At 38.9% G+C, this 113,309-nt stretch overlaps 1 protein-coding gene across 1 annotated transcript; it reads right to left on the minus strand.

Moving 5' to 3' along the window:
* Positions 1-2,482: 2,482 nt before the first annotated feature.
* LOC116587206 (endogenous retrovirus group K member 13-1 Env polyprotein-like) lies at positions 2,483-46,241 on the minus strand. Its single transcript, XM_032337917.1, has 4 exons — positions 46,102-46,241; positions 7,449-7,567; positions 2,649-3,931; positions 2,483-2,518 (listed from the first exon to the last, which is right to left on the minus strand). Exons 1-4 carry the CDS (start codon positions 46,239-46,241, stop codon positions 2,483-2,485), a joined length of 1,578 nt encoding a protein of 525 aa, XP_032193808.1.
* Between the last annotated feature and the right edge of the window lie 67,068 nt (positions 46,242-113,309).

Raw genomic sequence — 113,309 nt, forward strand, 5'->3', positions numbered from 1 at the left:
GAAGGTTTTGGAGGGGAGGGGGATGGAGATTGGGTGAGCCTGGTGGTGGGTATTAAGAGGCACGTATTGGGGTACAGATCTCTCATGGTTCACCTCCCCTTCCAATTTCCCCCAACTCCCTTCTCCTCTCTATCTCCCCATGTCCTCCATGCTATTTGTTATGCTCCACAAATAAGTGAAACCATATGATAATTGACTCTCTCTGCTTGACTTATTTCACTCAGCATAATCTCTTCCGGTCCTGTCCATGTTGCTACAAAAGTTGGGTATTCGTCCTTTCTGATGGAGGCATAATACTCCATAGTGTATATCGACCACATCTTCCTTATCCATTTGTCCGTTGAAGGGCATCTTGGTTCTTTCCACAGTTTGGCGACCATAGACTCTGAAAAACAATCTGAGGGTTTTGAAGTGGTGGGGGCGGTGGGAGGTCGGGGTACCAGGTGGTGGGTATTATAGAGGGCACGGATTGCATGGAGCACTGGGTGTGGTGCAAAAATGATGAATACTGTTATGCTGAAAATAAAAAATAAATTAAAAAAAAAGAGGCACGTATTGCATGGAGCACTGGGTGTGGTGCATAAACAATGGATTTTGGAACACACACACACACACACATAAAAATGTCTATGTTACCTAGAGCCATCTGTATTTTCAATGCCATCCCAATCAAAACACCATCGGCATTTTTCAAAGTGCTGGAACAAACAATCCTAAAATTTGTATGGAACCAGAAAAGACCCTGAATCACCAAGGAAATGTTGATAAAGAAAAACAGCTGGGGGCATCACGTTGCCTGATTTTAAGATATACTACAAAGCTGTGGTCACCAAGACAGCATAGCACTGGCACAGAAACAGACGCACAGACCAAAGGAACAGAGCAAAGAGCCCAGATATGGACTCTCAACTCTAAGATCAAATAATCTTCGACAAAGCAGGAAAAAATATCCAATGGAAAAAAGAGTCTCTTCAATAAATGCTGTTGGGAAAATTGAACAGCTATGTATAGAAGAATGAAAATCGACCATTCTTTTACACCATATCCAAAGAGAAACTCAAAATGGATGAAAGACCTCAATTTGAGATAGAAATCTTCAGTAACCTCTTTGACATCGGCCACAGAAACTTCTTTCAAGACATGTCTCCAAAGACAAAGGAAACAAAAGCAAAAATGAAGTTTTGGGACTTCATCAAGGTCAAAATCTTCTGCACAGCAAAGGAAACAGTAAACAAAACAAAGAGGCAACCCATGGAATGGGAGAAGATATTTGGAAATGACACTATAGACAAAGGGCTGATATCCAAGATCTATAAAGAAATTCTCAAACTCAACACCCAAAGAACAAATAATCAAGTCAAAAAATGAGCAGAAGACATGAACAGACACTTCTCTAAAGAAGGCATACAAATGGCTAATGGACACATGAAAAATATTCATCATCATCAGCCATCAGGGAAAGTCAAATCAAAACCACATTGAGATACCACTTTACACCAGTTAAAACAGCCAAAATTAACAAGGCAAGAAACAACAAATGTTGGAGAGGATGTGGAGAAAGGGGAACCCTCTTACACTGTTGATGGGAATGCAAGTTGGTGTAGCCTCTTTGGAACACAGTGTGGAGGTTCCTCAAAAAATTAAAAATAGAACTACCCTATGACCTGGCAATTGCACTACTGGGTATTTACCCCAAAGATACAGATATAGTGAAAAGAAGGGCCATATGTATCCCAATGTTCATAGCTTGCCGCTTCCAGTCGGCGACCGCGACGAGAGAAGAATTAGGCACAAACAAGTCAGCTGCAAAAGACTGGGAGCAGGGGACAACAGTCGAAAAGGACTGCTGCCACGAGCAACCCCCCAGTCTTACTTTTATTAGATAGAAAACAATAGCCAACAGAAGGATTGATGGAGGTCGCACGTTAGTCATGTCTTGCAGGTCAGCAAGGAGGAGGGTAATGTTTATAGTTAACCAAGCACATTCAAAGGACTCATCTAACTAACAACGAGCACTTCTGGGAAGAGAAAGGAGCGATCACGAAAAAGGGAAGCAGGCGGTTTTCGTTCCACCCTGAGCTGACCGGGTGATCCCGGGTGCTTGGCTTCCCTGAAGCAGGCGGCGTTCCGCCCTCGGCGGGCCAGGCGTTCCCGGCTGCCCGGCTTCGGTGAAGGGGCGGCGTTCTGTCCTGAGTGAGCCAGGCATCCCCAGCTGCCCAGCTTCTGTGAAGGGGCGGCATTCCACCCTGAGCGAGCCGGGCATCCCCAGCTGCCCAGCTTCACGGTCGTACATCGTCCTTCTCCCCAAAGACCTGTTGTCAGTATCAGTGTTTCTTAAGGCCATATCTAAATGTGCTTGGCAACTAGTAAAATCCTCCAGGGGTTACAGTTTAAGTAACAAATTGTTCCGAGGGGCAGCGGCATCTCCCCCCCTTTTTTTTGTGAAGAAGTAGAAAAGTTGATTTTGCAGCTTCTTGATTTTTCAGTCGTTGGAGGGATTTTCGCGTGCTTCTGAGGACTAAGCATAAAAAGATTACAGCAATAAGAAGAATAATCAATCCACTTATAACACCGAGACCAGTTCGTGTGATCCAAGTAGAAGGGTTTAAATCAGACAGAATATCATTAATTCTTTGAGTAAAACTCACTCCTGGAACAGATTGTAGTGATGAGTGAGTAATACTTAGGATCGTATCTTGAAGTTGTTTAATATCTAAGGTTAGATTATCACCATAATGGTTAGTAATGTGTCGGCGAATTTTGCTCCAAGATACTTCTGATTCATTATAGGCGTGGGGAGTAACACAGAAAGAAGAAACATTCCAATCACATAAAATATGAAGTCTAAGCTTTATATTCTGAAGATCATCTCCTATATATATCATGGCTGTTTCTAAATCAGAGACACGTTCATCTAATTTTTGATCTATGAACGTTTGTTGACTCCAGGCCTTGCTAGCGTTCTCGTGCCATTTCTGTACAAATTGTGTAGTCTGTACAGTTTGATGCAAGGCCATTCCTGCAGTGGTAGCTGTAGCAGTAATGGCTATAATTCCTAGAATAGCTGTTATAAGTAATCCAACAAATCTTTTTGTTCTATGAACCCAGTTCTTCAATACTGTTAGAAGTATATGTACGTCGGGAGAACTTTCCCAGACACGGTGGTGTTTCACCGGCAGCCAAATGCCTATTCTTCTTCTAGGTAAAAGAATGATAGAATTGTCTCTATAAACATTCCTATCTACACAGGTGAACATCTTACAGTTTAGACAGTCTATTTCTCTATTATTATGAATAAAAGTCATTTTGCCAATAACAAAAACATAGGGATCTCTAACACAAGCTCTTATCCATTCTTCATCCATGAGGAAAAAAGAAAATGTATAATTATTGGACTGATGAATGTAAGAGCCATTCCAAACTCTTACGTGACTTAAAGCAGTAGTAACCTTCCATAAATTCTTTTGTCTTTTATGATAAACAACAAAAGGAGATGGCATAGAAAGTCCTTGCCCAAGCCATACCAGAGGTGCATCTCCTGAAACTAAGGTTCGCGGCACAATGGGATCATCAAAAACTTGCCATTTTAACTTTCGATGAGGGGAGCAGGGTTCCCCAGTGCAATTGGTGACTGCCATCCCCTTAGGGGACCAGTCCCATACAATTCCATAGGAATCATTAATAACCATACTGGGGTGAGCTGCTCTACAATCCTTCCATAAAGGGCGAATTCCCTCATCTGACCACATCTGTGCTGGTTTGCCTTTAGGAATAGGGGGTGCTGCATTATAGCTAGGACTCCGATATTTGTAGGCTTGGAATCCTTTAACGGAGAGTAAATGTAACTGAGCTTTAGTCAAATAACTATTAGTAGGAAGGTCCACCAACCATCTCTGATCACCAGGAACAAGGCAGCTGGAATGATTGCCGACTGTGGAAAGAGCCAAGATGCCCTTCAACAAATAAACAGATAAAGAGGATGTGATCCACATATACAATGGAATATTCCCAGCCATCAGAAATGATGAATACCCAACTTTTGCATCAACATGGATGAGACTGGAGGAGATTATGCTGAGTCAAGTAAGTCAAGCAGAGAAAGACCATCATGTGGTTTCACCTACTTGTAGAACATAAGGAATAGCATGGAGGACATTAGGAGAAAGAAGGGAAAAAAGAAGTGGGGGAAACCAGAAGGGGAGATGTATCATAAGAGACTGTGGACTCCCAGCAATAAACTGAAGGTTTTAGAGGGGTGGAGGGATGGGTTGGCCTGTTGATGGGTATTAATGAGGGCATCTATCACATGGAGCACTGCATGTTATATGTAAACAATCAATCTTGGAACAGTATATCGAAAACCAAGGACATACTGTATGGTGACTAACAAAAGAATATGGTAAATAAAACCAGATTTACTGTTAATATCCTTTACTTGCCACTATGTAATTATAGATAGCAATGGAGAAAAATATTCAATTAAACTCTCCTAAATTATTTCTACATTTTTTTCAGTTATTGCCTCTCATCATCATTTGTTCCCAGTCAATGCTCCTTGTAGTGTTTATGAATATTTCATAAATCTTATCTTTTGCTTCATGTTGAAGTTTAATGACTTTCTTTCACCTTTACTGTCCTTTTGATATATTATTCTCATTACTGTGGAAGGATAAGAGTTGAATAGATTTTTTTGAGCCAAGTATAAGATTTGTAAAACTTGCACAATTGTCCATTTTATCAGAATTTGTGATTTAAAAAAATCTGGCTAAGAGTCTTAAGATGAATTTATAAAACATGTATTGATTTGAGGTTAATAACACTCATGTTTGAAAAACACTTGGATTCTATATGAATAGATATTACTTATTAACTGAAATGGGCCTTCCAATTTCAACAATTTTAGAAGACTGACAAAAAACAAGATGAGAAATTTCTTTTTTTTTAATTTTTTAAGATTTTATTTTATTTATTATTTTTTAAAGATTCTATTTACTTAACACAGAGAGAGATCACAAGCAGGCAGAGCAGCAGGCAGAGTGAGAGGAAAGGAAGCAGGCTCCCTGCTGAGCAGAGGGCCCGATGCTGGGCTCAACCTCAGGACCCTGAGACCATGACCTGAGCCGAAGGCAGAGGCTTAACTCACTGAGCCACCCACGCACCCCTTATTTTTATTTTTTTTATTATGTTCAGTTAGCCATTGCTTAGTATATAATTAGTCCTTGATGCAGTGTTCAGTGATTCATTAGCTAAGTATAACACCCAGTGCTCATCACATTTCTTAAGAGACAAAGTCACTAAGTGAAACCTGAGTGGGTCTATAACCTTCCTCCTCTTCCTCTTCTTCTTGTGCAAGAAACAGTTATCCTCAACAGTTACTGGATAAATGCTTGTTGGTCTTCTGAACACACTAAGGAGATATTATGGTTGAAACTTGTCTAGAAAGTCAGCTAGCTAAATGTTGTGAAATAGGGACTGGTTGTCTAGGGAAAAAACATTTTCTCTTTTCAAAGAACTTGGCAGCAATCAGTAGGATGTTTCCAGAGCAGGAACACAGTATCATCATCCTTTAGTTGTGTGCCATGAAAATGCTTAAGAGGTAAGAACCTCTTATAATGTAGTACTCCTGATTTGTCAGTATTGACATACTCTTTGACAGACGAACTTCTTTATGAAAATAATACTGAAGTGAATGGTTTTGGAAAGAGGTTTTATTCTATTTGCATTTGATAGATGAACAAAATAGTTGGCAAATTTTTTGATGAAATAAAAGCAAACTATTAACAGAATGCAGGCCAGGACACATCTTCTAATCAAGGACTGGGATCTAGTTTATATATCCTCTGGCCTTTAGTAAAAGATGAAATCACCCAGAGCTAATAAGAATTGCTTCTGTTTCCACAATTCTCTGGCAGCCCATTTAGATGTGTAACAATGTATACTCAATCTGTTCCATTATATTCTGAAACCTTTTTCTGAATTTTGTCATCTGGAAAACAACCAGCGGTCATCATTTTCTTTTTTACTTAATGATGTTAAAAATATTTATTGCCATCTATTTTTTCAGCTTGAACAATTCCAAATTTGTGTAACCTTTTCACATAGGATTTTATTTTTTTAACCCTGAACTTACACTGATAATCTTCCTGAAACCCTCTCCAGGTTCTTTCCTACCATGGGATGTAAAACTTAATGAAGTTGCCTTGATACCACAGGAGGCCTGGCTCAGTCCCCAAGGCTCAGCCTGCCCCTTATCTTGTGCACTCCCCTAGTGCTTACGTTCCTGATACTGCTATTTTCCAATCTCAGTTCTGTGTCTAGAGAGCAGTGTGCACCTGACATTCCCAGCTAGACAGCCTTAGGAGTAGGGGCAGAGATGTAATTCTAGAGTTAATAAGAATGCCCACCATCTTCCATTTACTCCCTAGAGTCTGTTACTTCCTTCAATTGAGTCAACACTTTAAATCCACAGTTACATAAAGTTTTCAATTCAAATATACTCCAAAGGAGATAATGTAGCAATGTTATTTACATAAAATTATTAATGCCTAATATAAACCTCAGAGATTATGTAATGATTGCATGTAAGTGCCCAATTTAACTTCACTCACTCCATTGCACTATCACTTTTGTTTAGAAGTGATAATGGTTCTTCCCTAGAAATTACTAGGTAGTGATGTGTTACCTTCATCAGTTCTCAATAAAAGCTGAATTATCCATTGCTTAGACCTAGCTCTGAGTATATTGCTTCTTGACCTATCTTTAAGCATACTGATTCTATTTTTTCCTTTTTTCTTTTTCAAGTTTCTATTTAAATTTCAGTTAGGGGGCACCTGGGTGCTCAGTGGGTTAAAGCCTCTGCCTTTGGCTCAGGTCATGATCCCAGGGTCCTGGGATCAAGCCCCACATCGGGCTCTCTGCTCAGCAGGAAGCCTGCTTCCCCCTCTTTCTCTGCCTGCCTCTCTGCCTACTTGTGATCTCTCTCTCTGTCAAATAAATAAATACAATCTTTAAAAATAAATAAATAGGGATGCCTGGGTGGCTCAGTTGGTTAGGCGGCTGCCTTCGGGTCAGGTCATGATCCCAGTATCCTGGGATCGAGTCCCACATCAGGCTCCTTGCTCGGCAGGGAGCCTGTTTCTCCCTCTGCCTCTGCCTGCCTCTCTGCCTGTGCTCACTCTCTCGCTCTCTCTCTCTGACAAATAAATAAATAAAATCTTAATAAATAAATAAATAAATAAATTTCAGTTAGTTTACAGTGTAATATTAGTTTCTAATGTACTATATAGTGATTCAACACTTCCATACTACTTTTTCCTATGGCCATTTCCAGTATACTAATGATCCCATCAAAGGTATTTATTTCTGTTCTTCAGTCTTCATTTGTTTAAGATAATGATTGCACATGACTGGATTGAAGAAAAAGGGACTCAGCCACAATAGCAAGGTACAAGCAACATGCATAGGAGATACCCCTGAAATGCCAGATTCCAGTAAATAGGAGACACTGCACTGCATGGCACTATAGAACATCATCTTCATTACTCCACTACTTTCAAAGCAGATGTAGCTGAGTTAACACACAGAAACAGGCACAATAAGTTAAACAAAAGGAGGAGACAGAGGAATATGTTCCAACTGAAAGAACAGGAAAAAACCAAAGCAAGAGACTTTAGTGAAACAGAAATAAGTAATATGCTTCATCAAGAATTTAAAGTAATGGTCATAAGGATACTCACCAGAGTGGATGACATCAGTGAGACCCTTAACAAAGAGATAAAAAGAAAAAAAAAAAAAAAGCAGTCACAGGTGAACACAATAAATGAAATGAAAAATACAGTAGGTGGAAAAAGTAAACTAGCAAAAGTAGAACAAATCAATGACCTGAAGGACAGAATAATATAATCAAGTTTAACAGGAGAGAGAGAGAAAACAAAAACAAAAAGAAAAAAACTCTGCAAAATGAGAATAGACTTAGGAAGCCAATGACTTTACCAGCATAGTAACATTCACATTAAGGACACCAGAAGAAGAACAGAAATAAAAGGAGGAAGAAAAATTATGTGCAGGAATAATCACTGAAAACTTCCTCAATCAGGGTAAGAAAACGAAAGTTCAGATCCAGGAGTCAGAAATCCCCCAACAAATAATCAATGCAAGGAGGTTCAGGCCAAGACACCTACTAATTCAAATGGCAAATTTAGTAATCAAGACAGAATTTAAAAGCAGCAAGAGCAAAGGAGATAGTTACATAGATGGGAAGCCCCATAAGGTTATAAGTAGATTTTTTAGCTCAAACTTTGTACACCAGAAGGGAGTGGCATGTTATGTGCAAAATGCTTAAAGAAAAATACATGTAAACAATAATACTCTACTCAATAAGGCTATCCTTTAGAAAAAGAGAGATTATAAAGTTCACAATCAGTCAGAAGTTAAAGGAATTCAGCACCACTAAACAAACCCTATAAGAATTCCTAAAGGGGACACTCTGAGTGGAAAGAAAAGACCATAAGTAAGAATAAGAAAAGTAGGAAGCACAAAAGCAGTAAAAAACTGAACCTGTAAAAAGTGTATCTGTAAAAAAAAATCTGTCAAGGGACTCACAAAATAAAAGGATGTGAAGTACGATACTATATACCTAAAACATGGGGAAGAGATGAGTAAAGAATTGGTTCAAGCTTAAGTGACCATCAACTTTTTTTTTTAATTCAATTAGCCAACATAGAGTACATCATTTATTTTTGGTGTAGTGTTCAATGATTCATTAATTGCGTAAAACACCTAGTGCTCATCATATCATGCAACTATAAACTTTAATATAGACTCCTATATGCAGAAGATATTACATACAAACTGAATGGTAACCACAAATCAAAAACCAGTAATAGATACGCAAAAAATAAAGAGAAAGGAGAAAGGAATCCAAGTATATCATTAAAGAAAGCCAGCAAACCATGAGAGAAGAGAGCAAGGAATGCAATAAATTCAACAATGGCAGTAAATACATAGCTATTAGTAATTACTTTGAATATAAATTGACTATAAGCTCCAATCAAAAGATGTAAGGTGACAGAATGGAATTTAAAAATGCAAGATCTATCTAAATGCTGCCTACAAAAGATTCATTTCAGACCTAAAGACACAGACAGATGCAAAGTGAAGGGATGGAGAAGCATTTATCATTCAAATGGAAGTGAAAAGAAAGCCAGGGTAGTAATACTTGTATTGGGAAAAATAAACCTTAAAACAAAGACTGTGACAACAGACAAAGAATGACACCATATAAAAACAAGGGAAACAATCCAGTAACAAGATATAATGATTGTAAATATTTATGCACACACAGGAGCACCCAAGTACATAAAGCAGCTGATAAGAAGCATAAAGGGAGTAATCGATAGTAATACGATAACTGTAGGGGACTTTAATACCCCACTTTGGACAGATGGACAGATCATCCAAACAGAACATCAACAAGGAAAAATGGCTTTGAAAGACACACTGGATTTGGCAGATATATTCAGAACATTCTTTCCTACAACAGCAGAATTCCCATTCTTTTCAATGCACATGGAACATTCTCCAGAATAGATCACCTATTTGGTTACAAAACTGGTCTCAACAAATTAAAAAAAATCAACATCCTACCATGGATTTTTTTTTTTTTACCATAATGCTATGACACTGGAAATCAACCACAAGAAAAAATATGGAAAGACCACAAATAAATGGAGATTAAATAGCATACTATTAAACAAGGATGCAAGGGTGGTTCAATATTCACAAAATCAATGTAATTCATCACATCAATATGAAAAAGGATAAAAATCATATGATTATTTCAATAGATATAGAAAAAGCATTTCAACAAGTACAACATCCATTCATGGTAAAAACGCTTATCTAAGTAGATTCAGAAGGAACATACCTCAATATAATACAGGTCTTATATAAAACCCACCCTCAACGGGGAAGAACAGAGCTTTTCCCCTAAGGTCAAGAATAAGACAAGGATGTCCAGTCTCTCTGCTTTTATTTAATCATAGTACTGGAAGTTCTAGCCACACCCATCAGACAAGAAAAAGGAATAAAAGGCATCCAAACTGGTAAGGATAAAATACAACTCTATTTGCAGATGACGTAATACTATATATAGAACATTCAGATGACTCCACCAAAACACACTAGAATTGATTAATGAATTCAGTAAGGTCACAGGATACAAAATCAATGTACTGAAATCTGTTGCATTTCTATACAGTAACAATGAAGCAGCACAAAGAAAAATTAACAAAGCCATATTATTTACAACTGTACCAAAAAGAATAAAATACCTAGGAGGTGAAAGATGGAAACAGCCCAACTGGTCATTGACTGATGAATGGATAAAGATGTGGGATATATGTATGTATGTGTATGTGTGTGTGTGTGTGTCTGTGTCTGTGTTTGTATAACTTGGCCATAAAAAAAAATGCCATTTGCAACGACATGGATGGAGCTAGAGAGTCCTAAGTTAATTGAAATAAGTCAGTCAGAGAAAGACAAATGTCACATCTGATTTCACTCATATGTAGAATTTAAGATAGAGAACAAATGAACAAAGGGAAAAAGAGAGACAAACCAGGAAACGGACTCTTTTTTTTAAAAAAATTTTTTATTTTTTATAAACATATATTTTTATCCCCAGGGGTACAGGTCTGTGAATCGCCAGGTTTACACACTTCACAGCACTCACCAAAGCACATACCCTCCCCTCCCCAATGTCCATAACCCCACCCCACTTCTCCCAACCCCCCTCCCCCCAGCAACCCTCAGTTTGTTTTGTGAGATTAAGAGTCACTTATGGTTTGTCTCCTTCCCAATCCCATCTTGTTTCATTGATTCTTCTCCTACCCACTTAGGCCCCCATGTTGCTTCACCACTTCGTCATATCAGGGAGATCATATGATAGTTATCTTTCTCTGCTTGACTTATTTCGCTAAGCATGATACGCTCTAGTTCCATCCATGTTGTCGCAAATGGCAAGATTTCATTTCTTTTGATGGCTGCATAGTATTCCATTGTGTATATATACCACATCTTCTTGATCCATTCATCTGTTGATGGACATCTAGGTTCTTTCCATAGTTTGGCTATTGTGGACATTGCTGCTATAAACATTCGGGTGCATGTGCCCCTTTGGATCACTAAATTTGTATCTTTAGGGTAAATGCCCAGTAGTGCAATTGCTGGGTCATAGGGCAGTTCTATTTTCAACATTTTGAGGAACCTCCATGCTGTTTTCCAGAGTGGTTGCACCAGCTTGCATTCCCACCAACAGTGTAGGAGGGTTCCCCTTTCCAGGAAACGGACTCTTAACTATGGAGAACAGATGGTTACCAGTGGGGAGGTAGGTGGGGGAGGGGAGCGGTTGGGAGGTTAGATGGGGGGAAATAGGTGGTAGGGATTAAATATTACACTTATGATGAAAACAGATTTTTTTTTAAAGATTTTATTTATTTGACAGAGAGAGAGAAATCACAAGTAGGCAGAGAGGCAGGCAGAGAGAGAGAGGGGAGGAAGCAGGCTCCCTGCGGAGCAGAGAGCCCGACATGGGGCTTGATCCCAGGACCCTGGGATCATGACCTGAGCCAAAGGCAGAGGCTTTAACCTACTGAGCCACCCAGGCGCCCCGAAAACAGATTTTTTTAAAGATGCTAATTCTTAAAATTAAAAGAATGTTTTATTTCTTTTAGCCACTGGAATAATTTTGAGTCAGAAAACAGGATGATGTATGGAATTAATTAGTCACTATATTGTATATCTGAAATTCATATGACATTGTATATTAGCTATGCTGGATTTAAAACATTTTAAATACCTTTCTGAGAATTCTAACACCTATGTCTTATCAGAGTCTGATTTTTATGATTTCCTTGTCTCTTGTGCTTTTTCCTTGTCTGTTGGAATGCCAGGTAAATTCTTTGTTGAAAGCCGGACATTTTATATGAGGTAATGGGTACTGAATTAAATAAGCCTTTAGTGTGAGGATTTGTGATTATCTGGCTAGGAACAGTGCTATTTAATGTTTGCTGTAGTTATAAGTACCAAAATCTTAAAATTCCCCTAGGGACCTTGTGTTATCTCCCCTCTTCACTTTGGGTTTCCCTAAGTACATCTCATCAGATAAAGTCTTTGTCTTGAAGCTCTTTGAACTGTAATTCACTGTAGTTACATATTTTGTTTATGTAGTGGTAAACTAGGGGGAAGGTGCTACATTCTATGATATTATTTGTGGTCCCATGTCTCAAGTATGTGACCTTCACAACTACTATTCTGTAATACAGTTTTTATTTCCCCCTTAGCTAAGACAGAGAAGCTAGAACATGCAGGAAGGTAAGGAGTGCACTTCTCTCAGCTCTGATAAGACTCTGGGAGCCTTTCCCTTTACCACATAGGGCTTTGGTATAGACAACTCTTTGGGCTTATCTCACAGTGTTTGCTGTTTGTCAGATATTTATTATGAGAACACGGTAGGGATGCTGGAGATAAACTCATAAAGCATCAGTTCACCCTTAAACTGTGACCTCCAGGAGTTTCTCATTCTCACACTGGTCCACATTCAACCTTCAGCAAGTCATTAAAATTGCCACTTAAGTGTTCTTACCAGTTAATGGATCTAGCAGCTTTTGCTCTGCGTAAGCACACACTGGCTATTACTTTCCAGACTCCTATCTCTCTTCAGATTCTCGGGTGATGGTTTGTCCTCTAATCAGTTTTCTAATGGAGGTCCAAGAAAAGAAGCTGTTTTTCAGTTTATTCAACTATTTCTTGTTTTAAGGACAGTATTGGTGACTTCCAAACTCTTTAGAGGTCAGAGCTGATGGTGGAATTCTATTACTTCTTTATGCAAATTTTATCTTATGTTATTCCTCCCAGGTCATTTCTCTTGAGGAAATAAGACTATTTTTTTAATTGAAATGACTGTAGTTACATTTACACATGAATCAGGTCTGACATTAGCAGAGTTGAAATAATAAAACAAGATGAGTTTAGAAAATGAAGCAAGTATTGGAATGGTTTCAAAATTCTAATAATGGGACCCTCAGAATCAAAAATTCATTTTCCCCAATACAACCATTCCTCTCCATGAAATGTTACATAAAGGCTACCTTGATACGGGACTTTAACTGATATAACCTGAACATTTAAGAACAAAGTATTACAGGGCTTTAACTGATATAACCTGAACATTTAAGAACAAAAGTATCTTTTAATAGCTCCTTTTTCTAACTGATTCTTTGAGGTAAGAGGAGGACAAGGGGAGTTACAGAGGAGAAGGGAGTTGGGGGAAATTGGAAGGGGAGGTGAACATGAGAGACTATAGACTCTGAAAAACAATCTGAGGGGTTTGAAGCGGCGGGGGGGTGGGAGGTCGGGGTACCAGGTGGTGGGTATTATAGAGGGCACGGATTGCATGGAGCACTGGGTGTGGTACAAAAATAATGAATACTGTTATGCTGAAAATTAAAAAAAAAAAGTAAATCTGTTTCTTTTTTTTTATTCTACCACACCTCCAATGAACTTGTAAATATTCTATGGCTCTTTTAAAGGTCACATCATATGCCACATACTATATTACACCACCTCTAACAACCTCAAATGAAAGTAACTTCTCCCACCTATTCTTTAATTATTATAGTGGTGCACTCTCAACAGTTAACACTGGATCACAAGAGCCAAGTGTGAACATGCTTCTCTTTCCAGTTCCAGATTCAGTGACATCATACGGGTAGAGAAATCAGCTATTGTAGGAACACTTACACGACTAATTTGGCAAACGCTACAAAACAGGGTCTTTGTTTTCTCCTTAGAAAGCTAGTTAGACATTTACCATCACATCATCATGAGGATCTGTGTAGACACATACATGGATGGATGGTGGCTGGGCGAGGAAGGAAGGAGTGAAAGGAGGAGGTAGAGAAGGAGGGAAGAACTGTTTATGGACTTTATGTTTTAGTGTGCTCTGTGGTTTCTCGAGATTAGATGTTGCAGGCCAATGTTACTTGTAATCCTGGTTATCCATTACATCTATTTAACTGGAGAAAAACTGGGCCCTTATTTCATTCTTGGTCATTTGGGAGCAGCTTAGTTTTCTCTTGGTACCAAGAGCAGACCTGAACTAGATAAATCAGCATATTGGTTCTCTCTGGCCACAGTGATGATTCAAGGGTAATCATTTGACATAAACCGATTTTATCAAAGCCAATAAATAGTGGACCTGAGACGTTAGTCCAAGACTTTAGAGGTCTTGGAACAGCACTCTCATTTCACTGAGGTCCTAGGTTGGTAGATAGGAAGTTTAAAACTCCTGGTGGTCATTTAGCCAAAGCAGAGGTAGACCTCTCTATGAATAAAGTTAACAAAGAGAAATGAAGAACAAAAAGATGAAGAGAGATCGATATTAATGAACTGGAACTATACTCATGTCACATGACATTTCACATCCGTGAGCTAGGAGCTTTTGTTTTTGTTTTGTTTTGTTTTAAATACTCACTAGTTTTTAATTTGGATTGGGTTTCTGTCACTGGCCACCAAAAGAGCCCTCACTAATGTAGTAAATAAAATAGGTTTTAAATATTATTATAACCCTACATCAGCATAATGCCTTGTTTCTAAAGAGGCTCAATGATTGTAAGTATGAAACTATTGAGACTATACCAAAATAAAATGATAGATCTAATCAGGGGTTAATAATTAAAATATATGAAGAACTTACACAAATCAACAATAAAAACAAACAACCCAATTAAAAAATAGGCAGAGGAACAAGAAGGACATTTTTTTCCCCCCAAAAATGGCATATAGATGGCCTATACCACTATGAGAATATAAATTTGTTATTTGCACCACTCAGGCTGTGGTATTGTGTCATCATGGCACTGGTAAACTAACATAAAAGTTTTCTAATTAAGAGAGGTCCTAGGACATTGGGGAGGGCATGTACTATGGTGAGTGCTGTGAAATGTGTAAGCCTGATGATTCACAGACCTGTACCCCTGGGGCAAATAACACATTATATGTTAATTAAAAAAAAAAAAAGAGGGGTCCTAAGAAAATTTGTTGTAGGGAGAAGAAATGTAGTGGATAGTAAGAAGGTGTTACTGACCTCTCTTCTTCTGGTATTTGTTGGTTTATAATTATAAAATTAGAGACCGTGTATAAATTTAGTTTGATTTTCATTGATGGTGCTTTTAAGACCTCAAATTGAATTGTACTCACTAAAATGGGAATGAGAATTCATTAGGGAGCATGGAAGGTAGAGCTCATAAATTATGTCTGAAAGGAGTACTGGTGGAAATAAAACTGTCTTGTTCAGATTGTTCAAAAAGCTAGTTATGCATGCAGTACTGGCACCTTTGGTATTACACATAGCTACACATGTCACCCATCTCATTGCATATGCTCCAAGACATGTGATGGTTTTCTTTATGGCATTACTGTTTTTTTTTTTAAAAAAACTGCTTATGTTTTGACCCAGAATATAGTCCCCAGTCATCAGTATCCTAGACTAGGAGAGGAATATAAATATTGTCTACATTTTCTTTTGCCTTTATTTTCTAAAACTAGAGAAAAGCATAATTTCAAAATTCTGACATTTCTTATTTTCTGTATTGCCTTTTCTTTTGGCAGATCATGTCATGACCATTGCTTCTTTCTCAGGGTATGTGTGTGTCTATAAAAGAGACTGAGATGAATAGAGACAGAATTAGCATATTTAAATGTTCTCTATTTCAAAATTAACTTTGACCAATAGAAGTATTTAATGGGTCATATGGATGGCTCAACAGAGGAATTTAATTATCTGTTTAATCTTGGCTCAGATACTACAGAATTTCAATCAATAGATTGCACTTATAAGTCATAAACATCTGATAATGCAATTCCAACATTAACTGACTTGGGTGTTTCAGTGCATTTGCCACCAGACATCCGGTACCACCTGCCAATACTACTGACATATTTAGTTGGCATTTTACTTAACTAGTTCTTATGCTTCTTAGTGTGAGAATATGAGCTATGAGTTTTTCCTAGGAGATCTCCTTTGGAGAATGTAACATGAATAAGAGGCTTGAAATGTTTTATTTTTTTTTTTTAAAGATTTTATTTATTTATTTGATAGACAGGGATCACAAGTAGGCAGAGAGGCAGGCAGAGAGAGAGGAGAAAGCAGGCTCCCTGCTGAGCCGAGAGCCCGATGTGGGGGGCTTGATCTCAAGACCCTGAGATCATGACCTGAGCCAAAGGCAGAGGCTTAACCCTCTGAGCCACCCAGGTACACCTTGAAATGTTTTAAATACCAGGATATCACTGGGATGGTGCAGAGGAAAATAATCAGAATTTAAATAAAGGAAATAAGCAATATATTTATGGTAATTATATGAGGGGGGGATAAATGAGGATGACTAAGCCAGAGAGCAGCTAAATACCAACTAAAATATGATCAGTGTAAAGCAGTTTGCAGGAAAATCCTAAAAGGAGTGTAACAAAAGTTATCCCTAATTGTTTGATGAAGCTAACCTTGTTAGTATTCACGTAACCCTTAACTGAGCTTCATTTAAATCCATTTACAAATACTCATTCTGCTTACATTTATATCACATTAATGTATGTAGTGTCAGTGATCATAACAACTGAACAGAAGGCAAATACATCAAGTATCCCACACTTGGTCATCAAATTTAGGAAAAGAACTCACACTGCAGCATAAACTACCATCTGTTTTTGAAACCCTATGCAATGAACTCATTCACTTGCTTGGTAAGTTTGAGCTTTATTTACCTTCCCTTAGGGTTTGTTTGTGTGTTTGTTTGTTTGTTTTTTAAATATTTTATTTATTTATTTGTCAGAAAGAGAAAGAGAGAAAGCACACAAGCAGGCAGAGAGGCAGGCAGAGGCGGAGAAGCAGGCTCCCCACAGAGCAAGGAGCCTGACGCGGGACTCAATCCCAGGACCCCAGGATCATGACGCAAACTGAAGGCAGCAGCTTAACCCATTGAGCCACCCAGGCATCCCTACCTTCCCTTAGAAATGTGTTAGGGTTATAGGGACTTAAGGCTATAGCGACATCCTTGCACGGCTTGCTTCCTATACCAGTTGTGGTTGGCCTAAATATGGCCCCCAAAAGATAACCATATTAAATCCCTGGAACCTGAGAAGGACACCTTACTTGAGAAGAGGGTCTTTGCAAATATATTTAAGGATCTTGAGATGAGAAGATAATCCTGCCTTACCTAGATCTATATAGAAAGAGACACCCAATATAGATAAGATACACACATAGAAAAGAAAGCAGCATGCAAACAGTGGTAGAGAATGGAATGATGTAGCCACAAGCCAAGGAAGCCAAAGAATGTTAAGTGGTACCAGAAGCTGAAAAAGCCAAGGAAGGATTCTCTGCTACAAGTGTTAGAGAAAGTATGTTCCTGTCAACATAGACCTTGATTTCAGACTTTGGGCCTCCAGAACTGTAAAATAAATTTGTTTTAAGCCACTAACTAGTTTTGTAGTAATGTTTTACAGCAGCCCTAGTGAACTAGTATGGGAACCAATACATACGCATACGTACACACAAATTTTATACACTATTCAGACCATTATAATTTTAAAAAGATACTTTCTTAATTGACAGAGTGAGAGAGAGTGCACATGCGCCCAAGCAGTGGGAGTGGGAGAGGGATAAGCAGGCCACCGATCTAGGGCTTGATTCCAAGACCCTGGGATCATGACCTGAGCTAAGGCAGACACCCAGCTGACTGAGCCACCCAGGCACCACAGTCTGGTACCCCAGACCATTATTAATATTAGTTCAACTTTCCTTAGTCTTAAAATTATTTAGACTCACCCTCTGTTTTCCAAAAAATACTATTGGATCAGCTTTAGGAGAGCAAAATAAGGATTTACAGGATCTGGTTCCATTCAGGATAGTATTCTTCCTTTCTTAAAAAAAAAAAAATCTTTTTAAGATAGCATTCTAATTATCTCTTACTGCTTAACAAATTACCTCAAACCTTAGGGGATTAAAAAAAAAGGATGATCTTCTCTCACAGTTCTGTGGATTGACTATGCTCCATGGGTTGTTTCTACAATGGGGTTCACATTAAATGAAGTCACACAGCTGGTGGGACATGCATGATCTCAAAGTTCTACTGGCTGGCTGGTATTTCAGATGACTCACTCTCATGGTAAGAATTGATTCTAGTTTTCCCCTAGGAAGTCAGCTGGGGTTATTGCTTTGGAGCGCCTTACATGTTTCTTCTTGGTAATTTGGGCTTTTTCTAAGATGGCAGCTAGCTTTCCAGAATGAGCTTCTCAAGAGAAAGTTTTCCAAAACACAAGACAGGAAAGTGTCAGACCCACTCTGCTATACTTTATCACTCAAAAGGTATAAGACTTACCCAGATATTACCCAGAGGTATAAGTCTCAGCCAAGAATGTAGAGAAATTAACTACAATTGTTGATAGGGAGTATCACCAAAGTCACATTGCAGAAATGCATGTGAAATGCAAAATATTTTTTGACCGTCTTTTCAAAATACAATCTGCTGTGCATAGTACTCAGGTTCAAAACTAACACCAAATTTAGAAAAAAAAAATTGTGTTTGAGTAAAAGGGATTAAAATTCAAAGGCACTTTGAGATGATCATCTTCCACAGGAGACTCCTTGTTTAATAAAGCATTTGTCTAGAAGCTTCAATTTTGGCCTCTATTTCTCCCAATTTCTACTGAAAGAAACAGGGTAAAAGTGCATCACTTCCAAAAACTGAGAGCAATGAGCAAAATCATATGAGTTCTTTACATGGCTCATCTAGGCTCAGATTAATGCAATAGAGTACACCTAAAAATTCTGCATAAAGACCTTCCTACCATTACTACAGTCTGTTCCTAGACCCAGAGTCCCAGGATGTAAATCACTTAGAAAATTAGGCAGCTGTTGCTCTATCCCAAAGGGGCTCAACTGTCTGTTTCTCTATCTCACTCTCAACCTTCAAATATTATTTCTCCCTACCAAGTTACTACTCCTATTTAAAGGTAATTCCACTAGGAAACAACTGGGCAAGAACTGGGGAGGGGAAGAGGCTTGGAACTGTGGTGCTACATAAGCTTCGGGAAGTGTAATGCTAAAAAAGTAAAGGACTTTTGGTGAGGATTGAGACAGAAAGGGCTTGTTTTAGATTTAAGGTTCAAAGTAATGCAGTTCCAGGTAGTAATGGTAGACAATGAGGCTATTTCCGGAGAACAGAGGTGAACTAAAGAAACGCCTGCAAGAAGCTGAGCATTCAGCTTGAAATAGTGTACATGATTCTGTCCTTCAGCTATAAATTTACTAGACAGCTATATGTAGAAGAATGAAACTTGACCATTCTCTTACACCACACACAAAGATAAGCTTAAAATGGATAAAAGACCTCAATGTGAGACAGGAATCCATCAGAATCCTACAGGAGAATATAGGTAGAAACCACTTCGATATCAGCCACAGCAACTTCTTTCAAGATATGTCTCCAAAGGCAAAGGAAACAAAAGCAAAAATGAACTTTTGGGACTTCATCAAAATCAAAAGCTTCTGCACAGTCAACAAAACAAAGAGGCAACCCACGAAATGAGAGAAGATATTTGCAAATGACAGTACAGACAAAAGGTTGATATCCAGGATCTATAGAGAACTCCTCAAACTCAACACACACAAAACAGACAATCATATCAAAAAATGGGCAGAAGATATGAACAGACACTTCTCCAATCAAGACATACAAATGGCTATCAGACACATGAAAAAATGTTCATCATCACTAGCCATCAGGGAGATTCAAATTAAAACCACATTGAGATATCGCCTTACACCAGTTAGAATGGCCAAAATTAGCAAGACAGGAAACAACATGCGTCGGAGGGGATGTAGAGAAAGGGGAACCCTCTTACACTGTTGGTGGGAATGCAAGTTGGTGCAGCCTCTTTGGAGAACAGTGTGGAGATTCCTCAAGAAATTAAAAATAGAGCTTCCCTAATACCCTGCAATTGCACTACTGGATATTTACCTCAAAGATACAGATGTAGTGAAAAGAAGGGCCATCTGTACCCCAATGTTTATAGCGGCAATGGCCACAGTCACCAAACTGTGGAAAGAACCAAGATGCCCTTCAACGGATGAATGGATAAGGAAGATGTGGTCCATATACACTATGGAGTATTATGCCTCCTTCAGAAAGGATGAATACCCAACTTTTGTAGCAACATGGACAGGACTGGAAGAGATTATGCTGAGTGAAATAAGTCAAGCGGAGAGAGTCAATTATCATACGGTTTTACTTATTTGTGGAGCATAACAAATAGCATGGAGGACATGGGGAGTTAGAGAGGAGAAGGGAGTTGAGGGAAATTGGAAGGGGAGGTGAATCATGAGAGACTATGGACTCTGAAAAACAATCTGAGGGTTTTGAAGGGGAGGGGGGGTGGGACGTTGGAGGAACCAGGTGGTGAGTATTGGAGAGGGCACGTATTGCATGGAGCACTGGATGTGGTGCAAAAACAATGAATACTGTTACAGTGAAAATAAATTAAAAAAAAAAAAGAAATAAAAAAGACCTAAATAAAATGAAGATAAAATAGGCCTGATAAAGAGTTCAAAATAGGAGTCATAAAGATACTCATTGGACTTGAGAAAAGAGTTAATGAGTTCAGTGAAAACTTCCACAAAGATAGAAAACACAACCACCAGTCAGAACCTAAGTATTCAACGTCTGAAATGAAAAACACACTGGAAGAAATCAACAGCAGATTAGAAGATGCATAGTGGGTCAATGATCCTGGAAGACAGGGTAATGGAAAGGAACCAAATTAAACAGTAAAAAGAAAAGAGTAATAAAAAATGAGAGTGGGTTAAGGGAACTCTGCAACATCAAGCATAGTAGCATTCATGTTACAAGGATTCCTAAAGGGAAAAAGAGAAGGGGACAGACAACTTATTTGAAGACATAGTACATGAAAACTTCCAGAATCATAGGAAGCAACAAACACAGGTCTCATAAGCACAGAGAGCCCGTAACAAAAATCAATCCAACGACGTTAAGAAACATAGTAATTATTTACAAAAAGTAGTAAAATATAAAAATTGAAAAGCAGTAAGAGAAAAGGAAACAGTTGCATACAAGGTAAACTGTAACTGTCCCTCAGAACAATGTATTACTTAGAATATAACCCATGAGAAATTTTATTGGTTACCAAGCATGTTTAGATATAGCCTCAAGAAAAGCACATACTGACAACAGGCCTCTGGGGGAGAGGACGATATACGGCCTTCAAGAGGAGCAGCTGGGAACACCCCGCAGGCTCAGGCCTGCTTCATATTTCCCTTATCTCCCCTTCCCCCCCATTCCCCAGGGCACCTGTGGCTAATTAGATAAGTCCTTTGGATGTGCTTGCTCAACTATAAACTTTATACTGCTTGACCAGACATATTGCCTTCCTTCTTGTTTATCTGTAAGGCATATGACTAATGTTTGGCCTTCTTCAGCTCTTCCGTTGGTTACTGTTTGTATCTAATAAAAGTGGGACTGAGGAGTTGTTCGGGGCAACAGTCTTTTCTACTGTTGTCCCCTGCTCCCTTTCTCTTGCAGCTGACTTGTTTGTGCCTCATTCTTCTCCCGTGTGCCATCAGGAATTGGCTGTAAACCCCATAAGGCTATTGACTGGGTTTTCAGCAGGCCAGAGGTAGTGGCAGGATATATTCAAGTGCTGAAATGAAGAACCCCCAACCAGTAACACACTACCTAGCAAGGTTACTATTCAGAATGAGAGAAAAAGTTTCCCAAATGAAAGTTAAAGGAGATCATCACCACTAAACCAGACTTCTAAGGTAAGTTAAAGGGAATTCTTTAAGTGGAAAGAAAAGGGCCAAGCCAGAAGAAAATTATAAAAGAAAAATATTTCACAAGTAAAAGCAAACATACAGTAAAGGTAAATCAAATCAGTAAATTTAGTATAGAAGTTAAAACAAAGTTATAAAATCAATTATATCTACAAGAATGAGTAAAGGGATACACAAGTAGATATAAAATATCATATTATATCTATAAAATGTGGGAGGAGGGAATAAAAATTTAGTGCTTTTACAATGTGTTCTGACTTAAACACATCAATTTAATACACACTGCTATATACATAAGATGTTACATATGAACTTAATAGTAACCAGAAATCAAAACCTTGTAAAAGAAAAAAAAAAAAAAGGACAAAGGAATACAAGCCTAATATCTAAGAAAGCCATCAACCACAAGGGAAAAGATCAAGGGAAGAAGACAGAAACAGAAGAACTACAAAACAAGTAGCAAACAACGAGCAAAATGGCAATAATCAACATACCTGTCAAATAAATGTAAGTGGACTAAATGCTGCAATTAGAAGACAGAGTGACTGAATGGATAAAGTTAACAAAAACACAAGACCATCTTTATGATGCCCACTAGAGACTTACTTCAGAACTAAGGACTCATATAATCTATAAGTGAAGGAATAGAAAAAGATATTCCACACTAATGAAGGCAAAAAAATTTAGAAAGAAAGAAAGAAAGAAAAGCTGGAGTAGCAGTACTTTCATCAGATAAAACAGATTTTAAAACAAATACTATAGGGGTAGGTGGGTGGTTCAGTCAGTTAACTTGTTTTTGGCTCAGGTCATGATCTCAAGGTCATGAGGTTCTGCCTCACTGTCAGGCTCCTTTTTGGGCATGGTGACTGCTTAAAATTCTCTCTTACACTCTCCTTGTGCCCCTCCCCACCATCAATCAATCAATCAATCAAATACGGTAGCCAGAGGTAAGAAGGGCATTAAATAATGATAAAAGGATTAATCCAACAAGAGGATTTAATTGTGAATATCCATGTACACTACATAGAAGAACCTAAATACATTAAGTATTAACACACCTAAAGAAAGAAATTGACGGTAATAAGTAATACTGGGGACTTTAACATCTCCCTTACATCAAGGGCATAATATCCAGAGAGAAAATCAGCAAGGAAACAGTACATGAACAGTGACTTTGAAGGCCACACTAGACCAAATGGCCCTGATAGATACATATGAAACATTCCATTCAAAATACACATTTTTTTTTCAAGTGCACAAGAAACATTCTCCAGGATAAGTCACATGTTAAGCCATGAAACAAATCTCAATAAATTTTAGAAAACTGAAATCCCTTCAAGCATTTTTTCTGACCATGATGGTATGAAACTAGAAATCAATTACAAGGAAAAATTGGAAAAAAAAAAAACCCGCATATGCATGGAAGCTGAACAACAGGTTACTAAATAAACAATGCATCGCTGAAAATATCAAAAAGCAAATATAAAAATACATGAAGATGAATGAAAGTGCAAATAAGAGGCCCATTTCTTCGGGACACAGCAAAAGCAGTTCTGAGGGGGAAGTTTATAGTAATACAGGTCTATCTCAAGAAAAGAGAAATCTCAAGCAACCTAAGTCTACAATGAATTAGGCTAGAAAAAGAACGAGGAAGGCCTGAAGCTAGTAGGAAGAAGGAAAAAATGAAGATTAGAGCCAAAATAAATACGGTAGAAACTACAAAAAGTAGAAAACACCAATAAAACCAAGAGCTAGTTCTTTGAAAAGATAAACAAAATTGATGAACGGTCAACCAAACTCATAAAAAAAAGTAAAAATCAAAAATGAATGAGGAGAAATAATGGACACCAAGAAATACGAAGAATTAGAAGATTATGAAAAATTATATGCCAATAAATTGGACAACCTAGAAAAAATGGGTAAATTCCTATATATAATCTCTTGAAACTGAACAGACCAATTACTGGCAGTGAAATTGGTTTAGTAATCGAAACACTCCCAACAAATCAATGAGTAGGACTGTAGGGCTTTATAGTTGAGTTCTACAAAATACCTAAGAAATAGTTAATATCTATTCTTCTCAAACTATTACCAAAAAATAGAAGAAGGAGGAAAACTTCCAAGTTCATTTTACAAGGTTGGTATTATTCAGATACCAAAACCAGTTAAAGACAATAAAGTACATGCCAATATGTCTTATGAACAAAGATAGAAAATCCTCAACAAAATATTTGCGAACTGAATTCAACAATACATTAAAAGGATCATTCATGATGATCATGTGACATTTATTCCTGGGGTGCAAGCTTGGTTCAATAGTCAAGAATCAATCAATATGATACATTACATAAATAAAAGGAAGGATAAAAACTGTATTGTCTCAATAGATGCAAAAAAAATCATTTGACAAAAATCCAACTGCTGTTCATGATTAAAACTCTCAACAAAGTGGGTTTAGAGGGCATAAGCCTCAACATAATAAAGACAATATATGAAAAATCTACAACTAACATCATATTCCATGGTAGAAAATGGAGAGCTTTTCCTCCAGGATAAGGAAAAGGCAAGGATGTTCACTCTTGCCACTTCTATTCAACATAGTACTTACTGGAAGTCCTAGCTGTAGTAATCACACAAGAAAAAGATATAAAAGGTTTCCAACTTGGTAACTACCAAGTAAAACTGTAACTCTTTGCACACAACATTTTTCTAAATGTAGAAAACCCTAAAGACTAACAAAAAACAATCAGAATTGATCAATTGATTCAGTAAAATTTCAGGATGCAATATTAACACACAGAAATCTATTGCCTTTCTACGCACTAATAATGAACTAGCAGAAAAATAAATAAGAACATTCATAATTATACCAAAAACAGTAATATACCAACAAATACATCTAACCAAGAAGGTGAAAGACTTACACTCTGAAAACTATAAATACAGATGAAAGAAATTATAGAATACACAACAGAAAGATACACCGTGCTCACAGATTCAGACATCCAATATTGTTAAAATTTCCATACTACCCAAAGCACTCTACATGTTCAATGTAATTCTGATTAAAATACAAATAGCATTTTTCATAAAACTAGAACAAAAAATCCTAAAATTTGTATGAAACCACAAAAAACCCTGAAGAGTCAAAGCAATCTGAAAAAGTACAAAGCTGAAGGTATCACAATCCCAGATTTTAAACTATACTACACAGGTAAAGTAATGAAACCAGTGTGATACTGGCACAAAAACAGATACACTTATCAATGGAACAGGATAAAAAAACCCAGAAATAGACCCATGCCTATATGGTCAATTAATCCATGACTAAGGAAGCAAGAGTATAAAATTGGAAAAAGATAGTCTCTTCAACGAATGGTGTTGGGAAAACTGGACAGCTCCATACAAAGGGATAAAACTGGACCACTTTTTTTTTTTTTAAGATTTTATTTATTTATTTGACAGAGGGAGAGAGATCACAAGTAGAAGAGCAGCAGACAGAGAGAGAGGGAGGAGGAAGCAGGCCTCGCGCTGAGCAGAGAGCCTTATGTGGGGCTTGATCACAGGACTCTGAGATCATGACCTGAGCCGAAGGCAGAAGCTTAACCCACTAAGTCACTCAGGCACCCCTGTACCACTTTCTTACATAATGTGCAAAAATAAATTAAAAATGGATTAAAGGACTAAGTAGAAGACCAAAACCATAAAAATCAGAGAAGGAAATATAGGCAGTAATCTCTTGAACATCAGTGTTAGCAGCATTTTTTTCTAAATAGTTTTCCTCAGGCAAGAGAAACAAAAGCAAAAACTAACTATTGGAAAGGAATCTATTCACGAAACAAAAGGCAACCTACTGAATGAGAGAAGATATTTGCAAATGATGTATTTCATATGGGGTCAAGATCTAAAATATATAAAGAACTTACACAACTTAACACCGCCCCCCCCAACCAAAATACTCAGAAAAAAATATGGGCAGAATACCTGAATAGCCATTTTTCCAAAGATGACAGAGGTCCAGCAGACACATGAAAAGATGCTCAACATCACTAATCACCAGGAAAATGCAAATCAAAACAAGATACCAACTTAAACCACAGATCAAAAGGGCAAGAAATTCTAAGTGTTGGGGAGGATGTGGAGAAAACTGAGTCCTTTAATGCCATTGGTGAGAAGGCTTATTGGTGAAAGTTCTGTGGAAAATAGTATGAAGGTTCCTCAAAAAATTAAAAATAGATATGTGATCCAATAATTTAACTATGAGATATTTATGTGAAGAATACAGAAATACTAACGGGAAAAGATATATGCACCCTCTGTTTATTGCAGTATTACTTATAATAGCCAAGATTCAGAAGAAACCCAATAATGATAATATACACATACGTACATATACGTAAGTGTATATGTGTATGTGTGTGTGTAGAAAGATTACCCAACCATAAAAAGAAATCTTGCCATTTGTGAAATCATGGATGGATTTACAGGGTATTCTGCTAAGTGAAATAAGTCAGGGAAAGAGTAATACTGTATAATTTCACTTATATGTGGAATCTAAAAAAAATAAAAACCCCAACTCTTAAAGACAGAACAAATGGTGGTTGCCAAAGGAAAAGCAGATAGGGGATAAGCAAAATAGATGAAGGGGATTAAGAGGTACAAAATTCCAGTTATAAAACAAGTACATCATCGTGATGAGAAGTACAGCATAGGGAGTAGAGTTGATCATACTTTAATAATGACGTATGGTGATAGATGGTGTCTATGTTTATTATGGTTAGCATGGAGTTATGTATAGTGCTGTCAAATCAAGTGTTCTACATTTGAAACAAATATAACATTGTATGTCAGTTTTATTTCAATAAAAGAACAACGAGGTCTGGAGGTAAGACAATTTTAATTTTGATAAATTTGATGGCTAAGTGATATCATCAAGATTCAGGCTCCTTCCATCTTCCCATTTTGCTGCACTGCAAATTCCCTTTTAAACTTTAAATGGCTGCCATAGTTCCATACATCAAAGGTAGGAATAAGTCCCCCAACCAAAGAGGGATTCCTTTTTCCAAACTGTTCTTTTTAATACAGAAAGAAAGTTTCCCAGAAGTCTCTCAAATTTCTCCTCACATCTTAATGGCCAGAAGTTTATCACATGACTATGGTTATATAGTCATGTGATAAATTATCACCCTAGCCCTAGCAACGGCTGTGGGGTGATAATTGGCTTGGGTCAGTGGTCTCAAACTAATTATGTATCAGAATCATCTGGAGGTCTTGTGAAAACATGGATTTCTTGGCTGCTGCTTCTAGAGTTTGATTCAGCAGGTCTGAGGCATGGTCCAGGCATTTCCTTTTCTACCAAAACTGTGAATGATATGGATGTTGTGGGTTGAGACCACAGTTACATAACTGTTGGTTTAATCAAACATGATGCAGTCCTGGTCCTGGAGCTGAGGCTGGACTATTAAGAGGCAGAGAGTTTCCCTCATGGCTTTTTTATTAAAGGAAGAAAGTGCCCTACAATGGGATTTAAGAATATCAGACTCAAAGGACCATGCCATGGGTTATAGACAAATGCATATAAATTGCCAGTCACAGTGTGTTTAATAGATGGACCTTATTGTTTTTACAAATTCTGTTATAGGTCGACATTGTATTTATAAACTAAATTTTACCTGAAAATTTAAGTATGCTTTTTCATCTTTATTCAGGTCTTTGACAATATATTAAACAGGCCAAGAGCAGACAGAGAATACTAAAATGTGCAGTAGATTCCCCGGACCAATAACATTAGTCCACTAATCAAAATGTTTATGATTTAGTTCCTTAGTGATTTCACTTCATTAAAAATGTCATTTTGTCTTATTTTTCCATCTTATCCAAAAGCATGTCTTGAGAGACTATAAAATAATTGGCTTCCAAGTGGCATATGTATCTCTAAAAAATATAGAATAAATATTTTATTAACAATATCTAACATTTTTATGGAGTGCTCACCATGTGTCAGATACTGTTCAAATTATTTTACATGAGCAGGTACTATTATTATTCCTATTTTACAGAGGGGGAAAGTGAGCAGGTAAAAGTTGAAAGGTTTTCTCAGGGCCATGCGACAGGTCAAAGGAGGTAGTTTGATTCTAATATAAACATGATCTCTACTAATAGGCACCACCACACATAAACAGTACAGGAAATGGGCATGATTGCAATTCAGTAAGACAGCTGGTACCTAAAACACCCTCTCGCACACAGACACATACACACGTCTCTTACACATTCCTTTAAATGTTACATACTTTAGTAGGTTCTAGTTTTTTGAAAATGGTTCAACAAGCCAAGATGCATAGGACAAGATGTATCAGGGGTTACGGAACCACTGTGTGGAAGAGGGCCATAATGAAGGATAACAGAAGCATTATATATAGAAAAGCATTTTTTAAATGTTATATTGCTTATTTCATAGCTTAGTAAGCATTTAGAGTAGAAACATTTGCAAATGTTTTCAACAACTTTTGCAGTTTCACAGTGGGTTGGAATCGGAATGAAACAGTGAGGGATGACAACTGGGAGAACAAGAATTGGCATTAGACTAAGTCAATTCAGGATCCAAACCCTCTGTCATGATCCTGTCCTAGTTGTCTAATCAAGTTGCCACATGTTTATCTATGGTATTTCTTCATTAGAAAAGAAATTTGCCATTCACACTAGAGCCTGCAGAGGAAAATTAACTGTAACTCCCAATTCTAGAACAAATTTCACAATAAGGGGTTCTTCAACGTTCAGACAATTGAGGGGGGGTGCAAAGAGAAAGGCATTCAGAATGGTGTTTCTCAAATTTGACTACTTTCAACAGAGATTCTTGGGAGACTGGGTTCCATGTTTTCTGTGATAATGTTCTAAACGGTTTTACTTTGTTCATAATCTAAACAAATTAGTAGACACTTTTCCAGGATTACCTGGAAGACCACATTATGTAGCAGAGGTGTGCCATGATCACAGTATCTGCTCTTGTACCTCTGATCCCTGTTGCAGTGAGTGAAGACCAGCCATGCTAAACTTCTCATGGGATGCTTCTCAAACTGGTTCCTCAAGACACCCTATCTGGTTCATCTTTAAGTGACCAAGAAGTACCAACTAAATAAAAACCTCTTTATTTGAGGTGAAGGACTATCTTCCAAGTGTTTTGGGTCCCTTGCCTCTGTTTTGAGGATTTTTCTGTCTGGGATCTCAGTGACCTTCTTTTATCTCCTGTTTACTTGCTTGCTCTTTGCAACTTAGCCAGGAGTCTTTGCATCCCAAGAATACATTAGTTAGTACCTTGTAAATGCCCCAGATCTACCTGGCCAAGAATTTCAGCCAATCTAGGCAACTAGGCAGAGGAGTTAGTCAAAGCTCTTTGGCTGTCATTTCTGTTTCTGACACTTTGTGTTAGGTCTACTGCACCAGCAAGTGTCATAGTGGGCTCCTCTTTCCCACAGAAATACATCAGGTAAAAACTCAAAATCATTTTTTAAACTCTGAAAATAGAACAGTCGCCTCAAGCATTGTACAACACAGAAGCAGTAAGTTATGCTATCTTAATTATGAATGCATCAGATATGAAGGCCATCTCCTCCTCCCAGATTTCTCATGAAAAGTACATATAGCATTTGGGTTGTTCATCTAGGCTAGCCTGCCTTTTTCAGGGGGTCAGGAAACCTACATAGTTCATGAGGCTCCCTTTGCTGTGCTAGGGCTGAGGTTGCCTTCCCTGAGCATGTATTTAATTCAGTAGTTCTATTTTGAGCATACATGGGAATCACTGGGAGGGTTGGACCCTACCCTCCGAGTTTCTCAATTTTCATTCTGACGGTTTCCAGGTGATTCTGGGAGCAGGTTTTAATTGCTACTGCTTTAACTTTAGGCTTTTTTTTTTTTTTTTTTTCTTGACAGACTTACCCAGTTGGATGTAATAGGTCTGTCCTGCTTCCTTTTTCTCCATTAAGAACCACCCCAACACTCTTTGGGGAGTAGCTTACAACAGGGAGACTTCTTAAAAATAAGGGCATGGTATTTTAAAATTTAAAAAATCACATTTCAGATATTCTGTTACAACTTACGATTTTTGGATCCAGGTAACAGAAATGATTTTAACTAAAATCATTAGTAGACACCATGTGGCTCCCAAAGAGATCCCCTCTTTCAGGCAAAGCACCTATTCCCCAACAGCTCCAAGGACTGTGGTACTGGCTTCTAGTTCTCAGAGAATTGCCTTTGACTACTGAGAGCCATTTCAGCCAGCAATGTCTACAGATATTTCACACCCACTTCCGCTTACTTTCTCCTCACTGACTGATATAGAGGTATCCAAGTCTCCTTGACTCAAGGTGGGACAACTCTGCTCTGTGGTACAATTATGCTCTAAAATTGTTCTGTCCAAAATGCTCTAGCCACATGTGGCTACTGAGGCTTTGAACATGGCTAGTTGGAACTGAGATGTGTGGGAAGGATAAAATACAGAGATTTCAAAAACTAAAAAAGAAGGAATGTAAAATGTGCCACTCATGTTTTAAAGTAGTGATTATACATTATAATGACACTATTGTATATATTTGAGATTCAATAAAATATATTGAAACTGATTTCACCTGTTTCTTTTCACACAGTATGCTTCTACTGGGTTATCTGGTTGGGAACTTCCACAGCTGCATGAGTCAGATCAAGGCTAGAATAGGGCCTCCTGAAGAAGTCAGGATCGCATGAGTAGAAGGCGGTCAGCTACCCAGAGGAAGGTCATGATTCCTTAGAGAGTTTCCTCTCTGAACCATTTCTTGAATCCTGAATCTACTGACTAAAGAGAGATTGGATCTCCATGAGGAAAGATCCTACAACGCTATGAAAAAAAAATATAGTACTGTATATACTTGATTCTTCCAGTGCTCCTCCAAAAGACACTTGCAGTCATTTATGAAGGTAAAAATAAAGCAGGGAAAAGGGAATACCCATACATTCTGAAGGCTGTTTGATACAAGGTCCATACTGACAAAGACATCAGGGAATGATCACTCATCCCCTGATAGAATAGGGACATACCAGGGTCACAATAAAAGGAGCTGCAATCACACAGCAGGTCATTTAGGTCCATGTCTCCAGTTCCCAAGTATATATTGATAATAGAATTCTCACATTTATTCTTCAGCCCATTAAACCCAAGCTTGGAAAGCCAAGTAGATCCCCTGAAGGCGTGCGTTCCCTACTCCTGCCAATCCAGTAAGTAAAGTAATAATTCCTCCCAGTGAAAATTACAGAGATTAACACTGCACTCAAAGTCTTTTTTTTTTTAACATTTTATTTATTTATTTGATAGAGAGAGATCACGAGTAGGCAGAGAGGCAGGCAGAGAGAGAGGGGGAAGCGGCTTCCCACTGAGCCAGATGTGGGGCTCGGTCCCAGGACCCTGAGACCACGACCCGAACCAAAGGGAGAAGCTCAACCCATTGAGCCACCCAGGCGCTCCTGTACTCAAAGTCTAAAAGAATACAAGGAGAGCTATCTCAATCAAACCTCCATTTAATGGACTGGTCTGTCAGCTGGAAAAACTAATTGGGTCATGACATGTCAGTGTATTATCACACACTTAATCAAGTAGTATCTCCAGTTGAAGCCCCCAGTATATAATTGGTTGGTGTTCATCTTTAAATGCATATTTTTCCTCCATACCCATCAGAAAGAGTAAGACGTGATTTGTCCTTACACTAAACAGCCAATGGCATAGCTCAGTCTATCTCCAGATCAGTAGCAACTCTTCTATCTGCTCTACAACTTAACTGCAAGGGAGTTGGGCAGGAGTTGGACAGTCTGTAGGACATTACTTTCATTCTATGTTTTTATGGCATACAGTGACCCATAATGCCTGGGGGAAAAAAAACTCATGTATAGCAGAGATTGGGTAATAAATCTCACAAAAAATGCAGGGGTCTGCAACACTGGTAAAGATGTTACATGTCCAGTGAGCTGAAGTATGTTGAGACATCCTCTGCAAAGTGAAGGACAAAATGCTGCAACCTGTACTTCCTACCATTAAGAGATCAGCAAAATGCCTGGCAATCCTCAAGGGCTTTTTGAAGCAGCACTTGTGAATATCATTATGGGGAGGTGAATGTCTGTGAGTTTTGAATGAAGTTCAGAACAAGCAAAGGCTCTAGTAGGTTGAGGCTGCAGCACCAGCAGCTCTGCCACTTGAGTCATATAAACTAGGTTATTAGAGGTGTCTGTGGTAGAAAATGAGGAAAATTCTCAGAAAATTGTCAGTAGATGAAATGTGGGGCAGAAACCTAGAATTCTGGGGCGGAAAAGGCTATTCAATTCCTTCCAAAAATTGCACACTATCCATAAGACAAGTCTTAGAATGTGCCTGAGACATGGGCGAGATTGAGCATCTGAGCATGGTACACGAAGTGACCATATGGCCATAGTTGCCTATCATGACCTGGGAGACTGTCAAACCCCTCCACACACAAGGTTAGGAGGGCCCAGCAGCATGTACTGTAAGACTGTAAGATCCATGGGGAAACGAAGGAGTACTTTCAAAAGAGTTGAGCAAGTCTAGAGGCATAATAAAGTGGTATGAAGAGGCGGTGTACATCCATTACCTATCACTATTGCCCAGGCACTTATCCCTGAGCTCACACTTACGAATTTCCGGAGGAGTGGGCACTGCCCATGGCCAGCTATCAGCTTCTAAACACAAATGGACTGATTTTAAACTGTAACTGCACCCAGGGGCACACCAGAAACACTATGATGAGGGGGGAAAATCCCCGCCAAAGGGCAAAACTTCACTTAGTGTGGAGAAAAAAAGAGGCCCACAGTAGGATAAACATGTAAGGGTAAATGGCTAATCAGGTTTATCAGGGACACAGAATGAGCCAGAAACATAGATCAAGGTCAAGGAAATGAAGAGAAGAGACATGGAGATAAACGTATGGAGTAGATACAGTATGTGCAAATTTTTATATGCACACTAGGGATTATCCTTCCTAGAATGAGGCACTAAAAATATACCTAGACAGCTGTGTTGAGACAAGAATATTCTTTTTTGAAAACTGAAGGGACTACGTGCGGCAATGCCTATTTTCATAGTTGTTCTGATTTAGGGAGTGTGGTGAGGGAAAGTAAAATACCTGGTTCAGTGACTAGGATTACAGATTAGGAAGTGGACTCAGATTTACTACAATGAAATTAAGCAGTGTGAATTTTATTCTTTCAGGTTCCAGATTGGGTAAGACTGAAATTCTTATCAGTTTCCTAGCTTTATTACAGGAGACCACAAGAGGTATTTATGATGAATTTTCTGGCTTCCAAGTTCTTATGGTATTTAAAATTATTACAATATTCTTAGAAAATTATTTTTGTCATTTGAACATATTGGGAACGAGGTTTCAAAAATCTTTGTTCATAGTTCTTTCTAACCATTATAATTTTTGAGATTAGAAGTAAAGCTCAAGAGACCTGAATGAGTGTTCACTGAACATAGGGGGGCAGAATACTGGCCCTTTCAAAAATCTCCATGTCCAAATCCTAGAATCTGTGTAAAAGTCCATGTTTTAATCCTAGTAACTTTCTCTTATATCTCAAAGGGGGCTTTGAAAATGTGACTAAGATTAAAGACCTTGAGATGGGAAAAGTAGCCTGGATTACCCAGGTGGGACCCACCTAATGAACAGGACTAGACTTCCCTAGTCTTTATCTCTTCATCTGCAAAATGATGTATTACTGAGGATGAAATGAAATGCTACACAGGACGGCACCTGTAAAACTTCAAAATGCTGTGCAAACTATAGATTCTATCTGATTTAGAACCAGTTGATGTGGTAATCTCAGGGGAAGTCCTTTTGGTGCAAACAACCAATTACACTGATTGTTTCTCATGCTGGAGAGTGCAGTAAGGTAACAGAAATAAATTATTTCCAATCCTGTTTTGGTACATGAACATTTGGCAAAATCTAAGCTTAATGAGGTCATGAGGATAAACACAGAAAGTTCTGTTAGTGAAGATTATATATACATCACAAGAGGAATAAGGGACAGAACCATTGCTATTTTAATGTAACTTATGGAAAGGTAATTAACATATGCTACCAGAAACCAAAGGGCAGATTCCATTTCCTTTTTAGCGTACTGAGTCTGATTTGATTATGCGAATTCTGAAGCACCAACAGCTACTTAGTATTATCAGTCTCTTGGTCCTGATTTCTTAATCAGCTGGATAATACAAAATAGCAGCTTATCTCTTGAACATGGTTCATTAGCTTAGCTCATTAATTTTCAAAGGGACCACAGATCTTAATTAGGTAGGTGGATGGGCCACTCTTTGCTCTTGGAGAGAATAATTTCCAAAGAATCTTTTAAAATTTAGGCCAGTTCATTCTAAATTTTTTTTTTTTTTTTTTTTTTTTTTTTTAGGACAATCAGACCTTGGCAGTTAAGCATCTTAGCAAGGTTTTTTTTTTTTTTTTTTTTTTTTTTACAAGGAAGCTAGCTATTCAAGCTAGTTCTAGTGAAGGGAGATTAACTTCAAAGATTCCACAGGCAACTTCAAAGGTATAAGAACTGAAATACGGGTCCACTTGTAAAACCAGGAATTGCGAAATGAGAAAACATGGCCTGCTCATCCGCTTTTTATGGAGCTTTTGGTCTTTTCCTTCCGTTTGTCTCTAAATGCTTATTCCATCTTTTATGCAGATCTCTGTTTTCTACTGAGTTGGGGGCACACATATAACTAAAATCACTATCTCAGGCCAACGTCCATGTCCATTGATATCAATTTCAAATATCTTTTCCCTCATAGTGCTTCTTAGTTTAAATTAAATGTGGAGAGTGTGATTGATCGCTAGCTGGTTAGACAATTAGATACTGTCAGTCTGAAGGGGACTCCTAGTTCAATGAGCTGTGGTGTTGAGGTCACATGGTCCACATTTGGCTGCAGTAGTCTCCAACTTCTAAGTTAGGTGTCTAAGCTTGCAGTGAAGAGGGCATGGGGAGGCAGATACCTCTTTTATATTTAGTCCCACTTAAAGCTTGAGTTTCCTGCACTTGAAGAAGGAGTCAATTTCCCATTTGGTTTATGCCCTTGACCAAGGTTTTTACCCAACTTCAAATGGTTTTTTTTTCTTTTTCTTTTTTTTTTTTAAATTTTATTTATTTATCAGAGGGAGAGAGGGGGAGAGAGCGAGCACAGGCAGACAGAATGGCAGGCAGAGGCAGAGGGAGAAGCAGGCTCCCCGCTGAGCAAGGAGCCCGATGTGGGACTCGATCCCAGGACGCTGGGATCATGACCTGAGCCGAAGGCAGCTGCTTAACCAACTGAGCCACCCAGGCGTCCCAAATGCTTTTTTTTTCATGAAGAACTAATGAATTAACCTAACACAGTATCTTATCTCCAATAGACAGGTCATAAATATTGTAACAATTTTTGTCCTTTCTGAATCTATAATCCTAATCTTTTTGCAGTCATTTCCATTAAATATACAAATGATATGTGTTCACAGTTGGGATTATACTAAGGTTGTTGTTTTTTTCCCTTAAGAACTAATATAATGCTTATCACCCTGGAGTGCCATAAAGGCGATATGGCATGTTTTTCTGCTTTCTGAGGGAAGTTTCTAGGATCTAGTATCAAGTATGTACTGATTTTTAACTAGTAAATCAAGTAAAATTCAAGTTAGCAATAAAAATTTTAGTTCACAGAGTCTAAAACATAAAGCCAAAGCCAAAATCTAAATACCTCATTATAAAGAAAAGTTTGTCCTGTTTTATTCGTGGCACTCCATTACAAGAAACATAAATGTTACTGTGAGGAGAGCCACTAGCAATTTTTATGTGTCTGGTAATCTTGTGAAAAGTATCTCTAAGGCTGCTAAAGTTCTAAAATTCTAACTAATTTGAAGTTAATGAAGAAATTGATTATAAAACAATTTTTTCCTTTTTAAAGATTTTTTTTACTTGAGAGAGAGAGAAAATGAGAGTGCAAGTGGAGGGAGGGCAGAAGCAAAGAATCTCAAGCACACTCCCTCTTGAACTGAGTGCGGAACGCGAAATAGTACTCTAACCCAGGACTCTGAGATCATGACCTGAGCTAAAATCAAGAGTAGGACGCCCAAGCAACTGAGTCACCCACGCCTCCCACAAAATTATTTTCTGATGTAATTTTGAGCATGGGTCTATTAGCAAAAACCATTTAGAACTAAGATAAAGGACTAACAGAAAGGATATCAGCTTGTCTGAATTTACCTTCACTATGGTTTATTTCTGACCCAATAAAGGGGATAAGTGACATCAAGGATACAAATGACTGAGTTGCCACTCCTCAGTGTCTCTCATTTTTTGTAGAGGGACCCGATGTTGAGTACTTACAGTAGGCCTCATGTACTGAACAAGCCACAAGGTCAGAAGACAACAACAACAGTAACAACTATGTAGTGCTATCTTTTATACTTTTTGGCTGGAGAAGAGACTAAAGTAAGTTATTGCCTATTCCCTCCATGGTTATATAACACCATGTTCTATCTCTTTGTCACTAGGTTTTTTTGTATACCTGCCTATGGCTTACCATATAACACTACTTTTTCAATTTCACTTCAGCAAATTAAGGCCCTGAAAAAATATATCTCAAAACACTATTGCCAGGCTCTCCATTAAGAACACACACTCTGGAGCCAGAAAAAATGAATTTAGGTCCTGGCTCTGACAAGCTATTGGATATTTGTCAAGTTTTTTAACTTCTCTTTGCCTCAGTTTATCCAGATTTAAAATCAAAATAAAAAGACTTTTGATTCTAAATATAACCTAATCATCATTACTAGACAGATCCTCTCACAATAAAAAGTTATAATACTGGGAAAAATGTATAAAACATGTATTTTGGGCATTGGGCAACCAACAGTAGAATTCTGTGGTCAATGGGTAATGGAAGAACAAGTGAGATAATCACCCCAGCTTCCTGCCTGAAGGCACTTTCCCAACTTATATTTTTAAGTAGAAAGTAAACAGGTCAACAGTCTCACTTTGCAAAATAAAGAGACAGGATTTGGGGTTGCTAAGGTGAGTGAGATTTGAGGGATAGGAAGTTAGAGTAGAAGGAGCTGGATACATATATTCACTGAAGGATCCCCTTGATTATTTGGCTGAATAGACAACTGTTTAAGGTTAGAACAAAACCCCATGAGACCTGGAAAAAAGGAGCTATTAGGGGATTGTGAAGTGAACACAGATTCTAGATATCACATGGTTCTCGGAGACACTGGGATTAGAATTAGTGTAGAGATCTCACTGAAAACCCTAGGCATTTTATTGCTATCCCAGAAAAGTCACACTTTATGACTAGGGCTAATCTAGTCTTAAAGTGCAGGATATTCTAGATGCTCAAATGAAGACTAAAACCAAATTTTCACAGCATAAAGCTGACCCATCCATATACTAACTATGTGACAGAATAAATCTCAGTACTCTCTCAAATAAGATAAATTCAAACTCCCAAAAAGTATCACTCAAAATGTTCGACATAAAGAACAAGAATAAGTAATCCATAATGGGAATAAACAATCAATAGACATAGACTCAGAGATGTCACAGATGTTGAAATTAGTATACAAGCACTTTAAAACCACTACTGTAATGCCTGAGAACATTTTAAAATGCGGGTATAATATAGAGAAAGGAGTATAATAAAATACTGTATTTTTTTTCTTTGAATAACATCGTTTGCTTTATCTGAATTGAAAGTTTTCCTGCTTATACTTTCATTGGTACATGAGATATCAGAGAAGCAAGGATCAGGAAATTTGCCAGTAGGTTAACAGAAACCATTCAAGCTGAAGCATGACAAAACATAAAGGACAAAAACAAAAAAAGAAAAAAGAAAAAAAAAGAGAGACTCAATGACCTTTAGGACATTATCAGTGGTCTTATATACATTAATTTTGAATCCCAGAAAGAGAAGAAACAGAGACTGAGGGTAAAATATATATTTGCAAAAGTCATGATCATAGTTCTCCAAATTTAGTGACAATTATAAGCCCAAATATCCAAGACATTTAACAAATCCGAGGTAGATTAAACATAATGGAAACCACACCCAGGCACATTGTAGTCAAAATGCTAAAAATCCAAGATAAAGGGGAGATTTTTCAGAAGCTTGAGAAAAAGGCACATTACATATAAGAAAACAGTAAGAATGAGTTCTACTTCACATCAGAAGTAATACATGCCAGAAGACAATGGAACTACATTATTCAAGTTCTGAAAGAAAATTATCAGTGTAGAGTAAAAATAGATGGAGATCAATGGAACACAAGGGAAGCTTGAAATAGACCCATGCCACTATTAACAATGTCAGTTAATTTTGACAAATTTCAACAGGGGAAGGTAAAGCTCCTTTTTTCCCCCCTAAATTATGCTAGAGCTGAATCTCTAAATGGAAAAAAGAAATGAACTTTAAAACCTACTTGACACTATACTTAAAAAAGAAAAGTTAAGATGAATCATAAGCCCAAACGTCAAAGTCACAGCCAGAAGGTTTCTGAAATAAAACCTAGGAGACCACTGTCATTATCTTGGTGTAGACAAAATTTTCTTATCTCAAACATTGCAAACATTCACCCTGAAAGAAAAAAATGACAAACTGTACTTCAAGAAAATTTAAAACTTCCCGCTCATTAAAATACTCCATAAAATAATGAATAGTGAAACCATACACAGGAAGAATATATACATATTACGTATTCCTGACAATGGATTTGCATCCACGATATACAAAGAACTCTTAATATTCAATAATAATGCAAACAGCTTCAGTTCAAAGTAGACAAAGGACTTTAACAACAGATACCTCTTGAGTTGGGGGAAATTGGATGGGGAGATGAACCATGAGAGACTGTGGACTCTGAGAAACAAACTGAGGGTTTTGGCGGGGTGGGGGGGGAATGGGTGAGCCTGGTGGTGGGTATTAAGGAGGGCACATATTGCATGGAGCATTGGGTATGGTCCATGAACAATGAATGCTGGAAGCTGAAAAGGAAAAAAAAAAACACAGATGCCTCACAATGGAACAATACAAATGTTCAGTAAGCAAACAAATGTATGCTCAGTATCATGATTCATCAGGGACATACAAATTAAAAGCAAAAGGAGATACCACTACACACCCATAAGCAATGACAAAATTTAAAACGGGTGACAACACCAAATGTTGGTGAGGTTGGGGAACTGAAATTCTCAGACATTGTTAGTGGGAATGCTAAATGATACAACCACTTTGAGAAGATGCTTGGCTGTTTTCTGTAAACTGCAACAAGCACCCTACCTACGGTCTAACATTTGCAATCCTAGTCTAAGAGAATTGAGATCACATGTTCAGAGAAAGATGTGCACACAACTATGGACACCAACCTTATTCATAGCAGCTCAAAACTGTAAAGAACACAAATGTCCAGGGCGCCTGGGTGGCTCAGTGGGTTAAAGCCTCTGCCTTCAGCTCAGGTCATGATCCCAGGGTCCTGGAATCGAGCCGCACATCAGGCTCTCTGCTCAGCGGGGAGCCTGCTTCCTCCTCTCTCTCTCTCTCTCTCTCTCTGCCTGCCTCTCTGCCTACTTGTGATCTCTGTCTGTCAAATAAATAAAAATCTTAAAAAAAAGAAAAGAACCCAAGTGTCCATCAATGGGAAAATGAGTAAACCAATTTTGGAACACTTCCATGTTGGCTTATTACTGATTTATGTTACCAAAATGGCTGGATCTGGGCCAAGGAAGCCAGGCACAAAAGAGTATTTACTTTATGATTTCACTTCTGTGTAGTTCTAGAACAGGGTAAACTATGACAGAAATCACAAGAGTGGTGGTATCTGGAGATCATTCAGGAAAGGGAGCTTTTCTACAAAGAACATGAGGAAGCTTTGTGGGATGAAAGACAGTTCTGTATCTTGCATGCAACTGTCCAAACTCATTTTTCTCTATGTACATTATACTTCAACCCCCCCAAAAATGAGGTATCAATAGTAAGCACTTTGTGAGTGTTGTGCAAATCAAGTAAGCTATTATATATAATGCTAACAATAGTGATAAATTAGGATTCATTTAGAAGCATTAGAAATTACTATTGTAATTCATGTTGTTATCTCCAATGTCGTATTCATTTAACATATTACGTGTGGCTCTGCACAAATATTCCAACCAAGGAATAGATTTCAGAGTGTTAGAAATAATACCTCATGTTGTACAGAATAAGGCTTTTCTGGTAGTATTCAGCACTGCTGTGAAAAAGGCATTGCAGCTGTTTCTACTCATGAAACCTCTTGACACTGTGCAAATTTCCCAGCTGTGGTTTCCCTGCCAGCTGACTTCTAGATGGCTCTAAGTTTTCCTTTCCATTCAATTATCTAGAATTTTAAATACAAGTAATTAATCCCTTGATCAAATGGTATAGAATTAGACTGCTTTCACTGTGCCCTACCCTCAAGAGATCTCAAGCTCCCACAGAAGGTAACACTGAAAGCACATTTAAACAGAACACAAGGTGGTTTTAGAAAATGGGTTTTGTGGTAATCACCTCAAAATCCATACCCGGAAGCATTCATCCAATGGCATCAAACAAGAAATATCTCTCGCCTGAATTCTTTAGGCAATTGCTTCACGTACCCAGTGCAGTGGTGCTACCATTTCAGTGCGATGCTGGGGTGGGAATACCACAGAATTACCTTCTTCAAGGGACAAAGAGAAACCAAACAGTACAATGGTGTTGATACTAAACAACATGGGTTATTTATCTTTTAAAAGGAAGTGTGTTCTGCACCCCCTCTGACTCGGTAAGAAAACGCTGAGGGACAGAGGCCAACGACCGAAATCTGAATGATAAAATCGCGGAGTTGAAGAAGACGGTTTCCCACCTGCCATCAGCGGCGCAAACCAGCTGAAAATCATTTCTGAGGTCCTGTCCGCTTTCAGAGATTTCAAAGTTAAAAACATTCTACCCTCTGGAGGGTGTGGGTTTCCTTTCTGGCAGGTGCCTATGAAGTACACGGTAACTCAGAATAAATACCATGGGAGACTAAGAGACCAAAATAATTCATTAAATTAGCAAAAATTAAGCCCCACTCTAACTCCAATTTGCTTGGGTAAAATTATTTTGCTTTCTTTAAGAAACTAGATGTAATAAAATGTCCACCAGTTGGCTGGTGGTAGCCTCATTATCCCAATTCCACATAATTGCCGTGTTTGATCAAGCAAAACTGAACAACAGCTGGCCCAGATAGGAGTTGAGGCTCCCATTTTAAATAAAGAAGTTTCCAGAGCACTCATTCTCTCCCCTGATACCTCACTTTTATTTCCTGTAACATGGACACTCCATCCTAGACAGTTAATCCACAAAAATAATCTTAATCGTCTATATGTGCATTTTTATATTCACACACACAAAAAAGAAAGAAAGACCTTAGTTTTTTTGTTTGTTTTTGGAATATTTCTGCTAGTAAGTTGCTTTTTCACATGTAACATCATTTCAGGCAATCATTTACCAGACCCTTTTTATCATTCAATTAGAGTAGCTTGAGAAATTCTTCTCTGAAAATGCTACACAAAATTGGCTCAGTTAAAGTATCCCAATAAACCCACAGACTGATTTCAGCAAAAATCAATCTACCAGCCCTCAAACACCCACCAATCCAACCAAATAACACACCAGTAAAACTATATTTATAAACCTCAGCTTTTCACATTTTTACAAGGCCAACTGTAGCAATGCCTAACACTAAATTATGTAAGAACTATTTAGGCAAAGCAACAAATAGCAAAACGAAACAGACACACGCACAAATCCCTCTTAAACAAATACCCTGTCATGTGGCTATCTGACACTCAGCTTTTCATTGTCAAGACATCCACTTCAAACACATCCATCTCCAATCAACATACTGTCAACTGTAGTACACAACTACTGATAAAACAATTAGATAAGAAACTGGGCAGCCCCAACCAATGAAGTTCCCCCTTTAGAAAGCCCTGGGTAACCTAGGAAACTGACCACGTTAGTGATCCCCATCTTGCTTGTCCCTTTCCACATCCCAATCTCAGCTCTTAAATTTTAAATTCGCCAATGAAGAGGGAATTTAAAAAGCCCTAGGCAGGGCGCCTGGGTGGCTCAGTGGGTTGGGTCGCTGCCTTCTCGGGTCATGATCTCAGGGTCCCGGGATCGAGTCCCGCATCAGGGAGCCTGCTTCTCTCTCTCTCTCTGCCTGCCTCTCTGCCTACTTGTGATCTCTCTCTGTCAAATAAGTAAATAAATAAATCTTAAAAAAAAAAAAAAAAGCCCTAGGCATCCCATCCCTACACCCCAATAACGGAAAAAGTCCGTTCACCCTCCCTCACACTGAGTGGCCCTTAGGCACGTTTATCCCTTAGAACCTGTGCAGAATAAGTCTTTTTTCCAAGTTGTTTGGTGGTTGTTGAAGGGCATCTTGCAACCATAGTGAGAACCAGGAGGGCTGGTTCCACTGTGGGACCTGGGAACTGTTTGCAGAGGCTTGCCTTAAAGTAGGTAGAGGGCCAGGTCAGTGTCCCAGGCATTCCCAGCAGAGAGCAGCACTATCGATGAGCGAGGAGCAGCACCTGGGAGGAAACCTACTGCCCAAAGAAGTTCATTTCCGTTGTTTTTTTTCAAAAATCAAATCAAACGTGGTGTTTTTTTTTTTTTTTAACTCCAACTAAATTTTATGCAAAAATTCAACACTATCCCAAACTGGTTTGAGTGTGTCAAAGTTCCAGTTCCAGTAACTGTAATCGAGAAAGTTTTTGTCAAATGTGAGTGAAGTAGCTCACAAATGTATCCAACAAAGGCCATACGTCTGCATATATCTTAATAGGACAAATCAGAAACACCAACATGACCAGAATTTACGTTTAAATGTATTCTAATTTTTAATTAATCTCTTTAGATATATAGTGTGTTCCGAGAAGGGGTGCCTCATGGCATCTCCACCTTCTTTTTATTTATTTAATGATTAATTATAAAAATGGAATAACCATATTTCAAAAATTGGGGAGAAGGAGAAAAGCCAAAATACATTCATAATTATTCAGTTCATCATAATCAGTGTTACCTCATGTTTAAAAGAAAAATGTAAGGAAACCTCTTTTCTGCTGAAAAAATAAGAAAGGTCACCTTTTCTCTGGAGCACACCTGTTGGTACACACTCACGGGGCACCACATGGCTAATCTTTTAATATCTTTTAATATGTCACTAGCATAGTTGATGTTCTTCTTTTTTTTTTTTTAAGATTTTATTTATTTATTTGACACTCAAAGATCACAAGTAGACAGGCAGGCAGAGAGAGAGGAGGAAGCAGGCTCCCCGCTAAGCAGAGAGCACGATGCGGGGCTTGATCCCAGGACTCTGGGATCATGACCTGAGCCAAAGGCAGAAGCTATAACCCACTGAGCCACTCAGGCGCCCCCATAGTTAATGTTCTTGGGAGACGTGCTGGTAGTCTGACTGACCGGCACCTTCGTTTGTAATATTATCACCACCTGCTGGCAGTTTGGGATATTGCCCCCCCAAAGCCTAGGAAGGCAGAAAGCACCTAGCTTTCACAACTATTAAATTGTTGTACAATTTAATTGTACAATTGTTGTACACTGTTTCTACTTAATTCCAAGTAGTATACTCATCTGACGTTACTGAAACCTAATAGTCTGTATTCTTTTTCTTTTCTGTACCGTTCCGAATCTGGTAATCTTCCCTGTACAAAGTTTGTAGACCTGTGGCTGCCCCCTTTGGACGTTGGTCATTTTGCCTTAGCTCCTTTCTTAGAATCAAACCTCCTTATAAGAAAAGTATTTCTTGTACTTAATAAATAATCTTGACTGACTCACTGGTCGAAATAATATTTATAAACATCAGAAAAAACCACTAATATTTCAATGCAACATAATAATTGATGTGCCTCTTTGAATATTCCCTCTCACCTCCCTGTGACTTGGTTTCCTCAAAGATAAAAGCAGCCATCTACTGGATCTATACAAACTTGCAATCAGCACCTACCCACTTTTTCTCCTGGTTAAAACTGAAGCCGCTACTTAGAACCCCCTCATCCCACAGAAAGAGGATTCATATCCCCACTCACTCCACGTCATCTTCTCTTGCCAGGGTGACCTGCCCATGTCCTCTTGCTAAATCCGATAAACACGATTCAATCATTATTCAATGTGACCAATTGTTAACGTTCTGTACCTTGGACTATTTTCTTCTTCCGTGCATACTTTGTCTCACGTTTCCATGGTGCCTCACACTCTTGGCTCTCCTCTGACCTCTTTGGCACTCTCTTCTTTGGGTCTTATAGGATTCCTTCCTTGCAAGGTTGTTCTTTAAGGTTATTTCCTGCCCTTTGTGATCCTGCTGCTTCATACTTTTTTTTTTTTTTTTTTTTTTCTGGGAAGTGTCATTTACTATAAGCACCTGATTTCCAAATCTGAATCTGAATCCCAGTTTTCCTTTGGGGCTTAAGACCTTTTCGCTTACATGTCTCAGAGGTGAATGCAATTCAGCACACTCAAAATGCACTCTGTCATCTCTTTTCCAAACTGTCTTTTCTATTTCCCATCTCAGTGACCGGTCTCATTCTCCAATCTGAGGCCGAAGCCCAAAACCTTACCTTCACCCCTTTCTTTTCCCTACTCTCACAGTCAATCAGTTTTCCAAGCAATCCTATTCCCTGAGCCTATGCCCAGTCCCCCAGATGTCCTCTCCTTACTGCTACTTCCTAGTTCCGGCATCATCCTCTCTTTGCCTGGATTACTGTTTGCAATCTTGTTCCCTCTGATCCCTCCCAACATTGTTGATAGAGTCATTTTCTAAAAGAAAAATAGGACTATGCCTCTCCCATGTTTAGGAGACTTTGAAGTTTCATGCTGCCCTCAGGAGAAAGTTTAAAATCTTTTAACAGTTTACAAAGTCCTGCATTCTTTCTAGCCCTGATTCACCATTTCTTCCAGGACTCTGCCTTCTCACCCCAAGGGAAAGGGCATTCTTGTGATCTCTAATCTGTAATCTCTAAGAGTTGTACGGGCTGACCCCGCCCCCTTGCCCTCAATGTGTCCCCATTCACTTGCTTATCTCCTCTTCATTTTTAAGTTTCAGGCTAGCTGTTACTTTTTTCAGGAGAGGCTTTCCTAAAACTTGACATCTATCCCCCCCTCCCCCATGACTGTTATCCCACTTCTTACTAGCACTAGCTGTGTTCTCCGCACTGGACTGTAAATTCCTTAAGGACAGGGTCTGGTCTTGTTTACCATTATATCCTTTTTTTTTTTTTTTTTAAGAATTTATTTATTTTATTTGACAGAGCTCACAAGTAGGCAGAGAGGCAGGCAGAGAGAGAGGGGAGGGGAAGCAGGCTCCCTGCTGAGCAGAGAGCGGACATGGGGCTCCATCCCAGGACTCTGGGACCTGAGCCAAAGGCAGAGGCTTTAACCCACTGAGCCACTCAGGCGCCCCCAGCATTATATCCTAAGCACACTGCCTGGCACAGAGGGGCACACGTTAATTAATTGCATCCAGTTGAGCTCAACCATAAAATCATCTTTTAGCTAATTTTTAATAGTAACATTCTGTGATGCTGAAAGGTAGAAAGATCTTAAAGATCTTTCTCCTTCTTATATAAACCTTAAAATGAAGGTTTACAAAGGCATGTCTGTTGTAGAGTTTCTTTCTTTCTTTCTTTCTTTTTTTTTTTTTAAGATTTTGTTTATTTATTTGACAGACAGAGATTACAAGTAGGCAGAGAGGCTGGCAGAGAGAGGAGGAAGCAGGCTCCCCACGCAGCAGAGAGCCCAATGCAGGGCTCGATCCCAGGACCCTGGGATCATGATCTGAACTGAAGGCAGAGGCTTTAACCCACTGAGCCACCCAGGCGCCCCTGTTGTAGAGTTTCTAATAAGAACTTTCAAATCACGTCACCAAGAATCTTGGTTTCTAGAACAACTTCTTTTTCTCTAATACAAACAAGAAAATCCATAATCCATCATGCTGGGAATGGCATTAATCAGGAATTAAAGTTTAACCTTTTTACTGGTTTCCCAAGGCTGCCAATAACCAAGTCCCACAAACGAGGTGCCTTCAAGCAACAGAAATGTCTTCTCTCACAGTTCAGGACGCTGGAAGTTTAAAATTCACCTGTCAACAGCCTTGCTGTCTTCTGAGAGCTCTAAGAAGGAAAACCTGTTCCATATCTTTTTTCCTAGCTTCCATCCCATCCCTGACCACGCAGATTTCAAGTCTTTGCTGGGAACAACACGATTCATGGCCTCGCTCATCTCCGTGCCATCCTGGCGTTTATGCAAAAAAAAAAAAGAGGACGGGAGAAAAGGGATGCCATTCGGCTCTCTGTTCCCCCTGATCTCTACAAAAGTCCCACCCAACGATTTCCAACAGTATTTTACTAACTAGCTCTTAGCCTTAGCCGCTTAGCCACATCTGTCTCAAAGAGAAGAAAAGAAAATGTACATTTCCAGTCTTGTGAGGGATTCTGAAGCCTCTTCTATCTATTCTTATGGATATGTCTGCTCTGCACATTTTATTAGCTCTTGAGAGGGAATTCTTAAGATTGTATGCCTGCCAGGCTGTGCTGGGTGCTGACAGCTTCCCAATTTGCTTTCCCTCAGGCTCTGTTATATATATTAAGATTTGTGTGCTCCCTCGCCATTCTGCTGAGTTGTTCCTGCTTCCTGCCAGCGCTTGCTAGCTATGCGCAAAGGCTTGCTCTTGCTGCCCTCAGGGAGCCCGACACGGGATGTGGGTACGTGCAGGCCAGCTGGTGGGCCAGTCTTGGGGTGATCAATAGGCTGGTTTCCCAGGGGCTCATGGAGTCTGCAAAGTGGTTCATAGCATTTGCGTCTCTTCATGATTACTGTTCCAAAACCTGACGGCTTTTCTACCAGCTACTTACTTCTGTCTCCCCGTCATGCAATTCATGACAGCATTCTGGCATTCCAGTGAGCAGGAGAGAAAAGGGCCCCTTTGGCAGTTTCTAAAAGAAAATATAGCTCTGTGTGGGATGCCAGGAGTGATGAAGTGGGTAAAGTGAAACCATATCTCTTACCCTCTTCAGTGTGCTCAATCATAGATTTTTTTTTTTTTTTTTTTTTTTTTTTCTCCAGCAGTATGCTGGGACTGCTTCCACTGGACTCTTGCTTGGAGTTGCACAAAGCCCCTCCTGTGTTTTTTGGGAGAAAGATGGTAGAAAACTTATTTTGCCATATTGATGGCATCATTCCTAGAGTTTCTAGTTGTACCTTTGTTCAGTATTTATGTGGTGTCCAATTTTGCACTGTTACAAATAATACAGCAAAGTGCATTATTGCTCATGGGTTTTTTTGTCTGTTTTGCAGAAGCGTGAACATTTCTTTAGGCTACGTTACTAGAGTTGAACTGCTGGGCTGTAGGATATACCTCCTCTACTTGATTAGAAATGGCCAAGTTGCTATCAAAATTGATATTAAAAATATATATACTAAGATTTGTTTATCTATTTTAGAGAGATAGAGACAGAAAGAGAGCAGAGCAGGGAGAGCAGAGCAGAGAGGGAGAGAGGGAATCTCAAGCAGGCTCCCCACTGAGCCTGGAGTCTGATGTGGTCTTGATCCCAGGACCCTGAGATCATGACCTGAGCCAAAGCCAAGAGGAGGACGTTTAACTGACTGAGCCACACAGGCACCCTGGAAATGTATATCATTAATATAACATTCCCATCAGTAGTATATCAGCATATGATGCTCTACTCATCTGGTACGTTCAGCCCTTTTCATTTTTACTAGTCACGTGTTATAACCCATCTTGTTTTAATTTGCATTTCCCTGACTGGGAGGTTGCATTTAGATTTTCCCTTCTCTGACTTTCCCATTCATATCTACTTTTTCTGTCGTATTGCTCTATTTTTCTTGTTAATTTGAAGAAGTTATTGTTTTATTTAGATAATATTTGTTTTGTTTTTGATTGTGTACAGTGCAAATGGCTTCTAGTAGTTAGTGACTTGTCTTTTCATTTTGTTTATAGTGGCTTTTGATTTTCAGAAGTTTTAGTTTTAATGTAGTCAGGGTAGTGCTCCTTTCATTTGTTGCCTATGATTTTCTTGTCTTGTTTCAAACTGAATTAACAGAGTAAACTATATGTTCTTTAAAAATTTTTTAAATTTTGGGGCGCCTGGGTGACTCAGTGGGTTAAAACCTCTGCCTTCGGCTTAGGTCATGATCCCAGGGTCCTGGGATTGAGCCCCGCATCGGGCTCTCTGCTCCGTGGGGAGCCTGCTTCCTCCTCTCTCTCTGCCTACTTATGATCTCTGTCTGTCAAATAAATAAATAAAATCTTAAAAAAAATTTTTTTAATTTTGCTTTTCACAAATTATTAATCCATTTGGCAGGTGAGGTGATAATATGATGATGATTGTTATGTTTATGTTTGGATAACCTTTTCTTTTTTAAGATTTTTATTTATTTACTTGACAGACAGAGATAACAAGTAGGCAGGGAGGCAGGCAGAGAGAGAGAGGAAGGGAAGCAGGCTCTCCGCTGAGCAGAGAGCCCGACGAGGGGCTTGATCCCAGGACTCTGGGATCATGGCCTGAGCCGAAGTCAGAGGCTTTAACCCACTGAGCCACCCAGGTGCCCCTGGAAAACCTTTTCTTTTAGCACCGTTATTGACATTCTTCTGCCAATGATTTTTAATTCTTTGAAATATTTGAACACATCAAGTTTCCACATATATATGTATATATATATGTTATTATTTATTAATTGTATTAATTTCTTTATCTCTGTACTTATACCACTCTTCTAAAATCACTCTTTCTTTATAATAAATTTTTATTGCTGGTAGGCAATAGTCTATCTTACTATTCTTCAAATCTGTGTGGTCTATTCTTGGCTCTTTGCTGTTCTGTGAATATTTTAGAATGGGCTTGCTAAATTCCATGAAAAAAACCCAGTGGGAATTTGATTACAATTCATCTGAGTTGAACATAGAGATCAGTTGGGAGAGAAATGATGATAATGAATCTTCTTGTATAAGAACACTGTATGTCCTTCAGATTATAAAGGTCTTTTATATTACCTTTCAATAAAGTTAAAAAATTCTTCATAAATATCTTACAGATCTTTTGTTAATTCCATTCTTTGCATAGAGAGTGAACAGGTAAATAGTATATGTTGTTATTTGTTATAAAAACTATGTTTTTTTTAAAAATTACATTTTAAAGTCTTTGTTAGTATATAGGATTGCAACTGATATTTTAAAATTGGTTCTATATCCAGAATCTTTGATGAACTCTCATGAATTCTAATAATTTGTCAAATTTCTTGATTTTCTACTAAAACATATCATCTTTCTTTTCAATCATAAGTGATTTATTCCTGGGGCGCCTGGGTGGCTCAGTGGGTTAATCCTCTGCCTTCAGCTCAGGTCATGATCACAGGGTCCTGGGATCGAGCCCCGCATCGGGCTCCCTGCTCGGCAGGGGGCCTGCTTCCTCCTCTCTGCCTCCTCTCTGCCTGTGTCTCTGCCTACTTGTGATTTCTGTCTGTCAAATAAATAAGTAAAATCTTAAAAAAAAAAAAGTGATTTATTCTTTTTTCTCTTTCTTATCAGCTCTTTAAAAAATTGGAATTCGGCTGTAAAACTATCTGGTCTTTATCATTTTTAGTGGGGAAATGGGTCAGTTCCACAAATGTCAGTTCTGGGATAAGCCCAGGGCTTATCACATATTTGGGGTTTTCCTTCTCTGGTTCTCTTGCCATCATGATTACCCCCGACACCTTAATTCTCAGTAGCCCCCCATCCTGGTCCTCTGGCCAAAAAGCTGGGGTGTTGGCCTCATAGCCGCTGTCATGCTATTCCTCTGACTGGCTCTGCCTTGAGGTAAAGCTGCTAGAGCAAAGAGGAGAAGGAGAATAATGATTTCCTCCTATGTACTCTCTGAACAACAGGGACTCCTTATCTCAGCTCTGAGATTTTTCTCTCAGGCATTTAGGAATTTGTGTGGCAACAGCTACTGCATGTAGCTTCATGAGTGAAACTTGACTGAAGCAGAGATTGGATAAGAAAACTGTAACCCAGCAATTTTCCCCAGAGCTTCTATCCTGCAGTGATGTCCCTCAACCTTATTCACAGTCCTGAGACCAGCAAAATAATTTCTCTCAGAGTTTTTTTCTGTGTCTCCCTTCTCTATTCCAGAATTCTGGGTGCTCCAGTCTATGCCTAGAGGCATAGGAGGGGGAAAACAAGTCCAGAAAACTATCTGCCATATTGGTATTCTTGGTATTTTGATTTGTCTCCCTAATCTATTCATTCTTACTTATTTTTCAGATTTTCTGATTTTTAGAGTTCTCAGATAATTGTCTTATGCATCCTATTCAAGGTTTTCCATTGTTTAGGGGGAGGAAAAGGGTAGGCATTGCTTACTCCATCCTAGATGGAATCAGAACCTCCACATTGTAATGTCTCCTCATGATGGAGAGGGGAACAGCACAACTTCAATCACTAAGTCTCCCACCCCCATCCCCCATCCCCGACCCCCAGCTCCAGACTGTTTATTTTTTAAATTTAATTTTTACTTCCCATCTATTCTCTTCTGAATCTTCCATTACAATTTCCTCTGCCCTTCCCTTGTCTCATATTTTTCATAATTTTCATATCTTTGTGTTTTTTATATATTGGGAGATTTTTTTTCCCACTTTATTTTCTAGAATACAAATTTGGTTCCTATCAGCAAATGTCTTCTTGATTAATTATCTATGTCCTTGTAAAGTAAAAATGTTATAATTTTAATTTTTAGAAAATCTTTTTTTGCATTATAAATAATCTTTATGAGGTTTTTTTTTTTTTTTTTTTTTTTTTTTTTTTTTTTTTTTAATGAAAGCTCTCAAATGTCTTTTCTATCAGTTCTTCAGTAGGATTCACCTCTTCTAGATGTTTAGCTTGGCCCTTGTCTTACCCTGTTAGGCTGCTATAACAAAATACCACAGACAGGGTATAAACAGTTATAAATAACAGAAAGTTATTTATTACAGTTCTGGAGGCTGGAAGTTTGTGATCAAGGTGTCAGTGTGGTGATATTCTAGTGAGGGTCCTCTTCCGGGTTCTTACCCAGAGCCTTCTGATTGTGTCCTAACACAGTAGAAGGAGGCCAGGGATCTCTGTGTTATCTTTCTTATAGGAACACTAATCCCATTCATAAACTAAGCACTTCCCAAAGGACCCAACTCCTAACACTATCACCTTTGGGGATGATATGAACTTGTAGGGACGAACATCCAAACAATAGCAGTCTTCCTCCATCAGATTTTGTTTCCTTTAGTGAGTTTTAATTTTTATTTACCTGTCTGTGGTTTTTTTGAAAGCACCTTAGGCTCGTAGGCGCTCTAGAGCTGAGAAAATGACATCCATGTGAGGAGTAAGTGTGGCGGCAAGGCAACTTTAGCCTTTTCCGCAGACCTGATCCTGAGAACAATTCCACTAATCAATGCACGTGTCACTCAAGTCCTCTGTGCTTAGCGTCCCAGAGTAATCCCCAAGCAGCTGTAGGTAGACGTAGAGCTTCTATTTGTTGGGACCTACAGGCCTCCACCTCCTGAATGGCCCAAAGGAACCATGTTTTTATTCTGCTTCCCGCACCCCCTCTCTCACAGCAGTTCTCATGTCTGCTCCCTGTAGAGGTTATGACTAACTACCTTCAGCACCTGGTGACCTCTGCAGGCTCCCACCAGCTCTACTATTCTAATTTTTGTTTATACCACAGAGAAGGATGAGATGAAGGAAGTTAAGGGAGGGCACAGAAGACTCCTGAATGCCCCATATTTACATTCTCAGTTGAAAAACCATTGAATGGCCTGCCAACTTTGTGGGCACTGATTTAAAGTTAACAACTTTGGTTTGTTTCATTTGCCAAATATTACCTCATCTCAGTGACATTTGATTTTGTCACAGTGTCTTATTAAGGAGTAATAAAGTATCACCCTTTTAAAGTTTACTCTCCAATTCTCTGAATGCATCATGTAAAACATAAATGGGGACGTGTTCATTTTTATTTTCACATATATCTCACATTGCTGTACTTCAGAGTGCCTCAGGAAGATTTAAAATGAGACAAGTTTCTGGAAAATTATTTTCTAAAATCCCAGACCCATTCCTGTAAATTGACAGTTTCCTATTCCAAACAATCAGGGGCTATAGAACAATGGGTGGTTTTTTCTGTTAGGCTGTGGAAGCAGAACTTTCATTTTATGGATGAGAGATTGAGCCCAGGGAAGAACAAATAACTTGTTTCATTGTTGCATTACACACAGGTGAGGCTGGGGTGCAGGCTTTCATGTTGTTCTTCCTACAGCCACCCTGGAGCAATGAAATGATTTAGAAACAGTCACAGTTGATGGTCTGAGATAAAGAGAGGAAGGGACAGAAAGACTGGGAGGATGTGAGGTACCTCTCATGTTAGTCAGCAGCTTAGCCAACTCAGTTCTTGACTCTGTTGATGGGTGTTCCAAAGAATGTGATACTTCTCATACGTGGCCATATTCTTCTCCTTCTTCTTCTTTCTTCTTTCTTCTTTTTCATCTCTTCTTTCTTCTTCTTCTAGAGATAGAAGTTTATTGACTACACTGCAAGGGAGCTGCTGTCAGGACAGCAAGGGAGAGACCGCCTGCTATATGTGGCCATCTTGTTTGGACATCTTTCCAGGAAACAGAAACTTAAGAGCTAAAATAGCTGAGAACATGTCCCAGAAGGCCAATTTATCACTCCAGGATAAATTGGTTATACAGGAATTAAAAATTTTAAAGCACTTAGACAAAGGAATGATCTTATATATTAAAAATAAATAAAATTAATGAAGTTTATCTTTAGCTTCCCAAGTCTTCTCTTTAATATTTAAATAACAGTTCCTAAAATTTGTATTTAAACTTTACAAGGTATTCTTACATTTATTATCTTGTTTGCTTCTCCCTTGTCTCTTATCTTTTATCAGTTCCCTTTTTCCCATAGCCCGGATCACATATCTGGAAGGTTCACAGTAGTTGATTTTATTCTTCAACTTCTTTTGGCAACAGAACAACCTGTATTTATATTTTTCAACCACCAACACCAAGACATTAAAAGAGAGTAAAAGGAAGAAGAGAGAATGAAGAATTCCTTATACTCCCTGTACTATTAAAAAATTTTCTAAGGAGAAAATTTATTACCAGGCATTATTTTTGTGAATTTACACATTACCCTTCTCAGGATATTTGCTTAGGAACTTGATGCTTAATTGTGAAAGAAAGGTTTTGTCTCAGTTAATGGAATTTATACCCAGTCAATGGCTTTAGAAGTCAATAAATGGAGCAGTTATTTTGGGGAATACCTAGTGGATAGACTGTATTCTGCCCTACTTACGTTAACCCAGAGGAAAGATCACTGATGGCTGGAAATATCATCATTGCACGGTCCTTGTCACCTCATGCAATGATTCTTAAACTAACTATGAGGGAAGCCACATCCTAAATGGACATCAAATATTGAATGATATCACCTTTTTATTAGATATATGAGTCAGTTCTTAAGTCATATATATTTATGTTTTCCGTTTATGTGTTTTTTCTTAGCAGCGTAAATTAAATGTTGATAAGAATGGCTGTCTTCCTGATGAAAGGTTGTACTCACAATAATTGCATCGTCTTATTTCACTGAGAGGTGCCATAACTACCTTTGCTTTATGACCAATTTAATGCTTCACTGCAAACATGTTTTTTCTGCCCGGAATTGCTAATAAAGAATACCCACCCCAGTGTGTGGAGCTCATTGGACTCTTATGAGAGTTGCTCCAGTTGGGTTTATATTTAAGCCAGTCATAATTCAAGGGCTGTAGAGTATAGCTTTATTTTGAACTGGTTGGACAAATATTCATGTTCTCACACAAATGTTCTTCATAATAATGGGTTGTTTATTTGGTATAAATTGTACATAGCAATATTCATATGCCAGACTGGTTTCAAAAAAATAAAAGGTTTATTGGCTGGTATGTTTGAAGAATGGTGAGGAGGCCAAGTTCTTTATCAAGGAGGTGTTCAGAGTTATTTGAAGCCATTATTTTCAGACGGTTTCACACTAAGCTGGAAGTGCTTTCACCGTGGCCTTTCTGCAGCTGGAGCTGGCTATGGTATTTATTCATTCGCTCAACAAATATTTAATGAGTGTATTCTAGATGCCAAACTCTGTTCTGGCTCCCGAGGATACAACAGTGAACAAAACAGGCAAAATCCCTGCCTTTGTTGAGCCTATTTTTAGCAGAGAGATGGATCATAAACAAGGTAAATAGCATGTTAGATACTGATCAGGTGCTAAGGAGAAGAAAAAAGCTGGAGAGTCTTGGGAAAAGGATTGCAACTTATATAATGGGACCAGGAAGGCCTCCCTGAGGTGACTTTTGCGCAAAGATTTGACAAATTGAAAAATAAGCCATGCAGATAGTTTGGGGAGGCTAATTCCTGGCAGGAGGAGCAGCAAGTGAAGAGTTGAGGCCAGAACATGAATTGGTACATTTGAGGAATAGTGAAGATGAGGTTGGGGGGGCCAAAAGTAGGTAAAGAAGACAAGAGTAGAGGGTGAGCTAACCATAAACACTGGGGATACTCATGAAGTAGGGCCTCATAGGCAATACTTCAGCCTCTTTTTTTCAATTCAAATGAAACACTGGACAAATAAGGAATTCAATTTCTACTTTCAACAGATATTACTGATGCTAGGAACATTCCCTGGGTGTCAGCAGCTAACATATATCTTCCCATTAGCTCTGTAGGATACCTTGCTCTGCCTTTTCTTAACGAAAACAAAGACTAATGTGTGCTTGGTGTTGTGTCTACATTTCCTAATAGAAATAAATTCTGGAGGAGTTATAATTTACTTGGCTCTCTGCTACTTCTTTACGGCCATGAGCAGAAAGCCTCTCCCTCCCCCTTCTTGGAAATACGATGCAAGAAGTTATTATTACTTTTCCCATATTAGTTCATCTATTTTGACATACTATTTCAATGTATGCTTGGGAGTCCGTGGTTATGGCTTTGACTAACATAACCTCAGTTCTGTAATTGAAATCATTCACACAGTGAGTACTCAAAAAATTATATTACACTGAATAGAATTAACTCAACTCTGAGTGTAGATGACTCGATTCTTTTTGACCTAATCCTTCATTTGACTTGCAGACCAAATAGATGGGGCCTTTTCAAGCAGTTCCTACAATGTATGAATGCTTAGGGAGGATGTTTCTGAAATGGAGAACTAGAGGTAGGGGAAACACATTCAACCTGCTTAGGTTCTCCCATGTTAGGATGACCAACTGCCCCTCCTGACTCCTTGCCACTATCATTTAAATACTGTAATTATTTGGGATGTGGTTTTCCTGCTAAAACATAAGCACCACAAATAAAGAAATCACAACTGTTTTGTAATTGTTCTCTCTCCATTGTTTAATGTCATGCCAGGTCCATTTTAGGCACACAGATTATTTATTGAATGAATTAATTCATGAATTTAAAGATAATGTATTGTTCTGACTTCATTCCAAAATTCCAAAATTTTCACCTGGAAACCCTGTTCAAGGTGTTCTGCTTCTTGAGAAATTGGGTAATTCTGACAACAGATGGGTAAGGAATTGGCAAGCAGCCATGCCTTCAACATGCGGACTTTGAGTTTAGTTTCTTGAGAAATCCCATGGAGACATTTGATTCAGCCACCTGACTCAGACTAATCTGAGTGGATTGTGGAAAAAAAAAAAACCAAAAACATAAAAAGAAAAACAAAACAACAACAAAACCAGAAATCAACAGAAACAATAAAAGAATAAAACAATAAAAGGACCTTATGACTGGGAAGCTTCATGTATTTTTTAGCTTAACTCTTTCCACCATTGTTCTCACATCAGAGTTTCCATTTTGCCCATCCCTTCTTCACTGCTTAGTGCAGATGTGGCGGAAATAGTACGGATGGGTGAAAAGTGGAGCAGGATGTGAATTCCTGATTCCCAACTAAACCACAGCTTATTCACCTATAAAAATGTAATCAAGACTCCCTACCTTATAGGTTTGTAAGAATAAGTGCAAAATAAATAAATAAATAAATAACAATAAATAAATAAATAAAATAAATAAAAAAAAGAATAAGTAAAATAAGATATGTCAAGTGCCAGGTTAGATTTTGGTATATAGATGCCTGTTCAAACTCTGCTTCTCTCTCCCTTCAAATGGTGGCCCAGAGGTTACAAGCAAACTTTGTTCCATCTTTCCTTCTATTCCCTGGGGCTTGTGTGCCTATTAGGTGTTTAGGGTTGAAAGGCACAGAGTTGGAGGGACACAAGATGGCGGAGAAGTAGGAGGAGGCACCGTTTCAACCTGTCCCCTAAAGTGAGTTGATTACCTACCAAAGAACTCTGATCACCCATGAAATAAGCCTGAGATTAGAATTATACACTTCTGGATCTCTACAGGGACAAAGGACACCAGTGGGCAGAAGCATTTCAGGGTGCACCTCGCCTGCCCCATGGTTGATACATTCAGCTACACATCTGTTCAGACATCTCTCACCAAAATGACTAGAAGGAGGAATGCCCAACAGAAGAAAAATTCAGAGACTGGACCCTCTCCATGAGACACAGGGCTGCAGATTGGATACAATGACAAGACCTATCCATATATTATCTACAAGAGACCCATTTTGAACCCAAGGATACATCCAGACTGAAAGTGAAGGGATGTAGAAGCATCTTTCATGCCAATGGGCCTCAAAAGAAGGCTGGGGTAGCAATTCTCATATCAGATAAATTAGATTTTAAGTTAAAGACTGTAGCCAGAGATACAGAAGGACACTACATAATTCTTAAAGGAATTATCCACCAAGAAGATCTAACAATTGTAAATATTTATGCTTCCAATATGGGAGCAGCCAATTACATAAGAAAACTGTTAATCAAGATAAAGAGTCATATTGATATGAATACATTAATAGTAGCAGATCTTAACACATCGCTCTCAGTAACAGACAGATCATCCAAGCAGAAAATCAATAAAGAAACAAGAGCATTGGATGACACATTGGACCAGATGGACCTCATAGATATATACAGAACATTCCACCCTAAAACAACAGAATACCCATTCTTCTCGAGTACACATGGAACCTTCTCCAGAATAGACCACATACTGGGTCACAAATCAGGGCTCAACCAATACCAAAAGACTGAGATTATTCCCTGCATATTCTCAGATCACAATGCTTTGAAACTGGAGCTCAACTACAAGGAAAAGTTTGGAAGGAATTCAAACACCTGGAAGCCAAAGACCACCTTACTTAAGAATGCTTGGATCAACTAGGAAGTCAAAGAAGAACTTAAACAATTCATGGAAACCAATGAGAATGAAGACATTTCAGTCCAAAACCTATGGGATACAGCAAAGGCAGTCCTAAGGGGGAAATACATAGCCATCCAAGCCTCCCTCAAAAAAACTGAAAAATACAGAATACACCAGCTATCTCTACACCTTAAAGAATTGGAGAATCAACAACAAATTAAGACAACTCCACACACAAAAAGGGAAATAATCAAGATTAGAACAGAGATCCATGAGATAGAAGCTAGAGATATGGTAGAATGCATTAATGAAACTAGAAGCTGGTTTTTTGAAAGAATCAATAAGATCGATAAACCATTGGCCAAAATAATCCAAGAAAAGAGAGAAGGCCCAAATTAATGAAATTATGAATGAAAAGGGAGAGATCACAACTAAAACCACGGAAATAGAAACAATCATCAGAAATTATTATCAACAGTTATATGCCAATAAGTTAAGCAACCTAGATGAAATGGATGCATTCCTGGAAAACTATGAACTTCCAAAATTGAACCAGGAAGAAATTGACAACCTGAATAGATCAATATCTTGTAACGAGATTGAAGCAGTGATCAGAAACCTCCCAAAAAACAAGAACCCAGGACTTGATGGATTCCCTGGAGAATTCTACCAAACTTTCAAAGAAGAAATAACACCTATTCTCCTGAAGCTGTTTCAAAAAAATTGAAGCAGAAGGAAAACTTCCAGACTCTTTATATGAAGTCAGCATTATCCTGATTCCCAAACCAGGCAAAGACCCCACCAAAAAGGAGGATTTCAGACCAATATCACTGGTGAATATGGATGCTAAGATTCTCAACAAGATCCTAGAAAAATAGGATCCAACAGCACATTAAAAAGATTATCCACAATGGCCAAGTGGGATTCATCCCTGGGTTTCAAGGATTGTTCAACATTTGCAAATCAATCAATGTGATAGAACAAATCAGTAAGTGAAAAGAGAAGAACCACATGGTCCTCTCAATTGATGCAGAAAAAGCATTTGACAAAATCCAGCATCTGTTCCTGATTAAAACACTTCAAAGTATAGGGATAGAGGGAACATTCCTGAACTTCATAAGATCTATCTATGAAAACCCCACAGAAAATATCCTCAATGGGAAAAAGCTCACAGTCTTCCCATTGAGATTAGGAACACGACAAGGATGCCCACTCTCACCACTCTTGTTCAACATAGTATTAGAAGTCCTAGCAACAGCAATCAAACAACAAAGAGAAATAAAAGGTATCCAAATTGGCAATGAAGAAGTCAAACTCTCTCTCTTCGCAGATGAAATGATACTTTATATGGAAAACCCAATAGATTCCACCCCCAAACTACTAGAACTCATACAGCAATTCAGTAATGTGGCAGGTACAGAAATCAGTTGCTTTCTTATACATGAACAATGAAAACACAGAAAGGGAAATTAGAGAATCAATTCCATTTACTATAGCACCAAGAAACATAAGATACCTGGGAACAAACCCAACCAAAGAGGTAAAGGATCTGTCCTCGAGGAACTACAGAACACTCATGAAAGAAATGGAAGAAGACACAAAAAGATGGAAGACCATTCCCTGCTCTTGGATCGGAAGAATAAACATTGTTAAAATGTCTGTACTGCCTAATCTATACTTTTAACACCATTCCAATCAAAATTCTACCAGCATTTTTTAAAGAGTTGGAGCAAATAATCCTAATATTTGTATGGAATCAGAAGACACCCCGAATTGCTAAGGAAATGTTGAAAAAGAAAAACAAAGCTGGGGGCATCACGTTGCCCGATTTCAAGCTTTACTACAAAGCTTTGATCACCAAGACAGCATGGTACTGGCATAAAAACAGAAACATAGACCAGTGGAACAGAGCAGAGAGCCCAGATATGTACCTTCAACTCTATAGTCAAATAATCTTCCACAAAGTAGGAAAAAATATACAGTGGAAAAAACACTGTCTCTTCAATAAATTGTGCTAGGAAAATTAGACAGCTATAAGCAGAAGAATGAAACTCGACCATTCTCTTACACCATACACAAAGATCAACTCAAAATGGATAAAAGACCTCAATGTGAGGCAGAAATCCATCAGAAACATACAGGAGAACATAGGCAGTAACCTCTTTGACATTGGCCACAGAAACTTCTCTCAAGACATGTCTCCAAAGGCAAAGGAAACAAAAACAAAAATGAAGTTTTGGGACTTCATCAAGATCAAAAGCTTCTGCACAGCAAAGGAAACAGTGAACACAACAAAGAGGCAACCCACGGAATGGGAGAAGATATTTGTAAATGAACTCATACAGCATCTTGGGCATCTTGGTTTTTTCCACAGTTTGGCGACCGTGGCCATTGCTGCTATAAACATTGGGGTACAGATGGCCCTTCTTTTCACTAAATTAAATTTTTTAAATTTCTTTTCAGTGTACCAGAATGATATTACAGACAATGATAGTACAGACAAAAAGCTGATATCCATGATCCATAAAGAACTTCTCAAACTCAACACACACAAAACAGATAATATGTCAAAAAATGGGCAGAAGACATGAACAGACACTTTTCCAATGAAGACATACAAATGGCTATCAGACACATGAAAAAATGTTCATCACTAGCCATCAGGGAGAGTCAAATCAAAACCACATTGAGATACCACCTTATATCAGTTAGAGTGGCCAAAATTAACAAGACAATAAACAACGTGTTTTGGAGAGGTTGTGGAGAAAGGGGCACCCTATTACACTGTTGGTGGGAATGCAAGTTGGTGCAGTCACTTTGGAAAACAGTGTGAAGATTCCTTAGGAAATTAAAAATAGAGCTTCCCTATGACCCTGCAATTGCACTACTGGGTATTTACCCCAAAGATACAGATGTAGTGAGAAGAAGGGCCATCTGTACCTCATGGCTCATAGCAGCAATGGCCTTGGTTGCCAAGCTGTGGAAAGAACCAAGATGCCCTTCAATGGACGAATGGATAAAGATGTGGTTCATACTCCACTATGGAATTTTAATGCCTCCATCAGAAAGGATGAATACCCAACTTTTGTGTCAACATGGATGGGACTGGAAGAGATTATGCTGAGTGAAATAAGTCAAACAGATAGAGTCAATTATCATATGGTTTCACTAATTTATGGAGCATAAGAGAGAACATGGAGGACAAGGGGAGATGGAGAGGAGAAGGGAGTTGGGGGAAATTGGAAGGGGAGATGAACCACGAGAGGCTATGGACTCTGAAAAAACAATCTGAGGGTTTTGAAGGGGTAGGGGGTGGGAAGTTGGGTGAGCCTGGTGGTGAGTATTATGGAGGTCATGTATTGCATGGAGCACTGGGTGTGGTGCATAAACAATGAATTCTGGTACACTGAAAAGAAATTAAAAAAATTTAATGTAGTGAAAAGAAGGGCCATCTGTACCCCAATGTTTATAGCAGCAATGGCCACGGTCGCCAAACTGTGGAAAGAACCAAGATGCCCTTCAATGGATGAATGGATAAGGAAGATGTGGTCCATATACACTATGAAGTATTATGCCTCCATCAGAAAGGACGAATACCCAACTTTTGCAGAACATGGACGGGACTGGAAGAGATTATGCTGAGTGAAATAAGTCAAGCAGAGAGAGTCAATTATCATATGGTTTCACTTATTTGTGGAGCATAATAAAAAGCATGGAGGACATGGGGAGTTAGAGAGAAGGGGGTTGGGGTAAATTGGAAGGGGAGGTGAATCATGAGAGACTATGGACTCTGAAAAACAATCTGAGGGGTTTGAAGTGGCGGGGGGGCGGGTGGGAGGTCGGGGTACCAGGTGGTGGGTATTATAGAATCTGAGGGGTTTGAAGTGGCAGGGGCGGGGGGGTGGGAGGTCGGGGTACCAGGTGGTGGGTATTATAGAGGGCATGGATTGCATGGAGCACTGGGTGTGGTGAAAAAATAATGATACTGTTATGCTGAAAATAAATAAATGAAAAAAAAAAAAGAAAGACACAGAGTCCAGATAAATTCTAAATCACTCACAAACTGTGGACAGGATAAAAGACTGAGAGAAAACTGACAAGGATAATGAAAAGAGCATTAAAGAGGAATAATTTGCAGTCATTAGGAAAATTTATGAAGCTGGCTAACATGTTTACAAAGAAGGCTCCATTTGTGGTAGTGTTATAGAAATTTAAATAGGAAGTGAAGTTATCATACTATGCCTTTTGTAGAAGTTACATACAAAACCCAACACATGATTTATTTTTGTTGCCATTATAACCTATATTTTGTTATACATAAGATAAAATAAACATTTATTTCATGATTTGAGTTTCATTTTTTAAGGATTAAATTCAGGCCAAAAACATACCCCCTCTCCCCCCAGAAACCCTCAGTTTGTTTTGTGAGATTAAGAGTCTCTGATGGTTTGTCTCCCCCCGATCCCATCTTGTTTCATTTTTTCCTTCCCTACTCCCATGACCCCCCACCCTGCCTTTCAAATTCCTCATATCAGAGAGATTATATGATAATTGTCTTTCTCTGAGTGACTTATTTCACTTAGCATAATACCCTCTAGTTCCATCCATGTCATTGCAAATGGCAAGATTTTGTGTTAACTATCTATCTATATATATAGGCCCATATTTTATATATATATATATATATATATATATTTCACATCTTCTTTGTCCAATTATCTGTTGATGGACATCTAGGTTCTTTCCATAGTTTGGCTATTGTGGACATTGCTGCTATAAACATTTAGGTGCATGTACCCCTTCAGATCCCTACATTTGTATCTTCAGGGTAAATATCAAATAGTGAGATTGCTGGATCATAGGGTAGCTCTTTTTTCAACTTTTAACTCTTTTCCAGAGTGGCTGAACCAACTTGCATTCCCACCACCAGTGTAAGAGGACTTCCCTTTCTCTGCATCCTCACCAACATATGTCATTTCCTGACTTGTTAATTTTAAGCATTCTGGCAGGTTTTGATTTGTATTTCCCTGATGCTGAGTGATGTAGAGCACTTTTTCATGTTTCTGTTGGCCATTTGGATGTCTTCTTTGCAGAAATGTCCGTTCCTGTTTTGTCCCATTTCTTGATTGGATTACTTGTTCTTTGGGTGTTGAGTTTGATAAGTTCTTTATATTTTGGATACTAGCCCTTTATCTGATATGTCATTTGCGAATATCTTCTCCCATTCTGTCAGTTGTCTTTTGGTTTTGTTGACTGTTCCCTTGCTGTGCAAAAGCTTTTGATCTTGATGAAATCCCAATAGTTCATTTTTGCCCTTGCTTCCCTTGCCATTGGCAATGTTTCTAGGAAGAAGTTGCTGTGGCAGAGGTCGAAGAGGTTGCTTCCCATGTTCTCCTCAAGGATTTTGATGGATTTCTTTCTCACATTGAGGTTCTTCATCCATTTTGAGTCTATTTTTGTGTGTAGTGTAAGGAAATGGTCCAGTTTCAGTCTTCTGCATGTGGCTGTCCAATTTTCCCAACACCATTTGTGGAAGAGACTGTGTCTTTTCCTGCTTTGTCGAAGATTAGTTGACCACAGAGTTGAGGGTCCATTTCTGGGCTCTCTGTTCTGTTTCACTGATCAGTGCCATACTGTCTAATGATGACAGCTTTGTAATAGAGCTTGAAGTCTGGAATTTTGATGCCACCAACTTTGGTTTTCCTTTTCAACATTCCTCTGGCTATTTGGAGTTTTTTCTGGCTCCATATAAATTTTAGGATTATTTGTTCCATTTCTTTGAAACAAACAGATGGTATTTTGATAGTGATTGCATTAAATGTGTAGATTGCTTTAGGTAGCATAGACATTTTCACAATATTTACTCTTCTAATCCATGAGCATGGAACATTTTTCCATTTCTTTGTGTCTTCTTCAATTTCTTTCATGAATACTTTATAGTTTTCTGAGTACTGATTCTTTGCCTCTTTGGTTAGGTTTATTCCTAGATATTTTATGTTTTGGGTATAATTGTAAATGGGATTGACTCCCTAATTTCTCTTTCTTCTATCTCGTTGTTGGAGTATAGAAATACAACTGATTTCTGTGCATTGACTTTTATATCCTGACACTTTACTGAATTCCTATATGAGTTCTAGCAGTTTTGGAGTGGAGTCTATTGGATTTTCCACATAAAGTAACATATCATCTGCAAAGAGTGAGAGTTTGATTTCTTTGCTGATTCAGATGCTCTTAATTTCTTTTTGTTTTCTGATTGCTGAGGCTAGGACTTCTAGCACTATGTTGAATAGCAGTGGTGACAGTGGACAGCCCTGCCATGTTCCTGACCTTAGGGAAAAAGTTCTTGATTTTTCCCCATTGAAAATGATATCCGCTGTGGGTTTTTCCTAGATGGCTTTGATGATATTGAGATATGTACCCTCTACCCCTACACTTTTAAGAGTTTTGATAAAGAAAGGATGCTGTACCTTGTCAAATGCTTTTTCAGCCTCTATTGAGAGTATCATATGGTTCTTGTTTTTTCTTTCATTAATGTACTGTATCACATTGACTGATTCACGGATGTTGAACCAACCTTGCGGTCCTGGAATAAATCCCAATTGGTCGTGATGAATAATCCTTTTAATGCACTGTTGGATCCTATTAGCTAGTATTTTGGTGAGAATTTTTGCATCTGTGTTCATCAAGGATATTGGTCTGTAATTCTCTTTTTTGATGGGGTCTTTGTCTGGTTTTGGGATCAAGGTAATGCTGGCTTCATAAAATGAGTTTGGAAGTTTTTCTTCCATTTCTATTTGTTGGGAACAATTTAAGGAGAATAGGTATTAATTCTTCTTTATAAATTTGGTAGAATTCCCCTGGGAAGCCTGTCTGGCCCTGGGCCCTTTTTTGTTGGGAGATTTTTAAAAAAAATTATTTATTTGACAGACAGAGATCTCAAGTAGTCACAGAGGCAGGGAAAGAGAGAGAGGAGGAAGCAGGCCCCCCGCCAAGCAGAAAGCCCGATGTGGACCTTGATCCTGGGACTCTGGGATCATGACATGAGCCGAAGGCAGAGGCTTAACCCACTGAGGCACACAGGCACCCCTGTTGGGAGATTTTTGATGACTACTTCAATCTCCTAACTTGTTATGGGTCTGTTCAGGTTTTCTATTTCTTCCTGGTTTAGTTTTGGTAGTTTATATGTCTCTAGGAATGCATCCATTTCTTCCAGGTTGTCAAATTTGCTGGTGTATAGCTGCTTATATGTTCTTATAATTGTTTGTATTGTTTTGGTGTTCATTGTCATCTATCCTCTTTCATTCATGATTTTATATTTGGGTCCTTTCTCTACTCTTTTTGATAAGCCTGGCCAATGATTTGTCAATCTCATTAATTCTTTCAAAGAACCAGCTCCTAGTTTCATTGATTTGTTCTACTGTTCATTTCATTTCTATTTCATTGATTTCTGCTACAATCTTTATTATTCCTCTTCTCCTGCTGGGTTTAGGTTTTCTTTGCTGTTCTTTCGCCCATGCCTTTAGAGAAAGGCTTTTGTTGCTATATTGTGTTGCTATATACTTTTTGTTTAGGACTGTCTTTGCTGTGTCTCACAGATTTTGAGCAGTTGTGTTTTCATTTTCATTTGTCCATGAATTTTTGAAATTCTTCTTTAATTTCCTAGTAAACCCATTTATTCTTTAGTAGGATGCTCTTTAGCCCCCATGTATTTGGGTTCTTTTCCTCTTTCTTCTTGTGATTGAGTTTTAGCTTTAGAGCATTGTGCTCTGAACATATGCAGGGAATGATCCCAATCTTTTGGTACCACTTGACACCTGATTTGTGACCCAGGATGTGATCTATTCTGAAGAATGTTCCATGTGTGCTAGAGAAGAATGTGTATTCTGTTGTTTTGGGATGGAATTTTCTAAATACACCCGTGATGTCTTTCTGGTCCAGTGTGTCATTTAAGGACTTTATTTCCTCATTGATCTTTAGCTTAGATGATCTGTTCATTTCAGTGAGGGGGGGTGTTAAAGTCCCCTACTATTATTGTTTTACTGTGGATGTGTTTATTTGATTTTGTTATTAATTGGTTTCACTTGACCTTAGCCAAAAGGTCAAGAAGCAATATTAATTGGTTTATATAATTGGCTGCTCCCATGCTCCCATGCTCTCATGTTAGTGGGCATAGATATTTAAAATTGTTAGATCTTCTAGTTGGAAAGACCCTTTAAGTATGGTATAGTGTCTTTCCTCATCTCTTATTATGGTCTTTGGCTTTAAAATCTAAATTTATCAGATATAAGGTTTACCACCCCAGCTTTCTTTTGATGTTCATTAGCATGGTAAATTGTTTTCCACCTCTTCACTTTAAATCTGGAGGTGTCTTTGGGTCTAAAATGCGTTTCATGCAGACAGCAATATCGGTGGGTCTTGTTTTTTTGTTGTTGTTGTTGTTGTTTTTTGTTTTTTTATCCATTCTGATACCCTGTGTCTTTTGACTGGAGCATTTAGCCCATTTACATTCAGGGTAATTATTGAAAGATAGGAATTTAGTGCCATTGTATTGCCTATAAGGTGACTCTTACTGTATATTGTCTCTATTCCTTGCTTGTCTACTACTTTTAGGCTTTCTCTCTGCTTAGAGGACCACTTTCAATATTTCCTGTAGGGCTGGTTTGGTGTTTTCAAATTCTTTTAATTTTTATTTGTCCTGGAAGCTTTTTATCTCTCCTTCTATTTTCAATGACAGCCTAGCTGGATATAGTATTCTTGGCTGCATATTTTTCTCATTTAGTGCTCTGAATATATCATGCCAGTTCTTTCTGGCCTGTCAGGTCTCTTTGGATAAGTCTGCTGCCAATCTAATATTTCTTCCATGGTATGTTATAGAATTCTTGTCCCAAGCTGTTTTCAGGATTTTCTCTTTGTCATTAAGACTTGTAAGTTTTCCTATTAGATGACAGGGTGTGGACCTATTTTTATTGATTTTGAGGGGGGTTCTCTGTGCCTCCCGGATTTTGATGCTTGTTACCTTTGCCATATTAGGGAAATTCTTTACTTTAAATTGCTTCAATATACCTTCTGCTCCCCTCTCTCTTTCTTTTTCTTCTGGAATCCCAATTATTCTAATATTGTTTCATCTTATGGTATCACTCATCCCTTGAATTCTGCCCTCATGGTCCAGTAGTTGTTTGTCTCTCTTTTGCTCAGCTTCTTTATTCTCCATCATTTGGTCTTTTATATCATTAATTCTCCTTTCTGTCTCATTTATCCTAGCAGTAAGAGCCTCCAGTTTTTTATTGCACCTCATTAATAGCGTTTTAAATTTCAACTTGGTTAGACTGTAGTTCTTTTATTTCCCCAGAGAGGGATTTTATTTCTCCAGACAGGTATTTTCCATGCCTTTTTTGAGCCCAGCTCTCATCCTGATAATCATTCTGAACTCTAGTTCTGCCATATTACCAATGTCCATATTGATTAGGTCCCTAACCATCGGTACTTCTTCTTGTTCTTTGTGTGTGTGTGTGTGTGTGTGTGTGTGTGTGGTGAGTTTTTCCACCTTGTCATTTTATCCAGATATTTTAGATGAATGAAAGAATAAAATACTAAAGGGTAGCAACAACTCTGGAAAAATATACACTAACCAAATCAGAAGAGACCAGAAATATATATATAATATATTATATATATATATTCTTTTTTTTCCCTTCTTTAGTGTCCCCTCAGTTTCTGGTCTCTTCTGATTTGGTTAGTGTTATATATATATATATATTTGATTTTGGGTATATTTTGGCCTGTTAGAAGAAACTACTTTCCAAGATTTTAAAGAACAAAAAACTTAAATATATAGAAAAATAAGGGTAAACATGATGAAAGGATGGAATATGACTGTAAAGATGAAAATTCAAAAAGATTCTAAAAAGGGAATTGGGAGATGGAGAGAAATGAGTTGGGGGAAATTGGAGGGGGAGACAAGCGATGAGAGACTTTGGACTCTGAGAAACAATTTGAGGGTTTTGGAGAGGAGAGGGGTAGGGTGTTGTGTGAGCCTGGTGGTGGGTGTTATGGAAGGCAGATATTGCATGGAGCATTAGTTGTGGTGTATAAACAATGAATCCTGGAATACTGAAAAGAAATAAAATAAAATACAATAAAATGGAAAAAAAAGAAATTGATAAGATAAGTTGGTTGGAAAAAGGAAAAAAAAAGGAGGAGAAAATGTGATCAGGCTGGAGACTAGAACAAAGCCGTGTGCTAGATTTAGAGTATATTTTGATCTATTAGAAGACTTTTGGGACTTCATCAAAATCAAAAGCTTCTGCACAGCAAAGGAAACAGTCAACAAAACAAAGAGGCAACCCACGAAATGGGAGAAGATATTTGCAAATGACAGTACAGACAAAAGGTTGATATCCAGGGTCTATAAAGAACTCCTCAAACTCAACACACACAAAACAGACAATCATATCAAAAAATGGGCAGAAGATGTGAACAGACACTTCTCCAATCAAGACATACAAATGGCTATCAGACACATGAAAAAATGTTCATCATCACTAGCCATCAGGGAGATTCAAATTAAAACCACATTGAGATATCGCCTTACACCAGTTAGAATGGCCAAAATTAGCAAGACGGGAAACAACATGTGTTGGAGGGGATGTGGAGAAAGGAGCACCCTCTTACACTGTTGGTGGGAATGCAAGTTGGTGCAGCCACTTTGGAGAACAGTGTGGAGATTCCTCAAGAAATTAAAAATAGACCTTCCCTATGACCCTGCAATTGCACTTCTGGGTATTTACCCCAAAGATACAGATGTAGTGAAAAGAAGGGCCATCTGTACCCCAATGTTTATAGCAGCAATGGCCATGGTCGCCAAACTGTGGAAAGAGCCAAGATGCCCTTCAACGGATGAATGGATAAGGAAGATGTGGTCCATATACACTATGGAGTATTATGCCTCCATCAGAAAGGACGAATGCCCAACTTTTGCAGCAACATGGACGGGACTGGAAGAGATTATGCTGAGAAAAATAAGTCAAGCAGAGAGAGTCAATTATCATATGGTTTCACTTATTTGTGGAGCATAGCAAATAGCATGGAGGACATGGGAAGTTAGAGAGAAGAATGGAGTTTGGGGAAATTGAAGGGGAGGTGAACCATGAGAGACTATGGACTCTGAAAAACAATCTGAGGGTTTTGAAGGAGGGGGTTGGGAGGTCGGGGTACCAGGTGGTGGGTATTATAGAGGGCACGGATTGCATGGAGCACTGGGTGTGGTGCAAAAATAATGAATACTGTTATGCTGAAAATAAATAAAAAAATAAATTTTAAAAAAAGTAGAAATTGTATCCCAAAATTTTAAAGAAAAAAAAAAACCTACATGTATACAAAAAATAAGGTTAAATTCAATGAAGGGATAAAATATGACTACAACAACAACAATGAAAATTAAAAAAAAAATTTTAGTGGTATTTTTAAGATATAACTGTTAAAAAACATTAAAAGAGGAAAGAGTAAAAGTTTACAAATAGAATAAGAAAAAATAAAATAAAAAATTTAACTTTGCAAGACTAAAGGATCATGGGGAGAAAGCAATGAATTCCATGCTTTGCTATCTCTTCCTCTGGAGTTCTGCAGTTCTCATTGATCAGTGAGCTTGGTCTTGGATGAATATCCTCGCTGATCTTCTGCAGGAGGGGCCTGTAGCACTGATTCCCAAATGTCTTTGCCTGAGGTGGAATTGTACCGCCCTTGCCAGGGGCCAGGCTAAGTACTGTGCTCAGGTTCAGGGTTTGCTCTCGGGAGCTTTAGTTCCCTGAAAGCTTTCCATACAGCTTTGGAGGATGGGAATGAAGATGGCGGCCTCCTAATCTTTTGCCTGGGGGAGCCAAGAGCTTAGGGTCCCACTCCTCAGGGCGCTCTCAGAGAAAAGCAGTCAGTCCCTCCAATCTCCGTGCACTCCGTGCTCCCCTGGCCTGTGACTGAGCATTTCTATCTCTGGCACACAGCCCCATTTGGAGTCTCCAAACCCAGCTGATTCCTGCCACATGCTCCTGCTCCCAGAGGAGGAAGGTGATTCTCCCTGGATCTGCTGCTTGTTGTGTCCCTCCCTGAAGAGCAGCGGCCCGACTATACCTGACTTAAGGTAACCCTCAGTTAAGACCCCCCTCCTCAGTTCTGTCACTGTTGCTGGCTTCCCCACTCCAATACCTGGCATCTCTGCCACACTCAGACACCCCCGGTCTTTCTGTGATCCTGAGGGTCCTGAGACTACACGGTCCCAGCAAGGGTTTCATCCCGGCTTAGATCTGGAACAATGTCTCTCAGTGGAGAAGACTTTTAAAAGTTCTGATTTTGTGCTTCACTGCTCAACCGCTTGGCGGGAGCTGACATGTCCCCCTGTGGTCTATCTTCCCGTTGCTTTGGATTCACTTCTCCGCATGTCCTACCTTCTGGAAAGTGGTCGCTTTTCTTTTCCTGAAGTTGCTGCTCTTATCTTCTCTCTCCTGTTGAGTTTGTAGCTGTTCAGAATGGTTTGATAACTGTCTAGTTGAACACCTAGAACCTGATGATACTAAGTCTCCTACTACTCCGCTATCTTGCTCCTCCATCCCAGAGATTGCTTTTTTAGAGGAATGATTTGAAACTGATAGCATTTAAGAATAAAATGGCTTACTTTTGGCCAATCAGTGCCTTCAAATATCCTTCCCTGCTGCTATGCTATTTTGGAAAGATGCCTTTACTTTTCTGTAATTCTTTATTATGAGCACAATCTCCATACATATAGCTCCTTTTCAGCTATGAAAAGGCCCTTCCTCTTACCCCTTTCCTGCTGCTTCTGGCTTCTTTAGGGGTGGACAGCGGGAATATGTACCAGATGGGCAAGAGTAACAATATTATGTTAATAATGCTATTATACTCTAGCATCCAAGGTCTAGCTTTTTATTTGGGCCCAAACATGGATTCTTTGGAGATTCTGAAAAATAACCTTTGATGTAAACAATGTATTCTCGTGAACGCTCAACAATAATCCCTCTTGGTTTGCCTTTGGTAATGCATTTCAAAACCTCTTACACTGGGGTCTCTTGACCTAGCTGGTTGCACTCTTGAGCAGAATAATTTAAAAAAAAAATCTTTCTAACTTCCAGCGTTGGAACTAAGGGAGTTTAAAAAGGGATGAAGAGATAGTTGCAGCGTCTGTGTATTTTCAACACGAAAGAACCAAAGTTCAGGACGTTTTCTCATTATTCTTAGTTCAACTTGTAATAATTTATAGCTGACCATCAAATTTGAGATATCCTGTTTTAAAGATGAAAAAGTGTGTCAAAGCTAAACATCAAGAAACACTGAAAATGTATTCATGGCTCCAAATAATTCATAATTCATCTACTTTTTCCCCATCTGACAGGAGTATGATATAATTTTAAGAGGTTATATTTTTCTGCTGGAATAATGTCAGTGAAAAATGTGGCTTACAAAATCCAAAGTATTATTGCTTTATTTTTATTAGGTTGAATTTCATTCTTTTTCTGCACAAAAAGGTAACAGCTTTTGGTTATGGCACTTCAAATATTCAGAGTGATTCTCTCCTTTGTTTGAAATTCACTGGGTGGCTGCTTAATCTTTTCCTTCATTTTAAATAGAGTTTTTTTTTTTTTTTAAAGATTTTAATTTATTTGAGAGAGAGAGAGAGAGATAAGAACACAAGTTGGGGGAAGAGGGGGAGGGAGAAGATGACTCTCTGCTGAGCAAGGAGACCAAGGCAGGGCTGGATCCCAGGACACCAGGATCAGACACCTGAGCCACCCCTGCACCTCTTGAATGGAGTTTTTTAACCTAGCATGTGCATTCATGAAGAGAAGAGAAGGTTAGACTTCCTAGAGAGAGGACACTTGACTATTTAGGTAGTATTTGATATCTTCATGAATGTACTAGTGGCTAAATAAACATCAGTCTTAGAGGCTCTGTTTCTAAAATCATCATCACACTGAAAACAAATTTACTTTTCAGAGAGAATAATAGTAAAATCTGTAGAGTGAGTAGAGCAGATTATTCTCCCCAGTGTCAATGAGCCTCATTCAATGTGTTGAAGGCCTAAATAGAACACATTGATTAGTGAGCATGGAATCAGAACAAGGGGATTGCTTAAGAGGATTGATATATGAGTGATATTAGACCACAGTTGCCTTAATTATCAGGTTATCCAAAAGAGCTCTCTCTCCCGGGACCTGGTGTGGCAGTCCTTGGGCCAGAGCGCCCTTCTCTTGGACAGTCATTGTAGGGTTCTGCGACCACCAGTCATCAGTCTCATTTTGAATCCTTGTGTTTCTGTGACTGACTAGTCCTACTACAGATGTGTATCTTTCTTTAAATACATTAAGGTGTTTAATCTGAGTACAGTTATAAAAGATTCCTTTGACTCATTCTACACATAGACCCACCTTTAAAGAAGTGCTGTCTAGGAAACAGAAGTAATTGAAAAATAAATTATCTTCTTTTCCTCCATCTCTCAGAACAGTCAGTGGGACACAGACTAAAACTCAGGTAATGTTTCTCAAAACCTTCTCTCTTTCCTTCCCAGTTCTCTAGAATCCCGCTGCAAATCCAGAGACTCATGAAACCCTCTTTTATTCTCTGTTTGCTCCATTCGCAGATCTTTACTTAATTTCTTTTATTAAAAAAAACATTTCCAATATTTTAATCTGTGACCCAGATTCTGCCCAAGAAAGGAAGTCTGGGAGCCAGGCATTCACTCAGCAAACAAACACCTTTTCCTCCTCCCTCTGGGCTTTTGGAATCTTCTTCTGTCATCCCTTTCTCTGTTTTCTGTGACACTCTAAACCTGGGACCAGCCTGCCTACGAATTTGCTTACAGGATGGGTGTGTGGGGAAGGTGAGCCAGAAAACAAAAAAAAAACTCTTGTGTTTGGAAGACCGAGAAGTCAATCCATTTTGATTCCAACACATAGTTAGATCCAGAGGACATTTTTGCTCAAAAATAACTCTACAGCTTCCTGCTCGGTGCTACCGGGTGTTAATATTGGAGCTGACATCTCCAAGGACAATGTTATTTCTTAATATTTCCAAATGTTGGGGGTGGTGATGGGATAAAGGGTTGGGTTCGGGGTAAAGGAGTTGGCCGAGTCTTATTGTGACCCCTAAGTACCAGTGACAGCCTACGCTCCATTTCTGCTTAGGTTGATTGATTTTGCATTGTTTCTTGGCCAATCAAATTACACATCCGTGCTGTTGTTCACAAACAATCTGCCAATCCATCACTGCCACTGGGCAAACTGACCTCAAGTGTGTGCCCTACTAATGCTGGGTCAGCAGCAGTATGTTTAGAGACGAAGGGAAGTACATTCATTACCATATTTTTAAATATTTATTTTTAGTCTAAAAAGCACTTAGGGCAATTTGCATTCATTGCAGGATTGAAACATTAGACTTGGTATGCATATCAGTGAACTGGAGCTCTACATGACATTGCCATTCACCTTTGCATACTACTCCACGGTTGCCTGCAAGGGGAGGGAAACTCGTTTCATAAACACGTACCTTGTTTAATGGCTGCGTGTAGCTGTGGCTAAATCACGGACATGGCACCAACAGACACTTCAACATTATGCATAAGACTAATCTTTATGGAACCGAAGTCACAATTTGGAGAGGTCTGTTGCCGTTTATAATTCTGTGTTAAGATGTGAACAGAATGAATGCATTCCCTTCTCACTTGGAAGGAAAAAACCTGGTGGTTTCAGATGCAGAGGTCACATTGTGCCAAAAATTCCTGAATAAATTTCCGGTATTCTGGGCTCATCTATGAATTATTGAATATTGTACACAGATGCCTGGGGCCTGAGGTTTTCTTTAGCTCTTTGTGAAGACGACACACCATTGAACGCAGCTCTTCTCTATGTTCTATGGTTCAGATTCCTCATATGTCTGATTTCTCCTGATGTCATGCCGGTGTTTGTCTCGTTGATTTCTTTAGTGTTAACTTAGGCCAGATATTCTGAGAGAGGGACAGGCTAACCAGAATCACCTATTCCAGATCCTCCCTACAGGCTCTCCTTTCCTCCCAGGGATTCTGATACATCTCCATGACCTGGCTCAGAGCATTTGATTTTGATGTTTCTGTTTTCACACATTTTATCAGGGCAGGGAGCAGTTTTGAGGGTAAGAGGACGTCAGCTGGCATGTGCGTTGGGAAGGGAGATGTGAAAGATGACTGAAATGAGGTGAAATCCTCTGAAGGAAAGTAACGGACAAGACTGGGTCTGGCGCTGACGCTGCCCAAGCAAAACTACCGGTTGGCTGTGCTGCTCCTGTCCCGTCCCATGAAGTGGTAGGGCCAGTCCCCAGTTCATACAGCTCGGGCTGGTTGGGCAAAGAATTCTTCCACCCGTCTACTTATCTAACCCTCCCTGTGCCCCAGGAACCTCCTTAGGCCCTGTCTCTTCCTTGAAATCTTATAGGTGACCAGAATTTATGCTCTCCTTGATTTCTGTCATTTTTGGACACTTAGCATTTTGCATTGTTCACTTCTGCACCAATATTGTTTACATTCTTTAACTGTCCCTGAATACATGTCTTATCATGCTAACAGGATTACAGGTTCCTTGAAGACTATAACTTTTATTACTTTAAAATTTTTCTAGAGGAGAGAACTTCAGACAGAATGGCAGGAAGAGAACCAATATTTATGTAGCGCTGTGTGCTAAGTACCACAGGAAGGAAGCCCTTGATATCTTACTTGATTTCTGCATTGTCTCTTCTGTATTATATCCTTTTCCATAGATAACTAAAATGAGGCTTGAAGTTTTACATAATTAGCTGAAAAGCACAAGAATGGTAGTTGAGAATGCAGAGATTTGCTTTAGGCTTATAGAATTCTAACTTCATCAGTATCACAGTATTTAGTTATTAGGCTCACCAGACCTTAAAAGTGTGTGGGGCGCCTGGGTGGGTTCAGTCAGTTAAGTGTCGGACTCTTGGTTTCCACTCAGGTCATGATGTCAAGGTTCATGAGTTCAAGGCCCACCTCAGTCTCCTCGCTCGGTCTGGAGCATGCTTGAGATCCTTTCTCTCTTTCTCCCTCTGCTCCTCTCTTCCCCTCCTCCCCCAAAAGTGTGCCCATGTCCACCTTATTTAGGGATGACACTAATTTCTCTTCCTAGTATGCAATATCACACTAATTTCTCTTCTTAATATGCACTATGCAATAGTATGCAATGATCACACTAATTTCTCTTCTTAGTATGCATCTCTTCTACCGTACTATATTTATTCAACATTACACTTCATTCCTACTACAAATTATCTTATAATTGCAGAGTAAGTGGTAATTGTATAATGATATTATAATCAAACAGTTTCCCCAAAGTAGTGATACAATTTCTTTAGGGGTTATAATTATATATCATATACATTCATATATATATATAGATATATATGTATATATTCATATATAAATGTATGTATATGATATATAGATAATTATAATTTATAATTAAATATAAGCACTGGGCTTATAATTATCTACATAGTTATTGCTGTCAATACTTCTAGTAGTGGAAATAGGAATAATTTACCTTGAGGATGCTGTTTGTATTAACATTGATTTTTATTCATCACAGGACATAATCTTTGCATAGATAGAATCAGAAAAATCATCAAGCTGTAATTATATTCTTATTATCAAATACTTCCCCAAATTTCTTTCTTTTTCCTCTAAGCACTTGAGTATCAAGATTATTAATCTCTCAGGTTTTTTTTTTTTAATGATTTGAAATCAGTAAACCTCCTCACCAACTCTTCTGACTTCATAATACTAGTATTATGAATTAGAATTCTGACACTTTCTAATATGCCAGCTGTTTTTATCAGTTTTACTTTTACTATTCTTGGAAGATTTCATAGACAATACCACTTTTCAGGCACTTTTGTTATTTTTATTACTTTCTGACTGCCAAAATCATGTAATTTCATTTTTATTCAGTAATAAAATTTAAGTTTAAGACTAAATCTAATAGTCTCAGACTATTAGATTTTCACTACCTATATATTTTTGTAATGCCATCTTTGCTTTTTCTTAATATAATCTCTGTGGGGTATGTTTAAGATCTCCGCCTTTTCTGTCTCAATTCCTTCGCTAGCTTTAACATCTTCAAGTACAGAAGGGCTTAAGTGGCTACCTGATTTATGTCTGCAGGTGCCACCCAGCTTTTTATCGAAGTCTCCTGGCAATTTAAATATTGTCTGACCATTTTCATCAGGGGCACCGTATCTCAAGGGAAGAAACTATTACGATGAGGCCATATCATCATTTGTTTTACTGGACACTGGAGACATGTGGGAGAACAGTGCAGAGCTCTGCATCTGTCTCTGGTATCTGGGGAAATAGATGTGCAGTCAGGGGTAAAGGGATTGAAAGCATATTCCAGAACCAGATAGCCATGATTTTGAAACTTGGATCTGCCATTTACTAGCAGCAACTTTGGGCAAATTATTTAACTTTATTGTTTTATTGTTTATTATTTATTGCTTTAAATTTCTCATTCATAAAACAGGGTGACAATAATCACAACCTTGTAGAGTTGCAGGGGGAATTAAGTAAGTTAATACATTTAAAGTGCTTAAAATAGTGCATATACATATATCAGTTTGTGTATGTGCCGGGGGTGGGGGAGCTGTGTTTGTCTATCTATAGGGAGCACTCTAATTCTAACAAGGTTTTATTTCAAATTAATTTCTTGCTTTTACTGTCAAACACACAGAGAAGCCAGTGGCACTCTCTACCTTTCTTACCCATAAGATAGTAAATTTTGGTGTCCCACTGGGGCATACTTGTGACAGAGATAAAGACATGTTTTTGTTTCTTGTATTTTTCCCCTTTTTGAGTAGCATTATGTACAATGCTAGCAATTTCTTCCCTTCCTTCCCCCTTGTTCTTGTCACTGTCTGCCAGAGATACTGGCATATCTCTGTCTGGCTTGTGACGTTCTCAAGAGGGAAAATCAGTACAGTAAGTAAAGGACATAAAGATGTCTAACTCTATGATTGTCTCTGGTCTTTATTTTTCTTGTCTTCAAGAAAAGACCAGAAAATCTTAAGATTTTCACAAACGGCCTTGGAAAATTGTTCAAATGTTCCCTGAATAAATCTGCAACCATATTCACATATAAAAATAGTTTCATGAATACAAATCTCCAGGAAAAGGCCAGCAGCTGAACCAGAAGGAAATATCCTACTTTGTTATATGCTCTCACCTATGACCATTGATGTGCTTTTTAAACATATCTTCCCGATTCCATTTCTGTCAATCAAAATGTCACCTCTCTTTGAAGATTCTTGAACTCAACTGTCCTTTCCTTCATGAAATCTTTGAAAACCTCCATTAGACTGGATCAATCTACCCTCTTTATTTTCTCAGTGTTGCTTCTGTCTCTTTGATGGCACTCCCTATACCATATCATAGATGTGTCGAGGCCAGTATCTCTGTCATTTTATCTGCCTTGCTGTTGGTCTTACACTCTACCCACCTGACTTCACCTGCTGCCTAGTGTAGGAACTCAAGTGGGTAAGTCCTGAACAGAGGGCTACTGAATGAATAGATTTATACATGGTTAGAACTGGATTAGAACTTAGAAATCATTTAGTTTAATTCTTTATTTTAGCCACGAGAAAACGGAGGCTAAGAAGGACACCTAATTTTGCCCAAGATAACAAAAATAAGCATAGAAAGGTGGTGGTGGCTGAAAGAAGACATTTCTTTTGTTGGTGTACATTTTTAATTGTAATGATTAAAATATTAGAGATCCTGTTACTTGAGAATTAGAAATCTCTAGAATATGTGTTAAGGCTTTCGTAGTCGTCATAGCAAATCAGGTATTATCTCTAAGTTGTAAATGGAATTCCTATGTAGCCAAATGCATCACTTGATAAACACCTTTAATGAGAAACAGATAAATTCTGTATTGTGTTTTACTCAAATTTCGTGCTATCTTTGACTTGAAAATTGGTTTGGCTAATTGAATGCTCACAATTATCAGCTTACTTCGGTGAAATGGAAGTCTTTGACAATTAAAGAGAGCTGGGAACTATGTTTTCTCCTCTACAATGTTCCTATGACTTGAATTGCTAAAATGAATTTTATTTACTGGCTGAAATGAAATTTATTTACTGGCTTGTCACTGTTCCCTGACTTAACTTTCTAAGTACTGTTATATCACTTGTGAGCCTACTGCATTGATCACTTTGTACAGTATTATATCAAAACAGATCATCAAATTAGCTTTCGAATGATGAGACCTATGCAGTCCCATGTTACAGAGAACTTGGCATTGGCTGGGCAGAGGGCACAGGAGCTTATCTCGTCCCAAAAGCTTCCCACTGAGAAAGAGAGAATGGAACATAGGTTCTGGAGGACTGTATTGAATACTCCAATGTGAGGAAACTGGAGAAAATATTTTACTATAAGAGATAGCTAGGGAATCCTTACTCTATCTCATGGGTGGTGGTCATGGTGGAGATTATATTTGCTTCACTCAAAAGGCCAACAGCTTAAACAAAAGAAGGCACATTTCTCTCTCTCTCTCTTGCATAAGCAAAGACAGAAGATAAGAAGTAAGGAGCTTATTTAATGTCATCATGAATATTAGATACCCAGTCTCTCTATTTTGTTATTATTCTATCCATTATGTAGCTTCCACATATGTGGTTCAAAACTGCTTCTTGAATTATCACCACCACATATACATTTTAACCATCAGGAAGGAGAAACGAAAAGCAAATGTATTCTTCTCTTTAGGAATACTGATTGGACACTCAGGGCATCTGGATGGCTCAGTTGGTTAAGCATTGGACTCGTGATTTTGGCTCAGGTCATGATCACGGGGCTGTAAATTCGAGCCCTGCCTCACACTCTGTGCTAAGTGTGCAGCCTGCTTAAGATTCTCTCTCTTTCTTGCTCTGTCCCTACTACCCTCTCCCTTGTTTAAAAAAAAAAATGAAGAAGAAAAGAAAAATAAAACCTCACTGGACACTCACTGCACAATACACATTTGCCTATATGCTGCTACTGGCCAGAACTTAGTCACGTGACTTTACCTACCTGCAAAGAATTTTGGGAAATGCACTTTTTATCCTGGGTGGTTCTATATTCAGTTGAAAATAATAATTTCTATTACTAAGTGAAAAAATGGCAAATTAATGTTAATAGTTCCAGCTTCGAGAAGTGTTTTCTGTATTGCTTTAGGAACACTTAGGCTGAGGTACCCAACAGTTAGAAGTATCTAGATGAATGAATGAAAGAAGGTAAACTGATGAACTAGCTAAGGTTCTTTTCTCTATGATGGAGTCGTATTGTTCCTAGATCCCCAAAAAGTCTTTTGAAGTAACATGGCCAAGGGGAATAAAGTCAACAATGGCTACACAGTAGTAGGTATTCCTGCCAATCTCCAGGTGCATTTCTAAGGACATGTTGTGTTGCTGTCATCTCTTCTTGCTTTGACTATTTCTGTACTTCTCTAATGCACCATCTTCTGTTGGTGGTCCAAATGTCCTGTACTCTTTGTTGATAAAAGCTGCCTTTAGTGTTCATTTGAAGTATTTATTACTCCCAATAAATACTCTAGGATGTATAGAACTGAGTAGATGAACTAGAAATAACCCTAGGATATGTAAAAGGTTGGAGTATAATACAGGTGACATGATAAATTAAAAAAAGAACATTTACTAAATAGCAATTTGATATTCAGTTTAAGAGGATATATAATCAATACAAGAGATTGAATTTAAAAAGTTAAATCCTACCATGTGTTATACATCTAAATAAATTCTAGGTAGAATGAAATGTGAAATGCTAAGAATGAAACCTTAAGAGAGTCAGAAGAAGATATACATCAATGTGGAAAGATTATTCTTATTATTTTTGAGACAGAGAGAGCACACATACACATGTGGGAGTAAGGGGCAGAGGGAGAGAGAGAGAGTCTCAAGCAGGCTCCATGCTCAACATGGAGACTGTCACTGCGCTCCATCTCACAATGATGAGATCATGACCTGAGCTGGAATCAAGGGTCAGATGCTTAACCTACTGAGCCACCCAGGAACCCCTAGAAAGATTACTTTTTAAAAATAACATTAAGAGTAGATGTCTGGGGGCGCCTGGGTGGCTCAGTGGGTTAAGCTGCTGCCTTCGGCTCAGGTCATGATCTCAGGGTCCTGGGATCGAGTCCCATATCGGGCTCTCTGCTCAGCAGGGAGCCTGCTTCCCTTCCTCTCTCTCTGCCTGCCTCTCCGTCTACTTGTCATTTCTCTCTGTCAAATAAATAAATAAAATCTTAAAAAAAAAAAAAAAGAGTAGATGTCTGGTGGAAAAAATAAGAATTCCCATATGTACTTCCTTAGAGTGTAAACTGTCACAACTTTTACAGAAGAAAATTTGATAATACACATATAATCATAAAACATTTTAACTGTTTGTCCTAGTAATTATACTTCTAGAAATGAACTTTAAAGAAATAATCTGAAATATGTGTATTTGTGCCTAGGGGTGCTGTATTAGCTTTTCAGTGCCATACCATGAACTTAGCAGTTCAAAGCAACACCTGTTTCCTAACTCTGAGTTCTGTAGATTGGAAGTCTAGCACCAGCAGGCTGGATTCTCTGAAGGATATCACAGGGCTAAAATCAAGTTGTATGTCATGATGAATTTTGGTCTGGAGACACGGGGGAAGGATGTACTCCCAAGCTCATTCAGCTTGTTGGCAAAATTTGAGTTCCCTGTGGCTATGGTACTATGGTCCTCTTTTCCTTGCTGACCATCTCTGTTCCTAGAGGCCATATTCCTTGCAGTGTGACTCCTTCCAGCAACAGACATTTCCTGTGTGTCAAATCCCCTTGTACTTTGAACCTCTGAATTCTTCTCTCAGGGACTTTTAGTCCCAGATTTAAAGAACTTATGTGAAGAAGTCAAGCCCACTGGGATAATCTCCCCATCTTAAGGTCAACCGATAGGGCACTTTAATGACGTCTGTAAAATTCCTGAACAGCAGTATTAAGATTACTGTTTGAATGACTGGGGCAAAGTGTGTACACCCAGGAGCCGAAACTCTTGGAGGCCACCTTAGAATTCTGCCTACCACATTTTATCCCGGTGTTAGAGTTTGCCCTGAAGAACAGAAATTTCCAACAAAAACATACTGATTAAAGAAATTATGCTAATCCATATAATGAAAGATTATAGTGCTATACATAATGCCATAGTAAAATACTGATTATAACTTTAAATGAAAGCATTTAACTATGTATTTACATAGAAAAAGACTGCAAAGAGAAGCAGGTAAACATTGACAATGGATAATGGGGTAAAAGATAATTAAGCTTTTCTTTGTCTTCTCCATTCTGTTTTTTTAAATAATGAGCATGTATAAATTTGTAATCAGAAGAAATAGTTTCTTTGTTTGTTTGTTTTTTATTTTCAACCTAACAGTATTCATTATTTTTGCACCACACCCAGTGCTCCATGCAATCCGTGCCCTCTATAATACCCACCACCTGGTACCCCGACCTCCCACCCCCCCGCCCCTTCAAAACCCTCAGATTGTTTTTCAGAGTCCATAGTCTCTGATGATTCACCTCCCCTTCCAATTTCCCGCAACTCCCTTCTGCTCTCTAACTCCCCATGTCCTTCATGCTATTTGTTATGCTCCACAAATAAGTGAAACCATATGATAATTGACTCTCTCTGCTTGACTTATTTCACTCAGCATAATCTCTTCCAGTCCCATCCATGTTGCTACAAAAGTTGGGTATTCGTCCTTTCTGATGGAGGCATAATATTCCATAGAGTATATGGACCACATCTTCCTTATCCATTCGTCCATTCTTTGAAAAGCATTTTAAGATTTTCATAGGTCATACCATATTTGCTATTTTAGTCTTCTCATTCCCAAACCACACCCGGGGCTGCCATCCAAACTGTCCTGAAAATACTCCCACCTCCTCATCTTCAGTTGCCTTGATTTGCAAGTAGGATGTTGCTGCACCTTTCCCTCTCAGCTCAGGCTCAGCTTTGGTAACACTGAGATTTCTTGTTACTATCCCCTTCCCCTGGCGCCTCTGACAGATGATAGTAACTGAGACAGGGGCTCTTTCTTCTGACCTAGACACTCCTTCAGGTTATTTCAGTTAGCTATGCTTGATTAGTTGGAACTGGCATGAAGGATAAAATCAGCAAAGCCTATAGAATCTGGGGATTAGGAGAGTCTAGTCATGCCTGGAGAGCTCATGAGGCAAGCCAGCTGCGTTTCTATTTACACGGAGGAGCAAAGAGCATACTGGAAAGGAGTTCTTCCAAAAGTAAGAGGGGGTCAAGGCACAAGAGCTTGATTGCAGGACAAGGGTTGTTGTTAAAGGCAAAGGTGATTTTGAGAGCAGGCTGGTGTTTGCTAGTCAGATTTCTCTTTGCCACAACCTGATGGCTGAGTCGTGGGAAGCACAAGAAAACATCCCTTTAAGAATAGGTAGCACTTGGGGTGCCTCGGTGGCTCAGTGGGATAAAGCCTCTGCCTTCAGCTCAGGTCATGATTCCAAGGTCCTGGAATCGAGCCCCGCATCGGGCTCTTCACTCAGTGGGGAGCCTGCTTCCCCCCACCCTCTCTGCCTGCCTCTGTCTGCTTGTGATCTCTGTCAAGTAAATAAATTAAATCTTAAGAAAAAAAAAAGAGTAAGTAGCACTTAATGGTGAGTGCTGTGAAGTGTGTAAACCTGGTGATTCACAGACCTGTACCCCTGGGGCTAATAATACATTATATGTTAATAAAAAATAAAAAAAATTAAAATAAAAATAAAATAAGGGTGTTGGGGAAAAAATAAAACAGAATAAGTAGCACTAATGGAGATGGCTAGTGGTGTTCCCATATGACCATGCCAACATCATCCTAAAACATCATTCAGGAACTGTAGAGAAGACAATGGTATAGTGTATGCCAATCATTGCCCTGGAACTTTCCAGATAAGATCGGGCGTGTTCAGGGTAGAATGACCGTAGACTGCCCTGGAACTTTCCAAACTAATCAAGAGTAATTTGAATGTGGCTGGAATTTCTGAAATTCTTTACATAGGATCATAGTTGGAGAGAATATAGTTCTGCTATCATTTGGGGTTTCCTCTTAGAGGCTCAAATTTGTGTGGCCCACAGATACATGGATGATTCTCATGAGTTTGGATACAGGAAGGGGGGTTGGTATGGCCTTCATTTTATGTATTAACTGAAGTGTGGAGAAGTTAAACCTGTTCCCATAGTTACTTATGTCAAAGAAGGACTAGAATCCAGCCTGTGACTTGGTTCTTTTCTCACTGGAACACATCATGGCTATGCCATAGACTTACTAAACAAACACCAGATAGAGCCCTCTGTCAGACATTGGGGGCTATCACAGACCTAATTAGAAGTGGAAATCCAGGGGCGCCTGGGAGACTCAGTGAGTTAAGCCTCTACCTTCGGTTCAGGTCATGCTCTCAGGGTCCTGGGATCGAGCCCCCCATGGGGCTCTTTGCTCAGCAGAGAGCCTGCTTCCCCCTCTCTCTCTGCCTACTGGTGATCTCTTTCTCTCGGTCAAATAAAAAAATCTTTTAAAAATGTATATATTAGAAGTGCAAACCCAATTCAACCCACTGAAATCGACAGATGGGATTTGATTTGTAAACTTCAACTGAGTCCATTTAGAATTCCAAGAACAATTATACCATGGATTGTATTTTCCAAGGGTGAATGATCTCCCAGGTTCATCTTCCAATGTGATATTGACATGCTTATACTGCGAGGTTGGGCAGTTCCTTTTTCTATCTTGAACAAGAGAATGTGGAGAAAAGTTCCCATGTAACTTCCGGGGACCGCTTATAGAATATAATATGGCTCAGGCACACAACTTTGTGTCCCTCGATGCTGTGTAAGAATCCTGGCCAACAATGAAGTCACCATCCTGAGACCATGAGGAGGGGCCACAGAATGAGAGAGAGAGATGCCTGATTTCTTCTAGACCCTGTTTGGATCTTCCTAGCCCAGGTCCTAGACGTGCAACAGAAGAAATCATCCCACACTCTGGTCTCAGCTGGTACCTGACAGCAGCCTCATGAGACGCCCCAATCCAGAACCATTCCAGCTGCTCCCAAACTCCTAATTGACAGAAGCTGTGAAAGAAATTAATGCTGTTAATTTATGTGCCTAAGTTTTGGGGTAATTTGCTAGGGAGCAGTGTGTTAACTAAGGCACACTGGGCAAGATAGTTGCTCTTCATGTTTTATAGAGCTGAGGGACCCGAGGCACTTTAGTAGAAGGTAATTCTTTAGAAAACATAAAACTGACTAATACAGCCATTTGTACTTTATTGCACACACATTTATCTTTGGTTTGAGTGCTGTTTTCACTTCTGATATGCTTTTTGCATGTTTCTTTAATGAGAAACCCTCTTCTATAGTTCTGTAAAGAAGGTTGTGAAGATCCCAATTTACTGAATAATGACATGCCCAGATTCCTTCTTTAGGGTGACAAGAAAAAGAAGAGGTGCGGGTGCGGAGGGGGGGGGTGGTATGAGCTGGGGAGGTCCGAGGGAAATGGTGAAAGCTGAATTGGAGAAGATGTAGTTCAAGGCCTAACTCATGTGAAGTAATTCAAATAAATTTACTAGACAAAGTCCTCATAAAGAAAGCAATCTCAGGTGTTTCAAATTCTTCCGTACTCTTTGGCATGGTAATATGTGGAAGGAGTTTGGAAAATATCATATTACGCCCATGAGCTAAGCAAAGGAGCCCTTGGTCTGTCGACCTACCACCACCCTCTCTTCAGCCCCCTCTTCCTCCTGAACTGAAACCTCTCTGGTCTGTATTTAACTCCTAAATCAACTGTTTGGACATGTAACTCTCTAGCTCTCTTTTTATACAACTATAACACAGGGATAACAAGATCAGCCAGTTTTATTTGCTTAGTTTGTTACTGGGTCAGTACATAGTTACCTGCCCGATTCAATAGGTCTCTGATATTGTATATCTTTTGGATTCAAACAGGTGACCATGGGTTGATGGGGAATGGCTACTCTACGAGAAAGGATGGTGTGGTGTGGGCTCCAGAGTTGTAAAGCCAGAAGGAGAACTCTGAGTCTTCTGAGGGCTGATAGCAGAAAGTGACTTGAGTGTCCTGAAAGCTAGCAGAGTGGCCTGCATCCTCAGGTTTCTTCTTAACCTTAGCACTCTCCTCAGCATTTGGAAGGACGTTCATTTTTGTTCTGTTTGGTGCACAGCAGAGAATCAGGCTCATTATTTTCAGGAACTCCAGGGAGGACTTGCCTTCCAGTGAAAGGCAGAGTGGTGTGGGGTCACTTAAGGCCAATGTTTGTTTTCTTTGTTGAGGAAATTTGAGAATGCCATCCTCGGGGGAAATCAAGTGGAGTAAGTTTTTTCATAGGAAAATAACTGGAAGGCCAGAGAAGGAGGGGACACGCACAATTATATAAACTTTATATTGTATAGGAAACTACATACAGTTCTTTTGCAGAATCCCCCTATGACAGTGGATTTAAACTGTATTTCTCTCTATTATGCTGAAAATAATATAATTGGCAAAAAAAAAAAGTGGCTAGTCAGTCAAATCTACTTTGTGGGCTGAAACACAGAAGGAATTTGCAAGAAGTAAGTTTACATAACATTTGATCAAGCATGGCCGCGCAGGCATGGGTCCTGTGCTTTGGAATCTCAAGGTCTGGGTGGTACCTTGGCTCCGCCCCCCGCCAGCTGAGTGACATGAGGGAGTCAGTTGTTTCAAAGCCTTGAGTTTGAATTGCATATCAAGGCAGGAATAAGACTTCCTGAGAAGTACCCGTGGAGGATCACAGGAGCTATGATGTGAAAACACTTTATAGACTTCAAGAGTCAAACAAATGTTAGTCATGATGTTGGCTTTGTTTCAGAATTATGTATCCTTTCTCTCAGACTGCACGTTCCTTCAGGTAAAACTTTTGAGTTTCCCCTAGTTTATACCATAATCCTTGACATAACAGATATTCAGATGTTTTTGAGGAAGGAATGCATAAATGAACAAATGAATGAATAAATAATTAATTAACTAATTAGTTGATAATTAACCTATTTGGAAGCTATTATATAACCCTGCTGCCTGAATGGCAGGAGAACTCAGAGGATTTGAAATTAAACTGTGGGCCTCTTTTGGGATAATCATTGCTTAGAATTTTTTTTTTTTTTTTTTTTTAAGATTTTATTTTATTTATTTGTCATAGAGAGAGAAGCGAGAGCAAGCACAGGCAGACAGAGTGGCAGGAAGAGGCAGAGGGAGAAGCAGGCTCCCTGCCAAGCAAGGAGCCCGATGTGGGACTTGATCCCAGGACGCTGGGATCATGACCTGAGCCGAAGGCAGCCGCTTAACCAACTGAGCCACCCAGGCATCCCTAGAAGTTTCTTTTAAAATCAGCACATATGACACGCTGTAGTCAGCTCTGAGGTCCAGGCCCCCTGGGATAGATTTATGACTGTGCACTGTTTCTCTTGATACATTGCCCTGGACTGTGCTGACTTGCTTAGATGTTTTTGAGGAAGGATGTGCAGATTTTAAAAAGTTTACAGAGTAATTTTGTAGGAACTGGGATGTAATGCAAATGTGTGCCATACTTGGAAATATGTCTGTCTCCTTTTCAGTGCTCCCTGTGGAGGATGGCCTGGGAAATTCAGTGTTATGATTCATGGCAGTGTTCCTTGAAGTATGGCCACTGGACCCACGACATCAGCTTCTCCTGGAAACGTGTTAGGCATATCCGTTCTCAGAATCCACCTCAGATCTACCATATCAGAAACCCTGGGTTGGGGCCTGGGAATATGCATTTTTAAGCATCTAATTCATGCTAAATATTGGGATGAGAATATTGAGATTAAGAAGGGAAAAAAGTAGAGAAGAAAAATAGCAATCGTCCTTTGGCTTTTGTGTTAGGTTTTGAAGTGTTTATTTATTTATTTATTTTTAAGAGAGAAAGAGAGAGCATGGAAGGTGGGATGTGGAGGGGCAGAGGAAGAGGGAGGAAGAGAATCTTTTTTTTTTTTTTTTTTTTTTTAGGAAGAGAATCTTAAGCAGAGTCCACGCTCAGTGCAGAGCCTGACATGGGACTTGATCTCAGGACTCTTGAGATCAAAGCCTGAGCCGAAATCAAGAGTTGGATGCTAAACTGACAGAGCCACCCAAGTGCCCCAGGTTTTAGAGAGTTTTAAATTGTTGCCAAATGATCCTGAAAGGATCCCTTCTTTCCAGATTAAGAAAGTGAGTCACAGATATGGTAAAAAACTGTAACATAGGTCAGGATAAGAGAGCTGTGTCTTTCACGTCAGGGTTCTGGTGGGGACTGGCTCTCCCATTCTGTAAGCTCATTAGTGTTCACCTGTGGGGTGTACTATGTCACCTCTCTTATGTAGCATCCTGGAAGTGCAGAGCAACTAACTGAAATGGGTCACTCTAATGGCAGGAATCTGAGGTCCTGTGGAGGGTTGCTTGAAGAGGCAGATTTGACTTGTTAGGGTTCTTCCCATCACACCATGGACAGAGTCATCAAATTCTAAAGGATGACATGATCTTGTCCTCAGTGAGGTCAGTCCATTGCAACTATTATTAAATCTGGGTTGTTTCCCTGGCAGTGGGAATTGAGCTGGCCCCAAGATTAGAAAATCTCAGTCAGAAACTTGAGATAGGTCTATGAATCCATTTTACACTAAGCAAAAAGCTGTGGTTAGCAAATACCCTATTCACAGCTAGGTCATCAAGAGGATAAAAGGCAGAAGTGATAGAAATGAGGGACTTAATGACCATTTCTGCTACCAGTGTGGCAAACAGAACTGTTACTTGATAAGAAATCGTGTGCCTCAGTGCCAAATAAAGTAACACACTTTGTTGCAAAAACGGGAGCATTTCACTTTGTTCTTTTTCCACGCTTGAGTTCATACTGCCCCAGTCAAAACATAACAGCACAATGTTGTTAGGCTGCTTTAAACGATAATTGCTCTCGTCTGTTTTCCCTGTAATTGTTTTATTGCCTGCTTCTTCTCTCCCTTACTTACAATATGCCATTGTTTGTGTTTTGAAAGGATACTAAGTACTAAAACCCTAAAGTAATATGTTTTATTTTTCTGTGGAAACTGACCGTACTAATGAAGCCCGGGAGCCTGGTCCCACAAGCAGTCTGACTGCATTATTTATTATACTTGGAGGCAACAACTTTAGTCCTCCTCCTGCCTTCTGTTGACCTTTCTCCAACAACCTGCAAGTTACCCATATTTTCACATTTATCCTTACACCTCTACCCTCTCATTGAAAACAGAACCTGAAATTTGCTGGTCTGGAAAGCATTTTCTAACTAGGGAGAAGACTGAGAAAGTTTTTATATTTGACTGTTTTTCTAATAGAAAATAACCATCTGAGAGTTCGATGTCATGGCTTGTACATTTCCAGATCTCCCATCTCCTACCATGTCAGGTGTTTAGAAAGGGCAAGATATTATTTCTTGAATTAAGTTCCTCATGACATTAATCACCCAGAAAGAAAAGTGGAAGCAGCTAGAAAGAACAAACTCAGGGTAACGTCACTTCATCTTCTCTCTACCTGGTTGACTTTGGTTCACACAAACACACATATATGCACACGATACGTAACACTGTAAACAGCTGCAAGGCTGGGACACGAGACATGTATTTAGTAGAAACTGTACTGCATTTTGACTCCCCTTTGTGTGTGTGTGTGTCTGTGGGTGTACATACATGTGGACTACATCCTACAAACAGAGCCCACTTGCACCTTCTATGTGGACTGCACAAATACCACACTAGCAAGGAGCACATCTGGCTCTACTGGAGATCTTTAAGTCACTGCGATCTGGGGGAGTCCTGGGGCTGCGTCACAACATTCCTATGTCACTGGGAGAAGTTCAAGGACTTCATGAGAAGACAGAAACAGATGTGGGCAATCATAGGAATGTAGTCTTAGTTGAAGATTAAGAGATGGCAGATTGATAGAGCAGACTCAGAAGAAGGGAAGAGATGATTGGGAAAATGGAACAGTGAACAAGAGGATGAAACAGATCCCAGATCCAAGACAGAGAGTCTGTGAGTGCCTCCTATCCTGGACCCTGACCCCATAATTGTACTAGCGAGCTATAGGGTTGCCTTCATTTCATCTGAATGGTCTTGAAATTATTGTCCATTGAAGGGGCAAGGGAGAAAGCTTGGAAATGGAAAGGAATCGAAGACAATGAAAAAAAACTCTATGGCCATGGGGAAGGAGTGACTCAGAAGTCCCTTGGGGAGATAGGGTTGCACGTTCCAAAATCTTCCATTTCTCATCCTTGTTCTCTCCCCTAATCTCTCTGAGAGGCGAATGACAGTCTGGTAGAAGGTAAGGATGGAAGAGTAGTTTAGGCACTGAGTTTTATAAAGAAAGTAGAGAGTTAAGGCTAATGATCTACAGTACAGGTTCTAACAGAATAGAACAGGCCAACAAAGAAAGACAGAAGAAAGCTTTACCTTTCCAATTGACAACTGCTTACCATTCCGTATTAGCACCTAGATAGCAGGTTTCTACATAAGCAAGGAATACAACCAGGTCTCCGGGTAGTTTCTAGGAGTGCCAGTCAGTCCTCTTTGCCCAAGTATATTACCCCCTTGAATCCATCACTGCATCTGAAATTTCACCATTCAAACCCCCTTCCTTAGGGCTAAAGCACTATGCCTCAAGTATCGCTTTGCTTGTCTGTTTTTTGTTTTGTTTTGTTATTGTTGTTGTTGTTTTTAAATTTCAGGACCAGCTTGAAGGAAAGCCCAGGAATTTGAAATCACCCCCTTGTGTGTGCATAGTCTCAGCTGATCTCCTCTCAAGGTGGGGAGGGGGGAGTCTTAAGGGACCCTGTCTCCAGGCCATGGATGTCAGATGATGAGCTGGAGCTGGAGCCAGCTGGCTGGCAATCACAGAAAGAGGGAGGGAGGCAGAGGTGGGAATATATAGGATGTAACTGTCACATTCTCATGAACTAAATGGCTCTTTTACTAGTACTGGACCAAACCATTTCCCCATCAGCAACCCAGACAACACTGAACATACAACAGCACCATAGCATCATGGTGGACATTAATCTCGCAGTTCAGACTTCTATTTCAAGATTTATGGCTTGTATTGGGAGTTTACTTCTTCTTAGACTCAGGTTTTTATCATACCTTCTTGAATCCAATTTTAATTTTTGTTTCTGGACTTTTCCTTTCTGAGATTTCTCTTTATGTTCTTTTTTTTTTTTTTTAAATTTAATGACTTCGAATTTAACTCATGCACTACAAATTTTGTAACCTTAATTTTTATTCTGGCTTATGGTTCTTTAATGAAGTTGTTAAATAAGATTGCAGTGGTAACACATTAAAATCCTCTTTGTAACTCAATGTATTTCCATTTCAGAATTCTTTCCCCCCAGTGCTTCAGGCTATCTTTGGTATTCAGGATCCTACTCACAACTGAGCTAATTTGAATTAATTTGATCATTCAGTTACCATGAGCTTTGTGATATGTAACAGCCTAATTCCTCCACCCCATAAAGTGAGAGCCACTGAAGCCTTGAGGAAGTGTTATCCACATAGTTGAAACTGCCTAGGGAGTTTAAGTGCCACAAAACTCCCACCTAAAATGGAACAATCAAGTCCGATTGCTCCATTAGCTTGACCTGTTGGTTTAATCACTATCACACACAGAATGTTTGTGGATCTTGCCTCAGAGTTGGTAGGCATTGAAGATTTCAGTCCTACCTGCGACTTGCTGGGATATACTGACACCCTCCCTAATTGTGTCTTCTATTATAACAGGGGTAACATTCCCCTTCCCCTCTTCTTTTAATTTAAAGTTTTGAGGAGTCAAAGAATTATAAAAGAACTTGATTCTTAAAGATTAATGATACGTATTATCTATGACTGGTATGTATAATTCTTGATGTTATTTTTAAAAAATATTCAAATTTAGGAAGGTTTTTTAAAAAATTAATTTATTTGACAGAGAGAGACAGAGAATGAGCAGGGAGGAGAGGGAGCAGCAGGATCCTCACTGAGAGGGGAGCGCAACGACATTGGGCTCTATCCCAAGATGCTGGGATCACCTCTCTGATATGAGGGATTTGAGAAGCAGGGCAGGGGGTGTTGGAGGGAAGGGAGAAAAAAAATGAAACAAGATGGGATTGGGAGGGGGAAAAAACACAAGAGACTCTTAATCTCACAAAACAAACTGAGGGTTGCTGCGGGGGTGGGGGATAGGGAGAGGGTGGTTGGGTTATGGACATTGGGGAAGGTATGTGCTATAGTGAGTTCAGTGAAATGTGTAAGCCTGATGATTCACAGACCCGAATCCCTGGGGCAAATAATACATTATATATTAATTAAAAAAAAAAAAAAAAGATGTTGGGATCAGGACCTGAGCCGTGACCCAAGCCAAAGGCAGACGCTTAACAGACTGAGCCACCCAGGCACCCCAGGAACTTGCTGGCAGAGAAACCCACTCTGTTCCTTCTATTTGCTCTCTTGTCAGAGCACCTTGTTACACAACCCCAGAGGGCGCCCTCCTGTGGACAATGATAAGGCCCCCGCCATTGCTCAGCACACTACTCTGCTCTGTCTCTTGAGTAGCTTAGAATTTTTTCTTGTTGATCATTTTCCCCCCATTATTGCTAGAGATATGATTGCCTTGGAAAATAATTCTATGGCCACGCTTTTATTTTAGAAAAAAAAAAAAGAACGTGTAACATAGTTGTTTTTTCCCCCCTGAGTTCGTTGTCCTTGTCCATTTTTACCTCTTCTTTGATAATTGTATTTATTATAATTTAGTCATGTATTCTATATTACTCTAGAACTTTTTTTAAAAAATATTTTATTTACTTATTTATTTGACAGAGAGACACAGCAAGAGAGGGAACACAAGCAGGGGGATTGGAGAGGGAGAAGGAGGCTTCCTGCTGAGCAGAGAGCCCGAAGCAGGGCTCAATCCCAGGACCCTGGCATCATGACCTGAGTGGAAGGCAGATGCTTAACAACTGAGCCACCCAGGCACTACTACTATAGAACTTTTAGTTCTATTTTTATTTTTATTAAAAGCAATATGAAGCACAGATTCTCTTATTTTCTCCACTTCTTTCCTATTGATCAATAAAGATATGTTACTAGTGTTTGTTTCTTTTGAAGATTTTTTATATTTATTTGAGAGAGAGCAGGAGAGGAAGAGGGATAAGCAGACTCTTTCTGATCAGGGAGTCTGACATAGGGCTCAATCTCAGGACCCTAAGATCATGACCTGAGCTGAAGGCAGCTGCTTAATTGACTGAGCTACCCAGGAACCTCTAGGTTACCAGTGTTAAGGGTATTATTTTCCTTACAACCAGAATGCTAGACTGGTATACTTATTCTTTTGGTCACCTTCTCATGGATAATGTGCACAAGTCCCCACACCTGACACATCTGACCTTTCTGCTTCTTCATTACATTACATGGGGGTTGCACCTTCATCCTACTGGCAATTTTGATGGTATGTACAAGGTTAATTCATTGGATGGAGCTATTTGAGGCCTCTTTAGTCACGGTTTCTTTTGTAGATCGGTCTGTGGCTAAGAGCTAGAATGGAGAAAACACAAAGTTGAGTAAAGAGAACTTTATCCACTGCTTTTCCACTTCTGCTAAGCCCTCTTAGCCTGATACAACGGAGAACTCACTTATATGGTTTGAAGAAAGAGGCAAAAGGAAGGACAAAACAGATCCCGGTTAGTTATAGTAAACATCAGTTAGCTCCCCGTACCTAAATGCATGATGGCAGGGGAAGAACATAGTTCAAGGTAAGTTAGTTTCCTCTTAAAAATATATGGTTATAAAATACAGTAGTTCCAAGAGCATATAGTTCTTAAGATCTACGTGGTTCTAGATCAAGCAGCTTTACAAGATTTTCTCACCCTAAATTATTGGGCAATATTAATCAGAAGAAAAATTTCTTCTGCTAGAGGAGGGCAAATCGTTAGACCTGGTCAGTGGAAATAGAATATGATATTCTATTCAGTGAACTCAGGGGAACATGTATATTTTATTTTATTTTGAAAAGATTTTATTTATTTATTCATGAGAGATAGAGAGAGGGAGGGAGATGCAGCGGGAGAAGCAGGCTCACCACAGGGAGCACGATGCAGGACTGATATCTCACATCAGTCCTCATGTAAGCTCTGGACACACCTCTACTCAAAAAATGAATCATTGTGATTATGCATGTAATAGCAGCATGGTCAGTCCCATGGGTACGTAGGCTCTGGAAATAAGCTAGGGCATTTTGGCTGGGAATTCTGATGTCCCTGATATCTGGAGACTGTATCTAGAGGCAAAGGCTTAGTCTCCCGAACTGGTCCAGAGAATTATGACCAGAGGGGGAGCTCTCTAAAGTACAGGGGCTTTGGGTGTAAGGTTGGTACCATTTGGTTTGGGAGACTCCAGGCACAGAAGGCTCAAGAGACAAGATTAAGCCTCTCTCAACTGTGCTTTGACCATTTCTGATCGCTTTGGTTATGAGACCACATGTTAAATGACGTACATTAGACTAAGTAAAATCAGATGCAAATAAGGTTAATCATAATCAGGAGAAGAACAATTCATGAATCAATGATTCATGATTAATCAATGATTAATAAATGGCATCAAATAATAATGGCATTAACTGATGCCATGCTGGGGAATGACTTGGGGAGTCGTTTGGAAGGGTGATGAACCATACACAAAGAATGACATTATGAGCTGAAGGGTGATGAACCATACACAAAGAGTGACATTATGAGCTGAGTTCTCTAGGACTTCGGGGTGCTATGGACAATGTGTTTCCCCTGGGTTGGATGGAGCTATAAAAGTAAGCTAGGTGGTTATGCATCCATATTGTATCACTTGTAGAGCCTAATTCTGTAAGTCTTTACATTATGCTCCTAAGATGTTTTTCATATTTGTTTTATCTTTCACCTTCTCCCAACTGTCACTCTATTTCAAGCTCTTATCAACCATTTTTTAAGAGCAAGCCTAAAATGATTGATTTTATAATACCTTTCTCAGGTAAACTGAACTTGGATCCCTTATACCACAAATTATCAGGACACTCCACCTGGCCTTTATCAATAACTGTTTTATAATATTTTTGACTATTATCCTTGCTTATTCATCACTCCCTGCCCCCCCTCCCAAAACCTGGCTGGAGAGGAGAAGTCACTTGTCCTAACTCCTTGGGGACTGCAGAGTAGGTTGGAAGATACTGTAGATCAGAAATTGTGGAAGGAAAAGAAATTTGAAGAAGAGATATCATAACACTAACAATCTTGCTTCTGTAACCTACACGTAAAATCATCCAGACTCAAAAATAGAAGAAACCCAAAATGGCAGACACTAAGCAAGGGGAACTCATACAGATCGGGCAGCTTAGAATCCATGGATGCAAGCAGTTAATTTTTACCTATAGTGCATTTCCCATGGACATATTAAGAAGCTATTTCTTTGCAAAGATAGACAGCATTATCACTACTCAGCCACTGCTCAAAAAAAGTGCTGCTCAGAGCCAATTCTTATTCAGTGGTGCATAGTATACCAACATATGCTGTGGGAAACATAGGAGACATAATTTCCTACTAGAAGTTTCTAAAGAGTGGTGTTATAAGCTAGTGCATGTGTGTGTGTGTGTGTGTGTGTGTGTGTGTGTGTGTATGTTTGTACCATTCCACTGGCAGGGGTGGGGGCAAAATAGAGAGGAAGTGTAGGAAGACACAATTCCATTTTGTGCCTGAAACTGAGGAAGCCTCCCCTTTTTGTGTTTACACCATAGCCTCAAAGGCTGAATACAATGTATTGTGTGATATCACTAAGGATTCTGAGTCAGAGACCAGAGGCATCATTGCATGGAGGAACTTGATGTTAGTTAAAGATGACTAAGTACTAAAAGACTGAGGGACGAACCCCTTTACTCACTCAGAGAGGAGTAGGACAATTCATGGAGGTGTGAAAGCACCATCAATAACTATCTGTTACCCAGCTGAATTAATCTGCATTTAAAACTCAAGAGAGGTGGTCAAAATTGCCTCTGGGAAAACTGAATTTCAGTACCAAAACTTGTAGTGTCTTCTGCACTTTGGAAAGTAGGATATCCATAAACATAAAGATCATTGAAGAAAACAGTTCTGGTTTCTACTTAGAGAATAGAGTGAACTTGTGGCACTTTCTACTTACTAGCCTACAATGTAACCATGAAGAAAATTTCCCGGCTCCTACTACTTCTCCTCAGACTGCAAACTCTCTCCCTTGCTTTCTAGTCTAGTGTGGGGTGGGAGGTGACTTGATAGGAGATGGAGGGAGGGGGTGAGTTGCTTGGAAGGATAAGAGGTATGTGTTCCTTCAGATAGAACAAACTTGGTTTCCACATGAACTTAGAGAGCCACCTCTCCCTTTTTTCTTTCCCCTTCCCTTGTATGGCTTATGTTCGTGAGTCTGGCTGAGTTGTCCCCTCAACATGACGGGTGATGCTCTCTTAACTTCTAGGATGGAGCTCCACTATACACTTGTCCACACTGTTGGCTGGTGCTGTACGATCCTGCCTCGTTTTGGCTACCTCTCTCCCATCAAACTAATATTTGCTACATCCACATGGACGGCCGGAAGCTCATCACTCTACCTCTGACTCCTGACTCCAGCCACTGCCACTTTTCCCAGCGTACCTCACCTGCCCAACTGACTCTCCATGAAAGAAGTATGCACTTCCAGACTGAGATTTCATTATGTTTTGAGTTGCACGTTCCTGGTTCCAACACCATCACCAGTGGCCAAATGACCTATTATGTCTGGAGCCTGAGTCAACCGAGGTATGATATTTACAGGAAAGTCATACTATGTCCTCCATTTTTAGGATCGGCCTGGCTTGCCATGCCAGGCCCACCTAATGTACTGAAGCATGGCTACTCACCCCTACCGTGGCCTCTGTCCTTATTTTATAATTCTAGCTCTTCTCTCCTCTGGGACTTGGTAGATGCTAGCTTTTTATTAAGATCATTCTGACTGTTATTTTAGCCTCCTGGGCCATCCACTTCCATTATAACTTTTGCTATAAAGCTGTGTTCGCTGTCTATGGTATAGTTAGAAATTCCTTGTGTTTTTGTGCTTCTCTAATTTCTGACTTGGGATAGATGAGGAGGGAGTCTTGGAGCAAAACACAGCCCCGCAACCCCTTACTTCAGCAGAGGTCATGAGTAGGGGTAACTTCTAAAGAAAAAGGCAGGAAAAAAAAAAAGAAAAAGGCAGGGATTGAGCATGTCCCTTAAGCGTGTCTAATACAATTAACTCTAGGAGTCTGACTAAAAATTGGTCAATTCAATGGCCATGCATGCATGAGTCAGTAATACTAAAAAAACCGGACTAAGTACAGAAAGTGGCAGAAGTGGTGTTAAATCTTCAGAGACAAGTGAGTGAACCTAATCAGGAGTAAGAAGTTAGCAAAGAAATATATGCTAAAGGGAGGTAAGAAATTAATGAAATTTAAAGAGAGTGGAAAATGTGGATAAACTTAATTCGATGACTCAATTAACACTAAAAATATCCTTCAGGAATACATAAGGGCAAGGAAGGCATACAAGTTTATTTGGAAAACTATTTCTAACTACTGAAAAGTATGCCCGGGGCTTGTTCTCTTCTATTAAAATATTATTAAGAAACTAATTAGAGAATTATAATTATCATTGATTAAGTCCCCTTTATTGAAAGAGCAGAAAAGCATATCAGATATGATTATGTAGAGAAAATTAATGGAACCAGCTACGGGCAGGCAGATCTGGAGAAGGGCCACATGTACTAAGGCATTGATTCTCCTAGCCTCCTGTGTCCTCCAAGGACAGGATTCTAACTATATATGTCAGAGTGAGTCATCATATTTCCCGAGTCCTTATCTCTGAGCAGCTGGGACCTTGTCTTGGATGCTATCAGTGGCAGACTGTGGGCTGCCTGGCACAGGGCAAGGGAGGTACACCATACAAGAAATGTGTCTGTTAGCTGACAGGCCAGCTAAGGAAGGCAGGAACACAGGAGAGTCTAAGTACTCACACAGGAAGTAGCACATTTGATGGGTAAGAGTGTAGACAGCAGACCTGGGTTTGAGTCCTGACCCCACACTGTCTCATCTCCCAAATCTTCTGTTTCCTCGGCTACAAAATGTGGGAGAGCTCTCCCTACTTCATAGGATAGTTGTAGAGCTGTTGATAAGATGCACATGAAATACAGAGCACTGTGATTGACACAACAGGTTTTCAATAAATGGTCATTATTTTTACTCAGAATGAATAAGGGAAAAAGGGAGAAAAATGAAATCTAGGATGGAACACGGCATACCATTATGGAGAGGAAAGTCATTCTCTCTCTTGCTGGTATAAGTTGATAAAGCTTGGTAGGTATACCCTTCTTTATATAAAATGAGTTGAAGAGCCGCCAGTATTTGGAGCTAGTTCACTACAACAAAAAGAGAACTAGGTCATTTGGGGAGACCTCAGAATTTTTGCTGTTGGAAAAAAAATCCTGCGATTTTTCTCTATGTCTACCAAGTGAGCTTACTCCTTGTCTAATAGGTCTCAGAGACCCCTTTGAGCTCTCTGTCTTTCAATGTGAAGGATCACTGCTTTTGCCTCTTTTCCCTCAATCTTTCTAAGAGTCAGTTAGATTCTTCAGAGCCACAGCTCAAGGGTATATTTTAAGCATCTCAATAAATAGATTCCATTGCAATTTTCCCTAGACTGGCCTCTCTCCCCTCATACTTTTCCCTCTGCCATGAATTAAAATGTGAGTGCAAAGACTTTCTTTAAATCATATCTTACCCATTTCACTCAAATTTCTTACTGGCACTATATTGCTCTCAGCATCAGATTCCAGTTTTTGTTTGTTTGTTTGTTTGTTTGTTTTTAAGAATCAGATATGCCTGAGCTTTTGGAAGTATTTGTATTTCAATGAAATTATAAGCAAGCATTGGAATGTGAGTGGAAACATCACAACAGTTTACCTCCCTACAAAAGTAATCAAGCATGTATCACCTAAAAATGATATTATCCTGTATTATGATAATACCATGATCACAATCAAGGAATTTAACCTTGAAAAATAATAGTTACTAATATAATGTTCATATTTAAAATTTATTAATTGTCCCTAAAATATTCTTCATAGTTTTGTGGGTTTTTTTGGCTCTATATACTGAAGTAACAAAAATCTTTCATCGCCTTTGTTGTCATAGCATGGGTACTTTAAAAACTCACCGGGTAGTTCTGATAACCCCTTATCCTCCCTCTCTGCTGAAAGCCAGAGATGTAGAAACCTGTTCTTCCCACCCACAAGTACAGCTCTTAGAATTTTATTGTAGGAATCCTATAACTATATAAGATATATCATACACTGAGTTTTCTTAAAATTGGGAATGCTTCCAGAGGGATTGGGTTATTATGGGAACTTCAAGGCTCAAGTCTTTTGGGGAGAAGATTTCCAAATCAGTAGATCCCAAATAGACATTCCAACTGGGCTGGGTTGGAAAAGGAGAGTTCTGACATCAGTGGGACTGATCTTCTCTTGAAAGTTATCTGTTTTCCTCGGGAGTCAGAATTATTTAGGATTTAGCATCTGAGCCAGGTTATGTAACTGTCAAATAGTTCCCTAAGGATAAATCAGTATTTTCAGTCAAAGATGATAGCCTGACCAATGAAAAGAACCACGTTTAACCAAGATTATCAGCAAAGTTGTAATTATAAAAAGATAAATACTACTATATAATATTAAAAAATCATTATTAATAATGGCTATTAATAATAATAATAATTATTATTATTATTCTTCCTCTGATTTAGTCTTTCAGTGACTGTTACTATTTTTCCCATTTCCTCATCATTACAGGTTGTAAAAGGAAATTTTTTTTCATGCTTGTTTTAAGGGTTATGAAAGAAATTCTGAACAGCCCAATATTGCTTTAGGGTTCACAAAGTATTCAAAATCATTGCACATGAGATGAACACTGGGCAAGGGAAAAGTAACATGAAGGTATGATTCAACTATTTCATCAAGGAAGAATTAGTTGACTGACAAATTGTTTCTTAAGTGATGCACTTTTTAGAGTGGCTCCAAGAGCTGTCACTTTCTCTATAGTATCCTCTGATATAAAGTGTTAATGTTATATAGAAAGCAGAGGCATCACTGTCTTCTGCTTTTTTCTCTTCTCATGGCTCTCCCTCTAGGATTCATTACTTTTTTCATTATAGGTCTTATCTCAGTTGCTTTCACTTCTAGGGCAGATTCCCTAGAATGAATAGAAGAATAGGACACTGCTGATTGATTTAGTTTGATATTGGCAGTGAGCTCTGAGCTTTTTGAGAGTTAGAGTGAGATTTCCCTGAAACGGACAGTACTGACCCTTTGCTGTCCTTCTTCCTACAGCATACAGAGACTAGGGAAGAAGCCAAAATGAGGACACACCATCACTCCTCTGCTCTGAGTTTAGGCTGTGTCACCTTAACTCAAGAACATATCAAAAAATGATGACTCTCTGGCTCAGTCTTACATGATGGAATTGTAATTTCCTGGTGTGATAGTGTTCACTCTCTTCCTTTCATTTTTCTATATTCCTTTTGCCCCTCCCCCTGCAGTAGTGCCATGAAATTTCAGATCATTTTTCTGGGCAGTACAGAGTGGTGAAAAGGTATGCAAAGCCCACAGGACAAGTTTTCCTGGGACTGGCAGTGCTGTAGGTTTTGCTTAAAGATTTGGGGGAAAAGTTAAGAAATTCAATTTGTGATGCTATTAAGAGTATTATGTAACATGGCAAATAAATATATGTTAATACAATGCAAATCAATTAAATGTTATGTGATTTTTAAAAATAAGAAAAAGTCTGCATAAACTTCTTTTGCTTATAGAAAAACTATCCTTTGCTTTTGGGATTCTGTGTTAGCAAAAACTTATTAAAAAAAAGTCATGTCAGCTCTCACGCCCAAACCTAGACAAAAGTCAACTTTGAAATTGCCAAGGAATTGTTTCGGTTAACATGACTAGGTTTTAGGCATATCTAGAAAGGTTTCTTCCAATTTCCCATGTCACAGTTTGGGTTCCTCAGTAAGCAGATTCTGAGGTGGACTGGCTTTATCTTGCCATATTTCTAACTCCAGCCATATTGTTTCATTTCACGTCCCCAGAGCCAGGGAGCAGAGTGAAAGCACATAGAACACAGGGCTGCACGTCCCCAGGCTGCAGATGACACAGGTTTTCAGGAAAGGGCTGTGAATGGAAAGAGATGATTGACACCGTCAGTCCAGCTAGCCTTCCGAAACCAGCATAGAGCTTTCCAATGTAACTGCTTTGGACTAAGAAACATTCATTTGGATATCACAATTCTAACATGCTTGGTCAAATTCAGTTTTACAACTTAACATTTCCTTATACCTCTCTGGAATGGCAGTGAATTTAGAGGGATAGCAAAAAGAATCTCCTTTCCAGTTTGAACCCCCCAAATGGTTTCGCAGTAGTTCAGCACTGGTAAGGGGCTACCTCAGTTATGCTGTAATAATTTTCCTTTTTAGTTTACTTAGAAGACGGAGAGTTGTGCCTCATTATACACCGCAGGTCTGTAATGTTCTTTCCCATCATGGATTGCCAAATAGCGTCCAAAGAGACTCGTAAGTCAACATAAACTATTCAGCCTAATGTTCTAGATTCTAGAATATCATTACAGAGTTCAATGTTTCCATCTCCTCATCATTATAGAACAATCAAAATGAGAAACTGTGAGATGCACCTGAATGCACAAATGAGTCATGTCTAGCTTAATGTGAGCCTCTGCCCCAGCCAGGGCCATTTTAGCTGTTTGTGTTGGGCATTCAGCCAGCTGTGAGTTATGCCGTCTATTTTTTGGAATCAGGAACAGGGCGCCTTTGTGTATCGTGTTTCTTCTGATCCTGGACTGAGACTGCCAGTCTCTATGTTTTTACAACTCTCCGGGCAACACTCTCATGTGTCCTTGAATGATGCTGGTACAGAGTAACAACACATTGCTGGCTCTGAGTTTTCAGTTCTTCCCTTACTCTCCCCTCCAGAACGAGGCCAGCTTGCCGGTTTCATTACTTCCAGTCTTGCATCCCAGCAATTGGGCTTGGTTTCTGTTCTTCCCTACCTTATTATCAGACACATTCCCTTGTACAGCCTGACTCTGCTATGACGCTCCATTATTCTCACTGCCGACCATAGAAGGCTCCATGACCCGCTCCTCCCTCTTTGGATGGGTCCATTTGATTTTCTGGTCTCCTAGGACAGAACTTGAATTGTCTCATTCTTTTGTGTATTGTTCCCTATTTCTCAGCCACTGTGGAGGTCAGGATTCTGTCTACTCCTGTGGCCCCCTCCCCACACGTTTTGACTGGTTTCCCTTTCACTTTTAGGTTGCTATATAAGGCAGCAGCGATGGGATTTTATGGCTTTATTATGGAAGCTAATGCTCTCATTAAATGAAAAGTTAGCTTATTTCTTAAGATATTCAACAGTAATTAGCATTTGGAGCACAATTGCTTTGGAGCAAGATCACAATGTAAAACTACATTGTGTTTCTTTGTCTCAGGTCTTGATTCACAAGACTCTGGTGAAAAGACCAAAATACCATCTCCCAGTCTCTCCTTCTAGTGGCAATGAAGATTGGATTTGGTATGGGAAACTTTCAGTCTTATATGGTTAAGAATCCAGATTCAAAGTAAGATAACTAGACAACTATTCTCTGAGAATCCTGCATATGTTGGATTTTAAGTATCTTGCTTTTCCTTCTCTCTGCATGGAGGAAGAGACAGGAAAAAAAAATGATCAGAACAGTCTTTATATCCATGAAAGGGCTAAGATATTCCCTGGGGAAAAAAAAAATTGAAAATGACATCCTCATAAAAATAGAAATAAAAGCAATTTCCAATACTAACATATTTGTTAATCTCATTACTGCTACTACCACTGGTACCATTTAATAATGCTCTATAGGTGCTTTAAACTCATTCCCTCAGCAATCTCGGCAAGGGAAGGATTATTATCCTCATTATACATGAAAAAGGAGTCAAGCCTTAGATCAAGTAACGTGTCTAAGATCACATAGCTAGAAGGTGACTGAACCAAAGATCGAATCTAGATCTGTTTGATGTTTGATAGAAAAATCATTATTTTAGCCACTACACCAAGATAAATCTCATTAGCTATCATCTTTTCAGAGATTTGATTTGCCAAGCCTTATGTACACAAGTAAAATTAGAGGGAACAAGTTTTCTGGTTCATTGGAAAACTGATTTCAACCTAGATCCTGATTTTCCTTGTTTTGTTGTTTCCTGCTTGTATAGATGTTGGCAGTGTCTTTACATATAATAAGCCAGACTGGACGGTGAGCACCTGCAGTGGACGGTACGCGTCCCTCAGGTCAGCTGTGACTGCTGGAGTTGTTCTCTGTGGCCAAGTAGCTCTGAGAATTATGAGCTGCCATGCGGAACTGGGAGAGCCATTCCAATCTGACTGAAATCTGTTCACCTTCTGCTTTTAGACTTGCTCCTTGTCTTCCTGTGACTTCTGAGTGTCTAACTCTAAAGAAATTTTATACTTTGCTTATACTTTGCAGGTGACGACAGCAACTGTTGACTCACTGTATTGACTCCCTGGTCCACCCCCGGGGTTGAAGGCCAAAGGTGTGGAAAATGACCCAGGCAGCAGGCTTTGATTGTCCCAAGGCTCCCCACATGGAGAATGACATTCACCTGCTCATCGCAGGTTCCTGATTTCTGAGGTTTATTTCCAAGAAGGAAGGAGATGAGTAAACCAAGTTCAGACAGTGTAGATAGTATGCTGTTTACTACCTAAAACCAATGTGTTCAGTAGAAGAATCAAGAGAAAGTCCTTATCTTTCTCTGAATATACAGGCTCAAATGACACGTTTACATATTATATTCTTCTCCTTCATTTCATCCTCCTTTTTCTACATCATAAATTCCTTTCCAAACTCTTCCCCAGAGCTTCCTCCAGGAGATTTTACTAGGAATGAACTCTTTGCTTCATTTTATGTAATTTTCCTCTTTTGAATCTGTGGCCCTACGTTGAGGGTTCAATTTCTGGGGCAAATGTGAATGGAAACTGTGATGCTTTTTCATCCGAGTCCTTAAATTATTTGGTTTCACTTCTACTATCTAATTAGCTCTTTTCAGTCTTTGGTTAAAAGAATGCAAACCTTTCTACTGCCCTGCATTTTCTATTCTTCTTTGCCTCTTATATCTTCTCAAGATCTAGTGTGCATGCCCTCTGCTGAATTTACAAATTTAATTTGTTTTCTTTCCACTAGCTTACTTTGATTTCTTTTTCTTTATTCTATGTCAGATTCTCCCTTGGATCAATAATGTTCCACTCAAGAGGAACCAGTTTCAAAGCTCAGTTTCTCAGTTCAGGAAAAAACAAACAAACAAACAAAAAGCTTTATCCTTGACAAACCCTTTCCTCTATGTGACGCCTGTTATATAACTAGAGAAGATTCCACCCAAATATTTAGACTGATCAAAAGGAATGGCTTCTCTAGGTCACCTCGTCTTGTTTCCAGAGATCAAAAAAAATACCAAAATGGTTTTGGGTGGCTCGGTGGAGACAATACTACAGAGAATAAAATCTCTGTTAGTGATGGGGATGTGTTTTAGTATTTTGCAAGCAGCCGTCATTTAGAAACTGACCAGTAAGAAATAAGGTGGGGCTGGATGGACACGAACTACATCTGAGTTCCAAAATGGGTGTTTAGAAAGGACACTCTTGATAATTTAACTTCCAAGAAACAAAATTTGGGAAAAAATTATATGTGACATGTGATGGATTTCAGAGACCTATTTAGTACCATAGAATCGAGGAGCATGCTCACGGAAGAACTGCTTAGAAAGCATCTATTTCAGCAGTTCATTTTACTGATTAGAAAACTGAAGTTTAGAGACAAGAAATGAGTTTTCCAAAATTACCTACTTAGTGTCAGAGTTCAGACTGGTGTTTCCTGGGTAAAATATTCATGGTGGGCCTATCTTACCAAGGACTAGATCATAATTATGCTTCTATTTGGAGCTGCCCGAGATGTTTGCTTCAATTCAGTTTAATCCAGTCCATTTTCGTTCTACCCTCATGGCTTTTAAGGATTTTGGAAACTCTGAAAGTAATTGAAGTCCCTGTAGCTAAACAGACAGAAATCCAGAGTCTAGACTGACATCTCTTACACAGAACTTGGAGTCATAGAAGGCAAAAATGACTCTTTTTGGTCTCCACTGTTGGAAATGGCTCTTAAGAAAGGAATACGGATAAGAGAACATACATTTTTATGGATTCATCAAAGTATGTCTTAGAGTCCCTCTGAGAAGATCTTGATTTGAGTGAAAATAGTTTCTTTGAGCGATTATCCCAGGAAGTACAAGTTGGGGAATGAAGATGTGAACCAAAGAAGGATATCTTATTATTGCAGACAAGTAGGGTTCAATGCAGATGGGGACCTCTGACATGTTCTACAGAATATTCCTCAGAGTTGTTCCAGCCAAAGGTATTTATTCCATCAACTCCAACTCCCATATGCCATTGGTTGAGAGTTTCTCCTGTGAGTAGACATTTTATGTATACACTGGGAAAGGGGTGCACTCTAGTTCCTAGGGCTATAGAAAAAGCTCAGTAAGAGAATTGTGGATGTTTGTAGTAAGAAACTATTGGCGTGCATGGGAATGGTGCATATTGAGGGAATGTGGGTGGAGTATGGATATTATTTGTTATAGAGGGGAAATTAACAGTGTTAAGAACGGAGGATGAAATAATATAAACTCAAGTAGATTAGCCAAATGCATTTGGAGTATGGATATTATCTGTTGTAGAGGGGAAATTAACAGTGTTAAGAATGGAGGATGAAATAATATAAACTCAAGTGGATTAGCCAAGTGCATTTTAAGTCTCATGGTATTTTCTTTAGGATATGAGTCTGGGTTTAGTGGGTTTTAGTCTATAGGACTGGCTTATTTTACAAACTAAGATTTGGTGGATTTACTATAAAATTTGTTGAGCAATATTGAAGCCGACTGTTAACTTCTTTGGACATTCCCATAAAGGTATGCCCAAATATTCCTAGCAAACTTTTGGTGAGAACCCTATACAAAGCTTCTTGTTTTAGGTAATGAAGGTCTGGGTAAAGAAGCGTCAGAGGAGGTGTGGTTGGGAGCTGAATGATGAATATATAGAGATCATGACAAATAAAAGATTGTTTATTAGTTTAATAACATTGGATATGATATACTTGTGTTAAAGTTAATAATAAAATGTGAATAGACTGTTGGGACGCCTGGGTGGCTCAGTTGGTTAAGCTGCTGCCTTTGGCTCAGATCATGATCCCAGGGTCCTGGGATAAAGTCCCACATTGGGCTCCTTGCTCAGTGGGCAGCCTGCTTCTCTCTCTGCCTCTGCCTGCCACTCTGCCTGCTTGTGCTCTTTCTCTCTCTCTCTGACAAAGAAAGAAATAAATAAAATCTTTTAAAAAACTGTTAACAGACTATAAAATCCAACACATATTAACATTTTGAAAAGTACTTGGGTATAGTTAAATATTCCCAAACTTTATTATCATTATTATTATTATTTTGATGTGGGGATTTGAAGGAATCAAGAATTCAGAGAGGTGGGTCAAGGAATGGTAGTCATGGATGGCTGGATATCCCAATCATGTTAGAAAAGCTATGCAAATCAACAAAAATAAAAATTAAAACCATGTAAATCTCACTCTTTAGAATATCTGTAAGTCAGAGTAGGATACACAGTTACCAGTGAGTGGAAAAGTAAACACTAATCTTCACTGTAGCTAGTCCTCAACTTCCCCCTCCAAGATTTCCAGAAAGCAAAGTGTGGAAAAACTCTGCAGAAGAGAGAATAGTGAAAACAGAGAATCATGGCTATTCTTCTGGGGAGATGAGAGGCGGAAAAAAAAGGGGGGGGGAAGAGTTCTTTGGAAACTTCGTAGCGAAAAGTAAAAGAAAGAAGAAGGAAAATTTTTAGAATCTTATAAAATAAATACAAATATAAACTATCCTATAGTTTATATGTTCTCCTGTTTGCCCCAACACTAAAAAGCCATTTGCATTGTCACACTGACAAGAGACAGTGATATAAAACTAGGAATCTTGTAAATCTCCCAAATCATCATCCCTGGTTACTAAATGCAGAGATATCAGCAGTCTTCTACACTAAGAAGAAAATAGGGAATTAGAATAAAAACATTTCACTTGATAAAAATCATCTCTGAAAGGCAACCACAAACCAGAAGAGTACTGTCATACAACTCTACTGATCAAGTTAATTCTCAAATATATGGCAATATGAAAAAAGAAAAAAGGCCTTAAATTACTTTTCTGAGAATAGAAATGGAAAAGAAAAAAAGGAAGAAATGAAGTGAGTATTTCATTCATTCGGGGAAGAAATAGGCATTATATGATAAATGCAATTATGTTTATAAGCCTCCATATCCAATAGGAGATAAAGGTCGAGCTATATTAATCATACTTCACACGTTTAGATATTGGGGGGGAAAGAGGAATGGGAACAAAGTAGACATTGCATTTTATGGTCTTTTGTTTTATTCGTCTTGAGCCTATAATTGTCACATTTAAAATATTCAGCACTTTTAAAATATGTTGAAAAAAAATTTAAAGATACAGGAAAGTATGGAGTTTGGCTTAATGCATATCCATGATTCAGTCACCAAAATTAATAAACATTAAATCTCTTATTTTTGCTTCAGATATCATCTTAATACAAGAAGTCCCATTTCCTTCTTTTCTCCTAAAATGACTATTGTCCTGAATTTAGTATCTGTTCTTCAAGTCCATTTTAATTAAATAAGTTTATCCATAATAATATATATTTTGGGCATGTGGGTATTCAAAACTTCATAAATTATACCATGTTCATCATAAATTTTCACTAAATATTTATTTGGGATCTCTTTAGTGACTATATTCAAATCTCATTTCATTTTAACTGCTATAGAGTATTATAATATATCCAATTTCATGTATTTATTTATTTTAATTACAATCAGTGTTTCAGTTAGCAGCTTAGGCACCTGCCCCTGGAAGTACATGTGTATGAGTTTCTCTGCAATATATCTAAAACCAAAGTTGGCAGGTTTGCTAGATATTGGTGCTCTTCAAACAGGGGTTCCTAATCTGTACATTACATGTTCATATCCTTTGCCTATTTTCCAGGAGTTAAAGAGGTTGTTTTAATTTTGTTTTTCTTATACTGACTTAGAGGATTTCTATTCCTGTTAGGATACTAAACCTTTTTCATATATATGTCAAATATATTCTTGCCATAAAATTAAAAAGTTTTAGCTTTCATTATGTCTTTTGTTTTATGTAAATTTCAGCCTCGGTTAAGTTTATGTCTAGTTGTGCTGAGATTTTTAAATTGCTATGGCATTGAATTTATAACTTAACTGGCATAATATGGACATCTTAGATATTATGATTTTCCATCTAACATCACATATATATCTATATCTTCATTCATTCGGGTCGTCTTTCATGTTCTTCCATAATGAGCTGATTTTGTTGTTTCTTTCTTATCATTTGTTAAAGCTATTCCTAATTACATTATATGTTTACTGCTACTATGAATATTTTCCATTATATTTCTTTATTGCTTGTATATATGAATGCTCTCATTTTTAATGGGTAGGTGGAAATCCGTTAACTTATTCAGTATTCTCTTATTAGTACTAATCATTTATAGATGTACTTTCACATTCTGTGTAGATAGTATTTTCTAAAAGTATTGTTTCTTTTTCTTTTAACTTTTCAATTATTATGACTATTATTTCTTTTTCTTCTCTTATTACACCACTTAGGGCTTTTAATATAATACTGACTTTACTGAGAATACTTCTGAAGTTTTACCAGTAGAAATGTTATTTTTTACTGCTATATATTATGGATAGACTCATTTTACCAGTCAAAGAAAGTACTTCCTATGAATAAAGTCTGAATATATTATTTTATAATGAATGAATGTTGGATTTTATCCCGATTTTTTTTGAGGGGGGGCCTTAGTTTTATTTTTGTTTTTGTTTTATGGATTGATATGCATCACATGCTTTCCTTTCTTCCCAAGGGTGGGCATATGACAGAGGCTGGCCCACTGGGCTAAAGGAAATACCTGTCAGCCATACTTGGGTGGGTGTTTTATTTCGCTTCATTTTTATTTCCTTTGCTGCTGGATTGAAAAAAAGAAGGATTTGCCCCAGTTTCTACAGGAAGCTATTCTGAGGAATAAGCTAATAGAGAACCCAAGAGTGAACAAAAAGTAACAACATGAATTCTAGCCCTTTAGGTCTTATACATGAAGCCCATCTATGTTCTTCTTGTTAGGATAACTGATTATTAACCTTCTTCTTGTTAGGATAACTGATTATTAACCTTAAATCTAGTCTTGTTCTGGTTATCTATCACTTATAGCCCAAAGCATTAGGTAGGTAGTAGACTTCAATTTTTACTGCTGGTAACATTGAGAGCACAGATCCAGCAAGTCCACCAACAAGGAACAAGAATATCTTTACACTACAATTGAGAAATTCCAGAGTTAAGATCATCTTTTAAAAACTGGTGAAAATGGTTACTTTTTTTTTTCCAAGATATTTTCTCAAACATACTGAAAGAGACTAATTAATGGCCCCAGTAATGGAGGAAGAAGAGGAGGATCTTTCCTTGAGTCCGATTATTCAGGCATAGACTCTGGAACAACTACCGTTGTGATAGCAGACATGGTACTTGGCATTTCTGAGCCTCAGTATCCTCTTCTTTAAAAAATAAAGTAATGCCCTCTCTGCCTACTTGTGATCTCTGTCTGTCAAATAAATAAATAGACAAAATCTTTTTTTTTTTTAAAGATTTTATTTATTTATTTGACAGAGAGATCACAAGTAGGCAGAGAGGCAGGCAGAGAGAGAGAGAGAGGAGGAAGCAGGCTCCCCGCTGAGCAGAGAGCCCGATGTGGGACTTGATCCCAGGACCCTGAGATCATGACCTTAGCCGAAGGCAGCGGCTTAACCCACTGAGCCACCCAGGCGCCCCTAAATAAACAAAATCTTAAAAAAAAACAAAAACAAAAACAAAAACCTCCTCTCTAAAAAATAAATAAATAAATAAAATAAAGTAATGCATGAAAAGTCCTTGGCAGTGCCTGGCATGTAATAAGCAGCAGTGAATGTTCATGATTATTGCTATTATCAAGAGGAAAAGAATCTTTTTTTTTTTTTTCTCCCTTAGCACTCCATATGCAGAGGTTTGAAATCCAATGTACTTTTTTCAAAGCTATTGACTGATTTTTTTTCAGAGTTAAATTCCAGTTAGCCCTGAAATTTTCCAAATGTTGGAAAATCTTTAATAACCCTCTTGTGTAAGTACAAAATGAAAATGTCAGTTGGAGGCAGAGAAAGCAAGGACGTAGAGTAAAGGTAAAGCAGAAAATTGGAGAGCAATTTGATACCGTCCCTAGCAGGGACAAGTTAGCTGTAACAACCAAATGATAGTGAAAGAGAAATGGAATGATGTCTGATGCCTGGCCATTTCATTTCAGTTAAAGACTATGACTTGGTAATTATGCTGTGTTCAAAATACCGCTAAAGTCTGGAAGGTTGCTGCCTTGGGAGAAAAGCATTATTGGAGGTTGGTAAAATATAGACCACAACCGAAAATTATCAAGTTGTTTGGATCAAGGGGTAGTGATTGGGTGAATAGATGTAGGAAATTGCTACATAGAATGCTAAAAGTATAATTACGACTGGGTTCTTTAAAATAAATTAACCAGATGGATGGAAATTTCTTCCTGTGGGATTGCATCAAGGGAAGTGGGTTTAGCCTAGGAAAAGAAAGAAAATGAAGGGGTGTTTTGAATGCAGAAGTTGCAATGAAGTAGGTGTACCTTCTAGAATGTGAGAGATAAAGACAAAAGGGATTGACCATAGATGGAAAGCTGTGCCCTGCCCATCACAGGGCACAGTGATGAAGACGACGGCCTCTAGAGCCAGACCTCTTGCGTCTCTGGTCCTTGTCACTGCTTATTAGATATGTGACCTAGTAAGTTACATAATTTAGTGCTTCACTTTCCCCCACCTTAAAATGGGAAATACAACCTCATAAAGGTGCTGAAAGTAGAAAAATAATTATTATGTGTAAATCCCTTAGAACAGCTTGTGGTACCTGGTATTTACTATATGTTAGTTAATGTTATCATCATTAGAAACAGATATATCTGTAATTCCTGTGGTTGTTTTGGACATTTATCTGTGCAGATGGAAATCAGAACAGATGTTTCAAATCATTAACACTGCACTTGATCTCTTGGAAGCCAGTTTTAAGAATGAGAGAGAGAGAGGCACCTGGATGGCTCAGTGGCCTAAGCCTCTGCCTTCAGCTCAGGTCCTGATCTCAGGGTCCTGGAATTGAGCCCCACATCAGGCTCTCTGCTCGGTGGGGAGCCTGCTTCCCCTCATCTCTCTGCCTGCCTCTCTGCCTACTTGTGATATCTCTGTCAAATAAACAAATAAAATCTTAAAAAAGAGAGAGAGAGAGAGAGAGAGAGAGAGGGAAAGAGAAAGAAAAGATAGATCATGTAGACGGTGATTGTAGGATGGTGCCCAGGCAAGGAAAAAAATGAACACCACTAATTGTTTAGGAATTTTTTAGGACCCCAAAAAAGATGGATAGGGGGCCTTCTCATGTTCCCCCAAAGTGCTCCTGCACTGAGACTCACAGTTGCATGGACCACACTATATCATAAAGGTTCTCTCTCTTCCCTCACTAGGCTAACTGAACCACTTGAGGACAAAGACCGCTTCTCATTCACCAGTGTGTGCTCAGCATCCGAGGTGGTCCTTTATGTGTACCTCATAAAGATTTCATGAAACAACATATCTCCAGGAGTTACAGTTGTGACCTTTTCTCAAAGCTGGCTAAGTATGGAGACAACTTGCATGGGTCACGCCCCTGCGTTAATGTCCATGGCCTTCCCATTGCTTTCAGGATAGAAGATGTTTACCTTCGTGTCCCCTACTTATCGCACGTAAACGTGGCGCGCAGTCACACATGACTTAACCCCACTTCCACAATGTACCTTGTTCTTATTAATGAACCCATACTTATTTTATTGCTCACATATAAGATTCTTCCTTCAAGTTTCTGTGTACATTTAGTGAAACCCTCCCAAGCCTCCTTCCCGTCTCCTCTTTCCTTTCTCCAAATCTCCCTTCTACCAACTAATTTCTTCCTCTCCTATTCTTGATGAAGCTTTTTGGACGTCATTACTCTAACAGTTTTCCTATTAAATGGTACCTTCTTTTATGTTTCTCTTCTTTACAAGACTAAGAACTCTTAGAAGTCTGAGAGTATGATTTACTTATCTTTGTAACTTTCGAGAGCCCGACATATTGTAGAAGACACATATTAAGCTCCAATTAACATCCTCCTGGCCTCTCCTTTGACTTTAGTTTCCATAGGGCAGTGAGAAGTCCGTGTAAGTTTCAATTTAATTCAGCTTGAAACCACATCCCATGGGGTTAAAGAGGTTAAAACTAGCAGAAAATTTAAAGCTTGTTTTGTTCCTAATGCTTCTTTTCAGACCCAACTAACAAATACACTAGCTGCCCCTACAGAAGCCTGGACTCGAGGTTAACTGATACCATTCTAGCCTATGAACCAGCATGGCCCTGCATTCCTTAGTCTGAGTGGTCTTGGATCAGAGAAGAGTCTTAGACTACCAACTGGCAGACCAAGATCAAGCCAGACTAAACCAGCTCTAGCTCAGCCACTGAAACCTAGGTAGATGAGCTAAGAAGTACTGATCTTTATCTTTGCTTCATTAGAATGGTAAAGTCCGTCCCCCACCCCGCAAGGAGCACAAGCTTCATTAACATAATATATGCACACATACAGGCAGTTTTCTAAGTGCGCCTGCCCAACATCATGCCTGCCTTTCCATCTAATGACAAAGCTCCTCTTTCTGATATTCCTCCTAAACCCTAAATAAAAAGAACTCATTTACACCTGCTTAGGGGCTCATGGTTTTGGAAATTATTCCCTGTGATCTCTATATTTCCTGCAAGAAGAAGATTACTTTTTGAGACAACTCTAGCTGGTGTAGTCTGTTGATAACTCACCAAAGAGCAGACTCCCATTAGTTGGGTCACAAACTGACAGCTTCTCATCTTGCTCTAAGCCCTGGATTCCTCCTTGACCTTGGACACTGGAAGGTGGTAGAAGGTGGAGCTTTCTTCACTTGGGTAAGCGGAGTTTAGCAGAGCAGAATTTAAACACAGTTAAACTTGCCACACCCTCACAGATCATTGCTTCATCCCTAGGAGACAACACCCTGAAAGCATCTGATGCTTCTCAGAGACCTCCTGCAGAACTGAGTTCCCACTGCCAGCAGTAACATCCTCCACAAAGGACTTTCCCATTCCTAGGCTTTTCTTCTTTCCTTTCCCCTCTCATTACACATCCTGGGTTCCTCGGTTCCTCGATTTCCTCGCTCGGTATCGCCCCCAAAGATACTCCTTGTAACCAATTCTCTGTCTCAAGAGTTTACAAGGGATCTAAGCCAACTCACATTTTAGGGTTTAAATATATTTTTGGAATGAAAGAATAAATGATGGATAAACAAATGAGGTAGCAAATGAAACAAAGTTTTGTATTTGGCACTGCTAGGATTTGTTATATTTTATATTCTGTTACATTTTGCTGATTTCAGTGCAGAGAAGGATGCTGGGAATGTACAATCTATTTAAAGCGCTCTAGTATAGGAGTTGCTCCCCTCTTTCTTTCTCTGCCTCACTGAGAGGCCAGGGTGTCTTTCTAAGTAAACTTCTGAGGCTCTCATTTTCTAAAGTGGAAGCAGTTTGTTTCTGAAAGGCAGGCGAGAATTGAAGCCCCAGGATGTGACCGAATTAGCCTTGGGCCAACAATAGCAGACCAACGTGAGCACATTTTTCACAGCGTGATTAGAGGAGTTTGCATGTAAGATGGGCAGGATTACTACATCTGTCCTCCAGGAGAGCTGCTGGGACATTATTTGCCAGCCTGCCCACCACTGAGAATCTGTTTTAGTTGACAGCAAATTTCTCCAGTCCGACCCAGACTGGTCTCCTCACCAGAATGCTTTTCCGCAAGAGCCTTTAGCTCCCCAACTGTCTCCTCTTGCTGCCTGAGATTCTTCCTCTCTACTGTCCTTTTACTCTGTTGCGGTCTATGAAATTTGCCTCCAAACTTAAGATTTTCTTAATTTTCTCTCTCCTTTCAAAAGCGGTCAAAGGGCCCTAGGGTTTGTTGAGAAACACAAAGAAGCATTGTACGTCACAGAAAAGGACAGCTTTTTGTAAACTCCTATTTCCTGTTGCCCTGTAAACCACCAGAATGAGAAATGCTGAGGGCTTGTTCAATATGCGGATCTCTGCCAGGGACCAACCCCAGCACTACTCCCACAGATTTACTGGAGGGTGGAGACAGGCCACTGGCATTTATCACGAGATCTTCAAGTGCTTTTAGGCACATTCAGGCCAGGGAACCACGTTAATTTGTTCCCTTCTACAATCTTTCTAAAAGGTTCTTTCCTCTTTTCTCAATGAGAAGGTAAAAGGACTCACTGAAATGGCTATTTCTGGATAGCTTTTGAGCGAAGCCAGAACCAAAGCAGATTTGCTATGCCTTTTTTCTCATTACATACAAGGTCAAGGAGGTAATGACTCATTTACTTTCTGTGGCAGGTGACCAAAAGTCTTTCTTGTTGCAGCACATTCTGTTGTAGTTGGTTTGTTATTTATTTATATTTCTCCCCCTCTCTCAGGAGGGAAACCCAATGGAAAAAAGCAGCAAAGGT

Source organism: Mustela erminea, chromosome 3 (genome assembly GCF_009829155.1).
Source record: "Mustela erminea isolate mMusErm1 chromosome 3, mMusErm1.Pri, whole genome shotgun sequence".
NCBI lineage: Eukaryota > Metazoa > Chordata > Mammalia > Carnivora > Mustelidae > Mustela > Mustela erminea.

Coding starts and splice junctions, on each gene's coding strand:
- LOC116587206 (XM_032337917.1), bottom strand. CDS start 46,241: ATGAGCGAGGCCATGAATCGTGTTGTTCCCAGCAAAGACTTGAAATCT. Junction 7,568..46,101: donor GACAGCAAGGCTGTTGACAG/GTGAATTTTAAA, acceptor GTGTTAACTCAG/CTACATCTGCTTTGAAAGTA. Junction 2,519..2,648: donor CACTACAATCTGTTCCAGGA/GTGAGTTTTACT, acceptor TTTTATGCTTAG/TCCTCAGAAGCACGCGAAAA.